The sequence below is a fragment of the Lygodium microphyllum genome, chromosome 12 (genome assembly GCF_053477565.2).
Source record: "Lygodium microphyllum isolate KBCC chromosome 12, Lygodium_microphyllum_v1.1.10, whole genome shotgun sequence".
Classification (NCBI taxonomy): Eukaryota; Viridiplantae; Streptophyta; class Polypodiopsida; order Schizaeales; family Lygodiaceae; genus Lygodium; species Lygodium microphyllum.
In genome coordinates this window covers 71342371-71486549 of record NC_141146.1, presented here as the reverse complement: position 1 = coordinate 71486549, position 144179 = coordinate 71342371, and the positions used below count along the sequence as shown (strand labels likewise).

General features: G+C 40.3%; 1 protein-coding gene across 2 annotated transcripts; it reads left to right on the top strand.

The window, feature by feature from the left end:
• Positions 1-64697: 64697 nt before the first annotated feature.
• Positions 64698-110502, top strand: LOC148027899 (uncharacterized). 2 transcript variants are annotated; one of them, XM_087689607.1, is made up of 4 exons: positions 64698-66653; positions 66750-67292; positions 67583-67671; positions 109889-110502. In XM_087689607.1, the coding sequence occupies exons 1-3, from the start codon at positions 65787-65789 to the stop codon at positions 67655-67657; spliced, it is 1485 nt and encodes a 494-aa protein (XP_087545733.1). In that variant the 5' UTR covers positions 64698-65786; the 3' UTR covers positions 67658-67671; positions 109889-110502. The 2 variants fall into 2 exon arrangements, with proteins under 2 accessions (XP_087545733.1, XP_087545732.1); XM_087689606.1 differs by lacking the exon at positions 67583-67671 and having other exon boundaries at positions 64713-66653.
• The last annotated feature ends 33677 nt before the right edge of the window (positions 110503-144179 follow it).

The window sequence follows — 144179 nt, the reverse complement described above, 5'->3', positions numbered from 1 at the left end:
GGATCGAAGCTTGGACTCGAGAGCTATGGCAGGAGAGCAAGAGCAAGAAAGAGAGAGACAAGAAATGGGAACTCCAAGAGTCACAATGTGTGACCGAGCCTTCCTTTATTCAAACTTTCACTAAAAGAATAAAGAATAAAGTGACGGGTGCCTGCCACCTGCAGTGTGCAGTGGCGATGACTGTCAGTGTAGTAATACACGGGCGGCTAGGCACAGGCGCCTTTACCCCCAACATTAGTTTTTGCTACTCCTCCTATGCTGAGGTAGCCTCTTGAGTTAGTCTCTCCACCTCTCTTTCATACATGCAAGCTTTTTCCTCCCTCAGCTCCTCCAACTCTTTCGTGGCTTGATTAATTTTCTCCATTTGAGCTTGCAGATCTTCACAGAGTGCCACATATTTCATAAAATATATAGAAAATCATCACTCCATAAAGTGATGTAAAATATGTCTCTTTGCATAGAAGACAAATTTCCAAGGATAAGACCTTCCAATCCTACAAAGTTGGGTTGTATATGGTTGCACTCCTTCTGTGAACATCATGTAATTTATTGACTCAAAGTCCCTTGAAGCTTCCTGAGCCACCAGAGCCATCCTACATAATAGGGGTGGTACTTATCAATGTTACTTATCACTTGGCCCTTTATTCTCTCAGTTGCTCAAGTGATCCATAAACGAAAAACACATGTCCCATAGGAGTGTAGGACTCTACCTTTGCTGCAAGTGAGTTTTTGGCATTTTGTAGAATACTAAGGAGCATTGTGTTATGGATCCCAACATCCTAAACTATTATAATATATAACTCTTCTAGCTATTACAAGCACAATACCATATGTTTTATCCCATGCTCAAATTGTAAGCAGTCGTAACTATAAACTAATGTTTTAAACAGATTTTTATATATATAGTGCATAGAAACTATCCAAATTTAGATCTTCTGTTCATTTCTAAAAGATTCTAAGTTGGTTTCAAGGTTTCCTAACTACTTTCCAAGTGCAATCGATTATAACTTTATGAAATGGAAAAAAAAAAAACTATGTGCTTCTTTCACTCTCTTGGTTTTATTCTTCTATTTTTTATTACGTACATGTAACCTATTGCATAAATATAGCTCAAAAAATCAAGAATTTTTTTACAATAATTTCATAATATCAATTTTAACTCTTGCTTCAACTCGGTTATTACAACATCTATCTTTACGTGTGATTACCACAACCAAGGTTGATATGCAACCCCCATAACTTTGGGTTGCATGGGTTTTGAGGTGTCTTCACATTGCACTTTAATCTCCGATTGAGTCTCAACTTCAGCAAACACTTCATTGTTGATGGAAGATCATATTGTCTCTTTATGACTCTTTGGAACCATTGAGATTGCCTTTTGTGTATGATCTACACAAGCACATGTGAAAAATATTTAAAACCTAGGTCTACTATTGCTCAAGCGTAGAGGAGAGCAACAACAACCTTATGAATTTTTATGACCTATTCTTAAGTCATTCAGACCTTCCAGTAGCCTCTGGGCTTGTTGCACAAAAATAGCACTTATGGTAAGTGAACTAAGGATAGAAGGTAGTGTGAATGGACTTAGAGTGATGTTATAATTGATAACTGTGAAGAAAAATGGAAAAGAGAATAGCAAATAGGCACTACCATGTTGAAATTCTAGTGAAGATTGTGTGTAACAATCAATCATGAAGCTTTGAACAAAGGACATTGCTAGAATCCTCATCATGAAAAATAGATTAAGGAGATCTAGGGGTTCTTAACCTAATTCCAAGAGAAGAGAATTAATGGTTTCTTCCCCACTATGGAGTTTTATAAAGATATTAGTGAAGAAGAGCATGACATCCTTTTCTTTCCCCTTTACTTTTTTTGAAACTATATTTTTTAAATTAGGCCTAGTTAAGCATGCCTCTCCTAAAAGTGTGTCTTTCTTTTTAGTCTTCTTATTTTTCACAAAAGCTATTTCAATTTCTCTTTTTTTTTTGTCTAGTTTTTTTCTCCTTATCCTATTTCTTATTAATCTAATAGCACTCCAGATGTCAAATTAACATGCTATAAAAATATGGAGTAACTAATTTTTCTGGACAAACATGTTTGTACTTTTTTTTTCCATCTTCAATGTTAAATGGCCCAATTTAAAATGTCCAATTTTTACTATTAGAGCTGCCTAAGTAATGGGGACATTACATTCATAAGTGGAATTTTTACTATGAATATCAAGAATCATATATTAGAAGGTATCTTTTCAAGAAGTTCCTTTATCCCTTACTTCTACAATGGGTGGACCTTTCTCTTTTTCATGTTTCATGATGGAAGTTTAGACTCTACAACATGATCTTTATGTTAATAAGTTGCTCTATTTTTTGCAATATTTTGATGCTTAAATTACATTTCCCCTTTCCATTCAACTTTAGGCATTGGGCCTTGAAATGCCCTATCTCGTCATAATTGTAACATCTCTAGTCATCATTCTTTTGTTGAATTGGGTAACACCCAGATCACCCAATAGCTTTTGCAGCCATATCTCCTCACATGGTGCAACAGCACAATTATACTCAACCTCTATACTTGATAAAGCAATCATTGGTTGTTGTTTGTTGCTCCAAGTAACTGCTACACTACCAAGGGAAAACATGAATCCACTTGTAGACCTTCTATCAAACAACTTGCTACTAGCCCAATTTGCATTTGTGTACCCAAACCCCTACACATATATACCTACCTCATAGGGAAGCCCGTAATGTAAGGTGGACTTCACATACCTCAATATACATCTAGCTACATCCAAATGAGGCTTCCTAGGTACCTACATGTAGTGACTCACAAGTCCAACAACATAACTCAAGTATGGCCTTGTGATGGTCATATAGATCAAACTCCCTAATATCTTCATGAATATAGTAGGGTCTTCTATTTCATCCCCTACATTAGCACTCAACTTTACATTTTTCTTCAATGGCACTAAATGAGGATTACATTTTGCTTCAATGGTACTAAATGAGGATTGCTATCATGTCATACTTGGACAACATATCCAAGCCATACTACCTTTGGCATAGCCATATACCATTAGCACATCAAATCACCTCAATACCAAGAAAGTACCTTAGCTCACCCAAATCCTCCATCTCAAAATTTTGCTTCAAAAGGCACTTTCCATTAGCAATCCCACCATTAATATCACCTATAATAATCAAGTCATCCACATAGATGATTATGACAACCAAACCTACATCACTCTTCCTCACATAAAGTGAGTGGCCTCCATCTAAAACATAAAATCCAATATTGACAAGATAATCTTGGATCTTGTCAACCCATGATCTATGTGCTTGTTTCAATCCATAGAGTGTCTTCTTTAACTTGCACACATATGTAGAATGCTCCACATCTTCATAACATGTTGGTTGCTCTTTATACACCCTTTCTTACAAATTACCATGCAAGAAAAAATTATTCACATACATTTGCTATAAGCTCCAACCTTTGGTTGTAGTAAAGTAATCACACATCTAATAGTTGACATCCTAGCAATTGGACTAAATGTCTCCTCGTAATCTATGCCATACATCTATGCATGGCCTAACGAGACTAGCCTTGTACTTGCTAATAGAACCACATGCATTATGCTTTGGCTCGCTTACAACTAATAGCTTTCTTACCCTTGGGCAATGCTACTAGATCCCAAGTAATGTTGGCCTCTAATGCAACCATCTCCTTATCTATTGTTGCATCCCAATGAGCATGACCAACACCCTCCTCAAAATAAGTGGGCTCAACATCCTCAATTACCATTATCATGTAAACATAATAGTGAGTTGCATAACCCTCAAAACCAAATCTTTTAATAGGATATATTATCCTCCTAGACCTACATACTACTACATCACTCAATTGAGTCTTTACATTACCATGTGTTGTTTGTACACTCAGTGTCTTGACTAAGGGAATACCAAGCTCATCATCCAAGCTCTCTAAGCTACTAGAATCCCCATCAAGAACTACATGGCTGGTATATGCATTATTCCCTTTGTCATCACCTACATTACTAGTAGTTGTACCTAAGAATATGGGGTCATACCATTCAGGGGACATACCATGAATTACAACAATGGGAGACCTTTTCATAATGTAGACAGCAATATGAATATCCTTTGAGTAGGCCTCCAAACATCTATATGTACAAGATCAAGCATATTCTTGCTTACATCTCTACCATGTGAAAACAATTGCCTTGACTGCTTCCCAAACTAATATGCTTCACAAACTTTATATAATTCTTCAACTCTAAATGTATGCAAACCTATAACCAACCCTTTTGACTAGATTAATTTCAACCTTTACATATTTGCATGTCAAATATGTTTGTGTCGTATTTCAATGTTTGCAACCACGCCTTTTCGTTTAGTACATATGGCAGTATTCATAGCAAGGATTTAGCATCCAAAGTAAGCATGCGGCCAACTCTACTTCCTTTTGCAATCAACATGCACTTATTGTTAAAGTCTCCAACAAAATAGTCATTTGCATTAAATCTTACTTGTGGTCCTTGCTCTACCATTTGATCAATAGATACCAAATTCTTTATGATAAATGGCACATGTAAAACATCCAATAAACACTTTGTCTAACTATCATGTAAGGACAATGAAACTTTTTTAATATGTGAGATCAGATCACATGAATCATCACTTATCTCTACATAACTTGGACTTTGTCAATCCTATATCAACCATTCAACATGGCTGGTCATATGATTAGATGCATTTGAATCAACATGTGAAGATGATGTATAATGTAGTTCGCCACAACAAATGACATCCTTCTTATCAAAACAATGGGCTAAAATATGATTTGTTATTCCACAGTAATGGTAGACAATACTAGATTTGCTAGAACCTAAATTCTCTATTTTGCCATCCACTACCTCTTCCTTTAGAGCTCCCTCTACCTCTAGAATTATCATAGCCTTCCAAAATCTACATATCACTAAATTGTTGATTTAACCTATTTTGATGGTTACTACTGGATAATTTACATTGCATGTTGATCTCTTCAACAAACATGGGAGAGGCCAACTCGTCAAAATCTAGAAACCGCAGCCGTACATATATAGAAGTAATGAAAGATTTCCATTTCTTGTTATTATTAAGGCTATCCAAAGTATTTGAAACCAAATTATCATCATCAAGCATTACATCAATAGTTATTAAGATATGCGCAATGCTTCTCACCTTCAAAACATACTCTCTTACAAATATCTTTCCTTTCTTCAAATTCTTCAACTCTTGCCTGAGTTGAATCTTCTGTGCCTTTGTATTTACTAGAAACATATTCTCAAAGGTTGGCTAAGTTGCATGTGAAATTTTTACATTTTTTATATATCCCAACACATTGCTATCAATGAGTTCAAATAGCCAATATATTATCTTTTTCCCTTTTGCATTCCATTCTTTCTATGCCTTTAATTCTTCTATAGATCCAGGATCACTTAGCTCTGGTTCCTTTTCTTCACATAAAACAAACTTGTAGATATATTTTCCAATAAGGAAGCTTATCATGCAAAACTTTCGTGATGGATAGTTGTTCTTATCTAGCTTCTCAATAATAGAATGTTTACTACTATCAAGCATTATGACAAAACTTAGTACTAAACAGCAAGTAAGTCTTCTATAACCTTTAACAGAATGTACATAGCAACACACCATGCAGCCTTTTTCATAGACTGCTCAATAATATATATAATTTGTAACTTGTTTGTCGATAAACCTTGTGTTTATTTCTTGACAGAAACCTTGGAACTTACAAATTTGAAATCTACAACTTGTGCACTAGAGAGTAGCTGACACAACTGAAATTATAGTATGTCTTGAAAACTATTGTCCCCAATCCTACAGAGCTAAAATAGGATCCAAAATGGCCTTAGATAGCCAAAAAAAAATGGAAAAGTCCTCAAGGTCCCATCTTCAAAATATATACATTTTTTCTTATACAAAAACTCATAGCAATCTAAGATTTTTACTTTGCCTTACTTTCGATACCTCCATAGGTACTATCTAAGGGAGGGAGAGAGAGAGAGAGAGAGAGAGAGAGAGAGAGAGAGAGAGAGAGAGAGAGAGAGAGAGAGAGAGAGAGAGAGAATGGGAGAGCTTCTTACTGACTGCTTTCTTGCTTGAATCCTTGCTCCTTCTTCACTTTAGCCTTCAAAACTAACCTTTCTTAGTGGAACTACTCTGATACCAAATCACAAATCACATGATAGGGAGACTTGCTTGAGCCACCACACTAAACATATAGTATACACAAGGGGAAGCTCATTCAAGAACACAAGAAGAGAGACAGAGGCTAAAACATTTTCTTGATGATTTTCTTACTTCTTCCTCTCATAGAAGAATGTACAAAAGTATAGATAAGATACAATATAAAAGAAAGTGGCCTACTAAGTTAAACAGTGTATAGCTTACTTTACTAATTGACTGGTGCTATAACTATGCTAGTTGTAGACATGTGTAACAAACCAAATATAATAATCAGTGGTCATGTGAGGATCATAATGACTACCAATACACTAACTGTAGACATGCAAACCATCTAACCATGCATTCCACCATCAATGTTTGCACATGTTGAGCTTGCCATCTCAACAACCACCCAATACCGTCTCTTGAATTTTATAGCACAGATGATGAAGATTTTGATACTCCCAACTCACAATTTGAGCAGTTTTATGAGCTTAATTATCCAAGGTAGGAAAATATGAAGTAGTGAGAGGCTATCTTCGAATCTACTTTATGGAAAGCGGTCATGCCATAAGTAGCAGAGTATAAGGCATGGGTAACATATGCAAATGATTAGAAAGCTTTTCTAGGTATATTCCACTTTAAAAAAATAGATGCACAAAAGATGAAATGATCAGGATTTGGAGAACTATATTGCACAGCTCCAACCTTGTTATAACATATCAAAGTTGGGGGAAAACGACGAAATGCCTAATTCATCCTTTCTTTTGTACCATGGTCCTAGGACAAGGTGGGCACTATCCTTTATTATGATCATACATTAGAAGTATTCACCTTATTACCCACAAGCCAATTGATTGTCCAAATCAACCAACAAAACCTTGTGTATGTAAGACCCTTATTAAACTAGTGCAATCTCATTAGAAAGGCTTAGGTGTCAAGCTTCCATTTGCTCTTTGCGCATATCAAACATCTTTGAAATGGCTACTAGACTTTCTCCTAGTAATGTAGCTTTCAATCTAAAAATTCTTACTCCTTTGGAATTATTAGTCCTAAGCATGCGCTTAGTAGTAGAGGAACACTCATTGCCCGAAGAGTCCTTCCATGAGTTACATAAACATGAGGAAGATATGGTTCCAAAGCCACAACTACAACTCAGATATAAAAAGCAAGTGGACCAATTAATCCAAGAAGTAGGCAAACTAGAGCTAGGCAATAGTCATGTTCAACACTCAAATGGAGAAGTTTCTTGGCAAACTAGAATTTCGATGGAGGAATTTCTTTCAAGCTCTTCACAATGCAAAAGCTAACACTTTTTATTTTATCAATCTAAAGGGAGAATTGTTGCAAAATATTGTCAATGTGTTCTAATACTCACCTTGCCATTATTCTAGATCAATACGTTCCTCTCTGATTTAGAATGGAAATTCAAGGCTTGTTCTAGTAGGTCTGAAGCTACCTTGGTGGTCCAAGCAAATCATGTGTCTAAGATTCGAGGCTTGGTCTAGTAGGTCTAAAGCTTCATTAGTGGTCTAAGCAAATCATGTGCCTGAGATCTATCTAATGGTGATGAAAATTGAGTCGAATTCTAATCTAAGTTCTAAGTCAAGGCCAAATGAAGTGGATATACCATTATGTTATGCTATTGATGTGTCTAAAAAATATCGTTTTCCTCCTTTTGAGATGCATCATAGGTGTGACTACTACGACATGAATTCTTGGGTGGTGCATCCTTTAAGGTGTCATTTATAAAGCATGGTGCTAACATGGTTGCCATGCATTAGTATAGTCAAATAAACACTCAAATATATAAAGTCTTTCTTTTGAAAGTGTGCCATTTGTGATCTTATGCAAACCTTTCTCTTTTGGTCTTTCAAAAACCTTATTATATTACTTCTCTTAGCCTTTTGCAAGCAACAATTATGGAAAGCTTTGAACTCCCAATCTATTTCAAATATGTTAATGTCTTGGCAACCCCTAAGAAATCATTAAGCACTCACTCAAGTCAATGGGCTTACGAGACTTCATGCAGCTCCCTTGGGCTAACAATCATGTGCACCTATTTCCATTTTAATGCAAAAAATGATGAAAATATCTCTAATTTCTTTAGAAGGGTAAGTAAATGAACACAGACCATCTATAACATAATTTTTCTTTGTCCTTATTCCTCATTAATTGATCTTTATCCTCTTGAGATCATTCCAAAGGGAAGTAAATGAATAGCATGATTGATCAGCAAGATCAATCTACGTCCACCATGTATTGCACCTCTATCCTTCTTCTTCCTTATAAGTTTGAATCCTCTTGATATCACTCCAATTCATCACAAATTTTCTTAATTTTATCACTAATTCTAGTAAATTTCTCCCTTTGCAATGCATATTTTATGGAGATGATTAATAGCTTCCAAGCCTAGTGATACTAATGTGAAATCCAAATATGATCCAAGCTTCAAGCTCCATCTCTCCCATGCAAGATACCCCTCCATTAATTACAAATGATGGATACCCCTTCTTAATGGTTTCCTTTCTCTTAAATTTTAAAAATAATCTAAAAATCTAAGTATGTTAAGCATCCTATCACATTGCCACCTCTCTACATCAACTTTCTACCCTCTTAAGTCTACCAAATGGCAAAACTCCAATTCCCCATGTTATTCCAACTCCAACACCTATCTCTCTTCATTCTTGGCAAATTTTCACTCCCACACTACTCTAAAAGCATCCTACCAATACCGTGCACACCGCATGCAAGTTTTGGATCCTAAGTTTAAAACATATTTTTTTGGAATTTGATGTTGTAAATAATATAAAGGATATCCAAAATTTTTACAAAACTAAAATCTTTAGTCATAATTCCTTGCCTACTAATCCTAATAGTGAGCTCCTAAAAACTCTAAAAGTCCATTGTAATAGCATCTCTTGAAAATCCTACTCTCCTCCTTCAAGCCACAATCATCCACAAGAGTGAAGCGTCATCTTCTAGATCCACCATACAAATCAAGAAAGTAGTGGATTTTCACAACTAAAGAATCATTAGAGCCACTAAAGCAACAAAAGCATCTCAAGGTGCTAAAACACCACACCACTAAAAGTTTTTCTTCTAAAGGTTATTCAACCTAAAATTTAATTTTAAATTAAATCTAACATTAAACTCACACTACATATGACTCCTATCATTGGATTACTAACCTTCCATGACATAGATGAACAACTAGACTTTTGCTTTTACATTTCTTTTTACATATACTCTTGATTTCCCATTTCAATAGATTTGGAGGTTTTTCATACTTTTTGCTTTCTTCCCTCCTTCTTCCTCTTCTTGTAGCTCAAGAATTTCACCTTAAAGAGACCAAGGTATCAAAAGAAGCTCTCTTGTGGCAAAGTCACTACCGCAAATACTTCAACACAATGTCAATAAAATTTTAATGCCTAAGAAAACCTTGTAATTTCTTAAAATTATTAGGAACTTATGATATAGTAATTATTTGTTTTTTTTAATTTGTCACTATTCTTCCCATAAACCACATTCCTAACAAACTATATCATGTTATCAAGCACAACCACACCTCTAGAATCAAAGAAACTCTTACTCTCATAACTTTTAAAGACTTCTTCAATCCTATCATCCATGTTCACTTTGTCACCATGCACACAAAAATCATCTATGAAAACCTCCATCCACTTTATTAGGAAATTTGAAATATACGTACCATCACTCATTGAGATGTAGCTAGTGTATTGGACAACCCACACAATATTGCTATATAAGTAAAGGTTGCGCACTGAATCATGAAAGTGGTTTTATGCTACTCTTTAGGATAGATTAGAATATGTTAAAAGAGTACATTTGATATCATGCCACTCCACCTAGGAGTTGATATGGGAAGGGCAAAGAAAAGTAATCATTCATTATGTGCTTGTTCAACTCAAGATAGTTTGAGAATGGATAAAGAAATAAATGATTTCTTATGTGCTTGTTCAACTCACAGTACTTCACATAGATTTTGAATTCGCTACTTTTTTGTTGAGGCACAACTACAATGGGAGAAACCCATTGAATATAGCTACTAATCCCATATCAAGCTATTAAATTATGATGTTGATATGCACTTTCTCAACTTGTTCATCTTTGATAATGCCTTATTGTTTTGGCATCAAGAAAAATATCATTTGGATAATTGCACATGTCACAGCTGATAACTTTTAAGTATGCATAAGCCCATGTAGAAATATGTTTACTACTTCAACATAGCTTGTATCTATCCCAAAGTCAAACCTTTCTCTTCCTTTTCGAGTAGCAAAGACTTTCTACATGCTAGGTGCTAGGACCAATAAGTTGAAAACCCCTCCCCCCCCCCCTTCTCTAAAGCAAAATGAAACCCATCCACATGATATATATAGTTCTTCTTTATTTTTTAAAAAAGTATATGACTTGCTTGGAAAAAAATGATCAAATTGAGAATTGTTAGATGCCACTCTATTGACCCCTTAACCCTTCTTCAATCAAAATGTCTTGTGTTGCACCATAGGAACATTATGTACTTGCTCTCTCTCTCTCTCTCTCTCTCTCTCTCTCTCTCTCTCTCTCTCTCTCTCTCTCTCTCTCTCTCTCTCTCTCTCTCTCTCTCTCTCTCTCTCTTTCCAAGAGTGTCTTTTAAGTTTTGATTTTCATGAAGCTTGATACATTACTAGTGGAAAGAATTCTAATCAAATTTAGTGGTTTCTGTTGAATGTTGAAATGACTAGATTTTTTGGTTGATTTTTGTTATTTTGAGGTCTGAGAATGGTTGTTTTTTTATGGATTTTGAGTGATGATTAGTTGTTTTGGAAGTATTTGAGTGTTTTGGATGATGTTGAGTATGTTTGGGAAGCTCATGATGATTCTCAATAGAAATATGAGGTTCTATGATGTTCTGATAGTTTCTGATTGGTTCTGATACCTTCTGTTTAGCTTCTGTTTTGTTCTGATTTTCTTCTGTATGAAGCATGGATTGATGATAGATAAAGATTGAGGTCTTTTGAAAGCTTATTGAATAGTTTTTTACAGTTTGGAATGGTTTTGGTATGAGTTATGAGGTTCTGATGTTTTCTATTGACCTTCTATAATCCTCTGATGAGCTTCTGTAGAGCCTCTATTCATGTTCTGTTCTCTTCTATATGCTTATGTAAGTGTTCTGTGGAATGTATGTGTGACTTTGGGAAAGTTTTCTAGCCTTGAAAAGAGGTGAATGTAAGTTCAAAAGAGCTGAAGGAAGTGGAAGAAGTAACTACTAAAGACTCAAGAGAAGACTGGAATGAAATGACAGTGTTGAGCTGTGAAGAGTTATTGTAGTGGATCTGGTGACCTTTCATATTGGGCATACCTCTTAGAAGGGGCATCCACGACCTAAGAAGGATTATTATGAGTGATTATTGAGTATTGTAGTGAGGAGATGATGTACTATTGATTGAGAGAGAAAGAGAGAGTCAGAGATAGCCAATTCTATGAAAAACAATGTATCTATCTATGAGAGATTGAGAGAGAGAACTATGAAGACAATAAAGAGGAATCATATATGATTATTTCCATTCAAAAGTGGTGTATTCTTTTGTACTTTTGTTAGTTTTTATGGATTCTATGAAGAAAATGAAGAGAATGATGAATTTTATTGAAGATGAATCCATTGGAGATATCTACTATGATGCTGCATGAAGATTTGTTCTTTTCCTTGTTGTGGTTCTCGAAAGAATGAAACAAAAGCTTGTTGATGTTACAAGATAGATTTTCTTGCAGTAGAAACCCCTTTTCCTTGGTGTCTCTCTTGGGGCTCCGATTTCATTAATTTTAACCATGTAGCTACCCAACATATTCTCCTATAACAAAGGAATTGTGGTCTTTTCTTGGTCATATTTCTCGTGCTAGTCAATGTAATTTCTTGAGCATGTAAGGTTTGACATCAATAATGTAAAATGTGTGATTCTATAAACAAAAATTGGTAACTATGAATGTGTTTCCATCTTCAATGTCTCAATACATAAGAATTAATGACTAGAGATTCTCATTATATTATATTTGTGTTCAATAACCTAAATAATGAACTCCAAGTGAACTCCTCACTTGAGTTCTATAAGATTCCAAGGTGTTAAGGAAAACTTTTGGTTTAAACTACTCATCACCATAAGCTATAAAGGCCATGATCTCCTCTTATGGGTGAGGTTGTTCCACACCACTCTCAAAGTTTTTGTATCATTATTGAATATATTTTATGAAGGTTATCATGTGATGCAAACAACTCATATCCATTCTTGTATGGACATGCACCTCAACTTTGGACTATTCTATGTTCCTTAGTTGATGGTATAAGAATGAAAGGTTTGTGCTTCTAAAAGCAATGGATTTTGGTATCTTCATCACTTCAAGCCCTCCTTTTGAGTAAAGAACATGCCAATTGAGCCCACTCTAGCCCCTCAAACATTGTATGATTGTTCTTGAAGGCAATTTTCTCTTGTAAAAGGAGTTTCTTATGCTCAATGTCACATTTATCTTTCTACATTTGAGCCCAATGTCACACTTATCTTAAAGGATTTGATCCATAAACACATTGATTTAATTTGTTGTTTTTTCTACATGTGTCATCACACTTTGTAATGAAATATTTCTAAGATCTTAACTTTTCCTTATTTTCAATTGCCTTACATTCCACAATTGTTTTATCCACTTGAAATTATGTGATCTTGTGTCCAACAATACCTTAATAAGATTTTTTGTATGTTGAATTATCATTATTGTGGATGACAATCCACATGATCTTCCAACAATATTGCATGGACATGACATATAACACAATTTTGCTGTCATAATGAACCTCAAGTCTTGGTTTCAAAAGGAAACTCAGAGGCATGATAGGTGTATACCTTGTATGCCCTTCTCACTTCAAGCATACATCTCTTCTTGAAAAATAACTAACCAATCTAACAAACCACTTAATCATATTGAGATAGTTAGGCATATCAATATCCTTATCCTTTCTAAACGAATGATAGATTGTATAGTTCCCCGTTCCTAGTGGTTCTCCGATGTGAACTATATTCATTGCTATTTTGTCTCCGCATCAAGGGGATCTTTGTGATGTAAGTCCCTCTACAACCATGCATAATTTTGATCACCTTCAAGGCTTTGATAAAAGCATTTTTCTATCTTCATCTCATGCAAATGTTCAATCTTTTTCATTATCACCATGGCCTCATGTAGAAACTCCTTAGGTACCACTCTCAATTGCACTTGATTGTGCTATTGGGATTAATAGCTACCCCCATGATAACTTTATTTGCATCAAGAATATAGAAGCCAATATCTACAAAGAAGCACTAGATAAGACATAGTTCTATACAATAAGCTAATTCTAAAGTTGAGGCCATCTATCACAGTATAGCTTCATGGATGAGACATAATGGATTCACTTTTCCTAATATAGCAATCACAACACAATACTTTCTCATTTATCATATAGTCTAGGCAATCTCATCATCTCCTAAATTCACAATTTCCAATCTAACTAATCTCCCCTTATTATGTGGCCCACCAACCCTAATGGGTTAGGTGCACACACATTCCTCCTAGCTTTGCATTTATCAACTCAAGTTAAAGATCCAAACAAAAACTTCAAGTAACTTACAATAGTCACCTAAAACTAAGGTACATTTGTTGTCCTCCCAATTCATCCAGAGATTAAAACACTTTTTATGAACCTTTGGTGCTTGCAATCTTTCAAGAAAAGGTGCTAGATCTATATGCAATATTTTTCATACATGAGGGAATAGGAAAATGGGTTTATCTTCATGATTATTTGGAAAATATATCATCTTATTTTCTACTTCATGATCCTTTGCATGTTTAAATAATTTTACCTTGTGTTTGCATGTCTTTAACTTTATGTTTATTGTCTTTGTCCAACCTTAGGTTTTGGTCATTCTCTCTAGGGTAACTAATGAAAAAGATTGCATCAACTAACTAGCCCAATCATTACATTAGAAGTTTACTATTACACTATTCTTCCTTAGTACCTTGGCCTTGCATTGGACAACAATCTCCACTAGATTGCTAGATGAATCATCATTTTTGAGATCTTGTCCTAAGCTTGTGCAAATGGCTCTTCTTTTGAGAAATATTTCTTGTAGTGCCACGCTCACCCACATTATCCACAAAAGGGCACATAATCCTTCCTTTTTTTTTTCATTTGGACACATTCTAGTTAAATGGTCATATGTTGCTCACAACTCTAGCAAACGCTTGTCATTATTATGATGTTTAGATCTTGTTTGTGATTGGGATTTTTGTAAGATGATGGCAGGCTTGCCTTGCCCTCCCTATCCCCTATTCTTGGCAATTCTTCACAAGTTTGAAGTATCCTGCTATGGACAACAAGAAGGGTAGCCATAGCAACTCAACTCAAGCTCTGATATCCCCCATAACCTCTGAAATCTCAGCCCTCATGAGCTCCTTCAACCATTCTTGGCCACACTGATCAAGATTAAAGACATAGAGCTCAACATGCAAAGGTTTCTCATAGGTAGCCATGAAAGCCCACATAAATCTTTCAACTCTTAAAGAGCAAGCACAGGATCAAGAATGGGAAATTTTTCCATTAGAGCACAATCAATAACTTGAAGATTCCAACCCATTGAAGGTGTTTTGTTTCCCTGGGCTGAACTATGGGAGGATTTTGAGCTTCATTGATCGATCAAGTCTCATTCATTACTCCAATCATTGGCAAGGTATGGTAATTAGAATTTATCCTCTCATTTAGTCAATTTGATGAGCTTAATCCTCTTATTGGAGATATTTAAGATTCCATGTTATCTTATACCTAGAGTCCTTCATTGAATACATGCTATCCAATTGAATTAGTAGCTTGCTTATTTCCCTACTACATTAGAATTTCAATTAACAATGGAAAATCTACCCAATTGTTTAATGATGACCCAAACACTTTCCTTGTCATGTGTGTATTGATTTAATTCCAAGAGAGTAATGGGCCATTGTAAAAGGGTAAAAGGAAGCTAGTGAGCCACTAGACTACCAAGGTAAGCCCTCCATCCAAGCTCTTGTCCAATTATTGCATTTCATGAAAATACCCAATATTTATATTCCTATATGTATCTCATGTTGGTTGAGTAATTAAAATGTCTATCATTATACTCCATCGAAGGAAAACGACTGATGCCAAGTGAGGTGGTAAGCCAAATGAGAGGTGACCCTTCCTTACCACTTAAGATCCTCAAAGGGTGCACAACCTAGCTTTGACAAGATCATTCTTACCAAGTACAAGGGGCAATCAGCATCCCCTTTGAACTTGGAAGAATGGACCTTTAAATTGGAGTTACACTTTAATATCTACATGTGCATTGATGATCAAAAAATTATATTTTCCTCTCTCCATCTAGAGGAATTTTTGGCCACACATGGTGGCACTACATCAACTAAGAGTCATCAGTTTCTTGATGTCGTTCAAGACTTTGTATCCCTAATGCAAAAAGAGCAATTGGCAAGACAATGGTATCAACTTGACCAATGAAATCCCACAGTGATGAAGTATACAAATCAAGTTCTAAACTCGACTATGTACATTGAGAGTGTTAGTGATGATGCAAAATTGCACGAGTACATCTATAGGTTAGAACCTAGCTTATTAGGCTAATGTAATGGCTCAAAAGCTTTCTACCTTATTTGATGCAATTGAATTGGCTAAAAGATATGCAAGGAAGTGCCATAAAAATGAGATTTTTTAGGAAGGTTTTGGACAACCTTGCATCCTAATGAGTCTAGGGCATATAGTGGTGTATAGAGAGACACCCCTGAGAGCGGAATTTAGGTGACGGGAAGTGCTTAAAAATAGCTAAAAATTATGAAGATCAAGGGAAAAATATTCACCGGCAAAGGCGGCGGCTCGATCTAGGACGATTTTAAGCGCCAAAGTGCTTTAAAGGCGCCCGAGCGACACTTGTTGATTTTTCATAATTTTTTAGACAGTCGTGCGGGTTGACACAAGCTACTGGCCAATGCGGGATGCTAAGCCGGACGCCCAGGATTTTTCAGAGCTCGATTCCGAGTCCGGACGGGGAAATGGCCAAGAAACCGGTCAAGATGCGAAGAGGTGGACAAAAATTGGCCAAAATGGGCAAGTGACCTTTGGGAGCCCAACATTTAAATGAAGCATGACATTTCACATGAAATGAAAATGAAGAAATCGTGGAGGAAGCGTGGAGAAACTGCGCCCGATTTTTTCGCCATGGATGGAGATGCTCAATCTCCAGCCTCAATGCAACCTACCCGAGTGATCATTGGCAGTGAATCCCCTCTGTATCCTGACTCTATCGCCGCCCTTCGCCCGTCGAATGGTGGCCTGGTTTGAAATTTCTGATTTCAGTCTTTCTCTCTCCTCCCTCTCTCTCTTCTAAGAGGCAGTTCATGTGTGGGAAGGAGCAATGAAGAAAGAATGATGGAGGCTTGTCCGGCATGGACCGGATTGCTCCACGGGCTGAGAATGGTGATTTGTGATGTTGCTAGACATGAAGTGTTGCTGTTTTCCAAATCTACAGCCATGGACACAAAACCCGAAACACGCGTTTAAGCGGTAAACTAAAAAAATTACAAAGAAAATTTAGTGTTTTATGCTTTTGATTGATGGAATGCCGTTCATATGGACTAAGATTTGATTATGCTGCTGATTCTTCTGAGTTCTTACTGTTTGTAACCAGAAATTATGAAAAACATGCATTTCATGGCTCGAAATAATGTCAAGAAACCCGAAAACGCATGAAAAATGGGGAAAAACAAGGGTTTTGGGCATATAAATGGGGAAAACCATCGATACACATCAACTAATCTTTCAATTTTGTTGCAAATGAACTAAGGGCCACAGCCCACAAACTGGTTTTCATTTTCAGCAATTTAAAAAATACAAGAAAATGAAGAAAATGGCGGGAAAATGATAAAAACACCATGAAAAATAGGGGAAAAATACATTTGGGGCTACGAAAAATATAGAAAAATAGGATTTATGTTTGTTGATGTATGGCAAGGCTGGGGCATGAAGTTATGCTTCAGTTCAGCCTTGTTTATATGTTTTAGTGCGTGTTTCCTTCCTTTCTCCACATAAAATGACAAGGAAACCCTAAAAGAAATGAATGCAATGATGCACTATCAACGGGGGAGGGTAGAGTTGTGGAAAAAATGGTTAAATGCCGCTGAGCATGAGGAATAATTTGCTGATTTTATATGCATCGCATCTAGGACGGAATAATAATGATAAAAATTAAAACCTAGTAGCACGAAGATCACTTCGGTGCTAGGTGTTGCAGCGAAGCACAAAGCGGTTAGAAAGAAAAGCATGAAAGAGATGTTTTGCACTTGCACGCTGCTGGTTTTTAAAATGTTTGAGCACTAGGCATCCACCTCTTTGCATGATCATTTAGAGGAAATTAAAAGTATCAGAGTTAGCTCCTGGATATGCATAGCAATTGTTTTCAGTAGGCCTGTGACCCACCGTTGAGAGCGTGAGGTTCCTATGCTGTAGGCTAGTCGTGGGATCATAACGGGGAAGTCAAGTAAGGACAATGGTACATTCCTGGATACGTTTATTTGGTACCTTGAGCGACGTTTGTGCGAAATGTCTAAATGTGGAGCGACGCATCGAGGGGCCAATCCCCAAGGTGTAGGAGAGTCGCAGAGGGTTGACGGCATTCAGCCGTAGGAGGAACCCCATGTGTATGTGATTCGAGCCTTTTGGCTATGTGGAAGGGACTCCCTCTGAGGAGCAATATTGGGTTAGGATTAGTTGGACTACAACGTATTACAAACGCAATGTTTAGGAAGGCAGAGATTTTGATAGACGCTCCTGGCCGCGAGGCCGAGGGGTTGTCTTGTGCATAGTGACGAGGTCCGGCTAGTGCATGAGCCAATGCCGGCCCGTTTTTAGGTCCATCAATCCCCATGCCTAGTAGCAGCCCCAAATACCCTATTTATCCCCTCCTTTCATACTAGAAAGAAAACATGGCACTTTTGGCAAAATACTTAGCTCTAATTGTGAGGGTAAATATGTTGAAAATAAGCCTCAAAGTGCATCAACTCCAAGTAAACCAAGTGGCAAAAAATCCATTTCCCTAGATATTGTGAAGGATCGAAAAGAAAAAGTCTTATGCTTTAAATGTGATGATAATAAGTACATGACAATTCATGTTTCCAAATGCCCCTACAAGACAACAAAGGTCAAAGTTCATAGCATGCATGTAATGGAGAATTGGCAAAATGATGAGGAGATATTACATGCCTTGAATGTTACAAATAACTTTACACATGCTCAAAATGAGGATTATGCAAAGGACTTGGACCGAGAGCAATTCTATGAGCCCTAACACCTTGTATATTCAAGGGAGAATTAATGGAAAGCATGTATTTATCCTAGTGGATAGTGGTAGTATACACAGTTTTGTCAATAAATCAACCATTGATTGGTTGAAATGTATCCCTATGAAATTACATCACATTGTGAAGAAGAAATCAACACACATGTATGCTCTAAGATTTTCCTATGCTTGGCTAAAAACTATGTGGCATTAGTTGATCTAATTACATTAGACATGGCACCATTGATGTTGTCTTGGGTTATGACTGGTTGAAACACTTGGGTAAAATTGCTATGAACTTCTCTCAACTCTAAATGGAGTTTTTTATGCATAAATAGCTTATTCGCTTAGAGGAAGTTTGTTTTTAGCTACTTATAGCAAAGCAACTCAAAAGGGAGTTTAAGAAATGCTCAGAGATCTTTGTTTTGCACTTGAATAATAAAAATTCAAACCAGTCTTCAAAGGTGTCTAAGAATTCAACTTTGAAAGCCTTACTAGAGAAGTATGATGATTTATTTCAAATGCCTACATCCCTTCCCTCTTCGAGGCAAGTGGACTATCCAATTGACCTAGAACCCCATTCTAAGCCAATGAACAAGTCACCTTAAAGACTCTCCAAGTGTGGACATGAAAAATTTGTAAAGCAAGTCAAAGAGTTACTTGAGATGGGTTTATTGAACCAAGCTCCTCATCTTATTCATCTCTAGTCATGCTAGTTAAGAAGAAAGGTGGCTCTTTTTTAATGTGCATTGACTATATAGGGACTTGAACAAGATCACAGTCAAGAATCAATGTCCTATTGCAAGGATTGATGACTTGTTGGATGACTTGAAAGAGGCATGATATTTCACAAAGATTAATATGTACTCTGGCTACCATCAGATCCATATACAAGAGGGTTATGAGGTCAAAATGGCTTTTAGGACTGATCGTGAGCTTTATCATTTTCTAGTGATGCCTTTTGGAGAGAGCCTCATGAATAAAATCTTACACCCCTTTCTTTTCACATTTATGCTCGTATTCTTTCACAACATTCTTATTTATAACAAATCACAAGAGGAGCACTCAAACAAGTATTATATGTTTTAAGCGAGCATAGGCTATTTGGTAAGGAAACTAAGTGCATCTTCATGTAGACCTTACTTGAGTACTTTGTAATTGGAGCTTACGCTCAATTGTCGAGACCCATAGACCGCTTATTCTTTCAAGTATTTCAAGCAAGCACAAACGGTTATCTCTCACCTAGCCAATGCATCTTCAATCCTATGGGGGTGTAGTGAGCTTACCTTGATGCCCGAACTAGTAGCCTCCTCCTCAAGCAACCCAGTAGCTCCATGATTCTAGATGTGAGCTCAAGCAACCTTAAACCTCCACCTTCGAGCTCCATCCTCATAGCCGTGCATGAGACAAGAGAAGAGAAGAGAATAAGAGAGGAGACGATGGAGAGCTTCTTCTCCTTGATCCCTCACCCTCACACACTCACTCTCTCACACTCTCACACTCCCTCTCTCAAGCACACACAAGCAAGCAAGAAGGAGAGAAGAAGAGAAGAAGAAGAGATCACTTTTGCCACACAGCAAAGAATGAGCTTCTCATTCACTTTTTGAGTTTATATACAAAACCCTAATCCCTTTTGGGCCCTCTTTTCTATTTTTCCCTTATCTTCTTAGCTTCCTTTCTACCACCCGTCTACCCTTACAATTTGCATAGGAGGGAGCCTGGCGCTCTTTTACAAACATTTCAGGGGTGCCCTGCATTTAAAAATGTGCTTTTGCCTTTGACTTAGCTTTTGAGGCCACCCTTACGCTTTTGGCCGTTTCCCTTCATGCTTCTTCTTTTGTGTCTAATTTCCTTCTGGGCCGTCTCTTTCAGTTCCTGACTTGCGCTTTTTCACTTTTTCTTGTGCTTAGGTTAACATTATCCCCCTCCTATAGCCAAGTGCCAATCTCATGGCACTGATGGTGGATAGTAGTTGGAAGGTGGGATGGGTGTAGCCAGATGGCTTTTTGAGCTTGTATACAAGCCCTTGTTGAGGATGGTGTTGGATGGATCTGCCCTTGAAATTGAAGATGAAGTTGGGGTAGTTTCCTCCCTGACGTTGACGGTGGGTGGATCTGTCCTTTGAAATTGCAGATTATGGTGTTGGATAGATCCCTCTTGGAAAATGGCAAGTAAGCAGATCTTTCCTTGAAATTGAATATGGTGTTGGACAGATCCCTCCTCTTGCCCTCCAAGGTTGATATGATGTGATCTTAACCTAGCTTTCCCTACTCCCTTCAAGTTGCCTTATCCCTTCACCTATGTTTGTTTAAACTTTACAACTTGCACAGGAGGGAACCTGGAGCTCTTATAAAATGAATTACATTGAACCCTCCACTTTCCTTGTAAGGGCCCTCGAAGGTTCTCCCTCATCCTTGAGAGAGCCTTGCTAGAACATTCAATGCTTCCCCACATTCTTTCTGAGCACCTTGCTAGAATCTTTGATGCTTTCCTTCGTCCTTGACAGCACCTTGCTAGAATCTTCAATGCTTTCCTTCGTCCTTGAGAGCACCTTGCTTTCTCCTCCATTTTTCCTACCTAGGCAGGATGAGCTTATTCATTCACTTTTTGTCTTGGATTTGGTCCTCCTTTGATTCATTTCGGGTGCATGGTGACATGTTGTGTAACATTATCCCCCTCCTAGATGAGTGCCAGTTCCATGGCACTTGTAATTTTGAGAGCTGTTGAAGATTCGATGATTTAAAAGGCAGTCAAGTGAGTTGATGATGATGGAGTCTCATGGGGATTGGTCCTAGGAAGAAACTAAGCAACTCTTTGAGGTGGTGGAGGTCGAAAGTGAACTGAGCGGATGATGGGGCCTCCAAAGTTGGTGGGTTGCAACATTTGTATTTTCCTGAAGAGAAAAGAAGGTGCACTACTTGGGGGTGTGTCTACCTTACCATGTGTGGTGCATTGTACTCGTGTTAGTGGAACTGGGAGTTGGGTCGCGAACCACAAGCAAGCTTGGATATTGTCCCACACTTGAGGACCCAATTTGTGAGTAAGGGTGGTGCGATGAGTGTGGCTTAGTGAGACACGTCTAACCATAGGCATGGATGACCCCCTTAGGTGTATTATTCCCATCACCACAGAGCTTCATATCAAAAAAATGAATTCGGACTTGAGGCATTTTAAAAATTACTCGTCAAGCTATCACATAAGTGACCACACATAATTTTCTTGATATTGAGTCTTGCATTAAATCAATTCTGCAATCCGACACGAGAATACGCCTCAATGTTCCCAACCAACAAAAAGCAAAGGCGCCTCATAAATAATATTATGACGGCTTGATCAAAAAAATTTACTGTGATTTAGCATTCCCGATTCCATTTAATGCATCAAAGATCGCATTGATTTTGTAACCGCAAGACAAATTGCAAAAGCCTTAATCAGTAGATGAAGAACATGCGAGAACAAGCATGATATTGAGTAAGTTAACTATCAAAGAGTATGCCGTGACTTTATAAACTAGATAAGTCATAAGGTAACTTTGCCAAAAACCACCAGATGAAGTCGCTTTGAAGGAAATTTTTTATTTTTTTTAAAATAGGCCAAAATTCATGACTTTTTAACGCCTAGAGGGAGAGAAATCATAAAATAATCATCCCCATGCCACCATCCAACAGGTAGGCAGCAATCAAAATGCATTTATAATAAAGCTCACTTGGCTCTTAACAAGTAGCCAAAAGAATGAGTCGACTATATGCTCTCCCTCATGCCTATAAATACACCCCTCTCCTTCACAAAGAAAGCAAGAAGAAAAACCTCCGGATGATGGAAAATTTTCTCTACTTCTCTTTTCCTTTGTAGCTTGAGCCTTGAAGGAGGAAAATACCCCTCTTCTACCTCATTTTCATTTTCTCTACCCCCTCTTATACCTTCGTCCCATATAACCATACCGCTAAGCAAAACGCTGGCAGGATGACCATCAACTCGCCCTCAACTACCACGTCAATTTTGCCTGACATCCATGGCTCCACGAGGTCGCAGAAATTCAAAAATCCCATTTGAAGCAAGGGAAGCAAGGAACGCGGCCGATGGAGAAAATGATGTAGTAGGAATTGGCAAAATCCCCATTACAGTAAACCCGAGAGAGGTAACATCTTGTCAATTTGGAAAAAATTAATGTTTTATAAGCTTATCACTATGTTTGGCTTTAAACAATTACAAACGCATTCTAAAGAAAATGCATATGAACTATCACTTGGAAAAATTGTTTAACTAATATAATAATTAACTATTCAGTGAAAAGACTCTTTCACTTGGAAAAAGATTATATGTCTGTCATTAAGGAAATATCTTAAGTATGGTTTATTTCATGATATTTATTTTTATTTCATTAATGACACATGTGATCATAATAACAAAAAAAAGATAGACGATGTTAGGGAAATGAATATTTTATAATTTTTTCTTAAAAGTGACTATCTCTATTTCATTTTGCTAATGATAAACAAATACATATGAGATTTACAATAATTTATAAAAAATCATTTAGATAATATCATGAAATAATCAATGTATTAAATCAACATAAATTTGTATAGAAAAATATATATTAGACGTGCATAAATTAGGTGCATAGTAATATAATTGGATGTCTGAAAGATGAAAGAAAAATTGCACTTATGATTTTTACATTGCCTAGAATAAATATTTCAGAAAAACAATCAGCATTGCACTTAAGACATAGCTAAATAAAAATTGTTCTTTTTAGATAACATTGAAAGTTCAACAAATGGTCGGACATCATCGATTAAACCATAGAATATGAGTAGAATAAAATAAAAATTAATTTCTTACTAAAATACATGAAATATTAATATTAATTATTATATTAGCAAGAGTGTCAATATCATGACTTGACCCGTATATGAATCAACAAGAAAACCTAACCTACAATATCGAGATTATTGAAGCAAAAATAACTATGAAATACTCAACAACCCTGAAACTATTAGACGGCTATAAGACTTGTTGGATATTGATAAGAACTTGTCAATACAAATTCTAAAGTCTAAATAGACTTGGAAAAGCATTTGAAATCCTGCTAAGCACGGATTAAGTGCAGGGGCAACACATGAATTGTGTGCCATGGTATAAATACCCATATTATCTTTTAGGGTGGAAATACCAAATTTTTCATAAGGATAAAATAGACTTCTTATCTGTGAAATAACTTGTGGATTCTGAAAAAGAGTTGCAAGTAGGAAGCAAAACCCTAAGAATAAGTTTGGACCTTAAAAGAAAAACCCTAAATTTAGGTGGGGTTGCTTCCTATGCTAAAAACACTTGTTATTGCTTCTTTTTTATTTGTGCATGCATTGATGGTTGTACAGGAAATATTGATTGTGCTTGCAGTAGTTAGATCTGATTGTAAATATATAATCAGGATAATAAGAAGAAAGATCGCGCTATGCCTCCCCCATAGCTAGACGTGAAACCCTGCTCCAAGGGGGATTGTTTTGTACCACCGCGAGGAGCTGACTGGCCTGTCAAACGGCGAGAGGTCGCTCAATGAGGAATCCATTAGGCAAGAGGAGGTGGAGTGCCAGGGGGCTCTAGCCGTAAATCTCTCGATCACTCCTAGGAACTTCCTAACCCCTCACACGAATCAAGATGGGATCCTGGAGTCCTTGGTACTAGTGAAGGGACGGAAATCTTGGAGGGTTTCTTTTCTTCTGCATCATAGACAGATTTGATTTTTTGGTGAATGGAGGTTTATCTTCTGCATAGGTAGAAGGAAAAAAACATTGTAAATAACTTTGGAAAATAATAAATAAATATGTTTTGTCAAAATACTGTTTTCTAAGTCTTTGTTTTGTGCCGTAAACTTATGCAAAAGAACATATGATAATGTGTTTAATTAATGAAGCTGCTTTTATATGCCATAACTTAATGTGATAGGTAATTAGAAAACTAAAGAAAACCATTTGTGGAAAGTGGTTGGGCAAGATCCCTCACGACGTATTCGTCCTATGGATGGGTGATCTCGGTACGTTGGGAGCTTCTCTCAAGAGATTGAACAAAATGTTAATTAGGAAAATTTAGGTAGAGCCAAGCCTTGACTTACCGAGGGTCTTAAAACCTTGATCAGAAATTATCTTAGGGGAAAGGTTGGGTGACTGTGCCAGAACTCCATTAAGGTTCCATGAATCCTAAGCAGTTACTAGAAAAAAGTGTTGCACTCCATGAACCAAGGGTAACTACGATCACTCCAATCAGACAAGAAGCCCTTGTGGGACACCTCCAATGGATTCAGTTGATGTATCGAGACCTCACTTATCAAATTAGGACCCCGAGCTTGCAGGTTGATCCTCGTAAAGACTACTGGTACCTTCCATTACAGGGTGAGCTCTAGGAAACCTATACGATAGGCCATATGCATTCTCGCAAGTGCCGTGCAAAGCCATCTAGCATAGTTCCCCAACGGACCACTTAAATGTGTTACCATGGAATTGTTATGCATGCATGTGACATTAGGTATGTCCTGCTCTTGATGTGCCCTAAGCGTGATGTGGGGAATCAAAATGGGCTAGGGGGTTAGCCCACCGACAAAAGTCAGTAGACGTTTCTAACTTGAGGACCCCTAGATGATGTGACTATTACCTACGTGCGATGCATTTCTATTTTTTTGCCACATCATTGATCTAGCCATTGCACAGATATTGTTGCCGGTGTTGAGGTGAAAAAAGAGTGGTGGGAAGTGGCATTCTTGCGAGGTAGGGTCTTGTCTTTAAAAACTTCTACTAAGAAGCCACATCTTGTGCCCCCTTTCAAAACTTGGCCATGTGTCTTTAATTGGCCTTCGCCTCTCTTCTCCCTTGTGCTCTAGTAGCTCTACTTCTTTTAGCCTTGCAATTTGCAGTTGAACATGCAGCCCATGTCTTAGAGCCCTACGAGTGATCTCCAGCTTTCTCCTTAATGACTCAATGGCCTCCTCTTCCTCAGATTGCGTGGGGTCCAAGAGAGTGTGGAGGAAGACACGTTGTTGGGCTTCCAAAGTCACTTGTGTGGCCTCTACCCTGCTTTCTTCTAACACCCTATCGCCTTTCGCAAGGGCTAGCCAGTGCGCTAAGTCTCTCACCCTTTCTTCATTTCTATCCACCCATTCTCTTCCAAGCTTTCGTTGTGCCTACAAGCTAACACCCTTAGCCTCCTCTCCAAGCATTGTTGCTCTCCAAGCTCCAAGACCATCCTTTTTTCCATATTTTCTATGTGCTTTTGATGTCATAGGCTTCTCTCTTCTTCTCCTGCTGCTAGCTACTCCACGGCATTTTGTATCTTTTCATTTCCTTTTGTAGGTCTATATACATGGCATTGTAGGCTCATGAGACTATGTGTTTCTGTCATAAGCTATGCTTGCTACCTCTCTTCTTCTCCTCCCTTGGCCTCGAGCTTCTCTTTTAGCTCCTTGATCTCTTTTTTATACATGGTTACTTAATGGGTTCTTTCTAATTGAGAAGCTGCTATTGCCTCCCTTTCGGTCTCGAGCTGAGTGACAACTATTTTCTTGTCTTCTTTCACTCACTCCAGTTGTGATAGGAGTTCTTGCACATAGTCATCGTAGTTTATAGACAGTGGCAATGTGGTGGGACCCGTGGTTGTAGATGCTTCTATCTTCTTCCTTTTAGGGTCCCATCTGGATTCTGCATATGCAGGTCTTTTTTCTCCCATTACAATTGTTCCTCCACTTGTGCCTTGAGTTGCCACTTTATTGACCAAAAATTACACCCAAGCCGCCATAAGATTGTTGGCATCCATCGTGGTAGAGGAGCCTTGGTGGGTGTAGTGACTGGGGTGGTGGGCAGCAGAACAAGTGGGATGGGGTTGATTAGACCCTTGCCCTTACCCTCGATTTACTAGGGATGGTAGGCTTTTGGGTGCTTTGGAGCTGGTGCTTGGACCTTTGCATCTGGGTGGACTCATGGCAACCAGCTCTTCTTCCCTTGAAGGCTGCTGCACTGAGAGGCAGATGGTGAGGGCTATGTCTTCTTCTCCCTTCCTCCTTAACTCCTCAGCTTCCTACTCTACTTTCCTCCTCCTTTCCTCTTCGGCCTTCTTGGATTCCTCCTTTTCTCTTCTTTTTCTTCTTTCTTTGGCACTTTTGGGGTCCCTTTAGGCTTTTGTCAAATCTGCTTTTCTTTTGTCTTACTCTCATCTTGACCTTCTTTTCTAGAGTCTTTTTCTTTGATTTCTTGGACACTTCTCGGCTAGATGGTGCTTGTTGCTCTCCTTCCTTGTCACTCACTGTTCTTTCACTTCTCATTCCTGGTAGGGAGACAACCTGTCAAGTGTTTTGTCAATTCCTTCTCCTTCTCCCTGTCCTTCCCCTAAGGCTTCCTTGATGATAACAGTTAAGACTCCACCAAACCCGATGGGTGAGGCCTTTGAGGATGATGTCTTTCTTATTGCCTTAGAAGCAAGGGTCTCTCCTCTTGTGGGTCTTCCTCATGTTGCCAATGCCTTTGCTGAAGACTCAATGATCTTCCACATGAACCCATTCAAGTTTACTTCATGTAGAGATCTAGTGGCGATGCTCTCTAACATAGGCACATTGATCCAGCTCATTATTGAGTTGTACCTTTGGCTAGAGAACAGTGCATGCACAATTTTGGCCTATAATTGGATTTCTAGATCAAGAATATTAGCCAGGCTGATACCGTCATTAGTGTGGACCATCACTTTGTCCATTCCTAGCATGGCATACATGTCTCTCTTCGGTCATCTTTCCGCCTTGTTGGCTAGGCCCAATGCCTTCTCCATCAACTCGAGTATCAACTCAATCTGTACATGGTGGGTTTCCTCTTCTTTTCACACGATGATGGTGCCGTGGTTCCTATTGAAAGTCCGAAGGAATTCCATGGCACTTCTTGTAGTCGAGAGCTTGGCCCACCTTCTCCACGTACTTTTGTAGCTTGCACTGCTTCACGAGTTGCTTGATGGCTGGTTCTTCCATTACGATGTCTTCCAAATTCAAGATGTGCCTGAATTTGAATTGGTTGTAGGCCCTTGTTTCCACTACTGAGAGGCTGTACTTCGCCTGCTCCTCCTTTAAGAACAAAAGTTTACTATTTTTCACTTGACCTGCCATTGTTATTGCCTATCATGAGGTCATAGTTTCCATAGTTTACCATTAGTGTCCTTAAAATAATTACTTGTTGAAAGGTAAGTAGGAATTGATTATGCCTTTATGGAAAGAATAAAATGCTTAAGTACAAAAAGAGAAGTTTTTCCTTCAAGCAGTCCATTCATTCCAAAATTTTACAACTTTTTCCTCAATCACAAGTTGATTTTCATCTACTCCTTTCCACCTTTGGACATTGATTGAGGCTTTTTCCTTGTGTTTCATTCACCTTACATGTTTACATGTTTGATTTGTTTGATTTCACCTTACCCCCTCCCCTTTAGAATTGTGAAGAATCCTTCCTAGGATTAAGGTTTGAGAGGTCAAGGGCATTCAGCGAGTGTTTGTGGTGTTTTACTTTCGCATGAGCCAAGATAGAAGTTCTAATTGTATTCTAGATTAGCATAGCAGTCCGTGTCAAAAGGACAAATGGCTACTTGAAAGATGTAGGTGAGAACATCCATGAGGAAGTCACCAGAGTCTATCGTGTTGGATCAGACTTGGGAGCTCAAATAGGATCTAGAAGATCCCCATACTAGTCAGCTTAAAAATTTCACAATTTTGGAGTTTGTTGTTAAGCTTTACTATTGTATGTAGCAAGTATTACTAGAATAAAGACTTTAATACATATGTTGTAGCAATTCTTATGCTATATATATTGTTATACTATCCTTGTATATTTTCTCACGAATAAGTAAGAAGACAATTTCTTGATGCATTGCAATCATTTTAGGGAGATCAGTCTTCTAATGTACTTTTGAATTGTTGGATGCTTGTAAGTTGCTAAATCTATAAGAAAACATTGATGCAATGATACCATGCTTTAACTATATACAATGATTTTTACAGCATTTGGACAATGATATGTACAATATTACTGATCAATGGTTTATTTTCTATATTCTCTCATTTTTTGTTATACTGAGAAAGTATTGTAGAAAGTCTATAAGTTTCATAGTACATGTTGCTAATTTTTAAATTATTATCACTTAATGTTAGTTGCTATTTTGCACAAATGGCTTCATCATTTGCAATGGAGAAGGATCTATGTAATATCAGGAAGTTTGATGGTACTACCTTTAGTTTGTGGAAGGAGCAGATCTAAGATGTCCTTATTCAAAAAAAGTAATCACATGGATGCAAAACCAACATACATGTTTAACAATGATTGTTCAGAGCTTGATGCATTGATCAAATCCACTATTAGGCTGTACTTGTGTTGAGACTAAAAATAGACCCGTCGACACTGGCTCTAAGGCTCTACTTGGTGGGCTCCTACACTCTCCAAACAACCCCCACAGCCTCATGGCTAGGAGCATTTGAATGCTTCAAAATGATTTATCTAATGAATGCATTTGTAGACATGAGTTTCAAACTGTAGTCCAATGTAGTGTCCATCTCAACTCCAAGAAGAGGGAGTATCCCATATATATAGGTGACTAACACATCGTTATATGCACAAATAGAGCACTTCCCAACTGATTCTTGTTGTGGCTCCTACGGCTCTCCTACAACCTAGGGATTGGCCCTAGGATATGCCGTCTCACACATAAAGAACAAATATGACAAAATCCTCTCATGATGTATTTAACAATCCAATAATATTTCAACCTCACATAATGTTTCACCAAAGATTATTGTGCTACCCTATAGTAAAGGAACCTCACACACTCAGCCTTGGTCATTAGTAGGCATATACAGGTGCTATGCATCTAGGATTTTTCCCTTTGATACCATGCTTAAATATAAATGCAATGTGTATGATCCATTGTGCTCAAATATTTTTAACTGTAAATAAGTCAAGTGTTATGCAAAAATAGTATTTCCATGATTTTTTACCACAATATGCAATGAAATTAGAACTTATTCAAATCATATCTCTTTTCAGCCCTTTTCCCCCTACAGCTTAGGTTTTGCTTTTGTGCATAGATGTAGAAGAGTTTTGTCACCATTTTTTTGCATGAATAAGCACTAAATATAAACTTTTCATATACAAAGGGAGGTAGACTGAGGCAAATCCTCATGTTCTACCCTCATTATACACCCATATATACACTCTTATTTTTGGCAATTTTTTGTGCATTAAAACTAAATTTCTCCTTCAAAAAGTCTATATTTTATGATTTTTTCCATTTATTTGATTATAAATTACTAATTTTTCTTGATTTTATAATTTATATCACTAGTATGGACTGTGATTCATCACTATATCAATTTTTATTCCATGTGAACAACATTGAGCACACAACCTAACAAAATCTCCATTTTCACATTAAATCATCATCTCGAGTTTTATGGTATTAATCTTTTTTATATAAATGATTGAAAATGACTAATGTTTTTAAATGATTTCAAACATAAGCAAACATAACTCAAGCATTTTCAACCATGTTCCATGATAAACACAAGAGATATGACATAATATACAATAAATCGATACTTACACTAAATCCCACACGAGTGATGTATCATATTTCAAAAAATGGAGCCCTTGATGCCATTACATAGCTATCGATGGTCACCTTCTCACTTCCTCACTCCATTTTTTGCATCTTTTCATGAACTAGCACCCATTTTTCCTCTTCCTCTTAGCTCATATGAATCACAATTATGGTGAGAGAAAAAGGAGAGAGAAATACTAGTTTTTGATATTTTCATTTAGTGCATAATTTCTCTTATGTTTTTGGTGATATGGAGCAAAGAAATCAAAGATCCTATAGCTAGGAGGATGAGACATGATACAAAGGGTTGGAAATCTTCATTTTTTAATGCAAAATAGAGGCGTTGAAAAAAATGCGGCCCCTCCCCCCCTTCATTGAGTTTTTTGTGTTTTAGGCTTCTTCATGCCTTATTAATCTCTAACTTGCCAAATAATTAGTTCAACTTTGTAACATTTGCACTATGTGCAAGTGGTCTCAAGCCAAATGGAGGGGCAAATGACCTTGGATTCGTGATCCAACTGGATGGGCATCTTCTTAGCATTGAAAACTATTACCTTGGCCTCTATCACTTGCTTTTTCAACTTCCAGATTAGGTAGCTGCTTTATAATCACAAACCTTGCGACCATTAAATGGGGGGCATCAAAATGCACCTAGAAAAACTCCAACTCCTTAATTTATGATTGACACATTTTTCACCAAAATCACGAGTTTACAGCTCCCAAAAAACTTTTACGCTTTAAATTTCACCTTAAAATCAACTCTCATTGGCAACCATGGGATAGGGTGACTCGGCCCATCAAACTCATGAACTGATCTACACATATAAAACATAAAGAGCATTAAATTACCTCAAATAAAATACACAACATAGCACAACATGGCTCTCACCCTACCCCTTGATAAGATCAATGTATGAATTTCATGAGGGATAGTCCAATATTTGACAAAGAAGTCAAAAGCTTGTTGTTAACCAACTACTTAGACACAGACCCCAACTCGAAGATCTATCGAAAAAGTCATCCAAAAGTGGTCATTTAACCCATCTACTTGACCAAGGAAAATTGGAGTAGGAACTCCTACTATGCGAGTAATTTTATAGCTTGTGTTATATTTATATAGGCTTTCTATTTATCAGAGTCACTATTCTTTATGATTTGGTACTCAAATGTGTAAAAAGGAGGGAGCTCATCGTATTGTGACCCAAGGAGAACAAGGCATCCACCTCGGTATCCAAGAACCTACTAAGCTCTTGTAAGGTGACACAATTTTTCTTTCTATTTTCACTCAATTTTATTCTTGCTCCAACCATCCTTATTTCGTTTTCGGCAAAATGCCACCCCTAGGAAGACAAAGCATCAGCCTCGGGTTTGACTCAACCCCAGAAATCTACACCTCTTTGAAATTTATCTTTCATTTGATTTTCTTATTTCAGGGGCTAGAATCCCCTTTTATATACCTCCGTATTATATTTATTTTAGATATGTTTATCTTTTTCCTCTTTTATTTGGAGACTTCCCTAGCTACCTCATAACTAACAAAAATTTGTAAAACCAGCTTCCTAGTAGGCTAGAAGGATAGGATCACTAGGATTACCCTCAGAAACAACTCTTCACATGCCCAACAATGTCTTCATAAGAGGTAGATAAACCTCCCTAGACATGCCTAACCTAATTCTGGGACTTCATCCCTTGACCACCAGTCCCCAACAAAACAAATAAAATTTCCAAAATGTAGATAATGCATTCTACTTAAGGAAAATGAACTTGGAAAGGAAAGGTATCACTTGGATAGGCCACAAATAGTTTCCATGCAACAATTAGCTCCCTCTAGGTGCTCCTTCAAACCTATCTAGCGCAACACTAAAACAAAGAACCATCAAATGCACATGTACCAAATAGACACATGGCCCTTTTGACCTAACAAAATATAACATTTCACTACAAAAGAATGGCCCTCTTGGCCTAAGGAAATCAATCCTAAAGCGCACCATTTAGCAACCCGCTACTTCTAAAAGTAAACCCTTGGCCCCCACAAAACCCTATTGAAGCATAAAACTAGATCAAGGGGATGGGCTACTCAAGCACTACACTAAATGCATAAAATTATTAGCTAATCCCCTATATAAATGGTAAGGAGAGTTGGACAAATATGTTATTAAAAATTTCAATTCGTCCATAAAAGAATAGGAAGATGGTCAATTGCTACCTAACTCGTAGCCCACACTAACTACCATCTGTGGCCAAAATAGGGCATGTCACAACAAGCTACCCCCATAATAACCCAAGGCTAATATTAGGAGGAAAATTGTAAAGCCCCTCAGGACCATAGTTGATAAAGACATCTCCAGCAAAGGCATAATTAGCTAAGGAGTCTGCAAAGTGATTCCACTAATAGGAAATTAGCTAGTAAGTCACTGCCTCAAGGGTCTTAAGGATATCCAAGGCTACATGATGGTATATTCTTGGAATGGTATCCCTCATAGTATAGGTCCCATTCAATTAGCTGATCACTAGCTATGAGTCACCCTTCACCAATAATTGATGAATCCAACCACGTCTGGCTAGATTTAGCCCAATAAGCAATGCCTTTTATTCTTCCATATTATTAGTAAAAGCAGTGTCTAAATACACTCTCATATTCAAAACCACTTGATGATACGGGTCTTTTATGACAACCCTACACTCGCATACTTAGTAGGTCCTCAAAAATCTCCATTAAAATATAATATATAAACTAAGGGTTCATTAATATAACATGTCATAATGATCAACGTACTCGTACTTATGATAGTCAAAGTCTAACCTAGAGAGGGGGTGTAAGACTGGTGTAATCCCTCCTTGCTATAACTAAACTCAATGGAAAAGCTAGTAAAAGCCAAATGAAAATGATGGCAATAGATTCAAATGTCCCACATGAAAGATCCATCTTGCCTCTCAATAATGTGATAGCCCTTACTCCATTAGATCACTTTGCCTTGGTGGTAATGCTGCTCTAAATATGGATGCTCAAGATAAGAAATGACTTTTTCCATCCAATAGTCTTGGTACTTATTAACCCCAATGCAAGATGGGAAAAAGAAAATTCAAATTTATGATGTGAAAAAGGTGGCTAGGCAATGAATAAAAGAGAAAATGCCAAAAGTTCAAGGGGGACCACAAAGGTCAAGTCGAAAGAAGCAAAGGCGCCACTAAAATTTGTAAAAGAGCACTATGCTCCCTCCTATACAGATTGTAAAACATAGATGGGCATAGATAAAGGGATAAGGTAATTAGAAGGGAATCAAGATGTCCAGTCATTTAAAAAAGGGGATGGGTGCCCAAGAGATTCAAGCTTGAGCACTTACATGCTTCAAATCGAGCATTGAAGTAGGGTTTTAATCCCTGAACTAGTGCTTGATATAGGTAGGAGATTTGGGGTTTTAATCTTCAAAAAAAGTAAGTATTTTGGGTTTTTGATGAGTAGACAAGTAGGATATAAATCATTTTAGTATTTGGATTTTGATCTTTGTTGCATTTAGAGTAGGTTAGGATTAAGAAAACAAAGCAAATTGCTTTAGGGTTGCTGCTATAGAACAGGCCCAAATAGGGCACAAACAAGGGAAAAATGGGGAAAAAGAGTGCTTGAATGTATTGATATCACAAGGGGAGAGATTAGAGAGGTCAAGGCTAAGCAAGGCAAGGGTTTAAGACCCCAGAGAACAAGGGTGAAGCTCATTTTCACCTACAGCAGTGAGAGAGAGAGAGAGAGACCTAGAGCTCTCGACAAATCGACCGTCATCCACAAGCATTTTTCGCGCATGCCAGGTATATACAATACCTTGCCCCTTGTCTATTCTTAATTTTTAGAAGTTTTTGTGACGTGGCATGCCCAAAATCATTGCCAATGAGTCAATTTTTGCTTTGGTTGGAACCATGTCCATCAGAATCGGATGCGACTAACAGAGTTTGTTTCCCATAATCAAACTTAGACTGTCTGATTCCAGATAATCGGACAATCCAATTTTGAAAATCAGACTACTCGAACACCACCCAACCCATCTGATTGGAGAAGTGTCCCATTCGATCCTGATAATCGGACAATTGAATAATCGGACTCACGCAAATCGGATGCCCCAAAATTGGACCACCTGTGAATCAAACAGATCTAAATTGGACAAATGAAAATCGGACCATCAGGCACTTGAACCACCTACAACTGGACATGAAAATCAAATGAGGCAGAATTGGACCATCCTCACTCATATGTTCGATTTTGAGGATCAGGAATCACAAACTGTAGAATCCAAACAAAATTTTGACAACAAAAAAATTGAAAAATCTAGCGCATTTTGGATGAAGTAGACCATCTCTCGTAACAACAGGGGAATCCTTTGAAAGCCTTACAGGTGCATTTGACCTTAGAAATCGCAACTGGGCAATGGAAAATTAAATAAATTTTGAAAAAGTAAAAAAAATTGCAACTAATAACATCACCATTCCAAAAATATAAACTTAAGATAGATTTAAAATAAATATGAAATCTTACCATAAATGAAAAACCCCACTACTCATATAATAAGACAGCTAAAAAAAAGAAATTTTCTAGGCTTAAAATAAACCAATGGAAATTCTTTCCAATGAAGAAGGCACATTAATAATAAATTTCAAAAATAAGGGTAAAAATGACCATTGATAGAAGTCACACCAACTTTTAGCCCCTCCTGGAGCCGCAACTGACCGACAGACCCCAGTAGACCTTGATTGAGCCGAAGGATGTAGCACAGACCCTCGAGACCAATGAGAGCGGCTAGCAATTGAGCGTAAAGCTATAGTCGATGATCGAGAACATAGACAGGAGTGCGGAAGCTGCATTTACCATTCTGCATTGCACCCCACATTGTTGACACTTGAAGTGTACTTTAAAAAATATTAAAAGCCAGATTTCGCATTACACAACCGAAATAGCACCACACACATGTTGGATGAACACAAATTGAGGATTGTCTGTAAATAAGAAGGAACCCACTTAGGTTAACAAGCAGAATGAACCCACCAACAGGAGATGACCCTCAGACCTAGACATGTGATCGAGAACACCAATCTGTGAGACTAGGAGAGACACCTAACACGAAAAGCTAGATACATAGAAGGATCAACACCATTGGAGGTACAATACTGCTTGACTTAATCAACCTCATCGACAACTAGATGGAATAGGAGGCTGCAGATATGGCAAAAACTAGTACGAACCACAGAAATGAAGAGCTTGACTTGGGAGATTTCCTAGTCAAAATCCAGTAGATGGTGAATAACTACGATGCGCATACTAGGATGGATCACCATGGTAGGCCATTAGAGGACATCATAGCGAACCTCGAATGGGAGAGGAAACTAGCACGGCAAGACTTTCAAAGCATAGCGGCGTATAACCAGGAGCAACAAGCTAGGAAATTGGGCTAGGACATAGAGATGCGAGAAGTCCACTAGCGAGTGTTAGCCCTAGCAAATAGGAACCGAATAGGATCGAACAAAGAGAGAGAGAGAGAGCGCTGGATGCAAACCTAACACTGAGTGAGCTTCTCATGAAGTGTCTCATAGACAACACATCGATAGAACAAAGCGCAGTAGAATTAGCAACCTCATTGCTTGCAAGATTAGGAGTTGCCCAGGGATCCAAGAGCCAATGAAAATCCTTGTAGTTGCAAAGTAGTTAGATAAATACTAGCTAGACAACAACCCTTATAGCTTCGTGGAGCAATTGGAGCAAGTCTGCGAGGCCAATGGTCTCACCGATCTCGCTCAGCACTTGCAAGCTTTTGACTTATGCTTAGGCAATAAGGGTAGGACATGGTACACAAGCCTAGACGATGTGGAGTGCAACAACTTCAATAACCTCATGAGTCTCTTCATCATTAAGAGATTCTCTGAGGCTGGGTACTCCAATAATCTCATAGTGCGACTGATGAACATTAAGCACAAGGACAAATAAGACATTAGGGACTATGTTAGCCATGTGCGGAGTCTCTTTAAGAGAATTCCAACTAATGAATGACCCACTGAGAGAGCGATGTCCACAGTTTTCATCAATGGAATTTGTAGCCCCAAGAACTCTACAAGGCCTTGGCAAGCAACTTAAGCAAACTACAGAGAGATGCGCTAATTAGGGTTTTCAAAGAGGCGATATGAGTGGATGACTAGCTGAAGGAGAGGAGCTCAAATTGAGATGAGGCCAACTCTAGAATCCTAGAAAGAGTGGCAACACCTAGAGAACGATCAGTTCCGAGTACTCAAGATAAGGGAAAAAGCATTGACCAAAGTCAAGAGCTAGTGGAGATGAAAATGGAGCTAGCTAGACTACAAAAGATGGTGAGAAGACCTACGTGCCCACATGCCCAATACATGTATTGTGGTAGAAACCACCTTTTGGTTGAGTGTCAGGACTTTAGGTCTCGACCTTGCACCAAATGTGGTAGGTTCGATCATAATGCCATGCATTGTAGGCTACCAAGGAGACGTCCATAGTCACAACCTTATAACCAGCCATACCTAGGGAATAAGCCTCTGAATTTCTTGGGGAGAGGAGCCCCATTGGCTCTTCCATCACCAAATGACATAAAGCCAGCCATTCCTAGGATGGAGATTAGCATACCTAAGCTGATTGGACCTTTCATAACCCATCGATTGAGTGACACTCCAATCCGCTACACGTGGAGGAGCTAAATGATGAGAAGCCTTACATGAACCCTTACGTCTTGTATAATGAGAAGCCTTACGTGAACCCTTACGTCTTGTATAATGAATAGGACAATCCAATTTTCATGGACTATCGAGCAATGCCGGTGATGGTGTTACGAAGAGGAAGAGGTAGAGGCTTAGGAGGGTAAATCCAAGAGTTGATTTTGTGTTGGACCTGTGGTCACCTGGGACATATCTCTTCACGCTGCCCCGAGAGGGAGCAGATCAATCAAGATAAGGCTGACCTCAGATGTGCAAAGTGTGGAATCACTCCCCTCCTTGTTGATTGCCCTCTGCGGACACTACCCTCTAGCTTGGAAATCGTACCTTCAGTACCATTGGGCTGTTTAGAGTCGAGACACTTGATAGAGAGGCCATGCCCATCCCATTGCATGTTATGACCTGAGCATAGATAAAGCAAGCTGGAATATCACTGCGAAGGCCCAGTAACCTAGACATAGTCTCGATAGGGAAGAGGAGCCGTAGGCGAAGGAAGAAGAAAGCCAATGCAAAGGTCACACTTAAAATTGAGAGTGCAATGACACTACCTATTGGAAAGAAAGTCATGGATGCAGAAGTAGAGACAACTGCTCCAAAGATTGCTGAGAAAGGGAGTGCTAAGGTAGGGGAGTACCCCAATTCAAGGCACCAACTCAAAGCCATTGAAAAGGTAAGCAATGGTGGGTGAGAGAAGCCTAGGAACACCTAAAAGATGTGGAGCCCAACTTGGAGGATGCAATTGGTGACCTCTCTAGCATAAGCAAGCCAGTCTCTCCCACTTGACTAAGAGATACATTTTCACCTCAAGTACTGCTGCCTAGATAGAGTTTGAATGCCATTGGCTAGCAAACTAGTCAAGGCCATTGACCAAGGAGAATAGAATTAGAAGAGAAGTAAGTAGCCAACAATCTTCTAACTACACTAGTGGCCACCCTTGTAACTCTGAGATTAGGAGACCTGCTTAGGTAGCATGCGATGCCAAGAGTTAAAGCAATGGGTAGTAGGATCGCTAGAGAAAATAGCAATTGACTTGCAAGACCACACAATGCCCAAGTCCTTGTATGTTAATGCTTTTTGGGAAGGCACAGAGATGCACACAGTCTTGCCAGTCCTAGCTCTAGGTGATACATGAGGAAAGGGATTATAGACATAGGGGCAGGAGTCAGTGTGCTTAGCCATATAATACTCCAGACTTGGGATAACCTACCTGTCAAGAATGCTAGGTTCAATGTCACACTGGCTAATGGAATGAAAGCAAAGGCATTCAAAGTGCTGAAAAATTGGCCACTGAAGATCATAGGAGTCTAGTTCTCTGTAGACTTCATAGTCATAAAAGGAGTGGACTACGATATTCTATTAGGACGACCCTATATGTGCAATGCACGAGTCATAGAAGACTGGGAAAATGGTCTGATCTTCCTAGGTAATCAACCACAAGCAATGAGAGTGGAGATGGATACTTGGAAGACCACACCAGTTAACCTAGACACCATCTTAGCCCTAATGAAGGGTGACGCTCAAATTAGAAAATCTTATGGGCCGCTAACAAAGTATATCCCTTGCCCTGAGAATGAGCGAGACTAGATGCATGTGCTAGCCACAATCGATGTACCATTCTCGGACAACGAGGAGTACAAACAAGCTACCATGAGCCTTCATGAAGAAGAACGCCTAGGAACAAGCTTCTAGGCACCCAAAAGCATGCCACCCCCAATAGTAGCAGAGGGCAAGGGCAAGGGCAAGGGTTTAATTGACCCCATCCCACCTGTCCTAGTGCCCACCACCCTAGTCTCTGCACTTATCCAAGGCACTTCTACCATAGCGGATGCCAGTAACCTTGTGGCTTGGGTGCAGTTTCTGGTCAATAAAGAAATAATTCAGGGTGAAAGTGGAGGGACCCTAGTGACTAGAGCAAAAAGATCGATAGCTAATCGAATGTGGAATCTAGATGGGATCCCAAAAGACAAAAGATAAAAGCATCCACAATGACTGCTCTACAGCGATGTTGTCGTCTACAAACTATGATGACTATGTTAGGGAACTCCTTTCATAGCTAAAAAGAGTGAAAGAGGAAAATAAGGTGGCAATGCTGAGCTAAAAGAAAAAAGGATATGTTAGCAGCTTTCCAACTCAAGAAAACCCGCCAAGCAACTGGGTTTCAATGCAAAATAAGTGAGCTAAAGGCAATGCTCAGGGCTAAGGAACAGGAGGACAATTGGCAAAGAAAACTTGAAGAAGAAAATCAAGAGCTGATGGGGCTTCAAAGGGAGTACAAGCTCCTGATCCTACAACAAGAAGAGCTGCAAGGACAGATGAAGAGGGTTCAAGATGCCATAGAGGAGCTTGCAGCTCAGACAAGAAGAGAGAGCTCAAAGGTACTTAGAAAACATGGACAAGTGGAAGAAGAGGGTGGATATGGAGCTAGAGGAGCGAAAAAGACTAGAAAGAGAAATTGAGGAACAAGAGAGGAGAATAAGGGCATTGGCCCAAAGGCATAATGAAAGCTTGGAGGAGATGGAGAGAAGAGTAGATGAATGCGTGGATAGGAGCAAAGGAAGGGTGAGAGATTTAGCGAGATGGCTATCCTTTGCAGAAGGTGACAAGGTGTTAGTAGAAAGAAGGGCAGAGGTTGTACAAATAAGTTTGGAAGCCCAATAGCACACCTTCCTCAACACTCTCTTAGACGCCACACAATCTAAAGAGGAGGAGGCTATTGAATCATTGAGAGAAAAATTGGAAATCACCTATAGGGCTTTGAGATACAGACTGCACACCCAAGCATAAGCAGCAAGGCCCGAGGGAGCAGGGCCACAAGAGCACAGAAGAGAGGAGATGCAAAGGCCAATCAAAGAAGTAGGGCCAACCCTGGAAATGGGGCAGCATGATAAAGAGTTAGTTCCACAAACCCCCTCTCTCCAGCCTAAAGTACATTAGGAGGTAAACACCTCTAATGAGAGGAAAGCAGAGCTCAAACAGAAAAGAGCGAGAAAGCTTGAATATGTACAAAAAAATCTGCAAGCTCAACCAACAAGGACTCCAACATCACCCATGCTTCCAAGAGAAGATTTCTTCCTAATGGATTGGAATGCAAAACTTATAGTATGGGAGCAGAAGGAGACCGCCTCGGAGCCCTTCAACTTTAATTTCCAATTCGCCACTGCATTAAGCAGAGTCCTATCAACAAAGGTGGTGGAAGAGGTGATTAATGTTGGAAGAAGGCTAGGGGACAAGTGGGTTATGAAAGAGAGAAGAGCCCTACCTTTTACGAGGAATAGAGGCTCAGTTGAAGTATAATGATATTGTGGATAGTTTATTGGCCAAAGAGATATGCAAGAAATCTATGATCAAGGTAAAAATAATCAAGTGTTTCCAACTCAAAAAGAAAGAGGCAAAAATCAATACAAAGGTAGGAACTATGACAATGGATAGTCATAAGCAAATCTAGGTCCAAGAAAGACATCGAATACTTCCATTGTGGTAAAACAAGTCATGTTAAGGACTATTATATATAGAAGCAAGAGCAAAAAGATAAGTAGGATAAGAATTTTGACAAGAAAGAAAGTAAAGTAAAGATAAAGATTAAAGAAATCAAATGCAATGACTATGCATAATGATGATGGTAAATGTATATTTACTTCTACTCTTTCTACATATATATTAGTTGTAGTAGATAGAAAACTTGCTCAAGATTGGATTCTTGATTACGGTGGCATCTTTCCATGTGACTCTTCACATAAGGAGTGGTTTTTTTCATATGATAGAAAAAGGCATGTATCAATCCATATTGGACTATGTATATAATATAGTTGGTGTAGATATGTGCACTTTACTATTTAGAATAGATTTACCTTTACTCTTTGGAATGTATGTTGTGTACCCAAGCATAGTAAGAGCTTGATACCTAATGGTCATTTTGATGACTTTGGTTTTGGGAGTCATTCATGGAAACTCCACAAGGGATCATTTGTTGTTGCTAAAGGAGTCATTCATGGAAACTCCACTGGACAGCTTCTTGATATCAAAAACTATTACCTTGGCCTCTATCAATTGCTTTTTGGCTTCTAAATTAGGTAACTGCTTTAAAACACCAAACCTTGCAGCCATTAAATGGAGGAAAAATGGACTCTGATCGACAAACAAACACTTGCGTTGGATTTCTAGCATTGAAATGCACCTAGGAAAACTCCAGCTCCTCAATCTGTGATTGACACATTTTTCATGAAAACTGCCACTTTTGCGCTTTAAATTTTGCCTTAAAATCAACTTTCAACTTGGTAGAATTTGTGCTTTTATAGTTGTGAGTTAGACCACTCCAGATGACTTATGGAAGAAGCTATGTGACTTTTATGAGAAAAAATTTTCCTTTAATACAAGATGTATCGCATGAAAAAAGTCATTTGAGTTGTAGACAAAGGAGGGCTCTACTATCACCTTCCACCTTAATGAATTCAACATTACATGTAATTAGATGTAGCCTCAAAAGTTGAAGTTTGAAGATGAGGTTAAGGTAAACCAATCAAAGAATGATGAATGCAAGTTTTTTTTTTTTTGGGGGGGGCGGGGGGGAGCACTCCATTGCATTGCTTTGTTGCCTTCTCCATGATAGTGGTGTTACATGAGTCTTTGGGATTCTCTTAGTACTTCACTTCGAGAGAATGGCTGGCACTCTATATTGGTTCTAGTAACAGTTAGGGCACTTAACATTTTAAAGTACACTTCATGCAACAAGAGCATTCACACACACATTCTCTACACACACACACACTCTCTCTCTCTCTACACACCTATATCATATCAGACACCTTTAGAACAATCATCAATAATCTAGCTCCAAATGGTAAGTTGAAGTCTAATGATATTGTTGATAGTTTATTAGTCGAAGAGATATGCAAGAAATCTATGATCAAGGTAAAAATAATCAAGTATTGACAACTCAAAAAGAAAGAGGCAAAAATCAATACAAAGGTAGGAACTATGACAATGGATAGTCATAAGCAAATCCAGGTCCAAGAAAGACATCAAATACATCCATTGTGGTAAAACAAGTCATGTTAAGGACTATTATAAATGGAAGCAAGAGAAAAAAGATAAGTATGATAAGAATGTTGACAAGAAAGAAAGTAAAGTAAAAATAAAGATTGAAGAAATCAATGCAATGACTATGCATAATGATGATGGTAAATTTATATTTACTTCTACTCTTTCTACATATATACTAGTTGTAGCAGATAGAGAACTTGCTCAAGATTTGATTCTTGATTATGGGGGCATCTTTTCATGTGACTCTTCACATAAGGAGTGGTTTTGTGTTTATTGTTGCTTTGGCAGAGCCTTAAAAAACTGCATTCCTATACTCAATCCACCCTAATACATTCAGTGCATAACTCTCATCACTCTGACAACACTCTTACTTCACCTCAAACATACACACGATTCCGCATGACTATTACTCTCTCTTTGACAGAATCCGCATTGAAAAACGGAATGGGAAATAGACAAGTAAAGAGACTAGAAACTGCCAAGAAGACTGTCATAACTGTATTCCGCCATAGCTACATCAGAAAATCGAAACTGATAGGCGTACACAAAACTCAAACAGCATCATATATATAGGCATACCTATGACCATCCAACTTCCAAGATCTGAAAACCAACTGATTTTCAAACTTACAAAAGACACTTTAAATATTCAGAATTAAATCCGCCCAAGGTCTAGCCTAAACACTTGGCACAGCTCGGACCCACAGTCCCTTGATCCGATTTTAGCCACTAGGGGCCTCCAGCTGATCCGACACCGCCTTGGCTGCATCTTTCTCCTTTCGACAAAACAACTGCATGCCATCCGGCCACAAACCATTATTGACTTCTGAATTCCGATTTTCGCCCGTACTTGAAAATCCGCTCCAATCCTCCATCTATTCCATTTCAAACTGCTCCCGAACTTACCAAAATCTCCCATATCTGATTCCGACCATATTGGCACAATGTCAACCCATCTAACAACTATTTCTTCAGCTTTGTTGACCATCCATTTAGGAATACCCGGAACCTTGCCATAGAATTTCTTTAGTCAGAACCCATTCACTGGTTTCAGAACTGGAGTTTCAAACACATCCTTCAATCGGAAAGTCCCTTGCCCTAACTCTTCCACAATCTAGTAGGGCCCATAGTACCTTAACTTCAACTTACCTAGATGCGGGCCTAATTTTGAATTATACAACATCACCCAATCACCTTTATGAAAAATCTTGAATTTGACCTACCTTGCCACCCATGCCTATCTTCTATTCTGAGCAATTTCCACAGCATATGCACTTCTAATCCGATCCTCCTCCAATCTCAACAATTGCCTTTGTCGGTGTAATACTAAATCCTCAGGACTCAATCTGTGTTGTACTGCCAGCCTCAAACTGGGAACCACATACTCCATAGGGACTACTACTTCCATACCATACACAAGTTTGAATGGTGTCATTCCAGTAACCACTTTGAATGCTGTCCTAAAGGACCATAGTGTAGAATCTAATTTGTCATCCCAGTCAGTTTTGTTTTCCTCCACAATTTTCTTCAAAATTCTCACCAACACTTTGTTTGTACTTTCTGCCAATCCATTTGCTTGAGGGTGATACAGAGTAGACTTCTTGTGCAAGATCATATGCTTGGTTGTCAACTCCTCTATGACTGAATTCATAAAATGCACCCCTTGGTCTAACACCAATTCTATGGGACAACCAAACCTTGTCATAATATTCTTATACAAAAATCTAGCTACACTTGCTGCTTTGTTATCCCTGAGGGGCAATGCCTCCACCCACTTTGTAGCATAATCCGTTGCAACTAAGATGTACCTAGCTCCTGTTCTGCTAGCTTTTGGCTTAATGGGGCCAACAAAATCCAACCCCCACTTCTGAAATGGTTCTAGTGGCAAAACTGGTTGATCCTGCATCTTGTCCATAGAAGTTGGTTGCCCTATCTTCTGACACTACAAACATTCCCTAGCATATTGATATGCATCTTTCAGCATTAATGGCCACCATAACCCGGCTTGCATTATCTTCCTTTCAGTTATTTCACCAGAAAAATGACCTCCTACTGCTCCAAAATGAGCCTTCTGTAAAATTGTCTTTTGTTCCTCATCCGGCACACATCTTCGGATAATCTGATCCGATCCTTTTCTATATAAGGATCCAGCAATAATCAAGAATGGTCTGCTTTTCAAGGCGAACTTCTTTTTCTGATCTGTTGATATATTTGAAGGTAAAACACCATCTGTCAGAAATTGTAGCATCTGATCATACCAATTTTCAAACTCTTGCCCTTTCACATGAAACAATTCCGCATCAGGAAGTTGATTTGAAACTCCATGTATTTCCTGCATATTCTCCAGCCTGCTTAGATAATCCGCAATTGCATGCTTATTTCCTGGTGTATGCAACACTATGTAATCAAACTCTTGCAATAAAAGTATCCATCTTGCCCATCCTAAACATCCGACACCTCTCTAAACATTTCCTGAGGTAATCCAAATTCTTTGTCTTAGCGCCAAACACTGAGAAATCATCCATAAAAATCCACATAAACTCTGTCAAATATGGCTCAAATGTTTTAAAATATGCTTTAGAAAATGATGATGGTCCATTCTTTAGACCAAAGCTCATTATTGTGTAGGCAAATGCACCCCATTCAGTTATAAATGCAGTTTTGGCTACGTCCTCCTCAGCCATCCATATCTGATTATAACCTGGAAAACCGTCAAGAAAGCTGTACATCTCACGTCCGGCCACATCATCAAGGATTGAATCCACAAAGGGTAAGGGAAATGGATCATCCACAATTGCAACATTCAATTTTCTATAATCAACACATACACGGATCTTCCCCGACTTCTTAGGGGCAACAATTATTGGTGATAGCCATTATGCCTGATCAATAGGTATAATGAAACCCACTTGCAGTAGTTTATCCAATTCATGCTTCGCTTGCTTTGCATAATTGGGATTCATACGCTATCGTTGCTGAATTACTGGCACTGCATCTTCCTTCAAGTTGATCTGATGTTTGTAAACCTCTGGATCCATACCTTTCACATCCGAATAGTCCCAAGCGAAGACATCAATGAATTCTTGTAACAGTTGTCTAAGATCTTCCTTAAAAGACTCATCCAGATTAATACTAACTTTCACCATCTTAGGACTTGTGGCAGATCCCAAATTCAACTCCTGCAAATCATCCTCCTTGACCCTTGAAACTTTCTCCATTAACCTGTCATACAGAAATTCTGCCCTTGTAACAGCTTCTTTTGGTGGAACTGCATCATCAAAATAATCCGTGTCTTTCACCATTTTGGAGTCAGAACTGCTTTCCGCTTCCTTATCAGTCTCCTAATTTTCTGCTATAGTCCTTGACTTAGAAGATGACTTCTCATCAGAATTACCCAGATTCTCCCGAAAAACATACTTTTCCAGAATTCGCTCTATATCCACCTCAAAAACAGGAACAACTGTTGGATTTGCTTCCATAAACCATGCCTCCTCATCATCCTCAACTTCCTTAGCCAAATTTATGGTCTGAGCCATCATAGGTTTGACAGATGTTGGCAACTTTTTCTTTGCAGTCATAGGAATTCGGATAGAATGTTTGCCCTTCTTCACAATGACTTCATTCCGATCCCAATCTTGTTTAAACTTTGCAGCTTTAAACCATGGCCTTTCCAGAAGCATAGAATAAGCATTCCCTGCATCCTGCATTTTTAAAACCACAAAATTCGCTACCAATGCACCTTAAGTATTTGACCTCTTAGCATTCTGATTGGTTGGACTCTTCGTTGATCCGCCATTCGCACTTGAAATGGTGTAGGCTCTAATTTAGCATCTGTCGTCTTCAAAAAGTATGCCTCTGATAAAATATTTACACCAGATCCACCATCAAGTAGAACATCTGAAAGCACTCGACCATTAAACTCCAGCCTTACCATAGGAATAGTGAAATCCACATCATCAGGACTGATCTAATAAGCCCCAACATTTTCTTGTATAGCTTTCGTAAAATCCGCAACAGGTGACTTCTTTGTGACTGAATACAGCTTGTCCCTGAAAATGGGAACCAAAGAAAGCAGTTGATCCAATGTAAATTGCATAGGAGTATTTAACAGTTCCTCAAATAAGGCTTTTGATGTTAATTCTGAATTTCCACCAATTTTAAGTTGTTTTTACTTTTGCCCAGATGTCACCATTTCTTTTCCAAATTGCTCCACTTCCTCAGCAACCTCATCACGTACCTCCTTCTATTCCTCCCAATCAAGAGGTGGTTTAAGCTTAGCTTTTGAATGCATAACTGCCAATGCTTCAGACTCTGTTGTCTTACACTGAAAGCAATCACATTCTGGAGAACACTCGGCTGTCACTTGATTTGTCACCTGATCCTCCACTAGAGGACTTTCCTTCTCAACTTCTGTCACTTCTACTTCAATAAGATTACTTTGAGGTACCTTAGTTGCCTCTCCCTACTGTGGAGGTGGTGCAAGTAACTGTGGTATTTGTGTATTATGTACCTGTTGATCCCATCCTTGCTAATTCCAGTTTTGCTGATTCCAATTTTGATGTTATTGCCATCCCTGCTCTGCTTGCTGCCAATTTCCTCCCCATGGCCTATAATTTTGATAACCACCATATCTTGGTCTAAAGCCAGAATTGAAATTACCTTTATAAGGCCGATTCTGATTATAAGGTGGCCTCCATTGTTGATTTTGAGATCCTCTCCATCTCGGATTGTTAAATGTCCTCTATTGTCCTGCAGCATCAGGAAAAACCCCAGCTGCTTGTGTTATACCTTGCTGCATTCTTTGTTGAAGCCTTTCTGGTATTGGGCCTCTGTAATTCGGATTATACCAACAAGTTTGTGTTTTATGACCATCCATGTCACATATATCACATTGAGGTTTCTTACTTGACTCAACCTCCTGCTTGACCCCCATTTCTTTCAGCTTCTTCTCCACCATTTTTTCCACCAAACTGTCTTTTGGCTTGTCCTTATCCCGCTTCTTATGCTTTCTCTTCTTATCCTCCTTTTCTGAATCCGAATCGGAATCTATATTAGAATTAGATCCACTACTTGTTCCTGACCTAGAACTTGAATCTGTATCTGACTCAAAATCATCGTCACTACTATCATCCGAAGATCTCCTTTTTCTCCCTTTCTTCTTTCTTGAACTCTACTTTGTGGATTTTGAATCAATCACTCCAAACCTCTTCTCTGCTCTAGTTGTTGTTTGTATTAAATCGTTCAATCCTGCTTCAACATCCACTCCTCCAACTGCATTCCACAACTCCTTTCTCAAGCCATTCATGTAATATCTGGCTAACATCTCATCAGTCGGCCTTTCTGCTTGCTGTAAGTTGTCTCAAATACAGATTGAATTTTTTACTATAGTCCTCCACAAACATCTTCTTCTGCTTATTTGCTTTTAGCTTAGCAAGAGCATCATTAGGAGTTTTCTCCTTCCAAAATCTATCAAAAATGTTGCCTTTAAATCCAAGTAATCTACAAAATGAGCTGGGTTGTAATTGTTCAGCCAGCCACTGCATGGCTCTTTCCTCCAAAGTTGCTTTGAATTGTCGCATTTTATGCTAAGCGTCATATACTCCGTCAAATCCTCTGGCCTGCCATCTTGTCTCAAACTGAGCTATGTGGTAATCGGGGTCTTCTTTTGACTTTCCTGAAAAGCTCCCGAACTTGACGCGAAAATCCACCCTAACTGCTGCCATCCTTCGCCGCGTATTTGGGGATAGATTACCTGTAGAAGATGCTGATATCACTGGTGATGGAGGTGGTGCTGGTAAGCCCCCTCCTAATCCCAACGGATCAAATTGTAACCTCCTTCTTGCAAAAAATACTTGCTGCAAAACTACTCCTCCTATCTCAACTGGTGTCCATTGTTGTTGTTCCTCTTCTTGAAAAATTCCCCCATAATGCTCAGCATCCTCCAAATCTTCTACACTCCTCTCAGACTCATACCCTGTGCTATCGCTTTGCATTCCAAGGGTTTCTTCCACATTAAGGTCATCCTCCTGCTGATGCAGCCTCCGTTGTCTTTCTGCCCACCTGGTAAAATATGAATGAAGAACTTGATTCGACTCTTCCAGCCCGACTACCTCCTAGCATTTGACTCTCCAAGAAACATAGGTTCGACCACATATATGACTTCCTATTCTACTCTGCATCCTCTCAGCACTCAACCTTATATAGAAGAAAAGTGGACTCAACCATGAATACCTTCCACAAGCACCGTGAATGCCAGTGTTTATTGTTGCTTTGGCAGAGCCTAAAAAAACGGCATTCCTATACTCAATCCACCCTAATACATTCAGTGCACAACTCTCATCACTTTGACAACACTCTTACTTCACCTCAAACATACACACGATTCCGCATGACTATTACTCTCTCTCTCTCACAGAATCCGCACTGAAAAACGGAATGGGAAATAGACAAGTAAAGAGACTAGAAACTACCAAGAAGATTGTCATAATTGTATTCCGCCATAGCTACATCAAAAAATCCGCCAAGAAACTGATAGGCGTACACAAAACTCAAACGGCATTATATATATAGGCATACCTATGACCATCCAACTTCCAAGATCCAAAAACCAACTGACTTTCAAACTTACAAAAGACACTTTAAATATTCACACAATTAAATCCGCCCAAGGTCTAGCCTAAACATTTTGTTCATATGATAGCAATAGGCATGTATCAATCCATATTGGAGTATGTATATAATATAGTTGGTGTAGATATGTGCACTTTACTATCTAGAATAGATTTACCTTTACTCTTTGGAATGTATGTTGTGTACCCAAGCTTAGTAAGAGCTTAATTCCTGGTGGTCATTTTGATGACTTGGGTTCTAGGAGTCATTCATGGAAACTCCACAAGGGATCATTTGTTGTTGCTAAAGAAGCCTGTAACACTTTGTATCCCCTCCATGTATGTTTTGTAAAAAATAATGTTATTATAGTAACCAATTAGCCAAACATATATTTGCGTTATCACTAGTTGAGACACATGACTAGAAATGAAATGGAAATGCTATTGCATTTAGGTTACTTGCTTTATTTTAACTTTTTTTATATTTCCATTTGTGAGCATTGTATATATGGAAAGCATGCATGTTCAACATATAAGAAAAACTTGAACAAGAAAATGTGTGAGCCACTTGACTAAGGCATGCAAAGAAGTTGTATGGATTACTCATCTAATGGGAGACTTGAGTATTGGTGAAGAGATGCCATTGTTGCAGAGTGATAGTTAGAGTACCATCATATTGGAAATGAATCCTATGTTTCATGTAAAATCAAGTACATAGAAGTGAGGTATCACTTCATTCATCAAGTGCTTGAGGATAAGCAAGTTAGGCTTATCAAAGCTCATATAGACATACTTTCTCACCAAGATTCTACCATCCAAATGCACAATACATAGAGCTGATGGGCATTAGGTGAAGGTAACTCACATGCATTACACCTCATAGATTCTCTCATTATTTTGTTCCCCTTAAAGGCACATTTGCCTTTAAGTGGAAGGTTGCTAAAGGCCAATGTGGTCAATTGTCTGTCTTACTTACTAACCCTACCTATATATGTATATACTCCTTTTATTCTTAGGTGCTACTCATAAGAGAGCTATTGGAGGCACTGTATAACATCCTCTCTCTCTCTCTCTCTCTCTCTCTCTCTCTCTCTCTCTCTCTCTCTCTCTCTCTCTCTCTCTCTCTCTCTCTCTCTCTCTCTCTCTCTCTCTCTCTCTCTCTCTCTCTCTCTCTCTCTCTCTCTCTCTCTCTCTCTCTCTCTCTCTCTCTCATTACAATCTCCATTCCTTGCAACTCCAATATAGTGGAGGATGGTGGTGTAGTGGGAGGGTTTTTGTGAAGTATCAGGTGGTCATCTAGGCTCATGGGTTCAAATGATCTAGGTGCCTCAACAAGGATTGAGGGATTGATAGTGGTGGGCTTGGGTTGATAAACTATCATGGGCCTAGGGTTCTTGTGGGGGTCAATAGTGGGGGATGCTCTTTGCAATATTTAGTGCAATATTTGCTTTGCATTTTGGAAGGCAAGCTTGGCTTAACTCAAACTTTCCATGATTGTCCTTTAGATGAAGTAGCAGTATGAGACTGCTACTACTACAATTCCTATGCAAGTTAGTGTATGGCAAGGAAATGGATCTTAATGATACGAGTATACATGCATGGTTTGCTTAGGGAGCTAGAGGTATTTACAACCTTGATAATATATTTGGGCACCTTGCAAAGCCTTAGGCACCCAATGGGATGTCCTACACGGCCTACATTGAGTGAAGCAACATTTATGGTACATCTATTGTCTAGGTAGATTCAAAACCTATGCAAGGTTGGTATTTGGTCCTCTAGTAGATGTGAGGTGAAGGAGTATTGGTGCTCATAGGTCATTGATTTTGGGCCTGAAATTGTGAGAGGAGAGCTAGATCAATTGTAGTAGTGGTGTGCTAGAGTGGTACGATAGGAGTACTGGGTGGCATGGGATGCAAAATTAGACCCCCATGGTTGAATTGAAATAACCCTCTCTCCACTAAACCTTAAGTGAATGCCTTTATCAACATATTTGATGTGGTCTTTTTTTAGGAATTTGAATGGGTGGCCCAGTACAATTTTGATTACTACTCCTATGTCCATGAAAACATAGCCACCTAAATACTTTTTCAACTCAAGCATATTCATAGGGATAGGATAGCACTAGGTGGGAATTTATTGCAGCAAGTCAAGGGCCATCATAAAGAGAGGAATTGAGATGTAGTCTAATCAAGGATTGTTCGTCATTAGAATGGTGGGTTCTCATACTCTTTACTGACTTAGGTGTTGTGGCCTTCTCGATACCCTAGTTCTTTCATGAATGGAAATTCTAGAATGACAACTGTATGCATCTAGTCTTGCTCATCCTTAGGCTCCACTCATATTAGATTCTTGCTAATCCCTAGAAAGAGTAGAGCATTTCCCAAATCAATAAGTTATGTGTTATGTATCCAAGGACAACTAAGCAAGAGGTTATAGTCTACCCCTTTCATAATGACAAGGTTAACCAAAAATTACACTTTTACAATTTTGACTAGTCAATATTTTAGCACACCTTCCAGGACAACTATAAAATTATTTGCATTTCCACTAGTGCCTTCTCTTCTCTATCGATAGTCTTTTTCCTCTTACATGTTGGATCATCCCAACCCTTGGCAGGTTGCCCTCTTCTTCTTCTAGGTGGTGGATGGTGGCCCCTAAGCAATGCAAATTCAATGCTTGGGAGAGAGACAAATCTATACCTTACTAGGTGCAATGAATGTTGTTGCTTTTGGCCTTACTTCCATTGGTGGCTCCTCCTCTCTATCAGTAACCCTTTTCCTCTTATATGGCAGCTCATCCCAACCCTTGGCAAACTTGCCCTCTTCTTCTTCTAAGTGATGGATGGCAAACCTTCTCTTGTAGTATCTCGTGTCTTGCCTCCTCCTTCTATGGTAGCTCAATGTTATTATAGTAGCAAAAAAGCGAGAGATGGTGGTAAGTGGGGAAGGGTAAGAGGTTATGATAGGGTTGAGGGGGAATGGAGGGTATTGAAGGGAATATAATAGAAGAGAGGGGCTAAAAGGAAGCAAAGGCATATGATGATGACTATGATGCTAATGACGCTACTTATGATGATGGTGTTGGTGATGATGGTGGTGCTATAGCCAATGATGATGCAAGCTATGGCAAGACATATGCAAATTTGACTACTGTGGTAGAGCAAGGTATCTCTAGCCATTAGATGATGAAGCAAAGGGTGAAGATGAACAACATGATCAACATGCTATTGAGCACAACATAGGTTGTTGGAAAATTGGAGCAAATTGTTGTTGTTGTGCATGGACCCTATGCTAATTTGGGCTACGATGATGCTATTGCAATAGGTACTGACAAGCACGATGATGATGGCTGCAAGTTTCCACATAGTAGATGATCAAAGGGATTATGAATGAAGATGATGGTGATAACTATGATGGAGATGATGGTAATGACTATAGTGAAGAAGAAGATGATGGTCACATCACATTGATCCCTAGCCTAGGGCAACAACAATAGTCAATGGTGCAACACATCACTCACTCTCTATCCCTTCCCTTCACATAATGTTAGCCCCATCTTGAGTAAGCAAAGAAGTAAAAGAGCACCCATCAAAATGAAGACTTAAAATTGGACCAAAATTTTGACAATACAAGCACTTGATTTCATATAAGCAAATAATCGTGTAAGTTGGATAATGTAATTAGTTGAAGCCAAGAGTGTTGGGCTCACTCCTATCCAACTTGTGATATTTTTTAAGCAATCCCATTTAGCCTCTAAGCACTTGTATTGTAAAATCAAATCATAAGGTCACTTGAGTGGGCAAAATATCCAAGTGAACAAAAAGTGGTGCAAAATCCTCAAAAACATGTATAGAAAGCAAAGAAGGGAATACAAAGAGTCATTTGAATATGTGCCAACTTTTGAATGAGGCTAGTCTATCCATTCTTTGCTCACTAGTTCTTGTGGCTCTCGTGCTTTGTTGAGAGAGGAAGTATGAGATAGAGAGTCAGAAAGAGAGTGCAACAATGAGAGCACAAGGAATGTGGCATGAAGTGCTTGGTTCTCTACCATTTCCTTAGTTGTGCATCCTTGTCATGCTGGCAACTCGAGGCTAGTGGTGGGCTATGCATCTGAAGCTAAGACTCCTTTAGCTTGCAAGAGACTACAACGATGAGTTCTATGAGAGTAGCCAATGGTTATGAGGAGAGAGATGAGTGGCTAGGTGAGAGCTATTCTTTGTCGAATGGTTGAACTCCGGAAACAATAGGAGCTCCAAACATGTCCCATTGTTGATGAGCGCACTTGTGACTTGAAGATTTGGTTCCATTGCCAAGATAATAGAATCAATCATTGAAGTACTCACTTTTCTATTGTGCATACTAAGAAGGGTGAGTGAGAGATTAGTAAGCGATCAATTTTTGCATGCACATCATTGGCGTTCAAGGCATGCATAGTTATAGGTTGGGAGAAAAAGACAAACATAGTTAATATGAATGGTCTTCTTGCTAGGAGCCAAATGACAAGGGCAAGCAAATGAACCCATTGAGGGACCCACGGAACAAACAATACCTTAAATATTTGTGTGTTTGTTTAATATTTGAATTTTCATGATTTCTTTTACTTTTGTTTGAATGCCTTTTATACTCAAATGTGCTGCACTCAAATTCTACCTTCAAGTTCTATCCAAAATGAGTTTTTTTATTTTTTCATGTTCATCTCTCTGGCCTACTATATCCTTGTCCTAACTGTTAAAATGGCAAGCTCAACACATGTAGACATTGATGATGGACCACTTGGCTAGATGGGTCCACATGTCTACACTTAGCATGTTGGTGGTCATTATGATCCCCACATGGCCATTGACTTATCACTTATTGTATTTAGGTTACTGCGCCTACCTACAACGGGCATAGTTATAGTGCCAATTGATTAGTATAGTCAGTTATGCACTATTTGACTTATCTTATTTATACCTTGTGTACATTGTATTGTGTATGGAAGAAGAAAAAAAAAACTAGTAAGAAAGTGTTTTTTGGCCTCCATCTCTCTTCTTCTGTCATTGAGTGAGCAACCTCTTTTGTGTATGGTGTGTGTTTGGCCCACAGCAGCTCAAGAAAGTCCCCCCACCATGCAATTCTTGACACTAGATGTCTCGATCTAGCATTCAATGTGTGTCCTATCTCCAAATCTATCCTATTCACACTTAATATTTCATTGGATGCTAGATTTCAATCGCGAACCATTTTGGTAGGTCTTGCGGTTTTCATTGTTCCTCTATCCGTGTTTCTTTGCTCAGCATTTGTCATTCCTCCCTTAATCGTCGGTGTCATAGGTGAACAGGTAGGTGCCCCTTAGTGCGTCTAGTCTTAGGAGGCCGAGGTATTTCAGGATCACTATCTGAGCTAACTTCCGATTCGAAATCAAACTCTCCGTTTTCGCTAGAAGAGGGGCTCTCTCTTGGTGGTCGTAGCTCCGAAGGTGAGTCCGTTCGCAGCAGTGGTACATTGGACTAGGCATGTCCGCTTGCAATCAATTTCCCCTATGTGCTCCAACCAAGTTTGATCACAGCCCTCATGTCTGACTCCATCTCTAAGTGCACTCTGCTTGTGTGGTCTGGGGACTGCTTGTATTTGTTCGATTACATGTCCCCCAGTGTCGTACTCTAGGATATCGATTTTCTTTTTGCTCTCACTACTAAAGGAACAATAGTGCTCATACTCGTCGTCGAGCTGTCTCGTTAGGTTGCTCATGATTCTTTTGGTTCTGACTACTCCCTTCTTGTTGGTCGAGAAGTAAGGCCCAATTGTATTTCAAGTTCAAATTGTGTACCTTGGACCATCGCCATTCAAGCTCATCGAAGAGATCTTGGAGTGGCTTAAGGGTCATCGTTGGATTGCCAACCAACTTGTTGGTTAAGTATCCTAGGACCTCTGGAGCTCACATCTATTGCTTTGTTGATCTCATTCTCCAGTATGGGCTCAGTGTCCTTCAGGTGCTCCTGGGCCTCCCTTACCCATTCTTTCACCTTCTTGATGCCTTCGAGTTGGCGCTTCGGGTTGGGGTACTCTCCAACCTTAGCACTTTTCTTTTCAACCATCTGAGGCGTTGATGTCTCTTCTTCTGCGTCAATGGCTTTCCCTCCATCCATTAGAGTCGTGGCACTTTCAATTTTGAGGGTGACCCTAGCATCTGGTCTCCTCTTCCTTTGTCTCTAGCTCCTCTTTCCAACTGAGGTTGCATCAAGGTTGCTAGGGCCTAGCAATGATATGCTGGCCTACTTCATTTGCGCATGGGTCATGGCATGCAACGGGATAGGTGTGGCCTCCCCGTTGAGTGTCTCAACATCGAACAACCCCAATGGAATCAATGGCTTATTTGCCAAACTAGAGGATGGTCTTCGCCTAGGGCAGTTGACAAAGAGATGAGCGATTCCACACTCAGCGCATCTCAGGTCAGCCTTATCTCTGTTTGCTTGTTTCCTCTCGGGGCAGCGCGAAGAAAAGTGTCTTGGGTGACCGCAACTCCAACAAACGATTGGTTCTTGGGTTTGCCCTCTTAGGCCTCTACCTCTCCCTCTATTGAACGCCATCATCGATATTGGTCGATAGTCCATGTGGATAGTGTTGCCTTCCTCATCGTACGACATGTATGGGTTTACATAAGGCTCATCATTGCTAGGCTCGTCCACATAGTGGACTGGAGTGTCACTCGGTGGATGGGTCATGTAGGGTCTAGGTGGTCTAGGGATACATGTAGGATTTATTTCCATCCTAGGGATGGTCAGTTTATCGTCATTTGGTGCCAAAAGAGCCAACGTGGCTCCCCTTCCAAAGAAGTTCGGTGGCTTATTCGCAAGGTGGGGTTGACCGTAAAACTGTGGGTATGGGAGCCTCCAAGGTAATCGACAATGCATGGTTTCATGGCCAAACCTACCACAATTAGCACAAGGTCATGACCTAGGGTCATGACCTAGGGTCATGACCTAGGGTCATGACACTCAGCTGGCAAGTGGTTCCTACCGCAATGCACACATTGGATATGTGGGCGCATTGGTCATCTCATCCTCTCCTATAGTTTGGCTATGTCCATCGTAATCTCTACTAGCTCTTGTCCCGTCTCAGTGCCCTTCCCTTTGTCCTAAGTGCTTGAGTCTATTCTCTCACTCGGCGTTGAGGCTCTCTTGAAACTCCTGGCACTATACTCTTCCTGATTTGAGCCTCTAGATCCTCTTTCTTGAGCTAGTCATCCACTCTAATAGCTTCTTCAAATACCTTTGCCAGTGCGTCTCACTGCAAGCTTGAGTTGCTACCCAAGGCTTTGTAGAGCTCCTCACCATGTATTCCGTTGATGAATACTATGGATACTGCCCTTTCGATTGGTCTCTCACCCAGGGGAATTCTCTTGAAGAGACTCCTTACGTGGGTCACATAATCTCGAATGTCCTCTCTCTCTTTCTGCTTGACATTCATAAGCTACAATGACAGGTTATCAAAGTATCCTGGTTTGGAAAATTTCTTAATGAAGAGATTTTTCAAGCCATTGAAATCAGCATGCTCCGCAGCATCTAGACTTGTGTACCAAGTCCGACCCTTGTTGCCTAAGCATAGTCCAAAGGCTTGGGAGCGTTGAGAAGGATCAGTGAGGCCGTTGGCTTCACAGACCTGCTCAAACTGCTCCACAAAGTTGTATGGGTCATCGATAGCTTGGTATTTGTCCAGTTACTTCACTACCATAGGGATTTTTGATTGACTCTTAGAGCTTTGGTTGACTCCCAACCCCGTCAGTAGCGATGTTGCCAATGCTACAGCACTTTGTTTTGTAGCTGTGTTATCCAGCAGCCGCTTCGTCAGGAGCTCGCTTAGTATGAGATCTCCTTTCAGTGCTCTCTTACTCTCTGACCGATTCTTGTCCACTAAGGCTAGCACTCTCTAGATCTCTTGCATTTCTAAGCTCTGGCGCAAGTTCCTGGTTTGCTAATCCTGGTTATATGCAACCAGGCCTTACAGAGCCCTGTAGGCCAGTTTTCTCTCTTCCTTTAGGTTTTTTACTATGATGTCCTCTACCGACCGTGGTGTTCTAGCCGTGTTTGAGCATCGTATTGGTTCACTAAATGTTGGAAAACCTCAGGAAAGTCTCCTAGGTTAAGGTACTCATTTCCTCTACGGCCTGAGTTGCTTCCTTCCATGTCTAGGACTTCCTGTTTTTTGCTAAGTTGTCGATCAAGTTGATAAGGCCGGGCAGATCCACTTCCACAGTATTGTTTGTCCTTGTTATGTTCAGATTTTTGGTCGTGTTCTCCACTTGGTCCTACCTTTGGAGATTTGATATCCCTTCTATGTCTTTGAGTCTTCTCTTATTGGTGGGTTCCTTCAAGTCCTTAGGTCCAAGTGTGTTCCTTGCTACTTACAATTAGCCCTCAACTTACCCTCACTTTGTGCATGGATGCGCGTGTGTGCTCTTTTCTATGTATTGTGTGAAAGTAGGCTTTTAGCTTTCCTTAATTGATCTTTGAGTGTGGAACTCTGAGTGAGTGAGTAAAAAAAACAAAGTGTGCATAGCTCCGGTGCTCTTGTCTATGGGTTGACTTGACAGGGTCATGTGTTTAGTTCATGCGCTATCTCGTTCACCTCGGTGCAGGTCGAGTTGGGGTCTGGCATCAGCCCGCAACACCAAGCACCCTTTCAGACCGTTCAACCACAATCTCTAGGTTTGTAACTATGTGTGAGGCGTTCGGTGGGTTCTTCCAATGCAGGTCATGCTTCTCGTTAGCTAGGGTTTGTCAATTTCCCAGATTCTCTCTCTTTAGCTATGTCCAATTTACCAGATTCTCTCTCTTTGGTTTGTAACTACGTGTGAGGCGTTCGGTGGGTTCTTCCAATGCAGGTCATGCTTCTCGTTAGCTAGGGTTTGTCAATTTCCCATATTCTCTCTCTTGGGCTATGTCCAATTTACCAGTGTCCGATTCTGGGGATTAGACAGTAGACTGTCACAATCGGACAGGTGTGTCTCCGATTGGACATCTAGAGTTGGTCTGATTCTTGCGGTCCGATTTTAGAGCGTCCGATTCTGGGTGGTTTGATTGGGGTATGTTCGATTGGACAAGGCTATTGGTCCGATTCTAAGGTCATATCATTGCAAACGAATGGGTCGAGCGTCCGATCGGATAGGTTGTGTGTTCGATTGTGGGTAGTCCGATTTTCAAAATCAGCCGATCGGACGGGTCCGAGTGATCCGTGACTCTAGGAATCAAGCATTGTGAGGGGCGTCTAATTCCGCCGACCAAAACGCGTGTCGATCACTTATTTGCCCAAAAATCGAAAGATCGATGTTGCTAGTAGCTACCAGAACTTCTAGGAATCAAGGAGGAGTGTAGTCCAAGGGCCCTTCATACATGAATCTCACTGAAAGTCTCGGTATGCTCAGATCGATCTGATGCAGACATGGACCTACAAGCTCTCTCTCTCTCTCTCGCACACACACACACAAAGCCAAACTGTAAATGAGGTTTTCCTTGGTCACCCAGGACCCCTCCCTGACCTACACCTTAGCCTTCCCAATCACTTGAACATCTCAGTCTCTTTTGTTCTCATTTTTCCCTGTTATTGCCCTGTTCAGGAGTGTTTTATAGCAATGAACTTCAAGCTTCCCTCTTTGATTTCTCCTACCTATCCTACTCTAAATGCGACAAAAATCAAAAGCAAGGTACTGAATGAATTTCTCCTACTCAACCAATCATCAAAAAACAAAAATACTTACTTATAGCATGGATTAAAATCCAAAACCTTCTATCTATCTCAAGTTCCGGTTCGAGGATGAAACCCTTACTTTGATGCTCGATTTGAAGCGCGCAAGCGCTCAAGCTTGAATCTATTGGTCTTGGCAACGGAACCAAAATGTAGTGGCGAGCATGAGCTCTACCGCCAAGACCCACAGAGACCTCTTATCATTCAAGAGTTTCAAGCGAGCACTAATTGCTACCTCTCACATAGTTGACGCACTATCCCTCTCTATGAGTGTAGCAAGCTTACCTTGATGTCTGATTGAGTTGCCTCCTATCTCGAGCACTCCAATAGCTCCACAATTTGTGATGCAAGCTCAAGCATCCTCAAGCCTCTTCCTCCAAGCTCCATCCTCCATAGCCACGCGCGAGATGAGAGAAGATAAGAGAAGAGAAGAAGAAGAGAGGAGATGATGGAAAGCTTCACCTCCAAGATCCCTCACTCTCACAAGCTCACTCCCTCACACTCCCTCCCTCGAGCACTCACAAGCAAGCAAGAGAAAAGAATGAGAGAAGAAGAAGAGTCTACTTTGCCACACACCAAAAAATGAGCTCTCATTCATCTTTTGAACTTTATATACAAAGCCCTAAATCCTCTTTGGGCGATCATCCCCTTTTTACATGGCTGGCCATAGCCTAGGACCTTTTTTCCATTGTTCTCCCATCTTTCTAACTTCCTTCCTATCACCTATCTATATTTACAATTTGCACAGGTTAGAACCCAGCGCTCTTAAAATAAATCATGGTGCACCTTGCGCTCTTTACAAAAGTATTGAATTGTGCTTTTTCCTGAGCTCCTCTCCTTGATTTAGGACTTTTCACACTTCTTGTGTTTCCCAATTTTTCTTGGCGTGCCTTCATTCTCCATTCCGCTTTTGCCTTGGCTCTGTCTTCTGCTTTAGGTTTTCCCAATTTTCCACCTTGTTCATTTGAGGGTTAACATAGGCATACACCCAGCTTGGCTTACTCTCTGAGTTCTTTATGCTAGGGGTTGTATCCTCCTACTAATATTGATTGCTCAAACACATTTGGGTGTTTGGCTCATGGCTCTTGGCTGCTATAGTGTTTGTTACATGGCTTCTTGATACAGGATCTAACCTAGCTGTCATGCTTGAGTTTGGATCACTGTTAGCTCAATGTTTGCTCTCTTCTTCTCACTGCTGTGATTTATTACAGCAAGCTATTTTATGCAAACTATGATGTATTTACTGAGCTTAATCATATCATTTTGATGTACTTTTGGTTCTATTTGGTGGATAGATGGTCATTTTAGCAATTTCTCTTATTTTTAGCTTGTTTTAGCATTGGTTTTGGCCTATTTATTGCTAATAATAATAGGCTGTTTTCTGCATAGTCTGGCCTTTGTTTAACTCATTGTCGCTGGTCATCTCAAAGATATGACTTTGTTTAACATTGCCAAGTTGGATGGCACCAACTATGGCTACTGGAAGTCTTAAATATGGCAAGTTTTGGTGTAGAAATTGCATATTAAGCCACTAAAAAACAAGGGTATTAAACCTGAGAACATGGATGATGATAATTGGGCTGATTTAGATGTACTATGCAAGTCCACTATCATTTTATCACTCTTTGAAGAAGTCCAAATAATGTTGTTGAAGATGAAGATCAGAGTGCATGGAATATGTGGGAAAAGATTCAAGAACTTTATGCATAGCAAAGCCCTACTTCGGAGATGTATTGGCTTAAACAGTTGATGGATCTCCGCATGAAGGAGGGGACCCCATTGTTTGTTCACTTTAGCCAATTTCATTCTATCATGAGGAGTCTGTTTCAATAGGGTATTGAGTTTCAGGATAATCTGCATCCTTTGTTTCTGCTTGGCACTTTACGTGAGTCTTGGGATGTATTTCACACTACGATCTGTACCAAAAAACTTGATGGGTTGAAATTAAAAGATGTAGAGAGTGCTCTTTTGATTAAGGAAATTAACAAGAAAAACAATGATGCTTCCCGTAGTTCACATGCTTTATCCATTAGAGGTGGCAAAAGTGGCAAGAAAGATAATGATCATCATGGGAAGAACTCTTAGAAGTCCTAGTCTAAGTCATGTGGATGTAACAAGTCCCATGGATATAAGTCTGATCTTACATGCCATTATTATGGGAAAGCAGGACACATATGGCCGCAATGCCATAAGATGCATGATGACAGCGCAAAGAAAAGGGGAAAGAAAAAGTGCATGAGAAATCCAATGATCGCAGTATTATACCTGCAAAGTCCAGTGTAAAGATTGAGGAGATAAATGTCATGCAGCCTAAGGAGTCCGATGGTAACTACATCTTAGCAACCTCTTCATGTGATGCCTCTCAACTGATCGAGGCTCAGTCTATGCATGCATAGTGTTGGCTCTTAGATTCAAGTGCGTCTTTTCATGTGACCCCCTACTGTGAGTGGTTTCATACCTATTGTAGTGTATCTGGTCTTGTGCACTTAGGTGATGATCGATCTCTTTCTATTGTTGGCCTTGGTGATGTCACTCTACATTTACTCTTTGGTAGCACTTTTGTTCAGCATAATGTACGTCATGTACCCGCACTGACTAAAAGCCTTATGTTTGTTGGGCATCTTGATGGTGCAAGTTATCATATATGCTTTGGTGATTCTGCATGGAAGATAACTCGTGGCAGGCTTGTTCTTGCAAGAGGTGCCAAGTCTGGCAGCCTCTACCCCTTGGTTGTATCTAATACTATTGACCATGTTTTGTTGGTGGGTTCTATCCCACATGTATCTCTCTGTCATGCTTGTCTTGGGCATATGTCGCTTAAGGGAATGAAAATGCTTAGTGCTTTGCAGTATCTTCCACCTTTTGACTACTCGCATTTTGAGTTGTGTAATCATTGTTTATATGGTAGGCAGACTAGGAATTCACATAAAAATTTGGTATTCCACTCATGGGTGAGCCTTTGGCTCTTGTGCACTTAGATGTATGTGGACCCATGCCCTATCAATCATTAGGAGGTGCAAAGTACTTTGTCACATTTATTGATGAATATTCATGTAAGGTTTGGGCTTATCTCATAAAGTAGAAATTTGATGTCTTGGCCATCTTTTAGCATTGGCTTGCTCTCGTAGAAAATCAGTCTGGGCATAGGCTGAAATGCCTAAGGACCGATAATGGGGGTGAGTACATCTCATGTGCCTTTGAGCAGTTTTGTGACGAGTGGGGTATTAAGCGTTAGTTGACCGCCCCTTACACCCCTTCCCAAAATGGTATGACTGAGCGTATGAATAGGACTACCTAGGAGAGGGTCTGTAACATGCTTAGCCAAGCTAGCTTACCATAGCATTTTTGGGCTGAGGTAGTTACTACTACTATACATATCATTAATCGGTCTTGCAATGCTATTGACTTCTAGGTTGCAGAGGAGGTATGGATAGGAAAGCCTCCCCCCTCTTATGCTCATTTGCATGTCTTTGGATGTGAGACATTTTGTCATGTGCCCAAGGACAAACGCAATAAGCTAGATCCTAAAAAGTGTGAAATGCATTTTCCTTGGCTATGGAGATGTAGGTGAGATGGGATATCGTCTTTGGAATCCACATGCATGGAAAGTGATATGCAGCCATGATGTTATATTCCATGAGGAAAAATGCATAGGCATCTTGAGAAAGTCGTTGAGATATGCACGGTTATTTTTCAGGAGGAGCCAACCTGTTCCCACACAACCAGTTGGACAGCTCGCTGTAGTAGTTGATGCTCATGGCCAGGATGTTGGATATGTAGCGTAGCCTGCATTGAGGCATTCTACTAGATATAGATGACCTCTTGACCATTATGAGCCCTCCATAACTTATGTATTGGTTCCAGATGTCGAGGAGCCTCTCACCTATGATGAGGCTATACACAGGGGTGAAAGCCACTCTTGGGAGAGAGGGCTCTACATTCTAAGATTGACTCGTTACGTAAGAATCATATGTGGGATTTGGTTTCCTTACCTAGTGGCAAGAGGGCTTTGCCTTGCAAGTGGATGTGCAGGTTAAAAAGTACCCCTAGACACCCCAAGCCGGTATACAAGGTTAGATTGGTAGCAAAGGGTTTTAAGTAGGAGCATGGTGTTGACTTTGATGAAGTCTTCTCTCCTGTCGTTAAGATGACCACCCTACGCTTAGTCTTGGCTTTGTTGGCTACTCCTTCTGGTGTTTGTAGCATCCTAAGCCTTCCATTCTACAAACACCTTCAAATCTCTTCCCTTAACCCCAAATATTATCAATCATCATCCCACCTTACCATTCTAGTAAACCAAATCCAACACCACCCTATCCTACTTAGGTGTCTACTAGAAGGTCTCTTTCGGTTCCACTCTCCAAGACCGATTGACATGTTGCCTCATAGTGTGAACCTTGCAATATTGATAGCAATCAAAAGCGGAAAAAGAGATTGCACAACAAACCAATTGCTAATAGAATTTGTTTGTCTATAGCAAGTAGTGTGTACCCATTGGAACAACTAAGCTACCATTACTATAAGTTGATCAAGGGTTGTTGATTCGGGTCCTACAAGCATGCCAAGTGTTAGTTTCATTAATGAGATCATCATCTTGTCATAAACTATCAAAAATAGGAGTTCTCATGATGAAGTCAATACATTTTATGACTACATAGTTAAGGGTTTCGCAAATATATCCACCAAACTTGATTCGGCTCTACTTTAGGCCTCATAAATGTTATAATTAATTAATTCCTTAGTACCCCCTAGTTGTAGTCTAAATTCAACATTTTTCACATTAAAACCTCAAATTGTGCAATGGAATTATATGCATTTAACACTTACACTTTTATATTCCATCGTGTATTTTTCTAAATTTGCCTTCATATTGCTTGATTTTTATACTTACTTTTATGGTATTCTTTTTATCCTTTAGCAATAAGACATAAAGACCATAGATTGGTCTCATTGAAAAATGCAAATTCTTCATAAAATGAAGTTGATTAACATTAAGATTGCTCCCTATCCATCAAATATTGCTCCTTTGTTCTTTTTCTTGCCTAGATCAATCTTACTCCTCTTGAAATCACTCTAATTCTTTATAGATGTCCTTAATTTCTCCACTAATCTCTCACTAAATTTCTCCCTCTACAATGCATCTTTTGTTTTAGGACCCAATCATGTTGTTCATCTACCTATTTAGAACATCAAATTCTTCTAAATTTGTAAACAATACAAAGTGGATTCAAATTGTTGAAAATTTTAAAAACTTGACTTCACATACTATCATGTTGTGGACTCTATATGTCCTTCTTGTTTCACATAGCCTCATGTGTGGTGATGACCCATGTAGTTGCCTGTCATAAACCACAACTTGTAGATGTGGGCTTACTCTCCCATTCACCTCTACTACTCATCATGCCAAGTTTTGTAGTACATCTTATGTGGTTCACTCAATTAAAAAATATGTTGAAAGGAGTACTACATAACTCATTCTTTGTAGATTCCAATGAAGAATGCTTTTAATGACTCAAAACGTTTACTCCAAAGCATAAAATTGAATGAGTATTAAAACACTCAACTATTTCAACCCATGATGAATATTTATTAGGAGCAACCATGTACTTTGTGAAATTTCATTTATGATACTCTTTCTCAAGACCAATATGTAAATATTGGCCTTGTTGTAATACTTGAGCACAAAAGTAAAGTTGTTTCTTTTTCCACACATGCAAGCCCTCAATTTGTTGTCCAAGAATAGAAAGCATGTAAATCCACATGATACTTTTTGATTGTAGATGCTTGCAACCCACACAATCTTGAGGAATTTATCCCTTCTTCATCAAAGGTGACATAAACAGGGACAAAGGTGGGGACCAAGAGAATGGTTGGTGTTTGATGCAACTTTTGCTATGTGAGGAGCATGATTCAATCATGAGAAGTTTGAGATATGTTACCGTGCTGCACATCATTTGTGGCGCTTTTTAAGTAGAATGGCCAAACATTTAAAGTCATGTTAGTCAACACTAATACTATCTTAGCAATTGTGTTGTGCCACCATGCATTTTTTAGTTAGATGGAATTCTCACCAACATCTTGCTTGAAGGCAAGTCAAACCAAGGACTTCATTCGTCGATCACATATGCTTTACTGTCCAATCCACTCCTTGGTGTTTGCTTGTCAAAGACTTTAAATTTTGAAGGCCATTCTGTTAAAGTTTAAACTTTGGACCAAACTCTTCAACTATATTAGAAACTCCAGGAGTTTGACTTGAAAGGCCTTTCAAGTAGAGGTTAAACTTTAGAGCAAGACTACAAGTTGATTAAGAAGTATGTTTGAAGAAGCAAACTTGTAGACTTTAGACCAAGGCCTTTCAAAGTAGAGTTTAAACTTGAGACCATGACCACAACTTGATATAAGAAGCATTTTTTAGGAAGCAAACTTTAGACTTCAAAGTTCAGACCAAGGCCTCGGCCCTCAACCACAATGGATTAGTTATTTGCTTGATCTGATCCAAAAAAAATCAAGGTTGAACTTTGTCTAATCAGAGAGCCAATGAAAATAGAATCATGTGATCTTACTCTTTTCTATTCCTGCTGAGGAAGGGCTTTTTCTGCACCAGGTGAGGGGCTTTTTCTCCCACCCTTAATAGCTGAGCTCATTTGATGGCTGCAAATTCCAAGGAGGGCTCTCTTTTGTCTGCTTGCTTTAGGCGTTTCTTGGCAACTTGCCTCCATTTCTCAAAATTTCTAGCACCATCATTGGCCTCTCTCTGAAGGGCGCACACAGATAGAGAGAGAGAGAGAGAGAGAGGCTCAAGTCCAAGAAAGTACTTACGATGTATGGATGATACAGATGCTTGCTCTTCGTATCGGTAAATACAACCTTCTTCCTCAATTGGGCACAGTTTTCTTTCCCCACCCTGTTCTAAGCTCTCCAGTCTGATCTATGGTGGTTTCAATGCTCTGATCTATGGTGGCTTCAATGGAGTGATCACATTCCTTGCAGCATTTCTTAAAGACATCTTCATTCGGGCAGCATATTGCGTCTGAGGCCGTCTTCAGGAAGCATTTTTGTTCGATTTGGGCATGTCTCTACTCAAAGCATTGTGAGCCCCCCTCTCAGATCATGGTCACATTCGGCGTAGGATCTATCCTATCCACGGCCTAAATTGGTAAGCTATCAGTGATCGGAAGTCTCAATCTCAAGGTGGAGAGTCACAGAGACGAATACAGTTGCCTATCCAGTTTCCCCATCTCTCGTCTCAGCCCCTTCTGAGATAATGGTCACACTTGGGCTAGGATCTATCCCATCCATGGGCTAACCCTGCAAGATATCAGTGATTTGAAGCCACAATCTTGAGGTTGAGAGTGACAGAGACGAATACAGTCCCTTATGGAGCCAGAGTCCCTCACCGCAGCATCTTGATTGTAGCCACATAACCTTCTCCAATGCCATGAGGAGAATGCCAGCTGCAAGAGGATGCCACACTACCAGCTAGACCGCTCCCTGAGCCGAAGCAAGAGCCGGCGATGGAGGCAATTTAAGGGAAGCACATGCCTCCTTTTGGCCGCCATTCTTGCATTAGCAATTTGTGCTTGGGTCTCTTTAGTGTTTGGGCAACACCGATCTTGTGTTCATCAGTGGGGAAGAGGGCCTTCATCTATCTTTCCATGGGAACCTGTGGACATGCAGATTCAATCCATAGCTCTGACGTACACGTGGACTCACCGTGCCTTGAACCCACCCGAGGATCTAACCCTCAGTCACCTGCTCTTTGGCATTGCAGGATCTGCACAGCTTTGGCCTCGGCGCAAAGAGTATGTGAAACTGTGGTGGAGGCCATCAGAAATGAGAGGATTTGTTTGGCTGGAAGAGAATGTGACTAGTGAGTCCACTGAACCCCTCCCTAAAGTTAGAGTATCAGAAGACATAACCAGGTTTACCTATGCAAATCCAGCTGGGCATCCATCTGGCATACGGATAGCCAGAATCGTGCATGAAGCCTTCAAGCTGAATATGAAGGACGTACGCTGGTTTGTAATGGGGGATGATGATACAGTGTTTGCAGTAGACAACCTTTTGCAGGTTTTGAGGAAGTATGATCACAGGGAATTATACTACATAGGCAACCCTTCAGAAAGTCATTCATCTAATACCTACTTCAGTCATGGAATGGCATTTGGGGGAGGTGGAATAGCAATAAGCTATGCATTAGCAGAGGCTCTCTACAACATGATGGATGATTGTCTTGAAAGGTACCCTTTTCTTTTTGGCAGCGATGACCGCTTACACGCATGCATTACTGAGCTCGGAGTACCCCTTACCAAAGAGCCTGGTTTTCACCAAGTAAGTTATTGTAATCAGATTTTGTGCTACTGGCATTGCATATGCAAAACTATTTCTTTTATCCACAATCTTCAATTTTCTTTGTCTCTACTGCAGTTTGACGTTCATGGCAATGCCTTTGGACTATTGGCAGCACACCCTATTGCTCCATTTATATCTATGCATCATCTAGACGAATTAGACCCGTTCTTTCCTCAATATGGTGCCTTAGATGGATTACATCATTTGACAAAGGCACTGCAAACCAACCCTAGTGGCTTCTTGCAACGTTCAATCTGTTATGATCGGAGCAAGAAATTAACCTTTTCCATCTCAACAGGCTATGTTATACAGGTTTACCCATATGTCATCCTTCCTAGAGATTTGGAGAGGCCTGAAATCACTTTCAAGGCATGGAATAAAAAGAATGGAAGGGGGGAGTTTGATTTTGACACAAGGATGGCTGGCAGATATATATGCAGGAAACCATTTTTGTTCTTTCTGAAAAAGATCTACCGTGATGGGCCCAATGTAGTAAGCTTGTATGAGCGTAACGTAGATGACAGAAAGAGAAGGTGGTTTTGCTTGTCATCGGCATCTCAAGTTACTATGGAGCAGATTCGAGTTGTGAGCAAGCCCATGGATGAACATTGGTTTAAGGCAAGTAAAGTATTTTGAAGTTCGCATGAGGTGCAAATATGTGCTGTAGTAATAAACATCACCGTCAATGTTAGCAAGTGTTGCCAATGAGTTGGCGGTAGCCATGGCTTGTTGTATGCATCAGAGACATTTGTGCATCATACACACATGGGCAAATTCACAAGAATGGTTCTTTTATAGCAGTTAGTTCCTGAGGTTGGTCAAATTTCTGCTATGATGTCTATTTGCACCATGTTTCCAGCTATTTCTGTCCTCTTATGAGAATTTGGTCTCATTTCTCTTTTGGATAGGTGAAAGATGGCCCCTTGGTACTCCATTCACTTTCTCTTGCAGATGATCTCATCATCTGTTTCTTTTCAAAGTGAGAAAAGAAGTTCAGGTGGCACTTTTCCTTCAATACTAACAAACATGATGCGAAGCCAGTCTGTTAAGTGGATTTGGGTCCTCACTGATTCAATAAATGCTCTACTCAGTATAAGCCTCTAGAGTTTTTTTTCTTTGCAAATTTTCAATTAAGCTCAATGCCATAATTTCTAATGCAGGCTTGGCTTTACATTGATCCTTGTCCTAGTTCTTGTGTTCAGATATCTTCTTATCACAATACCTACACTTCTGTTTAAAGTTTGAACTTTACTTTTCCTTCTCTTTCTCTTCTATTTGGAGCTGAAATCTACACTCTTACGATGAAAATCTTTGATTCTGTTGCTGCTTCTCTAGTAAATTTGTTGTGACCTTCAATGTGAGACTTGTCCCTTTTCATGAGTGTCTAGAAGCAATGGAACCTCTTAGTAACAGTGGAACTTGCTGAACAGAATATGCATTAGCTGCATACTGTTGACTTTCCAGTCAAATAGTGGCCAAGTTGTCCCCAGAGTCCTTCAGTATAGGAAATCAGAGGTTCCTCCATTGGATTTGTTTCCTAACAGGCCAATCTGATCTAGATATTAGCATATTCTTTTGGCTATTTAGCCAGTGGCTCCCTCCTCCTTAGTTATTCATTCACTTGCAGACTTCTAGAGTAGGTTTGGTTGGAGAGGGAGAGAGCTAGTGCCAGTGCCTACATAGCCAGTGACTCATTGTTGTATGCTATTATCTCATGTTTGGTATATGGATTTCATTTCTTGAGCATATCTCTAAGTTTTTTCTTTGTAGTGTTCTTGTGTTCTATCTTTTCTTGTGTTGTGCAGTCTATGACGACAGTCCTCGATGCCTTCATTGTTGCACTCACTTTTGACATGGTATTAGATGCGTGTGTTAGGTCCTAGAGTGCTTTTCTTTGCTGTTGCAGGTATGGCAACTGTTGCTTCTGATCTTCCCTGACTGCTGCTGCCTAGGCGACCTGATTCCGGTTCAAAATGGCTTATTTTCAGCTTCTACTGCCTGTGTTTTGTGCTCAGCTGCCTGTGCATTCATTTTCTGCAGTAATTTATTACTAGTTTCCTGCATTAAGTACTGGATCAGTCTGTGTTCTGCTGTACAGCTGCTGTATTTTGTGCATTTTATGCTCCTTCCAGCTGGGTGACAGCATTTTCAGGCGTCTGCAGTGATTCTTGCTTGTTTTCTTTTTGCTGATTCTCTGTTGTTGTGTCTGATCAGGTTTCAGCAGTCGTTTTTGTGATCAGCCATCTTTACACTGCGTGTGAAGTGCAGTCAATGCTGTATTCTGGCTGTACTTTCTCTCTAATTCTCTTCTTTTCTTTGTCTTCTCCTATCCTCTCCAAATGGCACCTCCTTGCTGCTCTATCTATAATAAACTTCACGGCCTTGAATATCTCACATGGAGTGCTGTTATATTGGTTCGTGGAGAAGCAATTATGGTATGTTGTTTCAAAAGCTATTGAGTGGCCCCTACCTTTCACTTCTCTTCCAACTAATTGGGACCTTGACAACCATGGGGAAGTTGTACTTACATGGGATTCCGATGATGCTCATTGTGACGTGCCCGCCCCTTAGATTGCGGGACACGTCTTAGGAGCCCATCGAGAGATCAATTTAGAAGACGTCGCCCGGCACTCCCAAGGAATGACACGGGGTTTGCCAACTAGGGTCTCTCGAGTCTGCCTCGCAGCGGAACTTATTCGGCTGTTCCCATTAGGATCGACTTGAAGTCCGGGTTCCTAGCAGTCGAGACTTCCTAATAGCCTTCTAGCGTCGGTCGACAGCCGCTCCACTTTGCATAAATATAACTGGATCCAAGGAGACTCATACCGCACTTGGTTCAAAGAGAATGGGAAACGAGAGGGAGGCATCGCTCGACCTCTCTGCCCGTAGGGCATAGTTCCATATCGGTCCCCTAAAACGGTATGAGTTAGGGTTTCAACTTACAAGTTCTAAGGTCCTTGTCTAACTAACGTTCGTAACAAATAAATTTCATTGAGGAAAGCTCTCAGCTAACCCAGACCACCCTTCCGTAGAATAGACTCATTGGTCACATCCACCACGCTTCCCTCGGGGGTTGTTTTAGTTATCTAATTACCTACCACATTATGTTCGACACATAAAAGCAACTTCCTTAATTAACCCATTAATCATCGGTTCCTTTACGTAATTTAGGGCAGTGGCACGAAGACAAGATAAAACAAGATCAAACACTTCCTTAACTTATCTTCAGATTAATGTTTGTCTATCGCCCATACAGGAGAATTAAGTGTTCCTTTCTGCCTCCGCAGAAAAATCCTTTGGTCTCCAGGCCACTAAACCCGAAGGTTTATTCTACCAAGATTCCGCTTTGTAACTAGTATCAAGGCCTTGAGATCCCATCTCGAGTCACGTAGAACACTTGTGTAGGGTCCGGAGGCATTGGGATTTACGGCCAGAGCCCCCACTAGCACCCAAGCATCCTCCTACGCCAAGTAATTTCCACGGAGAGACCTCTCGCGGCGGGTTCGGTCCACATTCCCAGTGCGGATTCATAACCCCCTTGGTTAGGGTTTGGCGGTTCGCAAGGGGGTAGCTAGCGCCATCCTTAATTATCCCTTTAGGAAATCAACCATAGCTGAAGCAACCAGCTTAGTAATATTTACTAAGGAAAACATCTCTTTTGTTCCCATGGCAATCAGTCATCACAGACCCGACCATGAAATTATCAATCACAAACAACTTGGATTAGCATCCAAAACCACATCAACAAACAGTTGAATGCACAACCTCTTGCTTCAAGGCATCGCAATCCCATTGTATGCACAACCAGAATTTAACTTGGATGTATCAAAACACTTTTACAACCTTTTCAAACAACCAAGCATAACTTGGGTCAACAATCTCTCTTTAACAAGATCGGCCTTCGCTAAAACCATTTCAACAGTTCCAAGCAACATGCTTAGCATAAATCAACTATCATAAAGTTTGCTCTCCCCCTTGGGCTAGGGCTTTGCAAGGATAATTTAATAGATTCCTTCTAGATCCTTTAAATGATCTAAGTGATTTCATCTTGACCTTCATTAATCCTGGCTATCTATTTAGGATAGAAGATCAACCCAATTCCTAGAGTAACTATCTAATATCACAGGTCACCAAGTGCTAACCCATATTGCTAGCACATCACCAAGAGTACATTAACGAGATTCCAACCTAATTAGCCATAGGTTATCCAATCTTCATCTATCGGCTAGAGTTCGGACAAGAATCTCTAAACGGAATTTCTTTTAGAACTACTGTTCTAACAATGTTTATCGTGCAATCCCATTGTGTGTGCAAGTTAACATATATTGACATGTGCATGATCTAATTGTTACTTTAATGTACTCTATCATTTCATGCATACAACCTAGTGCTTAGAGTAAGTGAAAATCCTAAGACTCGTCCTTGTTCCATGCACTTAGCTAACCCTTTCATTTCTTCCACGAGAAATAATACGTAATTAATTATAAAGCTTAAAGAACTTGGGTTTGATTCGTGACCGTAGGGGCATTCGTTACGTTGGTCGCTCCGCTTGCCTCTCCCGCGTTACCGGTACCAATGGTAGCCTTGGCACCTACGCTTCCCGTGACTTTCTTTTTGGGAGCCATTTCCATGCGGAGTTTGGGTAGACCAGGCCTAACGGCCTTCAGGATGATAGGCTCAGGTAGGGAAGATCGTTAGATGGGGGTCCTTCACCGAGGGGGGGGTGGTTTGAGTGTGGCTCCTCGAACTTTCACCTCTTACCAACTCTCTCCCTCTCTCTCTCTCTCTCCCTCTCTCTTCTCTTTTTCTTTTTCTCTTCTCCTTCTCCTTCTCTCTCCCTCTTCTTCTTCTTTTCTTCTCTTCTTCTCCCAATCTCTCTCTTCCTCTTCTTCTTCTTCTCTTCCTCTTCACCTACTCTCTCTCTTTCCTCTCCTTCTCTCCCTCTCCTCTTCCTCTTCTTTTTCTTTTCTCTTTTTCTTCTACTCTCTCCCTCTCTCCTTCTCTTCTCCTCCTCTTACTACCTCTTATTCTTCTTCTTCTTTATCTACTACTCTCTTCTCCTTCTACCTCTTCTTTTTCTTCTAGTTCTCTCTCTCCTCTCTTTCTCTCCTCTTCTTCCCTCTCTCTTCCTCCTTCCTCTTCTCTCCTCTCCCTCTTCTTCTCTTCTTCTCTTCTCTCTCCCTCTCTTTCTTCTTCTCTCCTTTTTCTTCTCTCCCTTCCTCTTCTTCTTCTTCTTTTACTCCTTCTCCTTCTCTCTTCTCTTTCTCCTTCCCTTCTTCTCCCTCTCCTCTTCTTCTCTCCCTTTCCTCTTCCTTTCCTCTCTCTCCTTCTCTTCTTCTCTCCCTCTCCTCTTCCTCTTCTTCTCTTCTTCTCTTCTTCTCCTTCTCTTCTCCCTCTTCTTCTCCTTCTTCTTCTCCTTCTCTTCTCCCTCTTCTTCTCCTTCTTCTTCTCCTTCTCTTCTTCTCTCCCTCTCCTCTTCCTCTTCTCTCTCTTCTCCTTCTTTTCTTCTCGTTCTCTTCTCCCTCTTCTTCTCCTTCTTCTTCTCCTTCCCTTCTTCTCTTCCTCTCCTCTTCCTCTTCTCTCTCTCTTCTCTTTTTCTCTCCCTCTTCTCTTCCTCTTCACACTGTCCACGGGGGGTGCAGCTGTCAATCAAACAAGGAGGGGGGCGGAGTACTCTGACGGAGGCCTAGGGGGCCCGCTGCTGAAGCTTTTGCGGAACCAGGGGGTGCTCATTGTGCTACTGTTGGTGGCGGAGAGCTGGAGGGGGCGCACTGTGCCCAGGCCGGGGGGGGGGGGGGAGGGGAAGCTTCAACGTCTTCTGTCCAGGGGGCCAACGACTTTGTGTTGAGGGAGGGGGAGGATGATGCAGCAGGGAGGGGGGCTTTATAAGGTGGAGGAGGAGGTGGTAAGGCGGTGCCACCTGCCACCTGGGGGGGTTGGATGCCCCCCCCTTATCGTTAACTTCACTTCTTCTCTCTCTCTCTCTCTCTCTCTCTCTCTTTTTGCCATGCACACGGTAGGGGGAGAGAGGGAGAGAGAATTAAAAAAAAAAAAAAAGGGGGGGGGGGGAGGGGAGTTTCTATGGAGGGGTTAGTATGGGGTCACTCAAATTCTCAACTTAAAATAACAACTTGTCACAACTCATAGGATTCAATAGGATTTATTCCAAGTACAAGACTTATTACCTCAAGAATATCTTCCTAGGATATCTAGTTATCCTCAAAGGTTACAACAGGCTCCAAGCCTTCATCATCATATGGTTCATAATATGAGCCAAAAGTAGAGTTTAGACGGCTTCGTTTGACCGCACGTTCCTGATTCTCAGGGTCCAACTCAGGATAATCTACTTGGATGTGTCCTAGTTCATTGCAATGGGAATATCGACGGTTGGGGCATCTCTTACGGATGTGTCCTATCTCTCCGTACTTGTGGCACCTCTTGTCTTGATCTCGTGAGTCATCTTCATTATAGTTGCCTGATTTAAGTTCTTGGATGATTGGATTCGCTCGGAGTAATGCGTCTTGCAAGTCCGTTGGGCGCATTGATTCCAATCGAGTGTTTATGGGTAGATTCAACCCAACACAGAATTTTGATACCTATTGTGTTATATCCATTGGGGGTGCATACTTTAGGAGTGAAACGAACTTTGAATAATATGCTCCAAGGGATAATTCTAGCTGCTTCAAGTTGTAGATTCATTCATCTTTTGTGTGCGGTAGGCAGGTGGCAGGTACCTCCCCCCTCGCACAACTTCCTTAAGCTTATCCCAAGTGACTGTCCCCTCCGAGATCGCTTGGTCTCTGCACCACTGCTTCCACCAAAGTCTTGCTTCGCTTGTAAGCTTAAGTTTAGCGAGCATGGCTTGGTTAGCAGGTGCAGTTTCTGCTGCCTCAAAATAGTTCCCCATGGACTCAATCCAGATCTTGGCGTCAGCTTGAACAGTCCTTCCCTTGCCATCAAACTCGGGTGGCTTAATTTGCTTGAGAAGGAACTTCTTATCTTGCATGTGAGCATTCGTGGGTGCAGAAGGTGCCTGACAATCAAGCCATACCAGTGAGGTTATTTCTGTTTAGGATGTGTCTATAAACCAAACATTAATCAATCATGTATTGTATCATTATGAAGTTTTGCTCTCATACCAACTGTAACGAGCCCGCCCCTCAGATTGCGGGACACGTCTTAGCAGCCCATCAAGAGATCAATCTAGAAGATGCCGCCCGGCACTCCCAAGGAATGACACGGGGTTTGGCAACTAGGGTCTCTCGAGTTTGCCTCGCAACAGAACTTATCCGGCCATTCCCACTAGGATCGACTTGAAGTTCGGGTTCCTAGCAATCGAGACTTCCTAACAGCCTTCTAGCGTCGGTCAACAGCCGCTCCACTTTGTGTAGATATAAGTGGACCCAAGGAGACTCATACCGCACTTGGTTCAAAGAGAATGGGAAACGAGAGGGAGGCATTGCTCGACCCCTTTGCCTGTAGGGCATAGTCTTATACCGGTCCCCTAAAACAGTATGAGTTAGGGTTTCAACTTACAAGTTCTAAGGTCCTTGTCTAACTAACATTCGCAACAAATAAATTCCATTGTGGAAAGCTCTCAGCTAACTGAGACCACCCTTCCGTAGGATAGACCCATTGGTCACATCCATCACGCTTTCCTCGGGGGTTGTTTTAGTTATCTAATTACCTACCATATTATGTTTGACACATAAAAGCAGCTTTCTTAATTAACCCGTTAATCATCAGTTCCTTTACGTAATTTAGGGCACTGACACAAAGACAAGATAAAACACTTCCTTAACTTATCTTCAGATTAATATTTGTCTTTCGCCTATACAGGAGAATTAAGTGTTTCTTTTTGCCTCCGCAAAAAAATCCTTCGATCTCCCGGCCACAAAAACCGAAGGTTTATCCTACCAAGATTCCGCCTTGTAACTAGTATCAAGGCCTCGAGATCCCATCTCGAGTCACGTAGAACACTTGTGTAGGGTCCAGAGGCATTGGGATTTACGGCTAGAGCCCCCATTGGCACCCAAGCATCCTCCTACGCCAAGTAATTTCCACGGAGAGACCTCTCGCTGCGGGTTCGGTCCACATTCCCGGTGCGGATTCATAACCTCCTTGGTTAGGGTTTGGCGGTTCGCAAAGGGGTAGCTAGCGCCATCCTTCCTTAATTATCCCTTTAGGAAATCACAGTTGAAGCAACAAGCTTAGTAACATTTACTAAGGAAAACATCTCTTTTGTTTCCATGGCAATCAGTCATCACAAACCCGGCCATGAAATCATCAATCACAAACAACTTGGATTAGCATCCAAAACCACATCAACAAACAGTTGAATGCACAATCTCTTGCTTCAAGGCATCGCAATCCCATTGCATGCACAACCAGAATTTAACTTGGATGTATCAAAACACTTTTACGACCTTTTCAAACAACCAAGCATAACTTGGGTCAACAATCCCTCTTTAACAAGATCGGCCTTCGCTAAAACCATTTCAACAGTTCCAAGCAACATGCTTAGCATAAATAAACTATCATAAAGTTTGCTCTCCCCCTTGGGCTAGGGCTTTGCAAGGACAATTTAATAGATTCCTTCTAAATCCTTTAAATGATCTAAGTGATTTCATCTTGACCTTCATTAATCCTGGCTACCTATTTAGGGTAGAAGATCAACCCAATTCCTAGAGTAACTATCTAATATCACAGGTCACCAAGTGCTAACCCATATTGCTAGCACATCACCAAGAGTACATAAATGAGATTCCAACCTAATTAGCTATAGGTTATCCAATCTTCATCTATCGGCTAGAGTTCGGACAAGAATCTCTAAACGGAATTTCTTTTAGAACTACTGTTCTAACAATGTTTATCGTGCAATCCCATTGTGTGTGCAAGTTAACATATATTGACATGTCCATGATCTAACTGTTACTTTAATGTACTCTATTATTTCATGCATACAACCTAGCGCTTAGAGTAAGCAAAAATCCTAAGACTCGTCCTTGTTCCATGCACGTAGCTAACCCCTTCATTTCTTCCACGAGAAATAATATGTAATTAATTATAAAGCTTAAAGAACCTAGGTTTGATTCGTGATCGTAGGGGCATTCGTTACGTTGGTCGCTCTGCTTGCCTCTCCTGCGTTACCGGTACCAATGGTAGCCTTGGCACCTCCGCTTTCCGCGACTTTCTTTTTGGGAGCCATTTCCACGCGGAGTTTGGATAGACCGGGCCTTAACGGCCTTCAGGACGATAGGCTCGGGTAGGGAAGATTGTTAGATGGGGGTCCTTCACCGAGGGGGGGGGTGGTTTGAGTGTGGCTCCTCGAACCTTCACCTCTCACCAACTCTCTCTCTCTCTCTCTCTCTCTCTCCCTCTCTCTCCTCTTCTTCTTCTCTTCTTCTCTTCTTCTTTCTCTCCCTCTTCTTCTTCTTTTCTTCTCTTCTTCTCCCACTCTCTCTCTTCCTCTTCTTCTTCTCTTCCTCTTCACCTATTCTCTCTGTCTCCTTCTCTTCTCTCTCTCTCTCTCTCTTCTTCTTTTCTCTTTTTCTCCTACTCTCTCTCTCTCTCTCTCTCTCTCTCTCCTCTTCTCCTTCTCTTACTACCTCTTCTTCTTCTTCTTCTACTACTACTCTCTTCTCTCCTTCTACCTCTTCTTCTTCTTCTACTTCTCTCTCTCCTTCCCTCTTTCCCTCTTTCTCTCCTTCTCTATCTCTCCTCTTCTTCCCTCTCTCTCCCTCCTTCCTCTTCTCTCCTCCTTCTCTCCCTCTTCTTTTCTTCTCTTCTCTCTCCCTCTCCTTTTTCTTCTCTCCTTTTCCTTCTCTCCCTTCCTCTTCTTCTTCTTCTTCTTCTACTCCTTCTCCTTCTCTCTTCTCTCTCTCCTTCCCTTCTTCTCTCTCCTCTTCTTCTCTCCCTCTCCTTTTCCTCTTCTTCTCTTCTTCTTTTCTTTTCCTTCTCTTCTCCCTCTTCTTCTCCTTCTCTTCTTCTCTCCCTCTCCTCTCCCTCTTCTCTCTCTTCTTCTTCTTCTTTTCTTCTCCTTCTCTTTTCCCTCTTCTTCTCCTTCCCTTCTTCTCTCCCTCTCCTCTTCCTCTTCCTCTTCTCTCTCTCCTCTTTTCCTCTCCCTCTTCTCTTCCTCTTCACACTGTCCCTAGGAGGCGCAGCTGTCAATCGAACGAGGAGGGGGGTGGAGCACTCTGACGGAGGCCTAGGGGGCCCACTGCTGCTTGTTGACGCTGGGGGGGGGGGTACTGCTATGTCGAGACGGGGGGGGGGGGGAGCTTTTGCGGAACCAGGGGGGGTGCTCACTGTGCTGCTGTTGGTGGCGGAAAGCTGGAGGGGGTGCACTGTGCCCAGGCGGAGGGGGGGGGGGGAGCTTCAGCGTCCGTCTAGGGGGCTAGCGACTCTGTGTCGAGGGAGGGGGAGGATGATGCAGCAAGGAGGGGGGCTTTATAAGGTGGAGGAGGAGGTGGTAAGGCGGTGCCACCTGCCACCTGGGGGGGCTGCATGCACCCCCCCTCTCTTATCGTTAACTTCACTCCCTCTCTCTCTCTCTCTTCTTGCCATGCACACGGCAGGGGGAGAGAGAGGGAGAGAAATTTAAAAAAAAAAAATTAAGGGGGAGGGGGAGTTTCTATGGAGGGGTTAGTACGGGGTCACGGGGAGGGGAGGAGACATTACACTCATACATATTCTCCTTTTCTCTAATGCATTTCTAAAGAGGTTCTATGGGCAGTCACCTCCTAGAGAATAACTTCAATGGTGTAGAAAAAGCTTGAGATATTGTATAAGGCGTCATTGACTGTGTGTAGTGACCTTGTATGGACAACTACAAGGCATTGTTGACAGACATTGAGAGTTGCTATGAATCTTCTCCATTTTCAAGAGCTGGTATGATCAACATGGACATCAGGTTCTCTTCGAGGCACCTTGATGATGACTTGATCATCCATTGCTTGTGTGTCTATGGTTCTATTTTGATGGTCTTTTTTATATGAACTACGATGAGCCATTACTGTGATGGACGCTCAAGCAAGGACAACCCTTGGTTTGTATGCAAGGTGGTACAACCCTTGGTTCCATGAAGATTCTAGAAGATGTTTGTATCATTGCTTATATAATTACTGATGTCAGTATGCTATGTGTCAGTATCCATGTCACGCCATGTGTCAACATGTATGTCATGCCATGTGGCATTCTCTTGTAGTGACATGTAGTCCCCTTAACCTCCCTAGGCTATAGTATAAATAGGGAGTCATGGGCTACAAGCCTTTCAGTCTTGCCAAATTGTTATGAGCATGACAAGTGCTCTTCGAGAGCAAGTAGATTGCCCTCACAACTTACAAAAGAAGAACTTGAAAGAGAAATTGAACTAGAACTTCAGATAACTCGATTATAAGAGAATGTTTACAAAAGTGTGGCTTGATTACAAGACAAGACTAAAATAAGACAAGAACTAGAAGAGGGCTTACCTCGCAAGAGCCTCACAATTGGTGTTGGCAAGATTGAAGGGCTTGTAGCCCATGACTCATTTTTATATTATAGCCCTAGGGAGGTTAAGGGGACCACATTTCATTACAAGAGGATGCCATATGGCATGATATGCATGCCAATATATGATATGCATGTTGACACATGGCATGTTGACATTATTGATGATGTGGACATGTTCTAGAAACTTCATGAAACCAGTGACCATACTAGCTTGCATATGAACCGAGGGTTGTCCTAATGTAACGGACACTTAAGCAAGGACAACCCTTGATTCGTATGCAAGCTGGGATAGTCTTTGGTTCCATGAAGTTTCTAAAAGATTCTAGAAACATTATAGAAGATATTTGCATCATTGCTCATGTCATCGCGAATGTCACTGTGCATGCGTTAGAATGCATATCATGCCATGTGTCGATGTGCATGTCATGCCATGTGGCGTGCTCTTGTAATGACATGTGTTTCCCTTAACCTCCCTAGGCTATAGTATAAATAGGGGTCATGGATTACAAGCCCTTTAGTCTTGCCAACTCCAGTTGTGAGGCTCTTGCGAGGTAAGTCCTCTTTCAGTTCTTACCTTGTATTGAGTCTTGTCTTGTAATCAAGCCATGCTCTTGTGAGCATTCTCTTGTAATTGAGTTCTCTTGTAACCAAGTTCTCTCGCAATCAAGTTCTAGCTCAATTCCTCTTTCAAGTTCTTCTCTTGTAAGTTGTGAGAGTGGAGGAAGATGGCTTTTTGCACAAGGTATGGGCATTTTGAATATTTTGTCATACCATTTGTCCTCATGAATGCTCCAACAGTTTTCCAATATATGATGAATGATATCTTTCTGGAATACTTGGATGACTTTACTACGACTTATTTGCATGACATCTTGATCTTTTCCAAGAACCAAGAGGAGTATGAGCATCATGTCAAAATAGTCTTAAAAAAATTGTGGGAAGTAGGCTTGTATGCAAAGCTAGAAAAGTGTTCTTTCCATTAAATTGAAGTTGAGTTTTTGGGTTACATCATTTTTGAGAAGGGAATTTCTATGGACCCTAAGAATGTATAAACTGTTTTAGAATGGGAGACCCCTTCATTTATATGAAATGTTTAATGCTTTTTGGGATTTGTAAATTTTTATCGCATCTTTATCAAGGATTACTATGATATCGCTGCCTCTCTAACCAACCTAACTAGAAATGACAAGTTTGTATGAGATATAAAGGCTGAACAGGCTTTTCAAAGATCAAAGCATGCCTTCATCTCAGCATCCATTCTCATCCGTGCAAATCCATTGAATCCCTTTATCATGGAGACAAATGCCTTAGATTTTGCACTTGGAGTTATTCTATCCTAGATCGGTGACGACAATCGAGTTCATCTAGTAGCTTTCGACTCGAGAAAATTATTTGATGCAGAAATTAACTATGAAATTCATAATAAAGAACTTCTAGCTATTGTGGACTCCTTGGAGACCTGGTGACACCTACTTGAAGGCGCCTCTCATAAGATCACTATGTTCACCACTGTTAGAGCATTAGGGGTCGAAAGTCTATCATGGGGGTAAGAGACGGGTGGGTGAAGGGAGATTCAGTGAGAGGAGTAGACGGAAGAGAAGAGTCTTAAATAAATAGAAGATGTAGAAGAATACTCACAGAGGTGAAGCCTGTCAATTTATTTCTGCATTATGAGAAGATAAATCTCTTGTAGACAAAAATGTGCATAAAACAATAACTTCCTCTATGCTGCTTAGATCGCCAATCTGATGTTTTTGTTGGCTTCGAAAGGGGGGTAAAATACTTGGACACTTGATAAGAATTCTCCCATTTCACTTATTCTTCTCCTAGTTCGGAGTGTTGTTCATTGCTTGAAAACTGCGATTGCGCGTTGCGCGATCTCACCAACCCTTCTTTTTACATAAAATCCTTCCAAAATAGCTGAAAGCCACTTGCTTTTTCTAACATGTCATCCTATTTTAGAAGTCGTCTCTAGCTTTTGGATATTTACAAGAGATAATATCTAAAATATCAAAAATTGGGTAAACTTGTCCAAAAATCTAGTATTTTTGAACCTTCCATACTTTAGACACTTACATTAATGACTAATATGGCATTGGCTCTCTAGATCAATAAGAAAGCTGAATGATGATGCATTCTAGAGTTTTTCACTTTGTGTCCGCGTAGCGGCATGACTGTTGAGCTAAAATATGCATTACTTGCTGATTAGCCTTTTAAACAATCCCAACACACACTAAAAATGCTCTTTTAGAGTAAAAACTCTATAACAGGGAGCGGTTCGAGAGAGAGTTCAATGGAAACCCTAAAACGGGGAGTGGTTCGAGAGAGTTCAATGGAAACCCTAATTTTTTGGGATACCCTTCCACATCTATAAATAGACAGGCTGCCCCCATTCAACCCTAATTCCGTCTGTGCAGATTTCACACTCTCCAGTGCAGATTTCAGCCATCAGCCTCCTCCCATGTGGCTGTCCAGCCCTCGAGACTACTGCCACTCCATCCGTGTTTGCTCTTGCTGCTGGCGCCTTCATCCATGTTGACGTCAACTGCTAGCGACATCATCATCTACTACGATTTGATCATCCAGTCATCACCAGCCACATCAGACATTGTTTCAGCTTGCTATTTACAGCAAACTGTGCACAGTTTCCAGCCTCTGATCGGTGGTACACTACTGCGTTTACCAATTTCCAGCCTGCAGATTGCTGCGTTTTGGTGACCAGCCTGTTGCCATTCACTATTCAACACTCCTACACTCCGACTGGTGGTCAGAGACTTGGGATCTGTCTCCGGTGGACGTCACACTCTGACATTGCTCTGCCCTTGAACACATTGTACACTCTTACATTCATTTCCAGCATTCATTCACTTCAGAGTTGTGTTCTCTTTCTCCCTTCTTTTGTTTGTGTTTGAGTTTCTGTGTTTAAGTTTTGAGTTTTGCGTTTAGGGTTTGCGTTTTGAGTTTTGTGTTTAGGGTTTGAGTTTTTCTCTCTGTGTCTGTGTTTGTTTCTTTGTGTTTTTGTCGTGGTTGTACACTCTGTGTGTTCTCAGTGCAAACACGAGCAGTTTTCTTCACATGGTATCAGAACCGATGCTCTTGTAAAGAGTATCTTGTGGATACTATGGAGAGCTAGTTTTTGTGCGAGGCATACAATACGACTTGTAACCGAATCACAATGTCCCAGACACCTTCTTCTCTAGTTTCTATGATGTCTTATCAAGCTTCTCCATCATCGGAGGCCTTGAGATGGCATTATGGACTCGGTGAGGAGAACGACACTCCACCTTCACCAGATTTCACTAACATGACAGAGGAGGACTTTGAGGAGTACTATCGCAACAAGTACGGTGATGTTTATATCCCTCCTACCACTTTTGCTATCACATCCGGACCGGTTGGTGAGATTCGCTACCTCTTCAATCATGAAGGACATACGACATTCGAAACGTTTGGCAATCCATCTTTATTATCTCAGCCAGGTCAAATGTTAGGTTTGTACAATTCTTTTGTGTTGCATGAATCAAAACCCTTGCCTGTTTCTTCTTTTGAGGTACAGGATCCGGATGGCTTTGCGTATGTGAACTTCAATAGAGGGGGCTCATGAAGCAGACAAAATTCAGGTATATCTACAGCTTCTGATTCATTTGAGCATATTATACACACTTCTCATTTCCCTCCCATCCCACCCTCTTCTATATCACACCTTGATCACCTCTCATCGTCTTTCCAAAACCTTGGATTACACTCCACATCTGCATCATACACCCTAGGGGTTGGTTCTTCTGTCTCCTCTCCTAGCACCTTATGCTTCTCCATCCCATTCTTTGCCTCTTTGCACCATGGTACTTCGTTAGGGGGAATGCCACTCTTTAACATAGTGCCTCTCACCTTTCAACAAAGGAGCACACCCATAACTCCTGGGTCGACTGTGATGAGCATTCCCCTCACTATCCCTAGCTTTACATCTCACATGACTACTCAAACACAGGGGTTTCCATCCTTAACTTATAGTGCGTCTTCACACTCTCCTTGGGTTACACCTACGCAAGGATACCCATCTTCTGCTCCCCGTGTTCCCATCCCACCTCCTTGGGTTCCTCATGTGGCTACCATGCCCATGCCTAGTCAACCCATCCCTACCTATGGATCCACCTTGCACACTACCCGTATGCCTGGTAGGCACTTTGGGGCCCATTCCCAAGTATACTTCACTTCCCCATTCTACCATGACTACACTTTTTTACACTATCCATCTTTGAGCACTACCACTTGAGTTGCTACGGCCAAGAATGCCTTCATGGATAGGACACATTTTAACGGGTCAAATTTCACCACTTGGTCTAATTTCATGCAACAAGTGCTTGAGTCTTAGGGTCTTTGGGACCTTGTCATTGGTCTAGAGCTTATGCCGAATCCTCGACTAGCTCACCCTGACTACATCCGTCAATGGAGAGCCTGCAATGCCACAACCAATGTTAAGCTGATGCATGGATTGCTTTTTGAGTTTCACTCTTAGTTGCAACACTTCCCGCTCGTGTCAGAGTGTTGGAGTCACCTTCTCGACCGCTATGTCGCTCGTGATCGTACTCGTCGCATCAATCTCAACTTTGAGCTTCAAGAGTTAAGGAAGGGGATGATCTGAAAGTCATGCTGATTGAATATAGGTGGTTACTTGTCGAGTTTGCCACTATTGGCTCTTCAAAGTCAAGTGACGATCAGGTTACATTCTTCTTGAATAAGTTGCCCGAAAAGTACTTTAATTTCATTCAACACATCATCTCCCAGCCTCGATTGTCAACCTTCTTCGAGTTTGAGTGCCAGTTCTTGCGTTACGCAAGGTTGCATGATCAAGTCCACAAGAAATCCTCTTCATAGCCTTATTCAGAGCACAGGGGGTTGGTTGCCTCTTCTTCGAGAGGAAAAACCACCAGTGGCAAGAACTCTCAAGATGCAAAGGCAAGCCAATCAAAGGGTAATTCCTCTTTCTTAGATGGAACCAAAGAATCTAGACCTATCTGGCAGCAACTCCCTAAGAAAAATCGGTTTTGCACACACTGCTAGAGAGCAGGCCATGTGGACGAGGAGTGTTGCTCCAAGGCCCAAGGTCTTTCATCGAAAAGGCGTTAGCAGACCATTGCGACTGCACAGTCCAGTGGGGCTACGCCTTTCGCTCTTGCGTTATCTGCTCCTTCAATACTCGCCATTGTTGTTGGACATGTGGCTTGAGTACAGCCTCAACAACCCATCTCTTTCACTATCCCTGAGGGACTGGCTGATTGGTCTGTAGGTTTTGATCCCATTGCACTCCATGCATCTATCTCACCTTCCTCTCCACCTCGTTAGGCATTCCCTTGGCAGAGTCCTGCTATTGGACGTACGCGATGGTGGCCATCTTCTTGGACTAGCATGTCTCTAGGTCCTTTTGGATACCCTAGGTTAGTCTAGCATTCATTTTTCGCACTCTTAGAGTTGGGCCCATAGGATTCATTGTCCTTAGCTTTTTCATTCTTTTGTCTTCCACTGCATTTACTCACACAAACACATTCATTGCATTTATTTTGAGTTAGATTTTCGTTCTGTTTGTAGATTCTCATCTCTTTTGCAGGGTTTTGTCTTATAGTGTAGGGCTAACTTGCAGATTGCTTTGGCCCTACCTGGGCTAGAGACGTGGGGATGCGCACTGTTCCTTTCCTGGTTTCATCATCTTAGGAGTGCTCGCTCTTCTTCCAGCATGGTGGTTTTCCCTCCCAAGGCAAATCATGCAATATCTCTCTCGATGCTATCCTAACGGTGACTTCTACTGCCACTCCATCCTTGTTTGCTCCTGCTGCTACCGCCTTCATCCATGCTGACGTCAATTGCTGGCAACATCATCATCTACTGCGATCTGATCATCCAGTCATCGCCTGTCATGAGGACGTGAAAATTTGATGCTTTGCTTATGTTTAATTGACATTTGATTAAAGGATTAATTAAATGTGCAATTAAAAGTTGCACGTGTTGCACATGTGAGGTGCAAGCTACTTTTTCATAGTTGAAGGCCGAAGGACTCTGTGAAAAAGATGGGTGTCAAAGGCAAAAGTTGTAACAAGTTACACTTATTAGATTCTAGATGAATTTTGGTGTCAGTTTGCCCTTAGGACCATTAATTGGCCATTAAGTGTCAGTGGTGACACTAGGGACTAGGCATTAATAAATGTATTAATGCTTGTCCAAGGGTCAATTAATGCATGGACCACTTTGGGTTGCAAATGGCTTAGCCAATTAATTTTTGGATGGGCAAGGTCAATTTTCTGGGCATGGATTAAGGGCTGAATTAATTTTCAGAATTAATTAATTCTGAAAATTAATTAAATGACTGGAAATTGCTGAAAATGGATTAAGAAAGCTGCCACTTGGGAAAACTTTCCCATGCAAGTGGGGGAAAGGCTAAATAGGGCTGAAGGGAGAGGGAAATCTCGTTTTATCATTTTGGAGCTGTTGGAAAGAGATGTTGGATTGTTGCTGCCTGCTTTTGGGGCCAATTCCCAGCCATTGGAGACCATTTTGGTGATGGAGATTACATATTCTTGACCTTGGGAAGCTGACTATTGCTGCTGATGCACTTTCTCCTGAAGATCATAGTCTCTGATGCTCCTACTGTTGTTGGTGCATCCGTTTGGGGCTGGTACAGCAGCGCAGCAGCTGATTTTGATCAGTTCTTCGTGACAAACCTCAGAATTTTCTCTCTCTACAGCATTCTCTCATCTCCTTCAGCCTATGCTTAGCCATTCTCAGCAATTCTTAGCCATTCGGAGGATATCTCAGCCATTTTTGGTGGGCTGATCTGTAATTTCTACAGTAAACCCTAATTTACAGCAGAAAAGGGTTTAGCAGCCACCTTGGGATCTGTGCCAGAGATTGAAGGCTCAAGGGACTGAAATCAGCAGCTGATAATTGAGGATTATCAAGGAATTTCAGGAGCCAGCCCATCCCAAATTGATTTGGGGCAGCATTTGGCCAGCCAAGGGTCAAATTGGAGAAGAAGTCTTGGGCGAATCAAGGGGCAAATGACCCAAAAGGCTTGCTGGTCATTTATGACAGCAAGAGCAATTGGTTAGCAGGAGGAGATTGGAGAATCTCAAGTTGTACTCCTTCCAATTGAATGAAAGCTAAAGAAATACCGCAAGGGGCGTCAGTTTTGGGGCTAACAGGGAGTCTACTGTCCAAGAATGTTATGGTAAAGTGTGTATTTCATTTTATGTGCATTTATTTATTGCTGTAATTAACTCTTAAACTAGGTTATCACCACCCATTCCAAGAAGGAAGGTTGGTTTCATTGCCAGCCACATCAGACACTGTTTCAGCCTGGTGTTTACAGCAGACTGTGCACCGTTTCTAGCCTCTGATCGGTGGTACATTGCTGCGTTTACCAGTTTCCAGCCTGAAGACTGCTGCGTTTTGGTGACCAGCATGTTGCCATTCACTATTTAGCACTCCTACACTTTGACTAGTGGTCACAGACTTGGGATCCGTCTCCGGTGGATGCTACACTCCAACATTGCTCTGCCCTTGAGCACACTGTACACTCTTACATTAATGTACACCATTCATTCACTTCAGAGTTGTGTTCTCTCTCTCTCTCTTCTTCTGTTTGTGTTTGAGTTTCTGTGTTTGAGTTTTGAGTTTTGCGTTTAGGGTTTGAGTTTTTCCCTCTGTGTTTGTGTATGTCTCTTTGTGTTTCTGTCGTGGTCGTACACTCTGTGTGTCCTTAGTGTAAACCCTAGCAGTTTTCTTCACAATGATATCCACCCCCTCCTAACCTGCATAACTGCCGGCATATACCAAAGTCTTATGGATCTGTAGTGTTAGAAGAAGTATCCTCTGCCATGTCAATGTCTTCATCTTCGACCTCTTCTTCTTCCATATTCTCATGTTCATGCTCAACAAACTCTTGAATGACTTTATACATCTCTAAAGTGTCAACATAAATAACCTCTTTTTCTACCCTATTTTCAGCATTAATTGCTGCAGAAATTTTAGCCATTGTATCAACATAAACCAGCCTTGAAAACAGCCCTGAAATACCTTCATTTGTAGCCATCAAACTATACGTCTTCAGCTCTATTTCAGCCTATTCTACATATTTCTTTTCAGCCCTGCACATGGCTGAAATATTTTCAAAACTGCTAAGACTACATGTTGTCCATTTCTACAGACACAAACATAGTTTTCCCCTTTCTTGGAGGCATAATTATCTTCCTAGAGGCACTGTCATAGCCTCCACTTATGGCACCGTTGTCTAAAAACCCTTAAACTCTTATACATTAGGTGGCATAGGATTATTCCGCGGTCTATCCTGATTGCGGGGATGATTCACACAAATAGTGAGAAACTATATTGCCTTTGTATTGTCTTTACTCCGAACTTGAGTATATGAAGAACTATCATCCAAGGCTTTTGTTTCCAGCCTTGATTTTGAAATATAGGGCTGTCCCAAAATCCGTTGGATAACTACATAAATTTTGCACAAAAAAATGATATTCATTCCTAACATCTCTAATAGCCACGGGTACATTTGGACAAGCCGCATAAAGATCCCATGATGAATTGTTTGCTACCCGCATGCGCCATCCCGATCTATATCAATTTGCCAACCTTCATTCTCATAGAAGCTACATGCCATAATATTGATTTCGGAACCATGATCCAAGAGAGCTATGCAAGGCGTCTCTCTTTCTCCCACTTTAACAATTGTCTTTGTTGTAGCACGAGTCCAATGCATTTGGTGAATAATGACAGCTTGGAATAAAATGAGCATCTTCTCCTTCATGTGCTTGTTGATGGACATTCCCATTATACATAGTTTTCTCTCTATGCTTAATGTTGTCCATAATACAATTTTCGGCCACAAGTTTGCTATCTATGTTCCCATTTAGCCCATTTTCAGCATCAGCCTATTCCAAAACAACATTACATGCATCATCATATTCCCTGTGAAGATGTTTCTCTATGTCTTTGTCAACTTGCATCAATGCTTGCAAAATTTCATCATCAAACTGTGTTTTTCGTTTCAGCATATCAATGATTGTATCATGATATTCATGCTTCACGATTTTAAGAACTTTGCCAAGTGTGAATTTCACTCTACTGCCAAGTATGTGATCTTTCAAGACCTTTTAAAGGTTTGTGGTAGTCTCAAGATTCGATTGTAACTTGTAATTAGGCTGCTTGCTCCTTTTCTTTCCTTATTGTTTCTTCTCTTAAGATGCATCCTCCATAATATACTCAGGTATAGCTTTTTCAGCCTCTTTCTACTGCTCCATTTTACTTCGTGTTATGTGTTTAGATGGGCCTGAAGAGGAAGGACCAGTAGTGTCCTCATCTCTTCTTCTTTTCTTCCACAAGAGCTTCTTGATTATGAATCTCAGTCAAATAAGCATAGGCTGAAAATGAATCCACTGGTACACTCCATTCGGTTCTCCCTCGTATACTTTGACTTGCATCAATCAATTCAGACTTTGTTGTTTTGCCCTTTTCCATGCAATCTAATAATTGCATCCAAACACGAGATTTTACTTCAGCCATGCCTCCTTTACGAGCTTCATGAGTCCTTTCAATTCTCAACCTATATATGGCTATATTTATGGTAACAAATATCGTCCTTGCAGCCATATCTTCCAACCTCTTCTGCATGCCACCATTTTCAAAATTTGGCTCTATTGGAAGACTAGTTTCTGTTGCATATATTTTTTAATCTTTCCAAAACACTAACCTTTTTGCTTCCGCTTCACGGTAGGCTGTACAATCTCTCTTTTCATGTTGTAAACTGTCATACCAAATGCATCTCCTCTTATATCCTTCTCTATATGGCCTTTCGGCTGTTACTCGAGCCTTCTCTTCTACCTTAGCATCCAACTTTTCAAATTTTGCATAGATGTTTGTCAAATTCAGCCTCAAATCATGCATGCCTTTAATAAATTCATCCATAGCATCACCTTTAAGAGCTGGACCAACAAGTATAGCCGACTGTTCTGCCATAGCCATAGGGGCCTTGGTTGCAATTTCACCCCCCTTTTGAGCACTGGTAGGTGTGGTGCTTGTACCCCATCTTAATTTCAGCTGCTCTCTCTTTATCAACATATGCACTGTCTCAGTTACATTAGCCCAATCTAATTTCAGCCCTATTTCAGAATATGTATCTTCTAAACGATCAGTCAGCTTCTCTTACAAGATAAGATTTGCAGCCTTCAGAAACAAATCAATTTTTTGACTCTTCAATGATTGTTGCTCATCGGCATCCAACTGTGTATACTGACTTTCAAATTCATGGAGCAAAGCTGTAGCAACCAACCCTTTATTGGGCTTTTCAATCCAATCTGTAAATGTCTTTTTAGTTACCGATCTTGTATCTTTCAAGAAAAACTATTCTCTCAAAGCTTTCTTAAAAGTTGCTCAATCAACATCTCTTCTATGTAACTCATTAGTTCTATTATGCAATGCATGCATGGTCAAATAGGAGAAATATTGACTCCATGCATACTGCGGTACCCCATGAAACATCTGTTTTTTCATACAATCGGATGAAGGCCGAAACATTTTAATCCTTACACTGCTTCAATTCTTGTCCCACTGCCTGTAATGGATTTATAGCTAAGGAATCAATTCTTTCTGCTTTCTGCCGAGTTTACATTTGTTGTTGTAACAATAGTTGTTGTTGTTGTTATTGCTGCAACAAAGCAATCATTTGTTGTTAAGTATCACTACTACTTCAACCTGCAAAATTCTCTATCTTTACACACTTGCTGCTGACTTTCACATCAAGTTCACCACTGTCGGAGCATTTGGGATCGAAAGTCTATCACGGGGGTAGGAGACGATAAGGTGAAGGGAGATTCAGGGAGAGGAGTAGACGAAAGAGAAGGGGCTTAAAGAAATAGAAGATGTAGAAGAATACTCACAGAGATGAAGCCTGTCAATTTATTTATGCATTATGAGAATATAAGTCTCTTGTAGACAAAAACATGCACAAAACAATAACTTCCTCTATGCTGCTCAGACCGCCAAACTAATGCTTCCGTTGGTTCCAAAAGGGGAGTAAAACAATAGGACACCTGGCCAGAATTCTCTCAGATCACTCCTTTTTTTCTCCCAATTTGGAGTGTTGCTCATTGCTTGAAAACTGCGATCGCATGTTACGCGATTTCGCCAATCCTTCTTTTTACATAAAATCCTCTGAAAATGACTGAAAGCCACTTGCTTTTTCTTACATGTCATCCTATTTTAGAAGTTGTCTTCAGCTTTTGGATATTTACAATAGATAATATCTAAAATATCAAAAATTGGGTAAACTTGTCTAAAAATCTAGTATTTTTGAACTATCCATACTATAGACACTGACATTAATGACCAATATGGCATTGGCTCTTTAGATCAATAAGAAAGCCGAATGACGATGCATTCTACAGTTTTTCACACTGTGTCTGCGCAGTGGCACGACAACGGATCACAAGAATCTAGGATATTTGATGACTTCTCGTATCTTGAATCGTTGTCAAGCAAGATGGAGTGGCTTCCTATCTAGATTTGACTTCATCATTACCTATTGGCTTTGGCCACTAATAAGGAAAGCTAGATGCTTTATCTCAAAGATCCTACGTTGCATAAAAGAAGATGATGAAGCGTATGACCAACAGAATTCAGTAATCTTGAAACTTGAGCAGTTGAAGTTAAGGGCAATTATCAGCAAAACCCCAGAAGACTTTGGATTCTTATCAAAGGTCAAGAAAGAAATTACAAAAGATTCATTCACCAAGGACATAAGGAGGCAATTACATGAAGGCCAATAACAACCTCAAAGGAAATTTTAAGTTATTGATGGGCTGCTCTATTATAAGGGACACTATATTTCTCGTGGTCTTTTGCAAGTGGATATATCCAAGAAGAGACATGATATCCTCTTAGTAGGCCATTTTGGGGTTAACAAGACAATTGAGTTGGTTTCAAGGGATTTTTGATTGCCACAAATGTGGAAACTAGTCAAGGACTTTGTGCATTCTTGTGACATGTGCAATTGAGCTAAAGTCCCTTGCCATCAATCTCATGGCCTTCTTTAACCATTACCTAGCACTGGCGATAAATCTTTGTTGCTCTGCTCGTTGGTGAAAGATAGGTGGCCTTCCAAGCTTGATTAGGTGGCAAGATTTAAAGGCGACAACAAGTGATATGAATGTGGATGTCCCATAGTAATAGGGAACGACCGTCCCGAGGCCTTGGAATGTAGGAACGCCGTCCTGAATAGATGGGCCGAATGGGGATGCCAAAATGGGATGGGGACATTCCTTGTCCCGTCCCCAATAGCTGTCCCGGCCGTCCCCTACCCCGTCCCCTTGTCACGTCCCTTGTTAGGGGACGTTTTTGACTTTTTTTTTGGAGTGGGTGTCTTTTAGGGGGTGGTTTTTTTGTATGTTCTCTTTGGTAGTATACATCCATCCACACACAATAACATGGGACCGGTTTTGGGAATAGGGATGGGAATAGGGACGGGCCCACAGGGACGAGAATAATAAATTGCCATTCCTTGTTACCATGAGAGGGGGCTCTAACATGGGGATGGGACTGGGACGGGAAGCTACAAAATGGGCATCCCCTATTACTATGCCCACACATCCATCCACCACATCACATGCATACATTTTCAAATGCTATTTATGTATGCCGTTCCCTCTCGCGTTCCACCCCTCGTCCCCATTCCAGTTCCCCGTTCCATGTTACTATGGGCTGTCCACTAGTCCATAATTTTCCCACCCTTCCAAAGGTACATCCAACAAACCAAAGAGCTGCAATTACTGTTCATGGGGCACGACATCATTGAATATCGTAAGCACATTGCATTGGAGAAGAAAAAGCGGGAGTCCAGTCTCGTTGCCAATGAGATTGCCAACCTTGCCAAGCACAAGGAATATACTTTCTTCATTGAATGTTAGTATAATCCTTTTATACATGATGCTTGTTCTTTCATCGTTGATGCAGCTTCTACTTCGTATTTCGACAGTGGTGCTTCTAAGCACATCACTTCTTGTTGATAATTATTCTCATCCATTTCTCATATATGTAAGGGGGGCATAGTTATGTGTGCAAACAATGCCTCTTATGCAATTGAAGGGATTGATACTATGCAAGTTAATACTATTTCTGGCACTTGTTAGAATTTGTCAATTTGGGGTAGTGCCCATGTAATTCATGTGGTGTGGATACTTAAATAAGTGTCACTTTAGTGTGTGCATACCTAAAAGGAACACAGAGGGTTAGGTAGAGAGGGCTGGATGCTATAAACACTGTCAATCCAGCAAAGAGGAGACGGAAAGTACACTTGTCTCATACTGCCCAGCACATCTAAATGGTTCCCAAATCAAAATGAAATAGTCCATCATAGAACGCAGTAGAAATTCAGTTCTGTCCACCTATAAATAGTGTAATATTTCCGCTACGAAATATTAACAACTCTTGATCCCGCGCAAGAGCAATTTTGAGTGATCTCTCGCAATAAAAAAACTTTGGGCTAAGTGCTCCCTCCGCGCGCATTAACAAACACCAGCTCCGCGTCATATATGGGAAGTTGTGGCTCGAAAACATAGTCCACCGTGGGAACACCCCTTCACGGGAAAAGAAAAGGGATAATTTTTGCAAATTTTTTAATGGATAAATTCCCTCCCCTTCAGCTGTTGCATGGCGAGAGAGGGAGTATGTGTGAGCTTGAGTCATGGAGGGCATGGGGAGGGGAAGCATGCTACCAGCCACTTGAGTGGCTATCCCCCCCCTCCCAAGCTTGAGTGGGGAGATTGATCGTGCTGCCCGTTGCTGCCGCCAGGCTGTTGCGCCTCGTCGTCGTCGTCATCATTATCATTATCATCATCATCATCTTCATCGTCGTCATCCTCATCATCTTCTTCATCCCACGTCATCTTCCTGCTTCTTCCAGAAGCTTGGAAGCTTCTATTGGAAGCTTCTAATTGAAGGTTCCCTAGGCCTCGTTCACCCCGTGCTCCCGATTTTCTTAAAATTGTGTCTTGCAAGGCCCAATTTCTGCGCAGGGAAGTAATCTCGGGCAGAAGTGAGTTTGTAACGCATAAAAGAGCCAAGGGGAAGTTTGCTGAATCGAAATCTGTTGCGTCAATGGCTCCTAAGCAAAGGGCGAGAGGAGCACAGGCGGGAGCTTCCACCCCAAGTACGAGTGGACAACGCCCCGATTCTTAATGCCGAGGTTCCAAAAATATTTCCGCATGGAAAGGATGCATAAAGCATGTTTTAATTCTCGTAGGGAAGTTTAAATGCATTGGGAAATTTATGTACTCATTCGGTCTATAAAGTTTAGTTGCATGGCGTGTATTTGCAATTGCTTGCACTTCCGTGGTCAAGGGTAGTTGCATTTTTGAACGTATGTTGCAAAGTTGAAAGATGAAATTGAGCAAAGATGTTCGTGTTGCGTCTCGCAAAGGTAGGGCTTAATGTCGCATGAAATAAATTCTTGGTTGTGGCTCATGTAGAAGATAATCGTAGATGGTTATTAAATGATATTTGAATAGTCGCAATGCATGGAAGGGATTTATGAACTTTACAAATTGCATGCGATGATAGTTACATTTTAGGTCGGGTTAAGTGATAAAGGATAGATTAAATCAATGAAGGACTCATGGCATTCGCTTATGCATGGAGTTCTTTTATCAAAGTTTGAATGCATCTTCATTAAAAATATTAAAGCTTTGATTTCGTTGCATCCACGTAGGGTTTATAGGAGTTAACTCTGAATGTCAATTAGTATAGTATAGGGCAAGGAAAAGAAAGATCTCTGTAGATCCTTTAAGTTGCATAAAGGCAAAAAGGTCTATGGTCTCGAAATTGCATGGAATGATGCATCTCACCTATCTTGCAGTTACTTACATCTTTTAGGGGAAAGTGCTTGCAAATTTAGAAGGAAATATTTGCATCCTTAAAAGGGAAGATCATCTTAAATCGTGGGTTGGTTAGATCAACTATGTAATTCGCGTATAATTGAGTAGCTTACATGAGAATCATAAAGGTATGATTAGTTAGCATATGACGATCACCTCAATGTGCTAGGTAGGGTTAAGCTATGATAAAATTCTGCCTAGTGTCGCACTTGGGATGCCGATTTAATACTTGCAATCTTAAATGTCCTACCCACATCCATGAAATGTTAGGATTACCTAATCGCCGTGCAAGAATGATCTAGGGTTCCTACCCTCAGGATCAGTCAACCAAATACTAGACCTTCGTAAGGAATTTAAGAACCCTAGGGTCAAAACGACTAACAGTCTAGTAGGGTCAAGGTTTTGGATTGGGTCAATAAGTCTCCCAAAACCTACATCTTGATCAAAGGCAATCTTGATCAAGGAATACCGTGTGATGAGAAAATAATCCCATAAGCTAGGTGCTCACACCTATCTCATGCAATAAGTTGCAACGTCGTATGGTCTTGTGTCTAAATCAAAAAATAGTATTGTCACTCCTTAGATCAAGTTGGCGAGTTCTAAGTACTAGTCTAATTTTCTAGAGGATGAGTAGTCATCCTGCTACATCATCCTTTCTTGGGACTGATTTGCCAAGCTAGGGGAGTTACGAATTGCCAAGAAAGCAATTGAACAACCAAGCTAGGGCGACGAAGTTGCCTAGGATTTATTGACCTTAATATAAGGAAACCTAAGGTATTGACAATTTGGGTCAACAGGGTATAAACCCTAACCCAAGGATAGAGGGTAAACAAGTAACTCAGCTTACGAAACCCTTGGGATCTTACCAAGTCGCGATTGATCCAGGATCGAATGCTGGAGGCATTCGGGGAGAAGGAATCACACCTTAGCAGTTGGTTGTACAAAAGACCACTGGAATGTTCTTGATTGTACACTTAGGTGCACTGTTTGTACTTCTTTGCTTAAGGAACTAATTCAGAAAAAGCATCTAATGCTTCAGGTGAAGAGCCTGGAGGGAGAGGCAGTACCAGTTATCTTCGATTGTCTGCCTGACCCTATCCAAGGGGATTGCTAGCCGCGCTGGGTACGTGGACGGAACCCGCCGCGAGAGGTCTCTCCGTGGGTACTACTTGGAGCAGGAGGACGCTTGGGTGCCATGGGAGGCTCTGGCCGTAAATCCCTTGCCTTCGGATCCTGCACAAGAGGCCGACGTGACTCGAGATGGGATCCCGAGGCCCGCATAGTAGTCAACGGGCGGAACTTGGAATAGTGATCCTTGAGGATTGGTAGAATAGCCTTCGGGCGGATTTATTTGATGTATTCCAAAGACTGATAAATAAAGATCAAATGTTAAAAAGGAACTTGCTTGATATTGTTTTTCTGTGTCAGTGCTTAAGTTATGTGAAGGAACCAGTGATTAATTCGGTTAATTAAGGAAGCTGTTTTTGCCTGTCAAACTAAATGTGGTAGATAATTAGATAACTAAAGCAACCCGAGGAAAGTGCGGTGGACGTGACCTTGGGTCCATCCTACGGAAGGGTGGTCCCGGTTGGCCGAGAACTTTTCTTAAAGGAATTAACAATGAAGTAACAATGACCTAGAATCTATAGAACTAGAGTCCCGATTTATGCTATTTTAGGGGAACAGAATTGGACTATGCCTTACGGGTAGAGAGGTTGAGCTTCGCATCCCTCTCGTTTCCCATTCTCCTTGAACTAAGTGCAGTATAAATCCGCTTCGACCGTGATGTTTCTGCGCAAAGTAGTTCGTTTGGGGCTCGACGCTATCTACCTTCTAGGAACTTGGCCATTAGGAAAACCCTGATTCAGGTCGGTCCTAAGTGGGAACGGTCAGAATACTTCCGCTTCGTGGCAGACTCGGGAAGACCTAGATCGCAAATCCCGTGACATTCCTTGGGAGTGCTGGGCGGTGTTTTCTAGACTCTCTTCCTGATGGGCTGCTAAGATGTGTCCTACAAGTGGACAGGGGGACATGTTACAATTGGTATCAGAGCGAACCAACGGGATCTAATATTTACAAGGAAACTTAATGAGGGGAAATAGAGCAATGTTGCCGTTAAGAACATTACTTACTTACTTATTGATGCTGGCCTGCAGAGTCGCGAAGCATGGAACAAATTCTTGGTGTTCCAGGTTATGTTTATGACTGTAATGCGTGCTTCGGATTATCGTTGGAGGCTAGACATGATGAATATTCTAGACCGTATCTACAATCCTTCACCCCTGTACGTGGAATGGAGATGGACGGGCGAATCAGGAATATATTACATAGCGGCCCACCGACTTGCGTACCTTCAGACCAACTTGAAGAGAATCAAGTGGATGGAGGATTTAGAGATCGTGAAGCTGTTCATTTTTGTCGAGGCTTACGCAAATGCAACTCTACATGTCGGCGGTCGGAAGGTCAAGCAGAACAAGTACGTGTACGAGGAAGTGACTCGAATAATCCCTGTTGACAGAATTAAGGTGCTGGGACGTTATGAGAAGAACGGGTATCAAAGGAAGGGATACCCCAAGCTTCCTATGACCTATCGATTCTTGAAAATCCATGACCCCTCTCCATATTATTACTCAGTTCCCGTAGCCAAATGTAACACAATCTTATTTTTCCCAAATTAATGTATCAGCTTGTTCTACCTTCCCAAAATAAATGTACTCGAAAGGGCTATGTCCATATGAATGAATAAGATTTTTTATCACTGTCTATCATGGTTGTAAGTGTTAGTAAAGGAATTAAGTGATTAGGTCACTGGGCTAAAAGCTGAACTGGACATATCAATGTAATGTGAGAAACGTTTAGTGAATTTTTAACGTAAAGAATCTTATTACCCAGGCGTAATCTCAAGTGCAGATTCCTAGTCCGACTCCTACACTAAATACGGCTGTAATTCAAGAGAAGAAGTTCCTTCTCAAACAAATCAAGCCACCTGAATTCGATGGCAAGGGAAGGACCGTCCAAACTGACGCCGAGGTCTGGATCGAATCCATGGAGGATTATTTCAAGGCAGCAGGTACTGTATTCGCCAACCAAGCTATGCTCGCCAAACTGAAACTTACCAGCGAAGCAAGACTTTGGTGGAAACAATGGTGCAAAGACCAAGGGATCTCGGAAGGGTCAGTTACTTGGGAGAAGCTTAAAAGAGCTGTGCGAGAGAGATATCTGCCACCTGCCTATCGCACACAGAAGATGAACAAATTCTATGAATTAAAGCAGCTTGGATTATCCCTGGATGCATACTATTCAAAGTTCGTCTCTCTTTTAAAGTACGCGCCATAAATGGACATGATACAACAGGTGCCAGTTTTGTGCTGGGTTAAATCCATCCATAAACACCCGCCTGGAATCAATGCGCCCAACGGACCTACAAGATGCGCTCATTCGAGCTGCGCCAATAATACAGGAACCAAGAAATAACAGGACTTGGTTTTACAAGGATCAGAACAAGGGAATGCTTAGATCTCAGACCAAGAGAGCGCAGGGCCAAAACCAGGGACAAAGGAAGAAAGCTAGGGCGAACGCTGTTAACAATTTCGTTCCTACACAAGGTAATGGCCGCAATCTCCGTTGCTTCCATTGCAATGAGACTGGACACTTCAAAAGGCAGTGTCCCAAGCTTAGCAAAGGACAACGTCAAGGGCCATTTCAAGGAGCAGCCCATGGCCAAGGAGCCACCATAAGGGCCAGAGGGAGAACCTCCAATATTGCCAACAAGGAGCTGGGTGATGAAGAAGACCCAACCATGGAAGCTGACATTGAGAGGGCAATAGTTCACGCCGCTCTTCACAAGAAAGGCCCGAATCGCCAATTCTCGATGATTCAAACTCCATCGGATTATCAAGGTAAAAGCTTCAAAACCTTGATTGATTGTGGCAGTACACATTTCTTCATTTCACCAGTCTGTGCAAGAAGATTAGGAATAACCACAAAAGATGCACTTACCTTACTTGTGGAATTAGCAAATGGTCGAGAGGTCTCTTGTACCAGGCAAACTGCTAAGATGAAATTCCTACTGGGTGGAAAGTCGACTTCGGTTAGATTCAGGGTAATGAACCTAGGTGTCCACGAATGTTTGCTCGGAATGGATTGGCTAATACCCAATGATGCCTACATTCACTGTGGAAAGGACCAAGTCTCCTTTCGAAATTCTGAAGGGGAACTAGTCACAACCTAAGGAGAGGCTGGGAAGCCGAAAATTCAACTGGCCAAAGCAACACGGATAATAAAAGGAGTTAGAAAGGGGCTACCTGTCTATCTGATTAAAGTAAATAAGCTAGATCAGAATCAGGAATCTAGGGAAGAACCTTCATGGTTAAAGGAATACGCAGACGTATTTCCTGAAGAGCTGACAGAATTTCCTTCTCAAAGGGAAGTCGATTACGAAATCAAGCTAGCACTAGGAGCTGCACCAATCGCAAAGAGACCGTATAGGATGTCCATCTTGGAAGCGATCGAGTTGAAGGAACAACTCGAGCAACTGTTAGACCAAGGCTACATCTGTCCTAGCAGTTCGCCATGGGGAGCTCCAGTGCTGTTTCAGAAGAAGAAAGATGGAATGCTTCGGCTATGCATTGACTACAGAGGGTTGAATCAATCGACCATTAAAAACAAATATCCCATTCCAAGAATAGATGAACTTCTTGACCGTCTTCAAGGTGCGAAGATCTTCTCTAAGATAGATCTTAGGTTTGGATATTATTAGATAAGGATCAAGGAAGAAGATATCCCGAAGAATGCATTCAGTACAAGGTATGGACACTTTGAATTCCTAGTCATGTCATTCGGGCTGACAAATGCTCCTACTACCTTCAACAAGTTAATGCAGGATATCTTTAGGCCCTATCTTGATGACTTCGTACTCGTCTTCTTTGACGATACCCTAGTCTACTCCAAGGAAGAAAAAGTTCATGAATCCCAGCTTTGCATTGTCCTCGAAACAATGAGAGCACACAAGCTTTATGCCAAGAAGAAGTGTGTATTTTTCAAGCGACAGATTGAATATCTGGGATTCATTGTATGAGTGGAAGGAATTTCAGTAGATCCGGCCAAGGTCAGAGACGTTGTGGAGTGGCCAACACCAACTTCTGTCAAAGAAATACGTAGTTTTCTTGGATTGACAGGATGGTACAAGGTCTTTGTAAAAAACTATACTTTGATTGTAGCACCTCTGGCTGATCTACTAAAGAAGCAAGTATCAATTTTTGGTCACTTGTTGAACAGTCCAGCTTTAACAAACTAAAGCAAAGCTTGGTATCAGCACCCATCCTGAAACTTCCAGATCTTAGTAAGAAGTTTGAAGTGATAACTGATGCTAGCACACTTGCCTTAGGATGTGTGCTCATGCAAGAAGGTCATCCCATAGCATACTCTTCAAGAAAACTGAAGAGCCATGAAAGAAACTATGCTATTCATGATTTGGAGTTGTTGGCTGTCATCCATGCTCTCAAACTTTGGAGACACTACTTGCTGGGTAACAAGTTCACCTTAGTGACGGACCACAAAAGTCTTAAATGGATTTTCACCCAGAATGAGCTCAATATGAGGCAACGTCGATGGATTGAAGTGCTGGAAGAATATGATTTTGAAATCAAATACCGGCCTGGAAAGGAGAATGTAGTTGCCGATGCACTCAGTGGCAAGGCATTTCTGAATTCTTTGATTTTGCAAGATCCATCAACAACAAGATCTCTAGCTACAAAGGTATCCATGCCAAATAACCCAATTCTTGAGCTAGTTAAAGAAGAGGCATGCCATGATCCAACCTATCAAAAAATGCTAAGGGAGATCCCCATCAAAGATTAAGACCTGAAGCAACAAATGAAGTATCAAGAATTCTCTATCAATAGTGGACTTGTCTACTATAGGACACGATTATGTATCCTGGCAAGCCAGTCACTCAAGCAGAAGATACTTTGAAAAGCCCATGATTGCCCTTTCTCAGGACATCCTGGCTATGCCAGGACCCTTAATGCGGTTAGGAAGAGCTATTATTGGGATAGGCTCAAAGATGACGTTCTCAAATATGTTACAGAATGTTTGTCTTGTCAACACATTAAGGCCGAACATATCAAAATACCAGGGAAATTGCAACCACTTGACATTTCCCAAATAAAATGGGAATTCATTAGTATGGACTTTGTTGTTGGCCTGCCCCAAGTTCAGGGAGGATACAACTCCATTATGGTCGTAGTAGATATGCTCACTAAGGTTGCACATCTTATCCCTGTTAAGACAAACTATAAAGCCTCAGATATCGCAAGGTTATTTATCAAGGAGATTTTCAAATTGCATGGGTTACCCAGAAGAATCATTAGTGATCGTGACTCTCTCTTCACCTCACACTTCTGGAGGGCTATCTTCGAGGCCATTGGGACTCAACTCTGTTTTAGTACAGCTTATCATCCCCAAACTGATGGTAAAACAGAACGAGTCAACCAAGTCATTGAAGATATGCTTAGGGCACACTGCTGTCGCAAACCCAAAAAGTGGATTCAATATTTGCCACTGGTTGAGTTTGTCTACAATGCTTCTTACCAACAAAGCATTCAGATGACCCCTTTTCAAGCATTGTATGGGCACGATTGTCGAAGTCCTTTAAGCTTTTCTGATCCAACCTTGAGGGTTGAAGCTTCGAAGCAGATGCTGGAAGACATGGATGACCAAATCAAATCAATAAGACAGGACATCCAAGCTGCCAAGGGCAGACAGAAGGCTTACGCGGACGTGAAACGTCTAGACAGATCCTTCGTTGAAGGTGATATGGTCTTCATTCCCGTATGTCGAAAGAAGAGTTCCCTATCCTTGGGTGAATGCAAAAAGCTAAGTCCAAGGTATTGTGGACCCTATAAGATTCTCAAGTGCCTTAGGCCTAATGTTTACAGATTGCAACTTCATGAGAACCTAAAAGTTCATAATGTATTTCATATCAGTCTATTGAAAAAGTATGTGCCTAACCCTAGTCATGTGCTTGATGATCAACAAGTTGTAATGCCGAGCCAAGGAGTCCTTGAGCTACGGCTTAACAGGATCTTAGATGTTAGGGAGAGGCATTTGAGATCCAAGACCTTGAGAGAATACCTTATCCAGTGGAAAGATTACCCCGAAGAGGATGCCACTTGGATGGATGAAAATACTCTCAACCAACAATACCCCCAGATTTTCTCAAGATGAGGACATCTCGATTTCTCTAAGGGGGAGAGAATGTAATATTTCCGCTATGAAATATTAACGACTCTTGATCCTGCGCAAGAGCAATTTCGAGTGATCTCTTGCAATAAAAAAACTTTGGGCTAAGTGCTCCCTCCGCACGCATTAACAAACACCACCCCCGCGTCATGTATAGGAAACCATGGCTCGAAAACGTAGTCCACTGTGGGAACACCCCTTCACGGGAAAAGAAAAGGGATAATTTTTGCAAATTTTTTTATGGATAAACTCCCTCCCTTTCAGCCGTTGCATGGCGGGGAGAGGGAGTATGTGTGAGCTTGAGTCATGGAGGGCATGGGGAGGGGAAGCATGCTACTAGCTACTTGTGTGGCTTCCCCCCCCCCCCTCTCAAGCTTGAGGGGGGAGATTGATCGTGTTGCCCGTTGCTGCCGTCGTAGCTGCTCGCCGTCGCCAGTTTGCTGCCGCCAGGCTGCTGCGCCCCGTCGTCGTCGTCGTCATCATCATCATCATCATCTTCTTCTTCTTCTTCATTGTCGTCATCCTCATCATCTTCTCCATCCCACGTCATCTTTCTGCTTCTTCTAGAAGCTTGGAAGCTTCTATTGGAAGCTTCTAATTGAAGCTTCCCTAGGCCTCATTCACCCTGTGCTCCTGGTTTTCTTAAAACCGTGTCTTGCAAGGTCCAATTTCTGCGCAGGGAAGTAATCTCGGGCAGAAGTGAGTTCGTAACGCGTAAAAGAGCCAAGAGGAAGTTTGCTGAATCGAAATCTACTGCGTCAATGGCTCCTAAGCAAAAGGCGAGAGGAGCACAGGCGGGAGCTTCCGTGGTCAAGGGTAGTTGCATTTTTGAACGTATGTTGCAAAGTTGAAAGATGAAATTGAGCAAAGATGTTCGTGTTGCGTCTTGCAAAGGATAGGGCTTATGTCGCATGAAATAAATTCTTGGTTATGGCTCATGTAGAAGATAATTATAGACGGTCATTAAATGATATCTGAATAGTCGCAATGCATGGAAGGGATTTATGAATTTTACAAATTGCATGCGATGATAGTTACATTTTAGGTCGGGGTAAGTGATAAAGGACGGATTAAATCAATGATGGACTCATGGCATTCGCTCATGCATGGAGTTCTTTTATCAAAGTTTGAATGCATCTTCATTAAAATATTAAAGCTTTGATTTCGTTGCATCCACGTAGGGTTTATAGGAGTTAACTTTGAATGTCAATCAGTATAGTATAGGGCAAGGAAAAGAAAGATCTCTGCAGATCCTTTAAGTTACATAAAGGCAAAAAAGTCTATGGTCTCAAAATTGTATGGAATGATGCATCTCACCTATCTTGCAGTTACTTACATCTTTTAGGGGAAAGTGCTTGCGAATTTAGAAGGAAATATTTGCATCCTTAAAAGGGAAGATCATCTTAAATCGTGGGTTGGTTAGATCAACTATGTAATTTACGTATAATTGAGTAGCTTACATGAGAATCATAAAGGTATGATTAGTTAGCATATGACGATCACCTCAATGTGCTAGGTAGGGTTAAGCTATGATAAAATTCTGCCTAGTATTGCACTTGGGATGCTGACTTAATACTTCCAATCTTTAAGGTCCTACCCACATCCATGAAATGTTAGGATTACCTAATCGCCGTGCAAGAATGATCTAGGGTTCCTACCCTCAGGATTAGTTGACCAAATACTAGACCTCCGCAAGGAATTTAAGAACCCTAGGGCCAAAACGACTAACAGCCTAGTAGGATTAAGGTTTTGGATTGGGTCAATAAGTCTCCCAAAACCTATATCTTGATCAAAGGCAATCTTGATCAAGGAATACCGTGTGATGAGAAAATAATCCCACAAGTTAGGTGCTGACACCTATCTCGTGCAACAAGCTGCAACGTCGTATGGTCTTGTGTCTAAATCATAAAATAGTATTGCCACTCCTTAGACCAAGTTGGCGAGTTCTAAGTACTAGTCTAATTTTCTAGAGGATGAGTAGTCATCCTGCTACATCACCCTTCCTTGGGACTGATTTGCCAAGCTAGGGGAGTTACGAATTGCCAAGAAAGCAATTGAACAACCAAGTTAGGGCGACGAAGTTACCTAGGATTTATTGACCTTAATATAAGGAAACCTAAGGTATTGACAATTTAGGTCAACCGGGTATAAACCCTAACCCAAGGAAAGAGGGTAAACAAGTAACTCAGCTTACGAAACCCTTGGGATCTTGCCAAGTCGCGATTGATCCAGGATCGAATGTTGGAGGCAATCTTGATCAAGGAATACCGTGTGATGAGAAAATAATCCCACAAGCTAGGTGCTGACACCTATCTCGTGCAACAAGCTGCAACGTCATATGGTCTTGTGTCTAAATCATAAAATAGTATTATCACTCCTTAGACCAAGTTGGCGAGTTCTAAGTACTAGTCTAATTTTCTAGAGGATGAGTAGTCATCCTGCTATATTACCCTTCCTTGGGAATGATTTGCCAAGCTAGGGGAGTTAAGAATTGCCAAGAAAGCAATTGAACAACTAAGTTAGGGCGACAAGGTTGCCAAGGATTTATTGACCTTAATATAAGGGAACCTAAGGTATTGACAATTTGGGTCAATAGGGTATAAACCCTAACCCAAGGAAAGAGGGTAAACAAGCAACTCAGCTTAGAAACCCTTGGGATCTTGCCAAGTCACGATTGATCCAAGATCGAATGCTGGAAACATTCGGGGAGAAGGAATCACACCTTAGCAGTTGGTCGTACAAACGACCACTTGAATGTTCTTGATTGTGCACTGTTTGTACTTCTTTGCTTAAGGAACTAATTCAGAAAAATCATCTAATGCTTCAGGTAAAGAGCTTGAAGGGAGAGGTAGTACCAGTTACCTCCAACTGTTTGCCTGACCCTATCGAAGGGGATTGCTAGCCGCGCCGGGTACGTGGACCGAACCCACCGCGAGAGGTCTCTTCGCGGGTGCTACTTGGAGCAAGAGGACGCTTGGGTGCCAGGGGAGGCTCTGGCCGTAAATCCCTTGCCTCTGGATTCTGCACAAGAGGCTGACGTGACTCGAGATGGGATCTCGAGGCCTGCATACTAGTCAACGGGCGGAACTTGGAATAGCGATCCCTGAGGATGGCTAGAATAGCCTTCGGGTAGATTTATTTGATGTATTCCAAAGACTGATAAATAAAGATCAAATGTTGAAAAGGAACTTGCTTGACATTGTTTTTCTGTGTCAGTGCTTAAGTTACGTAAAGGAACCAGTGATTAATTCGGTTAATTAAGGAAGTTGTTTTTGCCTGTCAAACTAAATGTGGTAGATTAAATGTTGAAAAGGAACTTGCTTGACATTGTTTTTCTGTGTCAGTGCTTAAGTTACGTGAAGGAACCAGTGATTAATTCGATTAATTAAGGAAGCAGTTTTTGCTTGTCAAACTAAATGTGGCAGATAATTAGATAATTAAAGCAACCCGAGGAAAGTGCGGTGGATGTGACCTTGAGCCCGTTCTACGGAAGGGTGGTCCCGGTTGGCCGGGAACTTTTCTCAAAGGAATTGACAGCGAAGTAACAATGACCTAGAATCTATAGAACTAGAGTCTCGATTTATGCTGTTTTAGGGGAACGGAATGGGACTATGCCTTACGAGCAGAGAGGTTGAGCTTCGTATCCCTCTCGTTTCCCATTCTCCTTGAACCAAGTGCAGTATAAATCCGCTTCGACCCTGATGTTTGTACGCAAAGTAGTTCATTTGGGGCTCGACGCTAGCTACCTTCTAGGAACTTGACCATTAGGAAAACCCCGATTTAGGTCGGTCCTAAGTGGGAATGACCGGAATGCTTCAGCTTTGTGGCAGACTCGGGAAGACCTAGATCGCAAACCCCGTGACATTCCTTGGGAGTGCCGGGCGGCGCTTTCTAGACTCTTTTCTCGATGGGCTGCTAAGACGTGTCCTACAAGTGGACAGGGGGACACGTTACGAATAGGTCATTTAGCTTGTGTGACAGCGGCCCAATAGAGAGAAAACAACCCAGATGCAAAATGCAAATAGTGATAGGTTTGATCCATAAGCTGAAAATGCAGGTATATTGCAGAGAAAACAGCCATTTGAGAGAGCAAAAACTTGTGGAGTACTCGTGTATGAGACGCAACAGATATGATATCATGAGAACATGTATTTTTGAAATCTCACTTAACATGTGGATTAATTTTTAATCACATGGTTAAGTAAATGTTGCATATGTGAGGTGTAATTGGGATTAGAGTAAATTCACGAGCCAAGACTTGAGGAAATCACAGGATGTCAAAGGCAAAAGTTGCTATAAGTTATGCTGCACAAGTACTTGGTGGTATCTAGTCAGTTGTTGGTGACATTAGAGAAGTGGCATTTAATAGTACCTAACACTAATTTAATAGTCAAAGATGGCGTAGAGACACTCGGGAATGGAAGTTGCCTAGTCAATTTAATTATTGGCTATTCAGATTATTTTTCTAGGCACTAAAATAATTATTAGATTAATTTTCAGTATTTAAAGATTGAAAATTAATATTTAATTATGGATAATGCTGGAAAAACCATTTGGGAAGGCTGCCACTTATAAAAAATGCCCATGTAAGAATGAAAAGCGTCCTTAGAGGCTGGAGAGAGGCATTTTAGTGTATTTAGCCTACAAGAGAGAGGGAGGAGATGTTATTGGTCTGTTTTGTAGTCATTGGAGGATCTTCTGAGGTAGCCAAGGGCAGGAGAAGACCAATCAACAATAGGTGACAACATCTACAAGCTGTTGAGATAGAGTAGCAACAGTAACTGATTGATTTTCTTTAATTGTTTGCATCTACAAGCTATTGAGATAGGGTAGTAGCAGTAAATGACAGATTTTCTTCAGTTCTTCGCAAAGAAAGTCTGATTTTTCTCTCTTCTCAGCATTCTCTCTCATCTTTCAACCTTTCTACAGCCTTGCTTCGAAGATTATAGCATTGAGATCACTAGAGATCGTGGAATTTCAGATTTCTCTATTGTAAATCCCAATCTACAAGAGAAATTAGGGATTACTAGTAGCCTCGGGAAGTGTGCCAAAAATTGGAAGCTCCAAGACTTGGATTCAACAGGGTTAAAGCTGTTTTCAATCAAATTCAGGTGGAGGGACTAGTAAATCAATGAAATTGGGATATTTTCCATCTCCATCAAAGGGGGTGAAGCCCAATGGATTGCCTGAATCAAGGGGCAAATCAGATTGAAGACTTGTTGGTCATTTTGGACAGCAAGGGGGGTTGGAATACCAAAGGAGAATCCCATTGTACATCAACTTATTCTTCAATTAAGTTAAATAAATACTGGAAGGGGTGCCAGTTTTGGGGCCAATAAGGTGTCCATTGTCGAAGATTGTAAGTTAATTTGCATTTCTCAATTTTGTAATAAATGCTACTGTTGTAACTAAGTTGTAATTAGGAAATTACCAACCATCCACGGAAGGAAGGCTGGTTATATATGGAGGTCTGTCCAGTTATTGAACAGTTTGCCCAGCTTGTAGGATGCCACCCAGCAAGGAAGGTGGTCTTGGGAACCTAAACATAGATATACAAAGGTTATTCTGCTGAAAATCAAGTCCCCCAGTCTTAGTAATACTGCCTAGATAAAGGGGAGGTCCTACATAGCAAAATGCAAATGTGTAGAGAGCTAATTGTATATAAACAAGGGCCTGTCTAGAAGAAATAGATGTACCCAGTAGAGAAGAATATCAAGCTCTTGTAAATCCAAAGTTTCTAGTTGCCACAGTCCACAGGGAAGAAAACAAGCCACCCTGGTTGAAAACGCAAATCTGCAGTGCTCAAATTGTAAAAATTACACGGCACAGCAAACAAAATCTGAGAAAGAGATAGAGAGTACACAACAGATAAGAGGAGAATTTAAAAAAAATTATTTAGCTCCAAAAAATTGATACAAAGATGGTTGTGTCCACCCGTGCGCTTCCACTGTGAAGCTTAGATGGCGATCTAGATAGAAGATAGGTGAAGAGCTTAAGGCTAGCTGGAACAACTCTGATAGGGTGAAAGATAGATGATGGATGGTTGTGAAGGGGTTTAGCTTTTATAGCCCGCGAAGGCAGTTAGGTCGGCTTGACCAACCTACCATATGAGCCTCCACTAGTCGGTCAGGGAATATTTCCTTTACTGTCGGGGATGTAATGTGCCTCAAGTTGCTACCAGCTTAACTACTCCGCCGTCTAAACCCAAGATTAGACCCACAACGGTCACCTTTTTGCCATCCGGTCACATAGACCTTATCTGACATACAAGTCAGGACTCAACCAATATCCGAGCTCATATATGGCTTCTTCTCATAATGGAGGCCTTACAACTTTGAGCACCATGGATCATTGGTGGGACTTTATTGAGGGTGGGACATTGAGCATATCTAACACAAATTGGCGGCAAAAATGGCTGATATCTCAAACAAAGTGCTCCTCTTCAAAGATCTTCAGCTCCTATGTGTGGCTTTGATACCACTTGAGAGTGCGTAACGGAAAGAGGAAAGTAAACGTAGAGAGGAGACAAAGAGGAAATGTAGGAGAGAAGGAACAATGTGACTGCAAATTGTTGAAGGTATAAGGTTGCAATAATCAATCCCAACACACAGCTCTACACGTCAGTGTGGGTGTCAAATGGTAGTAAGGGAATGAGAGAATGAGGAGGGTTGGTTGAATATGAAGGATCAATGATGGATAATGAGAATGGGAGGGTAGGCTACCTATATATAGGCAAAAAAGTGGTAAAATCCTAAATAGGGTCAAAACCCTAAAAATAGCCAAAACTGTCGTAAAAGAAATGCACTAATGTGTTCTCCATCGAAAGTGTCTAGACACATAAAATGATAGACAAATACAATGTCAGATGTCCTAATGTCCTCGTTCAGCTCAAATTAAAGCTCACAGGTAGGAGATGACTACACAAGATACATGATTGCTATCATTATTTTATGGTTTCTTATGATGGTTAAGCGGTTAGGGTTTATTTCATTATAAAGGGACACTTATGTACTAACAGGTTTTATTTTATTACAAAAAGATACTTATGTGCTTCATATTAGCAGATAAATGTCTTTTTGTAATGAAATAAAACCCTATAGGCTTAACCGTCATAGGAAACCCTAACTCTAGTGTCACTTAGTACCTAGGACACTAGGGGGTAATAATTGCATTTAATGAAACACTTGGATTATGGATCAAAGGGCATCAACATGTAACCCTTGAGATGGCCTACACAGTTATAGACTATTTGGTTCAAGGCGATTGATATGATCCAATGATTTTTTCTTAGGGTAATACATCCAGAGTTAGCTTCACACCATGAAGTCTACCCCTTTTTGAAGCCCATCTTGTGGGGACTGTACTTTAGAAGCTACATTTGAAGTTTGAAGGGATTGCTAATGCCTTATGAGCTTAGACATTGATGACGTCTATCAATTTTGATCATACGTCCTCAAAGTTGCTAAGGACCATAAGGCAAGAAAAATCTTTTTGAGATCTTACTAGATTTTTTGAAAAGTTCATAATGGACTATGCTCGTATTGTTGAACCTGTAATACATGTGCTTAAGGATATGAGAAGCAAGAGAAAACATGTTAGTCAGCTAGTGGTTTGGACTAGTGAGCTCGTTCAATGTTTTCAAACATTGAAATGGTTGGTTGCCATTGCATCGATGCTGTTGATTATCAATCCAAATAGACCTTTTGAGATTCATACAAATGTTAATGATTATGCTATGGACTCAATTCTTTATCAGGATAGATGATCTATCGCATTTGAGAGTTGTAAGCTTAGCAACGCCTAAATGCATTACACCACCCAAGAGAAGGAACTGTTGGCAGTTATCCATGCACTTACAATATAGTGTCATTTTTTGTATGGTGTCCGGCTTATTATTTGGACTAACCATCATTCGTTAAAATACCTTTGTGATTAGCTCGATCTTTGTGGCCATAAGGTGAGATGGATTGAGCTTATGTATTTGACTTTGAGATTCATTAGAGAAAGGATGCAACTAATATGGTTGCCAATACCCTTAGCTAAATACTTGAAGTTAAGGCCTTATCCTTCTTCAAAATTTCGATTGATTTCTCTCTCTTAAGGGGTGTTGCCAAAATGATCTTCACTTTGGTAAGATTTGGCAACTAGTTCAAGAGGGATCTAGTAGGTTAGGAAGCTTTTGCAGTTCTGACGCTTGAAAGCTAGCTACTAAGAGAAAGATAGCAGAAAAGTATTCCATTCGTACCAAATTACTTTTTAAAGAAGGAAAAGTATGTGTGCTCAATGATTCAGATACTTGCAATAAAATTTTGTACGAGTGTCATGATGTACTGAGTACTTGACACCCTAGCTTAGGTGATGATACCATGTGAGAGGTGGCAATGGAAGAGGAACACTTGATCAAGAAAAAATGATGAAGGCAACGAAGAGCGAATTCAGCTGAATGCTAGATGAAAGCTGAATACAATGATCAGCCCTTGCATGTGCTACAGTGTGTAGCTGCAATGACGGCTCTAGAGGGGAGAAGGGAGGAAGTCATAATGACCAATTGATAGGTGTGCCTATAAATAGGCAAGAAACCCTAAAAAGTACTCTTAGGTGGTGTAACCCTAAAGAAGTCCTAAAAGTACTCTCTGATGGTGCCTTGAGCCAAAAAGATGGATGGGGCCTCTAAATAGGGAAAAAGGACAATAAGACCAAAAGTGACCTAAATGAGTGGAACCAGACAGTTCCTACTGTCCCTCACTGAATTAGCGTAGAGCTTGCAACTAGAAGATGACCATGACCACAAACATCAACATGCATCATTTTTTGCCTGTGTTTACAGAATTTCAGCCCCACAAAGACTGCTTTTTGTAGTCCCCAGTGAGGCAGTAAGCCTCTACCTCTGTTTTGGATTAGAACAGTTGTAGAGAACCTCAGATCACGTCCTAGGACAGTAACCAAATGGTTCTCTCAGTTCCTTTCTTGTGTTTGGACCTGCTTTCCTAAGAGTATCCTACCTTTTTCCCAACACCTCTTCCTTGATTTGGTTCAGTCAACCTAGTCAATAGCAGCTGTATTGCATAGACTTCCCAATGTCATGTGATGTACATGCCTTGTTCTATTCATCAGGTTGACATGACACGATTTTAAGACTTTTGATTGGTCTGTTGAGATAAGTTTGTCCTGTCTTTACACGACTATGCAATTATTATGTCTATAAAGTGCAGTGCAGTATGATTGTGGAAGAAAAGTTCCTTTCTTTCTCTCTCCATCTTTTAGCAAGTATTCAAGCCCAGCCAGAGCAGAACAATGTCAAGCTCTGAAACAAACAAGCATGGGGTGAATTATAAAATGGAGCTTAAAAAGGCATATGTACGAAGTTATCCACTTGTCTGCACTTGTAATGTCTTGGAGCTTGGAAATCAGAATGCCACATTGATTTGAATTTTACTTCTGTGAGAGTCTTGTCTGCAAGGCAATTTTTTCTCACTAAGATCATAAGCTTTATCAGTTAGGTTTATTACTTTAAATAATTGAAGTGACAGTTGTGCTTTGGATGTACAGATACCAAGGAGGCAGTGCTGTAAAGTTATGACGTGGCAGACTCAAGAATTGGGTGTTCTTGTGGATTCATGTGAAATGAAAGAGCACCAACAGTCAATGCAAGGACAACTATTGTAATCTGTTAATGCTGTGTGGTCCAGTGTTACAAGGGTGGCACATTTTTTCTTTGCACAGGGCGATTTTATTATATCATACTTCTCTAAATTGCCCATGGAGGAAGAGAACTGGTGGTTACTAGCCCCAGGCATTTGATGGGCATTCTTCCTGCAAAAATGCACAATTTTACATTACCTGATTTTTGCCTTGTGCAGTGTATTCCTTCACTTTTTCAGGACAGCTTTTTTGTACATGGTGCTCGCTTGGTGAACTGTGCCCAGTTGTACATTAATTCTTTTGGATCTCTTTGAGAGAGATTATTGAGATACATTTTGCATTTGTGAAATGTTATTGTTGGTGTTTAGAGCATCAAGTTATGGACTGAAAATATTCAACAAAACACACATAACAGCAATGTGGCATGTATGTATCATAATGATCTGATGCTGATTATTTCTGTGACTATTTGGTATCGACTGTTACTCTATCAAAAAATTTACCGCGCTAATGTTCTGCAATTATTGGATTCCTAACATAGTTTCAAAGCTGTGTGTCTTGTAAGGTTGTACTTACATTTAGACAGCTGAGTGTAATCATAAACTTAGAAGTTCGCGAATTATGATAAAGGTGGTACTTATGATCATTATGACGAGAACAATTGATGCTGCTTGTAGTTCCTGTAGTTCATGTGGATGCTACACTAAGTGATTACCATAAATGGGCTGTGGTAATCCTACCCTGTTGTCAGGCTGCATGAAGTAATTCTGTTAGAGACTGTCTTGTGTAAGAGTATGATGAATTTCTTTTGACTAAACAAGCAGTCTGCTTGGTTACAATGTGGCAAGAAACACAAAATTAGATAAAAGATGGTTTGAAGTATTACCAAGTTGATGCATTTGTCAATGGAAATATAGTGGAAAATGCCAATGGTTCTTAAATGTTCACCCTTTCAAGTGCCTTGTTCGAGTAAACAGAGTTGATGATAGGCGAGTTTGTTTAAAGGATCACTGTTAGTTTTCACTGTTGAAGGATTTGAAGACATAAAGAAGCTATAGACAATTTAGATATGAAGAGGAAGTACTATATGCTAAAGGGATTGAAGTAGATTTTAGCACCTTTAGCTCGGAGGAAATGCACGAGCAGGAAGATTGTAGTGGTTTGAGAGAAGGGTTTTAAAGAGTAAATGTAATTTAATATACTTACAAGCCATTGATAGCCCACATTTTGGTGGAACCAAGTTGAATAAGAAGGAGATAACCCCACATCTTGCAAAACCAACTCAAATAACACGAGCATGCGAGATCATGAATGCAATGTTGAAATTGAGTCGTGCGTGGTCTTAATGGATGGTGATCTACAACCACAATCTATTGTTTGAAAACCATGATGATAGAGGAACAATGACGGTGTTAGTATTGCCAACCATTCACTCATGACTATGAATCCTAATAAGAGGGATGCATTATAGACAAAGGGGCCTTTTTGTGGGCAAGTGTTGGCAATTATAATAGGCAAAGTGGCCTTGTTGTCAGCAAGTGTTGGCAATGCTTTTTCTTTTTTTGGTCAATAGATTCTTCACATGCATGCATGCACAAATTTGTCAACTATTTTTTTGTCTTCTTTGTAGCTTTTTCAAAATTTGTTGATGGCCCACAAGTGAAATCTTTCTCCCTTATTCATATGCACACATCTACTCACTCACAAATGCACATAATTATACACATTGCAAGCCATAACCTTATAATATATTTTTTAGTTACTTTTACAAGATGCTTGTCATTACTCCATGTGTAAATATCAATGCTAAGTTTCAACATGCAAATCACATTAATGATGAAACTCAATATTCTTTGTAAAAGCATGATATTGCAATACAATATGCTTCGCACTTTTGTGTGAGAGAAATTATGTTAAAGTTTTTAGTTAGCAGAGAAGATTTTAGCTCTCATTCCAACTTTGTTATCTCCAAGCTCATGAGGTATTGTCTTCAAGAGAGTGCTTTTGTAGGTTACACATGCCTCCATCAATGAGAGTGGATTTTTAGAGGCCATTTTTTGAAGCAAAAAAGAGTTCGGAAGGTCGTAAAAAATCAAATTTTCATGCAAAATGAAACGATTGCGGATTGATAAGTTGGAGTTTTCCTAGATGGAGTTTGATGCTAGGAACCCAACGCAAGTCTCATGTTTGTTGATCGGAGTCCATTTGACCCTCTATTTAATCCCCGCAAGGTTTTGTGTCATGAAGTGGCAATGTGATCCGGGAGTTGAAAAGTGCGTGACACTGGCCAAGTTTATAGATTTCAATACTATGAAGCCATTCATCTAGATGGATCTTGAATTCGAGCTCGTTTGCCTCACCAAAATCGAAAAAATCACTTTGTCCATTGTAGTGTGAATACAATAATTTGAACTAGTTTTTTAAAAAACAAAGCTTAAGCTTAGCTTAAGCTTTTTGATATGAAAGACATGATTTTCTAAATTTTTTGGGGGGGGGGGGGGGGGGGGGGGAGGAGAGGCATTGTTTTTAAGATTTAGCCTCAATAGCCCTATCTCTTTGTTGAAGTGAGGTTTTATTGTTTTCATAAAAGAAAAATACATGAAAAATATGCCTTAAACCCACCAATGAATGCATAACCCTAAACAATAGGGAGAAAGGGATTGTTGAGTGTTTAAAGTATGGTGAATTCTGATGTTTTATGATGCATGCCATGTAGGGTTCATTGTTTAAAATTAGAAGGGTTTAGTAGCACGTGAAAGCTTGGTACTAGCCCTAAGCAACGATGTATTAGAAAAAAAAACATGAAAAGAACTGTCTTTGCACTTTTATGATGCTGATTATTAATGAATAAACTTGTTTGAGCAAGGTAGTCATACACAATTGCATTGCACGTACCATATGGTATCATATTCTGGATGCATAGTGCCTATTTGTATGAGCGATGACTTACGCTCAGAGTGCAAGGTACCCCAAGTCGTAGGGTTAGATATTCGATTCCTTGGGGAATATTTAGTGAGGTCTATCTATTATCTCCTGAATTGATCAATTGAAAGAGTGGACTTTGTTTTGAATGTGTTCTATGCGTTCACGATGCATCTTGGGACCAATCCCCGAGGTGTAGGAGAGCCATAGTAGTGGAGCCGCGGTGATCGACTGAGGGGTGCTCCCTTTGTGTATGCTTATGTGGTATATAACATCAATATGTTTAGGGAATTCCTCTGAGGAGTACATGAAAGAATTATTCGTTGGACTACAAAATCATACAAATGCAAAATTCTTAGACATTCTTGGCCACGAGGCCGTGTGGGGTGGTTTAAGATGAATAGTAGAGGCCCCCGACTAGTGTCTTAGAGCTAGTGTCGAGCCCTTTTTAGGTCTTGATAGGTGGTGTGTTTGTCGGAGCCGTTAATAAGTGGCGATTTTTGAATCTTAGTCAATAGGGACTAGTTCATTAGTGTATGCCAAAAGGCAGTGAGATAGATTCAAAAGACCGTCAAGCCGAGCTTCAGAAGCAAGAAAGAGTTGAATGGGCTAGACGACCAGTCGAAATTTTTAGAAGATATTCTCCACAAAAGGAGTGGTCCAATATATTCCTACAAGGGAGGCATCTTAGTAACCCTAGCCCCATGTGTAGTCCATTAGGAGGAGGAAGTTCTGGTACTTTTCTCTTTCCAGTCAGCTAGCCCACTTTGAGTGGAGTAATAGTTCTGGTTGTTCAACCACCTTTAACGAATCTAGTTGTTACCATAGTGCAATCCATTGCAATCCCAATAGGAACACTGGACTTGCCATCCTTAGGGTTTCCTATACCCATTTTTAATGGGTTAGTAGAGAAAGATGTGGAATTTCATATCAATGAATTTCAAAAGTTAATGTTTAATTATCGAATTCAAGATGGACACTTGATGATGTTCTTTAATATGACTCTGGAAAGACGTAGCTACAGTATGGTATCATAGCCTAGAGGCTGGAACCATAACTATGATTGACTTCTTCTTTGCGTCCTTTCGAAGAGAGTTTGCACTCGAAAGGGGAGGTCAGTATTGGCTACATGTCCTCAATGTTACATGTCAAGAATGTTTGTGGGTATGCCAAGAAACTGAAGGAAGTATTCCGTAAGTTGCAAACCTATATTCGTATTCGAGCTACCACTCAGTTTGCAATACTTTTTGAATGGGCTAGACTTTAACATTCAAGTGCAGTTGAGCAGTGTTGCTCTTGCTGACACATTGATACATCTATTACAAGAGTAGAGGGAGAAGGTAGAATCGTGATTACAAGCGGCTCATATCTCTAGGGAAAACTAGAATCTGAGTTTAGGTGTTGGAAATACTTTGGCATTGACGAGAATGGAGGCCAAGGGATACCCATGAGTTCTCTCAATGGGAGACCAAGCATGATTCAAAATGTACCCATTTTTCCAGCTCCTTCCAATGTGACCATGCCTATGGCTAGTTAGATGGCTCCACCAAATGTTGGAAGCCAAATGATAAATCCTATCGTTGTTTCATGAAATCAATAGCCAATTCCTAATCAAGTGATTAGGCTAGTGGAATGACAGGTAGACAATCATGGCTATGAGTCAAGTGCCTCGAATGCCCTCGGCAAAGTTAAGGATATGATGAAGTACTATACTATCATGATTAGCAAATAATATAGGCAATTAGCCGTTGATGTCAAATTTCTTAAGAAGTAGCAAAATTTGATGGGGAGTCAACACCTTGAAGAGGGTGCCCCCTCAAGATTCAGCTGTAAGTGGTGTGTTGGCAATATTTCCCTAGGAATTGTCCAAATATTAAATGTGATATATGTGGAAAGTTCGGCCACCCAGCTAGTACTTGTTTGAGTAAGATTAGTTCTCTTCAGCAAGGAAGCAAACGACCAGGTTCGGTTAATCATCGAGTGCAAGGAAACAATCTTTAGCAAGATGAAGGATCGAAGCAAATACTACAAAGAGAGAAAGCTATAGTAGAGGAGTTGCCTAGTAGCAATAGAGTTAACCTTATTGAAGCTGTTTGTGCCAATGGCATTGAAGCTTCTAATCTGCGGATCGTTACAAGAGGTTAAAAGGCTAAAGAAGCCAATAAAAACAAGGTAAAACTTGTCAAGGAAAACCCTAAGAAAGATGATAAGGGGACCCAAGTTTAATCCCGATATGCAAGGTAGACCTCTAAAGGCCGTAGAGATGGTAAAGCCGATCCCAAGAAGAATAAGGAATTGCCAAAGAAGAAGGAAAAAGCCAAGAAAGAGGCACCAAAGCCAGTTTAAGGAGAGAATGGTTTGGCGAGAAAAGCGAGCTCTTGCTAGTTATCATGAGTTTGATTTAGTGAGTTCTCTTTGTGAAGTTAAACCAGATGTAAACCTCATGTAGCCGATTAAGTTGTCTCTAGGAGTGCATAATGAACTTAAGAAGATCCTTTGCATTGGGTATATTGTTGATCTCTTGGAAATAGTGCGAGTAGGATGATGGGTTTGGACATGCTAAAAAGCATTGTCCAAGGGTAGCAACATATGTTGATGGAATATTAGTGGATCATGCTATTGTAGACATGGGATTCTCCATCAATATTATGAGTTTGGAATTGATGGACATGTTGGGATTAGAAATAAAAAAAGATGTCTCCAATATTCTCCAAATGGTTGATGATAGTTTAAGACAACCTGAAGGTTGCATTACTAAAGTCCATATGACCATTGCTAATGTTGAATGCATTCTGGACTTTAGGGTCATTAGGTTTGCAGGGCGACCTAGTCATCAAGTATTGCCAAGTAGGCATGCCATGGATCTTACAAGTAGACTATTAGGTTGATATAACCCCGCTGGCTGATTAATCTTTGGCAGAGGTGCTAAACGTGTAGTAGTAGATACCTACCCTGAATCTCCTCAAAGTGAGAGAGTTCCTTTATCCTCGTTAGAGCTAGACACATTAGATGCTCCATTTGCTAGTGAGACGTCATCAAGTAATGAATCCAATGAGGGGTCCACTACAAAGGATATTTATCAAGTAACTTTGAATGAGTCAATAGAGGCTCATGAGAGGATAAGGGATGTGGATGTAATTGAGCTAGACCTTGGTACGATGAATGATTCATGGCCAACTAAATTAGGGTCCATGCTCAGTTTGGAAGAAAGGAAGGACAATGTGTCCTTGATTCAAGAATCCCACGATATCTTTGCTTGGATCTATGATGAGATGAGAGGTATTCCTCCCAGCCTGGATATTCATATTATTCATTTGAAGGAAGATATCTGCCCTGTGTATAAAAAAGTAAGGCATATGCCTTTCGAATTAAGGGACGGGCTATTCAAAGAATTGACAAAACTACAAAAATCTGGCCTGATATTTTCAGTTCAACACATAGAATGGTGTTCACTAGTTGTTATCAGGAAGAAGAAGAACAATTGAATTCGGCTTTGTGTAAAATTTAGAGAGATTAATAAGCAAATAATTAAGGATTACTATCCATTACTTTTATTGATTAGATTTTAGATCAAATAGTGGGTAGGAAAGTCTATTCGTTTATGGATTGCTTTGACGGATATAACCAAATGGCTATTGCGGAGGAAGACAAGTTGAAAACGACGTTTATAAATGTCTTTGGTACCTTTGCATATTATGTGATGGCTTTTGGATTATGTAATGCACTTAGTTCTTGGCAACGAACAATTGATAAGACTTTTGGTGATATCTCTCTAGAGGAGTTAAAAGTCTTTATTAATGATCTGGAGGCAGCCACCACAAGGGAAAGACAATTGATCATTTTCAGCACTGTAGATAATTTTGCATTGCTCTTAATCCACGGAAGTGTGTCTTTGGGGTGCCCTATGGGTTGTTATTGGGCCATGTGGTTAGTTCGGTTGGTATTGCGATTGATCCTAAAAAGATAAAGGTTATAGTTGCCATGAGCCCACCACGTACTCCAAAAGAGATACATAGCTTTCTATCATCAGTGGGATATTATCGGGGAGATTTATCAATGCATTATTAAAAAGAGTATTGCCACAGACGAAAATCCTATCTTTTAATTGCGTGTTCGAGTAAAATGAAGCCTATCAAGTGTCCTTTGAGGATGTGAATCATGAACTAGCAAAAGCTCCAATTCTAAAAGCACCTAGAAGAGGTGAAAATTTCTATATATTTTTAGCAACAACAATGCATAGTATTAGCTGTTGTTTAGCCCGAATTTGGGAAGTGAAATGGTATCATCCAATGGCCTTTGCTAGTAGGAAATTAGGGATATATAAAGTCAATTATATGTATATGGAGACATTGTGCCTTGGAATGGTCTTTGTTGTGACGAAGAAATTTAGGCATTATATTCTCTATGAAAAGGTAGTATTCTTTACATAGGAAAAATGACTTAGATTGTTTGATGAACAAGTTGTAGCCACCTAACCATTTAGCAAAGTGGTTAATCACTTTGCAGGAGTTCGATTATGAGATTAGGAGTAGGCCACCAAAGTTGCAGGGTATTGTTGAATGCCTTGTGGATTTCGAGGAGCCAAATGAAATTTTGGCTGAAGGAAGTGACATCAAAGGTGTATTCAAGATCAATACATCTTCCATCCGTTCTCGGTATGCAACTATAAAGTATTATTTATCTTTAGGAGGATTTGGGGCTCCTATATCAAAGTCTCAAAAGAGAAAGATTAAGCAACAAGACTTACGTTTTTTAATTTGTAATAAACCAGTTCTCACAGCAAATCAAGTAATTGAAAATTCATGAAATACATCACATTTGTAAAGAAATGCAAGAAATATACCATGTTTGCAAGGTAGCCATAGCCAAGGTAACTAGACATAAAATAATATTTCCATGGAAGGCTGAGAATCATAGATGTAAGCTGCAATATGAATACTCACCTCATGTCAAGGTGGGACATGGTATGTACCCCATATCTAGGTGGCTAAGAGCATGCACCCTCTTAGTTAGTAGGAGGAAGGAACCTCAAAGCATGTATTGCTTGAAATGGCAAAAAGATCCCTCACAAGTTACATCTCCACCTTTAAACTGTCTAAAACAGACTGTAGTACAAAATGGACCATATCTTGAGCTATAAGTGGCCGATTTCCATGTGCAAGATATAAAAATGTAAAGGACAACATGTAGTATCCAACCATGCCTTTAAAATCAAATTTTGAAGCCAATAAGACAATTTACTTTCTCACAGAAATTTAATACAACAAGCTGTTTACTACTCTGTTTATGAACTGTCCTCTTGTTGAAGCCATGGAAATTGTTCCAAATATGATGCTTGTTGCCATAAAGACTCTTCAATAGGCAAACGCTTCCATTTGATAAGATATTCAACAAGAATACGGTTCCTTAGAACCTGCTCCCGCTTTTGCCAATAATCTTCTCGGGCTCATAGATGATTAAATCATCATCATCCAAGGGAGGTAGTTCTTCAAGAACTTGAATTGGAGGTCCCACATACTTTTTAAGTTGAGACACATGAAAGACATTATGGATTCTTGTGTTTGAAGGTAAGTCTAGTTGATAAGCAAGATCCCCAACTCACTTGACAATACGATAAGGACCATAAAACCTATGAGCACGTTTGTTGTGTCCTCCTTTAAGAGAAGCATAACATGACTTGGGAACCTTCAAAAATACCTATTCATCTTCCTCAGACTCCACATGTCTTCTTTTCTCATCTACATAGACTTTCATTTGTCTCTTGAGCTTTATGAATGTTGTCCTTGCATTGCTTCATAAGGGCCTCCATCTTTTTCAACTCCTCATGTGCTTGTGGATTTACATCTTCACGAAACAATGCGGAGGGTACTTGTACTTTGTAGCCATATAAAGCTTCAAAAGGAGACATTCCAATGCTCATATGATAACTATTATTGTAACAAAACTCCGCAAGATGGAGCCATTGGTTCCACGCATTTTGTGTCTCATAGCAAAAGTGCCTCAAATAAGCCTCTAGCCATTTGTTAACTCTTTCACTTTGCCCATCCATTTACGGGTGATGTGCGGTACTAGGAGTCAAAAGAGTCCCCATTGAAGAGAACAAACTCTTGCAAAAGCTACCCATAAACTTAGTGTCACGATCAGACACAATCTTCATTGGCAAAACCACATGAAGCTTGAAAATACATTCCATGAATTGTTGAGCCACTTGCTTTGCTATAAATTGGGCCTTAGTAGGGATGAAATGGGCTGATTTAGTCAACCAATCAACTACCACATAAATGATATTTCACCCATGCTTAGTTGTAGGCAATCCCACAATAAAATCCATAGAGGTATCAGTCCACTTGCCTTGAGGAATAGGAACTGGCTGAAGTAAGCCGCCGGGTAGAAGAGATGTGTCTTTATTTTGTTGACACGGAAGACATTGCGTCACATAATCCTTAACATCCCGCCAAATGCCCTTCCAATAGAAGCTCTTATGGATGTTGTCAAATGTTTTGAACAACCCATGATGACCTGCTAAAGGTGAATAATGCATCTCATGCAAAATACGGTCTTTGAAAGAGGATTGTGGTGTCAAGTAGACTCTACCATGATACCATAAGACCGTTGTGCCAATTAAAATTGGGATACTCTTCTCCTTTTCCTTGCTGAAATTCCTTCATCATCTTTGATGCTTGTTCATCAAGCAAATATTCTTCTTGGATGTCATGAATCCAATCCTTATGTATGATTGAAATTGAAGATAAAGAACATGTCCACATACGTGATAAAGCATCCACCACAACATTATCTTTTCTAGCCATGTAAGATATTTCAAAATCATAGCTTTGAAGAGTAGCTAACCACCTCCTTTGTTTAGGGGATAAATTTGGTTAGAAAAGGAAGTATTTCAGCACATGATGATCACTCTTCATGTTGAAATGGCTGCCATATATATAGTGATGCCACCACTTTTTGATAGCATGCAAAATTGCCAACATATCTTGTTCATAGACATGTAGTTGACGTTCCTTGTCATCAAGCTTGTGACTTTCATAGGCTATAACTCTATGGTCTTGATACAAAACAGCCCCAACTCCTCTTCCACTAGCATCCACATGTATAATGAATTCCTTAGAGAAATCCGCGCATACAAGAATAGGTGCTGAAACTAATAGAGATTTCAGCTCATTGAAACTCTTGTCAGCTATGGAGTCCCAAAAGAAAGCTTCTTTCTTCAGCTATCGGTCAAAGGAGCCACCACATGAGCATAATTTTTGATAAACCTCCTATAGAATGAAGATAATCCAAGGAAACCTCTCAAGGAAGTAGAATTCGTAGGAGTAGGCCACTCTTTGACACATTTCACCTTGTTAGGATTCACACGAATGCCTTGCTCTCCCACAATGTGACCCAAGTATTCCACTTCATCTTCCATGAAAGAACACTTTGACATTTTAGCAAAGAGTGTATGTCTTGTTAATGTGTTAAAGACCTCTCAAACATGCATCAAATGCTCAACCTTGGATTTACTATAAACGAGGGTATCATCAAAGAATACAAGGACTACTTTGAACAAGAAAGGCTACCATATCTTATTCATGAGTGCTTGAAAAGTAGTGGGCGCATTTGAAAGTCCAAATGGCATAACCAAGAAGTGATATAACCCTCTTTGAGTCCTAAAGGCTGTTTTATATTCATCCCCTTCCTTCATTCGAATTTGATGATAACCAAACGAAGATCAATCTTGGTGAAGACCTTTGCATCTTTGAGCTCATCCAAGAGGTCATCAATGCGAGGAATCAGGTATCTATTCTTCACCGTGGAGTTGTTAATCTCCCTATAATCAATGCACATGCGAAAAGATCCATCTTTCTTCTTTACCAAGAGCACATGAGAGGCAAACGGAGATTGACTTGGTTGAATTAAACCCATTTGCAACAACTCTTTAACTTGTCTTTCCACCTCTTCCCTTTCACATGAAACACTCTTGCAAAGAAATACAAGAAATACACCATGTTTGCAAGGTAGCCATAGCCAAGGTAGCTAGGCATGAAATAATATTGCCATGGAAGGTTGAGAATCATAGATGTAAGCTACAACATGAATACTCACCTCATGTCAAGGTGGGACATGGTATGCACCCCATATCTTGGTGGCTAAGAGCATGCACCCTCTTAGTTGGTGGGAGGAAGGAACCTCAAAGCATGTATTGCTTGAAATGGCAAAAAGATCCCTCACAAGCTACATCTCCACCTTTTATACTTAACCCTAGCCTACTCTAGACTAAGGTGGCTTATGCTTTATTACACAATTATAGCAGGTATCTTATATCGGATGACATTTATCACTGTTGTGTAGTACTTGATGAGGTACCATTCATTCTAGAGGAATGCCATGATTCAACTTGTGGGGGACATTTTGCCAGCCAGCTTATTGCCCAAAAAGCTCTCCATGTTGGATATTGGTGGCCATCAACTTTCCAAGATGCTTTCAATTATGTTAAGTGTTGTGATGTCTATCAAAGACATGATGTGAGGGAAAATCGTAGGTGGCCCCTAAATCCTATTTTGGTTACGTTATTCTTTGAGAAATGGGATATTGATTTTGTGGGACCAATATATCCTTCATTAAATATGCGTAAGTGGTATATTATTATAGCAACAGACTAGTTTACAAAGTGGTCTGAAGCTCGAGCAACGATGAAGGATAATGCTAAGAAAATGGACAATTTCATCATGGAGCAAATAGTTTGCCGTTTTGGTCCACCTAAGGAGATAGTGTTTGATCAAGGGACACACTTCTTAAATAAGGTTATACTAGCCTTGAATGAAGCTTTGAAGATTAAACATAATAAAAATACCCCGTATAATCCTCAAGCCAATGGCTAAGTTGAGAGCACAAATAAATAGGTGGTGGGAATCTTATATCTGAGATAGTATTGAAAAGTAAGAGCAATTGGGATAAGAAATTATATGTGGAAGTGTGGGCTTACACAACACAACATTCAAGAGAGCCACATGCCACACCCCGTTCAAGCTAGTGTATGGGGAAGAGTGTGTTTTGCCATTGGAAATAGAGCTTCCCACTGTGTGATTCACTCTTAATTATTTGTTAGAAGAGGCAAAAGCGTTATAAGAACAATATACTTCTCTTGCACATCTTAATGAGATTTGGTTGCAAGCTTTACTACATCAAGAAGTAGAAAAGAAGAGAATGAAAGCGCTTCATGACCTTCGGGCTAAGAAGTATACATTTGTGAAGGGTCAATTTGGTGCTGTATTATAATGCTCATTGGGAGCTATTTCCTGGTAAGTTGGAACCCAAAATGGGCTGGACCATAAAAAATTGTCCCTTTAGGAAATAATGGCTCTACACCCCTTTTAGCAGATTTGCAAGGGGTAGAGTTTAAAACTAAAGTTAGTTTTAATAAGATGAAGCCTTACTATGTGTAGGGGCTGATGTTGGTGTCCATGCAGGTCCTTCATGATTCTGCTTTAACTTGCAGTAGGTACAAAGATGAGCAGATGGGCCGAATCATTCCCTATCTTGAGCATTTGTATCTAGAGCAACATTACCACCAAGGTTGAGTGATTTGGTGTAGTAAAGGTTATTGGGTTATTGAGTGGCAAGATGGATCTTTCACGTGGGGGATTAAGGTCCACTATCACCATTGTCAACGAATTTTAACTAGCATTCCTATTGAGTTTAATAAGGAAGGAGGGATTATACATGTTATACATCCTCTCTCTTGGCTTGATTTTGATTATCATAAGTACGAGTGAGCTTATTAGTATGGCGTGGCCTATCACTAAAGACTGGGTCTATACTCTATATTTCAACAGAGCTTCTAGAGGGCCCGCTAAACATGCAAGTGTTAATGTGGTCATTAAAGATCCCTAACGTGAAGATGGAAGTCTATTTAGGACATTCTTGTACTAATAATATGACAGAATACAAGGCCTTGATCATGGGGTTGAATGTAGCCCGATGTGGTGGTATCCATTGATTATTGGTAAAAGGTGATTCGTAGTTAGTAATCAATTAGTTGAATGGGACCTATAGTGTGCGGGATCCCATCATACAGATATAGCATCGTGTAGCCTTGGATACGTTGCATATTTTTGAGATGGTTACTTGTCAATTAGTTCCTTGACAGTGAAATTGCTTTTTCCAGATTCACTGGCTAATTATGCTTTTGTTGAAGATGTCTTTTGCAATTATGGTCGAGGGGGAGCTCTTACAATTACCTTCTGACATTAGCCCTAGACTGCCTTGGGGTCTTCTTGTAGACATGTTGTCCTATTTTTTCCGTCGATGGTTAGTTTGGTTTATGAGTCAGGTAGCAATTGAGCGCCTTTCTACTCTGTCATGGACACATAGGATTGTGTATCGTTGGATATCCCTTGCTATTTATGTAGGGGGCTAGCTAATAACTTGATGCACTTAGTGTAGGGCCCGAGGAGCCCTTATCCTTGGTCGGATTGGGCTTATGCTTTAGTAGAGTTATGTTAGGACCAAGGGTCTGTTTCAATCGTCTGTTGCTGAATGGTAGTGAATTGTATTATCTCGTTAAGTCAAAAGGGTAGTTTTTGTTGGGTTCTAATGTTTTATGTCATAAGGCCAAGAGGGCCATATGTTTGTTTGGTGTGGGTATGTTTACTAGTTTTCTGTTTTAGTGATTGCATAAGATAGGTTTGACGAAGTGTCAGGAGAGAACATCTGCTGCGTGGGAGCTTCTTGTGGCCATTCTAGGTGGTGTTGTCACCTTTTCGACTTTTCCCCATAAGCTGATAGTGTTATATGTGTATGTGGGGGTTATTTTCTTTTCGTTTGTGGGGACTGAAAATCAAGGCATGAAGTTCTAGGGTTTGGTTAGATATATCTAAGAGGGAGGGTCGAGTAGTTATTTACCTCCTATAATAACGATATTGTCAAGCATTGAAAGACCTGTTTTAGAAGGCAGTCCTAGTGACCTTGTTCTACTAGCTTGCTAGGGGAGTGTTCTAGGAGTCCTTGCTAGTATTAGGCAGTTAGTTAGGCTTGCTGAAATAAAAAGAGGAGGAAAATTTGAATATACTTGAAAGATAAAACAATAAAGATGTGTGTAAAAATGGGTTCTAACCCCCTTAAATTAGAAAAGAAAATATCAAGTGCAGTTGATTATCACCTTGTAGAGGCTTCGTAGGTTCCTAGGGACGAGACAAAACCAAGGCCGATGCTTTATCTTCCTTGGGGTAGCAGCTAGCCAGAATAAAAAAATAAGGAATGTTGGAGTGAAAATAAAAGTGAGTGAAATAGAAAAGGATAAGTGTCACCTCATGAGAGCTTGGTAGGCTCTTGCATACCGAGTCAGCACACTTGAGGCCGATACCCTGTTCTCCTTGGGTCACTCTACACTTAGCTCCCTCCTTTTTACATACTCGAGTATGGAAACTTTGAAAGGAAAAATGTATTACATGAAAATCTATGATGACCAGGCTATAGGAGTCCTCGCCTAGTTGAAGGTCCTGGTCCAATTAACCTGATTAGATAGGTAGTTCAGGCCACCACTAGGATGACCTCTTTGATGGTTCTTTCTAGCTAGTCCGTGTTGGAGCAGTTGGTTAGCGACTTGATTTGGATCTCTGTTAGATTATGCTGGGCTTATCCCTTGTGGATTTTCATTCCTTGATTTTTTCAAGGGGTCGGGTGAGAGTTGTTCGTGTGCTTTGTTGAGTATATTTTTTGTGGCAACTTGATGCTTTTTGTGGTTGTCTTTGTGTAGATCAACTCGTGGGATTCAAGGGCTGAGTTGCCCTATCCCGTGGTCGCTAATGAGAGTGGATTTTAGAGGCCATTTTTTGAAGCAAAAAAGAGTCCGGAAGGCCATAAAAGACCATTTTTCATGTAAAATGAAACAGTTGCAAATCAATGAGTTGGAGTTTTCCTAGATGGAGTTTGATGGCAAGAACCCAATGCAAGTCTCGGTTCATTGATTGGAGTCCATTTGACTCCCCATTTAATCCCTGCAAGGTTTTGCATTATGAAGCAGCTATGTGATCTGGGAGCCAAAAACTACATGATGGTGGCCAATTTTATAGATTTCAATGGTGTGAAGCCAATCATCTAAATGGGTCTTGATTCTGAACTTGTTTACCTCGCCAAATTCAAAAAATCCACTTCCTTCACAGTGTGAACACAACAATTTGAACTAGTTTTTTTAAAAACAAAGCTTAAGCTTTTGGCTTAAGCTTTTGATATGAAAAGTCACAATTTTTCAAAATGTGGGGGGGGGGGGGGGGAGGGGAGGAATGCCATTTTTTCCAACGCCCTCAAAATCATTAAAAAATACTATTTTTATGCAATTGATGATCATGAGAATGCTCAAGGCAATAAGATACTTGAATTCTTCACCATCTATCACAAGAAATAGATTTGAATTTGATGCATTCTATGAAGAGATCTGATTTTAGTCTTTCTCTCTCCTCTCTCCTATCTCCTATCTCCTCTCTCCTCTTGTGGTTTGTTCTCATGAATCAATGTAAAAGAGAAGGGGGTGGGTTGAGGTGAATGATTTTGGTTGTGTGATGATGCAGGAGTGAAAAGGGACGTGAATTGATATTGGATTTGGATCGCGAACGTGGAAGAATGTCAGCTCATGCCTCCAGTGTTGAAATATGTACATCATAATGCATGGTTTTATGAGTAAGTCTTCGATTTCATCATTTTATTTTATGATCAATTTTGGTTGGAAATGGTTCGAAATGATTGTATTTGATTGCCAATACTTTGATTGATCAGTCATGTTGAAGAAATCACAAAAAAATCAGTTGTATAATAATTTTATGCTAAACACTATGTAATTTAAGAAAAAATAATAGTTTTTAAGGTTTTGGTGTGTGTATGCTATCCCTATGGGTTAAAACATGCTTAGAAAATCATTCTCAGTAAGATCAATCAATCAAAACTAGAAAATCAATAAATATAAGTAATTTTCTATAATTAAATAGAAAAAATAAGCTTGCTCAAGGTCAAATGGGGTCTGTTGGTTAGCCTATGGTTCTAAGTGTGTTGAATATGCTGATATGAGTGTCAGCATTGTGCCTGGCCATTCGATTGCGATTTTTAGGGTCGAATTTGACTGTAGGGATTTTCGTGAATTCTCTTGTTGCAGGTGGTACTCTCTGTCACCCCAAACACACTAAATTTGTTAATTTTGATGTGTCAAGATCTTGTTCGATTTTCTCTATTCGATTATGGGATTGTTCGATTATGGAATGTTTGATTTTAGGAGAATTTCTATAATTAAATAGAAAAAATAAGAAAAAATAGGCTTGCTCAAGGTCAAATGGGGTCTGCTGGTTAGCCTACGGCTCTAAGTGTGTTGAATATGCTGATATGAGTGTCAGCATTGTGCCTGGCCATTCGGCTATGATTTTTAGGGTCAAATTTGCATGTAGGGCTTTCCGTGAATTCTCTTGTTGTGGGTGGTACTCTCTGTCACCCTGGACACGCTAAATTTGTCAATTTTGATATGTCAAGATTTGGTCCAATTTGCTCTATCCGATTATGGGATTGTTTGGTTATGGAATGTTTGATTCTAGGAATCAGACAGGATGTGTCCGATCGGACTGGTCAACTTGGAGTGTGTCCAATTGGACAGGATGGCTAGAGAGTCTGATTTTCAAAATTGAACAAGGTCAGGTCCGAGTGTCCAATCCTCACAATCGAATGCGTGGTAGTGGTATGATTATTGGGTGTTCGAGTGTCTGAGTCCCTGTGTCTGATTGGACTAGTCAAGTTGGTTCGAGTGTTAGCCGTTCGATTCTTGGAATCGGATGGATATGGGGTGTTCGAGCATTCGATTTTGGGAATCGAACACCTAAGGATCGCATCTGATTCTGCCAGCACGTAAACAACGGGGAAGAAAATCTATTCGTGCCAATGATTTTTTGGCCATGCACGCTAGCAAGGTTTACCAAAATCAAAGGTTAGATGCACAGAAATGTTTCTATACACCTGATCGAAGCAATAAACTTCTATGGCCTTCGATCGATTTGGTGGAAGCACCAACTCTCTCTCTCTCTCTCTCTCTCTCTCTCTACTGCAGAACGTGAAAATGAGGTCTCCCTTTGCCTCCCAGTGTCTTAAATCCTTGTTGGGCTTAGTCTTAATCTATTTGATCACTCCTCGTGAGATTCTAATGCCCTCCAAGCTCTCTTTTTTCCCTTTTTCTCCCTGTTTGTGCCATGTTTAGGCATGTTCAACAACAAAAACCCTAAAGTTTTCTCCTTCGATTTCTTGGTCCTAACCTACTCTAAATGCAACAAAAATCAAAAGCAAAATACTAAAATGATTCCTCCTACTTGCCTAATCATCAAAAAACCAAAATACTTACTTGTTGCAGAGATTAAAACCTAAAACCTTCTACCTATCGCAATCTTCAGTTTTGAGGATGAAACCCTTACGTTGTTGCTTGATTTGAGGCATGCAAGTACTCAAGATTGAATCCGTTGGTCCCGACAATGGAACCAAAATGTAGAGTGAAGAGCTCATGCTTGACTGCCAAAACTCATGGACTGCTTATTGTTCAAGTGTTTCAAGCGAACACTTATGGCTATCTCTCACCTAGCCGATGCACCTTTGATCCTACTAGGGTGTAGTGAGCTTACCTTGATGTCCAAATGAGTTGCCTCCTCCCTCAAGCACTTTGGCAGCTCCAGGGTTCATAATGCGAGCTCAAGAAACCTCAAGCCTCCACCTTCAAGCTCCATCCTCCATAGTCGCGTGGAAGACGAGAGAAGATAATAAGAGAGGAGATGATGGAGAGCTTCTTCTCCTTGATCTCTCACCCTTACACACTCACTCCCTCACACTCTCACACTCCCTCTCTCAAGCACATACAAGCAAGCAACTTGAAGGAGAGAAGAAGATGAGTTCACTTTGTCAGACACTAAAGAATGAGCTCCTCATTCACTTTCTAACTTTATATACAAAATTCTAAATCCCTTTTGGGCAGTCATCCCCTTATGCCCTTTTTTACATGGTCTTCCCATTGTCTTGCTATCTTCCTAGCTTCCTTCCTACCACCCATCTACCTTTACAGCTTGCACAGGAGGGAGCCTAGTGATTTTTTACAAAAATTTTTAGGGGGGTCTTGCATTTAAAAGTGCACTTTTTCCTTTGCCTTAGCTTTTGAGGTGGCCCTTGCGCTTTTGGCCATTTCCCTTCCTGCTTCTTCCGTTGTGTTCAATTTCCTTCTGGGCCACCTCTTTTAGGTCTTGACTTCTTGCGCTTTTTCAAAATTTCTACTTTTTCTTGTGCTATGGTTAACACCAAATCTTAGAGAAATTTGAGATTTTTTCTCTACCCTACTTTCAATGTCTCCACAAGTACTATCTAAGAGAAAGGACGATGATGGAAGAACTTCTTACCCATTGCTTACTTGCTTGAATCCTTGCTTCTTCTTCCTCAGTTCAGCCTCAAAAACTAGTCTCTATCAATGATGTAGGTCTAATACCATGTCACAAATCATGTGGAGGAGGGACTTGCTCAAAGAGAGGTGGATTTTCAATATACACAAAGTATGGATAAGATACAACATAAAGGACAGTGATCTACTAAGCCAAATGGTACATAACAGAGATTATATTAATTGACTAATGCTAGAACTATGCCATCTATAGGTAGGGGTAACAAACCAAATATAATGAGTGGTAAGTTAGTGGCCATGTAAGAGTCATAATGACCACCAATGTGCTATGTGTAGTCAGTGTTTTACACAAGATTGTGTTTATGAGTCCAAGCTTCAATCTTGGAACTTGATTCACTTGTGTAACAATTATGCATGCTTGTAGAGTGGGTAACAAGGTTGAGATGTGAGCTCAATAGGTGCTTGGATGGAGGACTATGAGTTAATGAGTGAGGATCAAAGACATGCAAGAGATAGAAATCAAGGTAGAGATTAGAGCACAAGGTGGAGGAGTTAGCAAAGTAGTCTCACACTTATGAGGTGGTGTAGATAGTTGACTAGAAGAAGGACATGTCATTGGGGAGACATCAAATATAGAAGGCAAAATGTAAGAAAACAAATGGGATAGGGAAAAGGAAGGTCAAATGGTGGGATTTTAATCCAAATACCTCATACAATGAGAGGAAGAAGCAAGGTTTGAGGGAGGGACTTTAATCTAGGGAGGTACCTCATACAATGAGAGGAAGAAGCAAGGTTTGAGGGAGGGACTTTAATCTAGGGAGGTACCTCATAGAAGGAGATCACCTCAAGTGTGACAATGAAGAAAACAAAGACATTGAGAGTATGAAGAAGGAAGAGAAATATCAAATTGATAACCACTACAACGATCTAGTAATTTAGAAAAGAAAAAGAAAAACTTATATCCCCATTGAGAGCATTGACAATCTCTTTGGCTATTGGGGGTTGAGTAGATTGTTTGTCTCTCCTAGAACACAAGTACAACCAAGACTCTTTATGGTTGCTAGAGCCCTGGTTAGGTATATTGACCTTACTTGATACATGGGATATTATGATGACCTTGATATACACATACAAAGGTTTGTTGACAAAAATCTTCATATATTCCTAGCAACCTTGAAAGATGAACTAGAACTATGGAATTTCTAGAGTGCCATAAAGGTAGCTTACAACATTTTGAAAGATGAACTAGAACTATGGAATGGAAATATTTGGAGTGTCACAAAGGTAGCCTAAAATGTTGTGATGGGAGCTTTCCTCATGTTGATAAGGTTTTTGGGAGTAGTTGGGCTTGGAATTCAATTGATTAACACAAGTCCCATGAGAAAGAGTAAAACTTTGCATCAATGTTAAAAAGGAAACTTAGGAGAGAGAAGATGAGCAAAAGAGAGAAAAAGAGAGGAAGAATAAGAGAGAGAAAGATGAGGAGAGAAGAGAGAAAGATATGAAAGAAAAGAGAGGGAGAGAGAAAGCTATGGAAGCTTAAGAAGAAGGTGAAACATTAGTTCTTGATTATACATGGATGCCCTAAATAAGGTCTCTTACACCTTTTATATCTCCATCACTATGACTAGGTATCTAACTCCTAGTTCTCATACATCTTGCTTCATTACACTCCATCTTGACCCTGAAAGTTTTTTCCCTAAAAACAAAAGATAGCTAGAGGGACTTATTGGAGTGGCTAGTGAGTGGAGCTACAAAGTACTACTCTGATTAGCATTACAAGGAGAAAATTTTGATGGATGAGGGGCGTGTAGTAAATAAGAATTGGGGCATAAGGCTAGGTATGTCTGACATGCATGTTGTGGACATGGTTGTAAGAGAACGTTGCTACCACAGTAAATCCTTGAGGCAATCATTGGGTGATGAGATAAGCACTTGAGATCTCAATCCATCAAGGAATATATCATCAAATGGCAAGGCATATCCCTAGAAGAAGCCTCTTGGTGCCCAGCCACTATAATGGAAGAGTTTTCTCACCTACAAGCGGCCCAATGGGCTGAAGACTAGATGGATATGTCATGTTTTGACCCCATACTACATGCAGACTTCACACTATTTTAGAATAATTTTGTATGTGCATTAATTACAACCATGTGCTTTATCCATGGGCTGAAAAGTTCTTGTCATAAGCTCTATTTTGACATGTGGCATGCCCCATTTGGAGCGACCCATCAAAAATTATGGTAGATTTATCTCAATAGGCATGTGATAGACAAAATATTATACATGGTCTTCATGCCCTTAGTTAACATAATGCCTTCTTCGTCTATGGGAGAGATAGCTCTTCCACATAGTCCATTGAGGTGCTAATGAAGGGCTTCAACTAGTTGACACGAAACACATAGTGAATCTTAGTAGTTAAGGGAAGATCTAATCAATAAGCCAAGTCACCAACTCTCTTTAGGATCCAATAAGGGCCATAGAAATTATGGGCAAGCTTGTTATTGCTACCCTCCTTGAGTGTGGAGGAGTAACATGACTTAAGGCACTTTCAATAGGACCAAGTCTCCCTCTTGGAATTAAAAATGCCATCTTCTCTCATTGGCATAAAGTTTCATATGATCTCATGCTTTCCAAAGATTTGCTTAACAATGCTAAAGTAGGGTTTGCATGCACTCTAAGTCCTCTTTACTTTAGGGGTTGATCTTCTCATTGAAGAAGACTGTAGGGAGGGGAATATTGTACTCATATAGTGCGCTATAAGGAGAAACCCCAATGCTAGAATGGTTGGGGTTATCATATGCAAATTCAACCAAGTAGAGCCATATATTCCAACTATGTTGTACATATCATAGCAAAAGTTCCTTAGCCATTTATTGATCCTCCCGATTTGGAGCATTAGTTTATGGGTGATATGTAGTGGATGGAGTAAGCTTGGTACCCATGGATGTGAAAACCAACTACCAAAAGTTGTTCATATACTTAGCATCCCTATCATGCACTATGACCTATAGTAACCCATACACTTTAAACACCTGCTCCATAAATTGAGTGGCCACCTGAGATCTGGCAATAAAGTGGGCAACACTAGGTGAGCTTGTCAACTACCATATATATACTATTCCATTCTTTCTTGGTGATGACAGGTAGGCCAATAGTGACATCCATAGTGATATGTGTCTATTTCTCTTAGGGAATTTGCAAGGGCTACAAGAGACCGGCTAGTTTAAGCATGCCATCCTTATTCTGTTGGCATGGGACACAATTGGCCACAAAATCTATGGTGACATCCATCCATAGGCTCTTCCAGTGAAAGCTCTTGGCAATCCTATCATATGTTTTAAAAATACCCAAATGACCAATTGTAGGATAAGAATGCATCTCTTCCATGATCTTCAGTGTGAAGGAAGAAGTAGTTGAGGACAATCTTGCTATGGGATCATATAAGGCCATTTTTGAGGTGATATCGAGAGTTTTTGCCCATTATCTCATGTGATAACTGCTTATTTTGTGTCGTTTTTACACTATGACTATAGTTTATTTATTGTTCAAAATCAGCTCATAAAATTTTATCAAGAATAGAATTCATTTGTATGTATTTCCTTTGTTAAATATAGTTCAGGGCTGAAACAATAATTATAAATATTAGTGATAGTATTAAGGCATTAGTAGAAATTAAATATGGATTAAGAGGTCTTAAGTAAGTTCTTTCTTTGGTAGAAATCTTGAAGATAATGGAATTTATATATTATAGGTTGTAGTTCAAAATGAAAGTTAAATAGTGATGTTTAGTGAATTATAAGTATGCAAAGAAGGTTATTCGTTGGACTACTAAGAAAGATGATAATATGAATTTTATGTTGATAATTTAAAGATGACGAATATATAAATATCCACCTTAAACCTTAATTAATACAATGGCTTTACACATAGCCATTTTTCTTGTGTATCTGGGGGCTTTCTGGGGGACTGTCATATTTGATGCATTTGCCGGCAGAGAGGCAAGCGTGTTAATTAAGGAGAAGCGGGGGTAGTCTTGGCTGGTTTTAAATCTAAACATAAGCTAAAAAGGAAATAAATTTTAAGTTGGAGATAAGATATTAACAAGGAACAGAAACAGGGAGGAAATATCTAATAAATATTTCAATCACTCTTGAAAACCACACTCTCTTCAAAAGTTCAACATCCCAAAAAGGGCACATAATAAATTGCCACAAGTATGGTAGAAGAAACATATAAGAAGTCTTTCCTGAGAGATGGGGAGAAGCTATAGAGCCTAGGATTAGAATCTTACGCCTATTTGACTTTGCCGTGGGATTTAACTTGTGATTGTGAGACCTACCCAATGAATTTTCAATCCAGCCTAACAAGATTCTGATGTATCAATACAACAAAGATTTCTTGCGAAGTTTCTTTCCTGAATTGCCAAATGATATATAGCGTGTTATCATTAATAAGGCATAGGACACCAATTTAGTGGATGGGGGTAAACATTTTGGACTTCAATTGTGGGTTGATGTTGAGCAATTATGCACTTGGAATTGAGAGAGACTCTTTTCTCAATAGTAGTTGAGCCATTGGACCACTACTAACTCATGAGACCTTCTCTTTTGATGAAATACCTCCAAAATGGGTTGATATTTAATGAATACCTACTGTTTTGTCTAGCCGACCTCCAATTTTTCCACCATATTCTACAAGAGTCTTCAAATACACTATCTTTTTTACTTCAAGGACCACTACTCATTGCACAACGCCCTACAATATATATACCTTCTTTCCCTGAGTGGCCATGGGTTATCTTATTAAAAATAGATAAATATTGGTTGAAATGTGACTAAACGGGACCAAATACTTATACACTTATAGCAATTGTCATGAAAGGGACTAGAGACGAGAGTAGTCTCGAACACACTGCACTTTCTTAGGGTCAACTTGGATGCCTTTCTCACTAACGATGTGTCCCAAGTACTCAACCTTTCTCACTAACGATGTGTCCCAAGTACTCAACCTCAATTTGCATAAAAATACACTTTCTTTCCTTGGCAAACAATTGATGCTCTCTTAATATATCAAAAACTTGCTTGACATGGTGTAAATGCTCATGTAGTGACTTGCTATAAATGAGGATATCATCAAAGAATACCAACAGAAACTAGAAAAACCATGGCTGTAATATCTGATTCATGAGGCTCTGAAATGTGGCGAGGGCATTAGTGAGCCCAAATGGCATGACAAGGAAGTGGTACAAGCCACGATCAATCCAAAAAGCTATCTTAACTTCATCACCCTCTCTCATTCGTATCTAGTGGTAGCTAGATCTCAAATCAATCTTGGTGAAGTAGCGGGCTCCCTTGAGCTCATCAAGCAAGTCATCAATTCTAGGGATAGGATACTCATTTTTGACTGTGATCTTATTGAGATCACGATAGTCATTGCACATTCGAAAGGACCCATCCTTTTTCTTGACCAATAGAACCGGGGAGGCATAACGGGAAGAGATAGGCTCAATGAAACCCATCTCAATGAGCTCCGCTCCCTAAGTTGCTTGGCTACTTCCTCTCGCTCACATTTAGAGAGTTGATACGGGGGTTTATTGACTGGTTTGGCATGGGGCTCCAAGTCAATTGGGTGGTCTACTTACCTCTTGTGAGAAATGCGGGATCTAGAGCATGGCAAAACCGGAAGCTATGGAGGATGGAAAAAGAAGTGTAGACTCATGATGGAAAGGACACTGTTTGTTACACAAGTGAATTAGGTTCCAAGATTGAGACTTGGACTCATAAACACAATCTTGTGTATGTGGACAATGACATTGACACTTTACTGAAATGAAAAGAGTACTATCATTGCATTAAGAAAGGAAGCAAGTACAATGCTTTATAGGAAAGTAGGAAACTGCAGTAAGAACCATTGTGCATATGGGATAAGTTAGCCTGCATGTCCTTGACCCTGAGACTCCATACAAAGAGGCTGTTTGAGTGTGATTGCTGATTCTCAACACCCCTCCTCAATCACAACTAGGAAAGGCACAGAGTGTGTAGAGGCTGTAATGAGAACCACCTGCAAAGTGTGGGCATACCACAGACATGGCAAAACACCAGAGGCTGTTGCAGAAAAAGCTAAGTGTGGGTACCATAAACATGGTGGACATCCAGAGGCTGTAACAGGGGCCTCACAAAGTGTACAGGGACTATAATGCCAAGTTACATAAGGAGTTTACAAAGCTTATGGTAGGAAACATTAGGGCAAGGAAAATACAAGGCTATTAAAACAGTCTATCAGAATTATGAGAGTACAAGGACTGATGAGTCTTGTCCTTCCGATCCTGGTGGTCTTCATCTTCATCTTCTTCCTTTGCTCCATTTTCTTCTTCTTCTTTGATTGCGACTAGATAGGCCTTTTGGGATCTCTTTCTTGCGTGGCAGAACTTCTCGATGTGTCCAGTCCTTTTGCAGAAGTCACAAAAGAGCTGATCCTTCTTGCCTTTGTACCTGTTGCCAACATATAATGCATGCTCATCTCTAGAGGTACTTGGTTCTTCTTTGGTTTTTAGCTTCTTTTCTTCTTCTAACAGTGATGCCTGGATATCAACAAGTTCAGGATTTGGCATGTTGATTAAAGTTGTTGATACATTATTATATTTAGGAGGCAAGCTCTTAAGTAGAACACCGATGCAAACATCTTCATCCATTTTAATGTTTATTCATGCAAGTTGGGTTAGGAGTCCTTCCATGTAATTGAGATGTGTGGCAAGTGATGTGCTGGACTTCATTTCAAGCCTGAAGAACTCAATCAGGAGACCATACTTTGATGATTTAGATTGTGCACCGAACAGGGTGTCAAGTCTTTTCCATGTATCCTGTGAGGTCTCACAGTTATCCACATGATGAATATAACTGTCGTCTAGCTCCAGTTTGATAATGGCCTGAGCTCTGTCATCATTCTTTTGCCAAGTAGTTGCAAGGTCCGCGTCCCGAGGTTTCTTCTCTTTGCCATTTGTGATGGCCCAGAGACCCTTCTTCATCAGGATGAGCTTGATGCGGGTTTGCCAAGTGTGGAATCCGACTCCTTTGAATCGAGCATTTGGAGAGTCTTTGCCCATGTTAGATTTACGGGAACAGTAGCAAATCAACTTTAGACTTTATTAGATTTGAGCAACAGAAGAATTGATTGAGAGATAGAAGTGCTAAAAAGCACTAACTGAGTGTCAATGAATACCAAATCTGCAAAAGTCTTTTACTCCAAGTGATCTTCCCCTTCTTGATTTGATGCTGATGCCTTCAGATCTGAGTGACAGTACTTTAATGAACTTCAGAGAGTATTGCTCAGTGATTAAAATCACTGTTGACAACTTCAGTGAGAGAAACAGTGAAAAAATGTCAAGATTTTGAAGCTTTGGCTATGGTGGAATTTAGGGTTTCTGAGATAGGGGCCTGGTTTTTTGTTGATTGCAGGAGCTACAGTGGATCATTTTCATAAATTTTTATATGCCTAGGAAGCTGATTTCATGGGCTACAAAAGCCCTATCATAATCATCAAAATCGTGGACAGTATGCAGCGCGCAGTCATGTCGAACAGTAGCAGGTGCATTTCTGACAGGATTCTGCGATTTTCGCAATGCTGAAGCCAGGGCGTAGTAATGTCATCGATTATCGTGCCAGGATGAAGCGCCTTGAGCAGAAGAACAACTTCCTAGAAGAAATCGTGGGCTGAAATGGCCTGGTTGAAGAGTTATGGAAGCTCCAAGCAAGGTAGGTCCTGTCTGGCTATGGCAGACACAGAGCAGAGATTGGGGATTTTCACAATGCTGAGCTCCAGATGGTCCAATGTCCTGGATTGATGTGATACAGGGAAGCTTTGTGAGTTGGGGAATACTTTTCCAGAAGGAAGCTCCAAGAGATTTGACCTGTGGAGTGAGATATAAGCAGCTCAATCTGATAGGGTGCTGCTGGCTATGGCTGCCATGGAAGCTTCAGTGAGAGTAGAGTTGGGAGATGAAGTCATGAGCTGACATTGAGCTAGACTGAGGTTGAAAGGAATCAAGAGAGGCTAGACAAGCAATGCCATGCCCAACTGGGCTCTGATACCATGTGAGAAATGCGGGATCTAGAGCATGGCAAAACCGGAAGCTATGGAGGATGGAAAAAGAAGTGTAGACTCATGATGGAAAGGACACTGTTTGTTACACAAGTGAATTAGGTTCCAAGATTGAGACTTGGACTCATAAACACAATCTTGTGTATGTGGACAATGACATTAACACTTTACTGAAATGAAAAGAGTACTATCATTGCATTAAGAAAGGAAGCAAGTACAATGCTTTATAGGAAAGTAGGAAACTGCAGTAAGCACCATTGTGCATATGGGATAAGTTAGACTGCATGTCCTTGACCCTGAGACTCCATACAAAGAGGCTGTTTGAGTGTGATTGCTGATTCTCAACACCTCTTAGGTGGGAGGGTGGTCGGGGGTTGAAAGAGATCCCGCTATTCAGCCAAGAGTGCCTTTAATGCTACATCTTTCTTCCAAGAATTGTGTTGGTCCTCAACATCCTTAATCAAATGAAAAACAAAGATCTGTGAGTGCTTCTTAAATTCATTTTTCAGTTGTCTTGCTGTCATAAGCTGAAAATCTGCATTTTCTTTGATGCCTTCCAAATACAAGTTGTCCATGTACCACAAACTCCATGTACAATTGAGAGAAGTCCATAGAAATCTTCCCCAACTGCTTCAACCAATCACAGCCTAAGACAACATCCACAGGGCCCATATCAAGTGTAATTAGGTCCACCACTTCTGCATAATTTCCAGCCAACCTGAGAGGCACTTGTGTGGAAACATGGGTGCTTATCTCTTCACTCTTGTTAGTCACTTGGGCAAGGAATAAAAGAGGAAATACCAAAAGCACAAGGGTGACCACATAGGTCAAGTTGAAGAAAAAGGTGCATTTTAGAATGCAAAGGCACCACTAAAATTTTGTAAAAGAGTGCTAGGCTCCCTTCTGTGCGAATTGTAAAACATAGATAGGCATAGGTGAAGGGATAAGGTAATTAGAAGGGAATAGGGAAAGAGGACCTTGGCAAGATACCCGGTCATGTAAAAAAGGGGATGGGTGCCCAAGGGATTTAGGGATTGTATATAAACTCAAAAAGTGAATGAGAAGCTCGTTCTTTGGTGTGTGGCTAAAGTGGTCTCTTATTCTTCTCTCCTTTTTGCTTGCTTGTGTGTGCTTGAGGGAGGGAGTGTGAGAGTGTGAGGGAGTGAGTGTGTGAGGGTGAGGGACCATGGTGGATAATATTTTCATTATCTCTTCTCTTCTCTTCTATTGTCTCACACACAACTATGGAGGATGGAGCTCAAAAGAGGAGGCTTGAGGTTTCTTGAGCTCGCATCTCAAATCATGGAGCTATTGGCTTGCTTGAGGGGGAAGGCTACTCATTTGAGCATCAAGTTAAGCTCACTACACCCCCACGGGATCGAAGGCACATCAACTAGGTGAGAGATAGCCATTTTTGCTCACTTGCAATGCTTGAATCAATAAGCGATCCGTGGGACTTAGAGGATGAGTGTGAGCTCCCACTCTAGTACCCTCTATGAGTTTAAGCTGAATCCTGAAGGATCTACAAAGACACCAAGTCCGATGTCAGTCCCTATATATAATATGGCTTCAGTTTATTGAAGTTTACTTTAGTTTTGAACTTTATCCCTTGTATATTGGCTAAAAGGGTTGTAGAGCTATTCTTTTCTATATGAACAATCTTATAAGAACCATCCCATTTGGGTTCTAACTTGCTCGAAAATAGCTCATGATGGGTATCATAATATAGGACTGATTGACCTTGGGCAAATCAATACTTTCTAGTATGAAGGTCATGAAGTGCTTTCATTGGCTTCTTCCCTGCTTCATGATGTAACAAAGAGTATAACCTAATCTCATCAAGATGTGCAAGGGAAGTGAACATTTCCTACAATGCTTTCTCTTCATCTAAAGATGGTTTAGGGCAAACTTTATTATTGGTAGTTCAATCTCCAAAGGTAAAACCCACTCTTCCCCATATACTAGTTTGAAAGGGGTGTGACATGTAGCTCTTTTAAATGTCCTATTTTATAAGCCCAAACATTCATGAAACTTTTTATCACAATCATGCTTACCTTCAAATACAATCTTAGATTAAATCCCCACAAGCTACTTATTGGTACTCTCTACTTGCCCATTTGCTTGGGGGTTATAAGGCATGGTCTTATCGCATTTAATCTTTAGAGCTTCCGTTAAAGCCTCAATCAATTTGTTTAAAAATGTGTCCCATGGCTAGACACAAGCTCTTTAGGTGGACCAAAACGGCAAACAATTTGCTCCAAAATGAAGTTAGATGTCTCCTTGGCATTATCCTTCATTATAGCATGGGCTTCTGACCACTTCATAAAATAGTCTGTTGTCACAATGATATAGTGCTTTTGTGTAATAGACAAAGCATGCACATATCCAACAAAGTCAATGCCCCACTTCTCAAAGAGAAAGGTCACCAGAATGGGCTTTGATGGCCTCTTATGATTTTCCCTAACATCGTGTCTTTGACAATCATTAGAACACATAATATATGCAAAAGCATCTTGAAAGACCATCAGCTACCAACAATAACTAGCATGCAAAGCTTTCTTGATAGTAAGCTGTCCAACAAAATAACCCCCACATGTAGAATCATTGGATTTCTCTAAAATTAAAGGTATCTTATCAGCCACCAGGCAATGACAATACACCTCATCCACTCCTCTTCTATACAAGACATAAACTATAATGGAAAAGCGAAGTGCTTGTGGCTCAAATTTATAAAGATTTTCTGCCGAGTTGCATGTGGATACACAATGTGTTATAGATGAATACCATGATGGGATTGATGTTGTATCAATCTTGCATAGATCCTCATAGCCACTAATATCAATCCACTCTTTCTTAGACTCAATCAAAATCTACTAGACATTCAACAATTCCTTGTAATTTTGGTGACTTCCTTCGAATCTAATAGTCAAACTCTTGAAAAGAGATTAACCAATTGGCCAGGCGACTAGGGGGTTGAAGCTCATTCAATAATAATCATATATCCTCAGCTGCCTTGGTGAAAAACACTACCTTCTCATCAATAATGTAGTGTCTAAACTTTTTGGTGGTGAACATAATAGTTAAACATGTTTTTTCTAAATAACTATAATGAAGCTATGAAATGCTTAATTTTTGGCTTACAAAGCAATCAGATGATAAAGTTGTGCCTCCAAAATCTATGATAGGGAACAATTGATACTATGCCTTGTTGTAGCTAAAAATATAGAATACTACACTCCTTTTTGGAGCTTTTAACATTGGCATTTTAGATAATTTCATCTTAACACCCTCAAATACCAATGCGCATGGTTTAGTCCATTCAAAAACATGGTGTGCACTAGGAGATTCGTCAAAGATAATGAGCACTCAACCAATGTATTAATGAATCGAAGATAATAGCCTAGAGACGAAAGAAAATTGTGAACCCCCTAGGGCTGGTGGGTGGGTTCATGGCCACAATTACTACCACTTTCTCAAGATCAGTGGCAATGCCAACCACACTCACAATGTGACCAAACAATAAGCCATTAGAAACCTCAAATACACACTTCTGATGATTTAACACTATGCAGTACTCACAACAATGCTCAAAGCACTTATATAGAATGATGATTGTCTATCATGAATTGTGAGAGATGCCCCTAAATCATCTATAAAAACCTTAATTTCTTCAAGGGAGATATTGAAAAACGTCTTGTTAGTTGTTATTTGCAAGACCCAAGAGCATTGCATAGACCAAAAGCCATGACATGGCATGCAAAGGTACCAAATACTGTGATGAACATTGTTTTTAACTTATTATCCTTAGCTATGGCCATTTGATTATAGCCCGAAAAGAAATCCATGAAGGAGTATATTTCTTGCCCTGCCAATTGATCTAAAATTTGGTCAATAAAGAATAGAGGGTAGTAGTCCTTCACTATTTGCTTATTCAACTCCTTAAAATCTACACATAGGCAAATTTGATTGTTCTTCTTCTTCTTACTTATCACAATCCATGAATACCATTCAGCGTGTTCAACAAGAAAGATCAAACCTACATTCCTTAGGCACATCAATTCCTTAAAAAGAGGCTCTTTCAACTCAAAAGGAATTCATCTAACCTTCTGCCTTACTAGCTTACTAGCTTCTTTCAACAAGATCAAGGAGACGACAATAATAGGGGGAATCCCCTTACATTCATCATAGCTCCATGGAAATATATCCCTAAACTCTTGTAAGAGTGATACAAAGTTTGCATACTCAACATAAGATAATATAGTATCGAGTTTGATTGGACGAGGATCATTAGGAGTCCTAAGATCCCACTCTATTATGTCAGCATCATGTATCCAATATTTTGCTCCTATCGGCTCATTCAAACATATTTGATACACCTCGTCAATTATGGAACCCACATCAGATCCATAAGAGCTCAAAGTTCTAGTGACAAAGGTGCCCTGAAGTGCCTCCCATTTTGTACTAGGAGGCGGTGCCCTTTCGTTTAGTGGGAATTCAAGGTGAACATCTAAAATCATTCTCCTTGATCCACACCCGCTGACTAGCTAGGATATCTACCAAACAATCAAAATGTAATATCCATGGCCATTCCAATAGCAATTGATAGCTTGGTCTCTTAGCAAATTTGATAATAGGGAAATTAAGAAGACACACAATATGCACTACTATTACATATACTTAAGATGCTATTCCTTTAGGCTCTCTTATATTGTCATGAACCATTTTTAAGATAGTTGTAACATCCTTCTAAATGGGCAAACAAAGCCTCTCTAGTAAGTCCATACTCATGATGTTTATAGATAACTACCACAACACTTTCTATCAAGATGCCATCAATATGTGCATGCACCCTAAGATAATGTTTCTCTACATGTTCCCACCATTCATTGCCCACTCGATTGACACCAGTGGGTTCTACAATATAACTTGTTTGTAGGATTTTCTTGGATTCCTTGAGAGCTTAGGTGACAATCGTATTAATTGTAGCAAGTTCACATCTAGCTTGACTTCACATAGAGCATTTGCTAGGTTGAACTCGCAAAATTTTCCAACAACCTTTTTTTCTTGCCACAACATCCTCTCTTTTGGATGTCTGACAGCCATAGCAATCTCCTTCATTTTTGACTTACACTCACTCTTAATCACAAGCTTCTCTAAAATACCTTCAGATTTAAGAGGACCTACCTAGTTATTGGAATTTGCAACCTTCTTATCAACCACAATAGGCTTAGGGTTAGCTTTACTTGTACTTTGATTATCATTATACACCTCTTTCATTTTCTAGCCCCTAATGACCCTCTTACATTGTTAGAGGTTGTGTTTCCATCAATTGGAAGTGCCTCTACCAAACTAACCCCACTGGGCACTTCCTCTAGGGTGGCTTTTCCTATTTGCAAAATTTTCTTAGGGCTCTCCTCTCAAGGATTTACATCATTTGAATAATGATTCACTGGCTCAAGTTGTTGACTATCTTGTTGGAGTGAACTAATTCTACTCCAACATGTATTGGCCATATGTCCTAACTTCCCACATATATCACACTTCACATGAGGGAAATTTCATGGGAGGTGCTGACCACCAGACCACTTACAACTAAATCTTGATGGACCATCCTCTTTAGGGTGTCAAATTTCCATTAAGTTTTGCTACTTCTTCAAGAAGTTTACGTCTATGGCTATTTGTCTATATTGTTAAGTTATCATATCAGTATATTGCTTCATCTTGACTTCCCCAAGAAGATTCGATGCACTAGAATCATAATGGTAATCATAAACTTAGTGTCCCAATGGTTTAATCACCTAGTTAGGTATTGGTGGGGCTGATTAGTTGGCATTACATTGGGATTTGTCATTTGGCTTTTGCTATGTAATGAGCCCATTTGGCTAGCCATTGGTGTAGTAGCATTAGGAGGAGCTGACACAATAGGTATATTTTTCAAGACACCTCCTCTTGCATTAGGGTTGGCTATGGATGGACTTATCACATCTTGACAACCACTAGTTGTAAGTAGTGCTAATTTATTGCTAGGACCTACACTTGACCTAGATGCATAGGCCACTTGTAATCGTGACTCTAACTCCTTCGCATGAGTAATGGAAATATCTGTATTAACAAGACGAATGCTACTCAACTACACTTGGATGATTAAATCCTATCCATATAGGAAATAAACAGGTTGCAAATTATATATATTGTTGAGCATTCAGTGAAAAAGGTTGCCTGGTGTGTTGCTATGCACATTTTGTGTGTGAAAGGTTATAAGAGACTTGCTTATTGTTTAGTACTATGTTTTGTCATAATGGCCGAGAATAGCAAAAATTCTATTATTGAGAACCTAGATAAGAATAACTATCCATCATAGAAGTTTCATATCACAAACTTCCTTACTAGAAAATGTATCTATGAGTTTGTTTTAAGTGAAAAAAAGAAACTAGAGCTAAGTGATCTTGCACCTATAGAAGAATTAAAGGCATGGAAAGAATGGAATGTAAGTGGCAAAAAGATAATGTGTTGGATATCTAAAGTCATTGATAGCACTATGCTGGGATATGTAAGAAATGTAGAAATTTCACATGCAACTTAGCCAACCTTCGAGAATATTTTTCTAGTAAATATAGAGACCCGAAAGATTCAACTCAAGCAAGATTTGAATAATTTGAAGAAAGGGAAGATATTTGTAAATGCGTATATTTTGAAGGTGAGAAGCATTGCACATGTCTTAGTAGATATTGATGCAATGCTTAATGATGATGATTTGGTTTCATATACTTTGGGTAGCCTTAATAATAACAAGGTATAGAAATCTTTTATTACTTCTATGTATGTATGGAAGTTGTTTCTAGATTTTGACGAGTTGTTCTCTCTCATGTTTACTGAAGAGATCAAAGTGAAAAGGGTGAATCATTTGGTGGTAACCATGAAAATAGATTAAATCATAGTTTAGTGATATGTAGATTTGGGAGGCCGTGATAATTCTAGAGGTAGAGGGAGCTCTAGAAGAAGTGGTAGTGGATGAAAAAACAGAGAAATTGGGTTCTAGAAATTCTAGTATTTTCTACCATTATTGTGGAATAATAGATCATATTGTAGCCCATTGTTTTAATAAGAGGGATGACATTTGCAGTGGTAAGCTACATTATGCATCGTCTTCATATGTAACGTGTCCATCTGTTATCTTCAGGACACGTCTTAGCAGTCCATCGGAAAGGATGTCTAGAAAGCTCCACCCGGCACTCCCATGGAATGTTACGAGGTTTGTGATCTAGGACTTTCCGCGTCTGCCACGTAGCGGAAGTATTCCAGCTGTTCCCACTTAGGACCGACATGAATTAGGGTTTTCTCTATTGGTCATTTCCTAACGGCAACTAGCGTCGAACCCGAGCGAACTACTTTACGCAGAAACGCCAGGTCTGAAGCGGATTCACGCTGCACTTGGTTCAAGGAGAATGGAAAATGAGAGGGATGCAAAGCTCAACCTCTCTGCCATCAGGCATACTCCCATTCCGTTCCCTTAAAATAGCGTAAATCAGGATCATTTTTATAACTTAGATTCTAGGTCAGCGCCCTTGCTGTTCGTGTCCTTTGAACGGTCTTCCTGCTGTCCATCGCGATTTGAGAAAAGTACCCGGCCAACCAGGACCACCCATCCATAGGACGGACCTATGGCCACATCCTCCGCACTTTCCTCCGGTTGTTTTAGTTATTTAATTACCTAACACATTTAGTTGGACATGTATTAATCAACTTCCTTAATAAACCTGTTAGGCACTGGTTCCT

Coding starts and splice junctions, on each gene's coding strand:
- LOC148027899 (XM_087689606.1), top strand. CDS start 65,787: ATGCCACACTACCAGCTAGACCGCTCCCTGAGCCGAAGCAAGAGCCGG. Junction 66,654..66,749: donor AAGAGCCTGGTTTTCACCAA/GTAAGTTATTGT, acceptor TCTCTACTGCAG/TTTGACGTTCATGGCAATGC. Junction 67,293..109,888: donor TGGATGAACATTGGTTTAAG/GCAAGTAAAGTA, acceptor TTGGATGTACAG/ATACCAAGGAGGCAGTGCTG.